Here is a 141,615-nt window from a genome sequence, read left to right as displayed (position 1 = left end):
TGGAAACTTAAAGTGTTCAACCAATCACAGACCTGTCAACGGCAAAAAATGAAATCTGCTGCTTACACGACTGGACTTTCTCATCCAGTTGTTCTAGAACAAGTTTCTACTGGAAGAAGTTTCTACAAGAACAAGTTTCTACTAGAACACGTTTCTACTAGAACATGTTTCTACTCGAACATGTTTCTACTAGAACATGTTTCCACTAGAACAAGTTTCTACTAGAACATGTTTCCAAGAGAACAAGTTTCTCCTAGAACAAATTTCTACGAGAACACATTTCTACTAGAACAAATTCCTACGAGAACAAGTTTCTACTAGAACATGTTTCGACAAGAACATGTTTCTACTAGACCAAGTTTCTACTAGAACAGGTTTCTACGTGAACATGTTTCTACTAGAACAAGTTTCTACGAGAACATGTTTCTACTAGAACATGTTTTGACAAGAACATGTTTTGACAAGAACATGTTTCTACTAGAACATGTTTCGACAAGAACATGTTTCTACTAGAACATGTTTCTACAAGAACATGTTTCTACTAGAACATGTTTCTACAAGAACATGTTTATACTAGAACATGTTTCAACAAGAACACGTTTCGACAAGAACATGTTTTGACAAGAACATGTTTCTACTAGACAAGAACATGTTTGTTCTAGACAAGAACATGTTCAGTTCAGTTCAGTTTGATTTGTTGAAGCCTTGTTCCTTCCCTTTATTCCTGCAGATGGGCGACCGGGGACTGGGAGGACTGCAGCGCCTCTTGTGGTCAAACTGGGTGGCAGCGTCGTTGGGTGAGCTGCCAGCACGAGGCCAGCAGGGGTCAGCAACAGCAGCGCTCGGTGCACAGCAAACTCTGTGGAGACTCTCGGCCTGAAGCCAAGCGTACCTGCAACCGCTTACCGTGCCCCGCCTCGTGGCGAGCCGGGCTGTGGACGCCGGTACGAAAACGTCACTTTATAAACGTGGTTTATATTTGTCGATCGACCACAGATCAGTTAAATCTGAAGGTCTGATCGGGCTCTTTGTGTTGCCAGTGTTCCGTGTCATGTGGAAACGGAACTCAGGAGCGTCAGGTTGCGTGTTCAAGTCCCGGGGATTCAGCTGGAAACTGCAGTGAACCTCGACCAATCACAGCCCGCGGCTGCCAGGCCACGCCCTGCAACGGTAGGCACTGACCAATCGGCGTGGTTTTCTAGTTTAAAGGTGGACAAGCTGCTCTGCTGTAGGGGATTCTGTTTTCAATTCTGATTGCTGTGCGTTTGTTTGTCTGCCCCCTGCAGGCGACCAGAAAAACGCCATCATCCAGTGGTTGTCCAGGTCCAACCCAGAGTTCCCTGTGCAGAACATCTCCTCCAGTAAAACGCCGTCAGTCACGTGACTCCACACTTTTTCCCCTTTAACCTCCGACTAACCGACTCTTCCTGCTCTCCAGAGTATCGTTGCCGCGGTGACCGCTCAGTGTTCTGTCACATGGAAGTGTTGAATCGGTACTGCTCCAACGCCAGATACCGACTGATGTGCTGTAAATCCTGCAGCAAGGGAAACGTGAGCAGCACGAGTTCGCCCACCACCGACAGCAGGTCAGTGACGGCGTCAGTGATGGCGTCTGTCGGTAAACACCGGTGCTTCCTACACTAGCGCTTACTTGTGCGAGTGTCGCAGGTATTTGGGTCAAGTCCATTATATAAAAAAAACATAATTTAATCATTTCATGTTTTTTTCCCTAATATCAATAGTTTTAAAGCTGCTAAAATAACTGCAAAACTTTTGTCCAGCAATTTACATTTCCTAAATATCAGGGTGGTGCAACCATAAACATTCGACTTTATTTTGAAGTCAAGAGACAATAGCTGTAAACTAAATGTTGCATCAGCCAGAGGAACCCCAGAGAACCTTGGGACTAAGCTAAAAGGTTTGTAGATCTCTGTCAAATACTGATAAAAATAACTACTTTCAACTATATGTAGGTTGGTACATTTTCCATGTCAGTGTGGTCCAACTATTGTAAAACTAGAAAAAAATTATTTTAACATAAAACTCTTTGTTTGTTAAAAAAGTGTTCTGTGTGAACTTCATGACAAGGATAGAAAATAATGCTTGCATCCAAACAGAAGCTGTTTAATTTGAGTTTAGTTGCAATCGTCAGGCGGCACAACTGTTAATCAGGTGGCACAACTGCAAGGAATGTCACTATATAATGCTATTCAAAGCTCTAAGGTTATCCATGACACTTCTAGAATGTTTATTAGTTTTGAATGGAAAGATATTACACACTTTAAATCATTTTGCTGATAATTTGTACATTTTAGATGCCAATATCACTATCAAAATTAGGATGATACAGGGCAAGTATTAACAATGATCCAGCTGACAACTCTGCTTTGATTACGAACTACACATGCTCCAATGTTGTGAATTTAAAAATACTGCTAAAAAATTAGTTAAAACAGTTAGAATAGTTATTCAATATATGAGACATGTTCAAACACTATTTCTGGACTCAAAAATATGCATTACATCTATTTTGAAAATACTTTTTAAAAATACCTTTTTAGAAGCTTTATTTGTCATTGACCCATATGCGTTCAGGTGGGAACACAAAATAAAGACTGCTGTCGTAATTATATGTTTTTTTTCAGCTCCTGGAGTTCGGCGACGGAGACCGCCCCCTCAGTAACCACGCCCACCTGGTCGGACAGCAGCCGCATCTTCAGTGACATCATCAGCCCCACCTCCATCTTCACCGTCACTCCTTCCCCCACCAGCAGGAGCAGCACCGACTTCATCTACGTTGAGTACGATGACTACGATGAGTATTCGTCTTATGAGGATCCTCTGGATATAGCTGCTCCTCCCGCCTCCACCGCGGCTCCTCCCACCTCCACCATGGCTCCTCCCACCACCACCACGCGGCGCACACGCAAAACTGCTCCACCACATTTATTCAGGAGGACCACGTCCACGGCGCCCCCTGCAGTTCCCATGGTAACCAGCGATGATACGACTCAGTCGCCGGTTCGAACGTCTGCCGTCCCAGATTTTCCCACCTCAACATCGCCTGACCCCGATGACATCATCACCACCACATCATCAGGTGGGCGGAGCCTGCAAACTAAAGTCAACGCGACAGAAACTGAACCGACAACGATGTCCTCTTTCGTCCCGCTAACCAAGAAAGAGAACAACTCGGTGGACGAGGTCCCGTACCGGATCGTGGGATTAGACAGGGACGGCGCCAGCGGACAGCAGAACTACTTTGTCCCCCGGATGCCGACGATCCGCGAGCGAACGCAAAACAAGCGCATCCAGCAGCTTCTGAACGAGAAACGGAGACAGAACCTTGTGAGGAGAACCAACAGGAACCGAGCATAAAGACAAACCGCCACGCTAACACACCTCCTTCATATGTTAACTCGCTTTCTGCTAATGCTAACAAAGACTTGATGATGAACTGAAGCAGCATCAACGAAGGAAGAAGGTTCTAGAAGAAGGTTCTAGAAGAAGGTTCTGTCAACGTTTCAGACCAGAACCTTTTTTTTCCGTTTTTTCTCTCTCTGTAACAAATAATAACAATGTTTATAAATAAAGTGTCATCTGGTGTCAGACCTCACCTCCTCTCACTCCTTCACCTCCTCTCACTCCTTCACCTACTCTCACTCCTTCACCTCCTCTCACTCCTCTCACTCCTTCACCTCCTCTCACTCCTTCACCTCCTCTCCCTCCTCTCACTTCTTCACCTCCTCTCACCGCTTCACCTCCTCTCACTCCTTCACCTCCTCTCACTCCTTCACCTACTCTCACTCCTCTCACCGCTTCACCTTCTCTCACTCCTTCACCTCCTCTCACCGATTCACCTCCTCTCACTTTTTCACCTCCTCTCACTCCTTCACCTCCTCTCACTCCTTCACCTGCTCTCACCGCTTCACCTCCTCTCACTCCTTCACCTCCACTCACCACTTCACCTACGCTCACTCCTTCACCTCCTGTCACTCCTCTCACTGCTTCACCTCCTCTCACCGCTTCACCTCCTCTCACTCCTTGACCTCCTCTCACTGCTTCACCTCCTTTCACTCCTTCACCTCCTCTCACTCCTTCACCTCCACTCACCACTTCACCTACTCTCACTCCTCCACCTCCTGTCACTCCTCTCACCGCTTCACCTCCTCTCACTGCTTTACCTCCTCTCACTCCTTCACCTACTCACTCCTCTCACCGCTTCACCTCCTCTCACTCCTTCACCTCCTCTCACTCCTTCACCTACTCACTCCTTCACCTCCTCTCATGTTTCACCTCCTCTCACTCCTTCACCTACTCTCACTCCTTCACCTCCTCTCATCGCTTCACCTCCTCTCACTCCTTCACCTACTCTCACTCCTTCACCTCCTCTCATCGCTTCACCTCCTCTCACTCCTCAGCATCAACGAAGGAAGAAGGTTCTAGAAGAAGGTTCTAGAAGAAGGTTCTGTCAACGTTTCAGACCAGAACCTTTTTTTTCCGTTTTTTCTCTCTCTGTAACAAATAATAACAATGTTTATAAATAAAGTGTCATCTGGTGTCAGACCTCACCTCCTCTCACTCCTTCACCTCCTCTCACTCCTTCACCTCCTCTCACTCCTTCACCTCCTCTCACTCCTTCACCTCCTCTCACTCCTTCACCTCCTCTCCCTCCTCTCACTTCTTCACCTCCTCTCACCGCTTCACCTCCTCTCACTCCTTCACCTCCTCTCACTCCTTCACCTACTCTCACTCCTCTCACCGCTTCACCTTCTCTCACTCCTTCACCTCCTCTCACCGATTCACCTCCTCTCACTTTTTCACCTCCTCTCACTCCTTCACCTCCTCTCACTCCTTCACCTGCTCTCACCGCTTCACCTCCTCTCACTCCTTCACCTCCACTCACCACTTCACCTACGCTCACTCCTTCACCTCCTGTCACTCCTCTCACTGCTTCACCTCCTCTCACCGCTTCACCTCCTCTCACTCCTTGACCTCCTCTCACTGCTTCACCTCCTTTCACTCCTTCACCTCCTCTCACTCCTTCACCTCCACTCACCACTTCACCTACTCTCACTCCTCCACCTCCTGTCACTCCTCTCACCGCTTCACCTCCTCTCACTGCTTTACCTCCTCTCACTCCTTCACCTACTCACTCCTCTCACCGCTTCACCTCCTCTCACTCCTTCACCTACTCACTCCTTCACCTCCTCTCATCGCTTCACCTCCTCTCACTCCTTCACCTACTCTCACTCCTTCACCTCCTCTCATCGCTTCACCTCCTCTCACTCCTTCACCTACTCTCACTCCTTCACCTCCTCTCATCGCTTCACCTCCTCTCACTCCTTCACCTCCTCTCACGCTGATAGGTTAAACTTGTGCCTGTCAGGTTAAACTCAGGGCTGTCTGGTTAAATTTATGCCTGTCAGGTTAAACTGAGGGCTGGAAAATCCCTCTCCCCGTCTCGTCCTTGACAGGCAGCAGGAAACTAAGATGGCGGCCGCCGTGGTTCGCAGTCTGGGCTCCAGTCTCGGAAAAAACCTCCGTGAGATCCGCGTCCACCTCTGCCAGACGTCCGCAGCTAGCGTAGGCGTGAGGTGAGCACGGAGCCAGGCTCCAGAGGCCAACAGAGCCGCTGGAAAAGAAAGAAACACCGGTGATAAACGAGTGATAATAGAGAGCGAGCCGAGCTAACTATGCTAACTGCTAACCGCTCAGGGACAAAAGTCAGCTGTTTATTGATCAATAACTGAAATAGTTGTGATCAGTAATAACTTAAATGTTGTTGTTGTTCCGTCAATGTGATCGATCACATTTAACTGATTTAGTCTGAAATCTGTTCATTATGTACTACATTAATCCTTTATTTGTTTGGTTCCTTAAGTATTGATTAGTGTTTATCAAACTGGAAATGATGATGTTCTCAAATGTGTCAAAATGATTCAGTTTGAATCAGTTCTTTGTTTTAAGAAGCTGAAAAATGAAGAAACGTGAAAATATTAACATTTAAGAAGCTGAAAAATGACAGAAACATGAAAATATTCACATTTAAGAAGCTGAAAAATGACAGAAACGTGAAAAATATTCACATTTAAGAAGCTGAAAAATGACAGAAACTGGTTTTAATTCTGAAACAAGCAAAGTAAAATTGATGATCTTATCAATATAGTTGATGTTTGAATAGTTTCAGGCCTAATTTGAATGTCTTACTGTTTTTAATAACATATTACTGTGGTGTTATTGGGCTGCTGTGTTAACAGAGACTTTGTGGAGCAGCACTACGTCTCTCTGAAACAGTCTAACCCAGACTTTCCCATCCTGATCCGAGAATGTTCTGGAGTCCAGGCTCGACTCTGGGCCAGACACGGTGAGTCCAAACCGCACGGCATCATGGGACACGGGCACAGGTGGACTGTCCTGACCTCCTGTCGCTCCTCGTGGATAGATGATGATGATGATGATGATAATAACTGCTGTCTGTGTTGTGTCTGCAGAGTTTGGGAAAGAAAGCAGTGTCTCCCTGGACAACATGTCAGCTGATCAGGTGGCTAACACTCTGCACACGCTGGTTCAGTCCAAACCTTAACACCCCTACCCCCCTGCTTGAAGTGGTTTGGTCCAGACAAGCTCCTCTGTTCAGTGTTTTTGTGTAAATGTGAATAAATATGAATATTGTAAACATGACACAATTTCACTGTGTGTGTGTGTGTGAGAAAGAGAGTTGTTACTGCTGCTGCTGATGATGATGATGATGAAGATCTATTCACCAGGTCTTTGCAAAACAGATCTTTTGGTCTCAGTGGGGCTAACCTGGTTAAATAAAGGTTAAATAAATTAAAACTTCCTTTGCTGCTCCCCCTGCTGGTCATCAGCGGTATGTGTGTGTGTGTATAACGCTTTAGATAAACATGGAGTCTGACTGAAATTAAAAAAAAAAAGATCATTTATTTATTGTATAAGAATTTAATACAAGTAAATACAATATTTAAAATCTGTGAAAATTTCCACATAATCTTAATAATGATCATTTTTATTTAAATTCTTCTGGTTATTTTTCCTGTCTTTGATCTGCCAATTCAAACACAAACAAACAAACAACAATAACAATGATGATGATGAAGATGATAAAGATGAAACCACCAGCTGGTCCCGGGGCTCCTGCAGTGAACTGCAGTGACTGTGTTGAGCCGCACGTAGCGCTGTTGTGTGTTTCTGACTGAAGCGGAAGTGACGCAGACAGCGCCGCTGTTAGCTGAAGCTAGCTGACCATCTACGTTGTGTCCACGAAACGGACGCGTTTTCCCGGGTGAAGCAGAGACACGCCGCGCCGCCGTGATGCCTGAGAGTAAGACCAAGCGCGGCGTTCATTCACCGGACACTTTTATCTCTGCGGCACGTTGAAAAAAACAACAACTCTTTACCGACGTTGGGGCTTAGCAGAAAAGGCTAGTTGTTAGCTGTTAGCTGAAGACTTCAGCGGCACACATTCTTTGAATTGTTAAACCATTAAAATCCGGATTAAATTGAAATAGTTTGTTCGCAGACGTAAAAACAAACCGGGGCAGAGTTTGTTGAGTAAATATGAAAATATTCAGCTTCACAGCAGCGACACCACTCACTGTTAGCTTGGTTAGCTTAGTTAGCTTAGCTCCGGGAGTTTTTAAAATGTCGCGGTCTTAGTTTAAAAATACGAATGAAGGGACTGTGGTGAACAGAGTGTTGAGTCAACACACGACTCTTTCTATCGGCTTATCGTTTACGACTGAGGGCAGCTGTGCGTGATATTTAAAGTGTATTCACCCTGACTGTTGTTGTGTGACGCCCCCTGCTGTTGGTCTGCTCACGTTACTTCTCTTTCAGCTGATGTTTACTCGAACCCTCTGGCCCCGGATGGACACGAGGTGGACGACCACCGAGCTGCCGCTCAGTGAGTGTGTGTGTGTGTATGAGAGTGTGTGTGTTATTACTGTACGTGTGTGTATGAGAGTGTGTGTGTTATTACTGTGTGTGTGTGTGTGTGTGTGTGTGTGAGAGAGTATGTGTTATTACTGTGCGTGTAGTGTGTGTGTTATTACTCTCTGTTATTACTGTGTGTGTGAGAGAGTATGTGTTATTACTGTGCGTGTACGTGTGTTAATACTCTCTGTGTGTGAGAGTGTGTTTTATTACTGTGTGTGTTATTACTCTGTGTGTGAGAGTGTGTGTTATTACTGTACGTTTGTGTGTTATTACTCTGTATGTGAGAGTGTATGTTATTACTGTGCGTGTACATGTGTGTGTTATTACTGTGTGTGAGAGTGTGTTATCACTGTACATTTGTGTTATTACTCTGTATGTGAGAGTGTATGTTATTACTGTGCGTGTACGTGTGTTAATACTCTCTGTGTGTGAGAGTGTGTTTTATTACTGTGTGTATGTATGTGTTACTACTGTGTTATTACTCTGTGTGTGTGAGAGTGTGTGTTATTACTGTACGTTTGTGTGTTATTACTCTGTATGTGAGAGTGAATGTTATTACTGTGCGTGTACGTGTGTGTTATTACTCTGTGTGTGTGAAAGTGTGTGTTATTACTGTGCATGTATGTGTGTGTTATTACTCTGTGTGTGAGAGTGTGTTTTATTACTGTGCGTGTATGTGAGAGTGTGTGTGTGTTATTACTTTGTGTGTTAACCGTGTTTGTGTTATTAATGTGTGTGTGTGTGTTATTACTGTGTGTGTGTGCTATTACTCTGTGTGTGTGTGTGCTATTGCTCTCTGTGTGTGTGTGTGTGTGTGCTATTACTGTGTGTGTGTGCTATTCCTTTGTGTGTGTGTGTGTGTGTTATCCCTCTGTGTGATTGCGTGTTTACCGTGTTTGTGTTAACCGCATGCGTGTGTGTTAACCGCGCGTGCATGGGTGTTAACTGCGTGTGCGTTAACCGTGTGCGTGTGTGTCTCCTCAGGTCCAAACTGACCAACGATGACTTCAGGAAGTTGCTGATGACACCAAGGGCGGCGCCCTCCTCGGCCCCGCCCTCCAAGTCCAGACACCATGAGTGAGTAACAAAGGCGGGGAAACGCCCTCACCTTCACTTATAGAACTGGACGTCAGCCCTGCCAATGACAGCCAATGCTAGCTGGCATTGGCTGTCATTGGCTGTGCATCCATGTGTTTTTTTGGTCACTTCTTAACTTGGAGGTGATGTAACTCACAGTTCAGACTTCCGATGTAAATGGAATGTATGGTGGTGAATTTTATTTTGTTTTTCCCAGAATGCCGAGGGACTATAACGAGGATGAGGATCCTGCTGCACGGAGGAGGAAGAAGAAGAGGTAAACGTGTCTTCTCATAGGCCAAACTGCTCCTCCCCCTTCTGCATACATGGGGCGCAGTCATAAAAATTTGAACAGAACAGGGCCACGGCACCCACTTGTGTCAGAGTGTGCAAAAACGTTGTGATGTTCCATTTGATCTCACTGATACAAACAAGGACAGTGTCATTGAGTTAGCATTGTTTGTTAGCACCTGTCCTGCTGAGCACTGCTCAGGCATCAACAGTGCCACCTGCACGCCACCAGAAATAATGATTATCTGCTCGATCTTCATCTTCACATCATCGGTCACTTCTTGTCTTTGTTACAGCTACTATGCTAAGCTACGTCAGCAGGAGATGGAGCGAGAGAGAGAGCTGGCGGAAAAGTACAGGGACCGAGCGAGAGAACGAAGAGACGGCGTCAACAAGGACTACGCCGAGACGGAGCTGATTAGCACCACGGCTAACTACAGGGCTGTAGGACCCACTGCTGAGGCGTGAGTAATGTTAACAGTGCTAACGTTACGGCTAACTGCAGAGCTATAGGACCCACTGCTGAGGCGTGCGTAGTGCTAACGTTACGGCTAACTACAGTGCTGTAGAACCCAATGCAACATTGTTCACCATTTATTTGTTGGTTATTGGTTGTTGTTTATTGTTTGTAATGTTTGTAGTTGTTTATTGTTTGTTTGTGGTTTTTGTTTGTTGTTCTGTTTGTTTTTATTTTGTTGTTTGTTTATTGTTTTTGTTTGTTGTTTATTGTTCAATTGTTGTTATTTCGTTTCTTGTTTGTTCATATTTGTTGTTTATTGTTGATTGTTTGTTTATTTTTGTTTGTTTGTTGGCAGAGATAAGTCTGCGGCAGAGAAACGTCGTCAGCTGATCCAGGAGTCAAAGTTCTTGGGTGGTGACATGGAGCACACTCACTTGGTGAAAGGTCTGGACTTCGCTCTGCTGCAGAAGGTTGGAAACAGGAAGTCTCTGACTGATGATGATGATGATGTTGGTGATGTCACTGGTGAGCTTACCTTCGTCTGTGTTACAGGTGAGAGCGGAGATCACCAGTAAGGAGAAGGAAGAGGAGGACATGATGGAGAAAGTCCAGAAAGAAGCAAAGTAAGACACGTGGACATCAACACAGGTGACTCTGCACCGTCCCACACCTTTGACCTTTGTGTCCGTTTGACAGGAAAGAGGTGGAGCCCGAGGAGAAGATGGAGTTCAAGACTCGTATGGGTGAGTCGATGAGCCATTGGCGATCTGATGGTCACATGATGGTGATGATGGTCACATGATGATGATGTGTGTGTGTGTGACCAGGCAGGAACATCTACCGTGTGGTGTTCAGGTCCGGTGTGATCGAGAGGAACGAGCTCTTCCTGCCTGGCAGGATGGCGTACGTGGTCGATCTGGACGATGAGTTCACTGACACCGACATCCCAACCACTCTGATCCGCAGCAAAGCTGACTGTCCCAGCATGGAGGTACTGACCAGTGCTGACCACTACTGACCAGTGCTGACCACTACTAACCAGTGTTGACCACTGCTGACCACTTCTGACCAGTGCTGACCACTGCTGCACTCACTGATGATGCATTCACTGACCGTGCCGATGATGCGTTCACTGACTTTTTTCACTGGCTACAGTTGCTGCTAAGACTCTTTATTGTTTACACTTATGTGTGTGTGTGTATGTGTGTGTGTGTGTCAGGCTCAGACCACTCTGACCACCAACGACATCGTCATCTCCAAACTGACTCAGATCCTGTCTTACCTCAGACAAGGAACACGACACAAGAAGATGAAGAAGAAGGACAAAGGTCAGTGAGGACAGTGTGTGTGTCTGTCCAAAATACACACACACACACACACACACAAACTAATGTGTGTGGGGGTTTTTTTTCAGGAAAACTGGATGATAAACGAGCTCCTGAGGCTGATCTGAGGTCGGTACACAAACACACACACACACCTTAACCTTCACCACTATTCGAGTCTTAGTCCTAAGTCCTTTGTCTCGTGTCTCAGCATCTTCGAAGACATCGGCGACTACGCCCCATCGACCGTGGCCCCATCCAAGCCTGTCAAAGACAAAGAGAGACACCGGGAGAGGGAGAGGGAGAGGGACAGAGAGAGGGACAGAGAGAGAGAGAGGGAGAGGGACAGGGACAGAGAGGACGACGCCAAGAGCAGGAGACACAGCTACTTTGAGAAACCACAGGGAGACGAACACCAGGTGAGACACCACATGCATGTCTTCAGTGAGACACATAAATGTCTTCAGTAAGATGCATTAATGTCTTCAGTGAGACGCATAAATGTCCTCATTGAGACACATTAATGTCTTAAGTGAGACGCATAAATGTCTTCAGTGAGACACATTAATGTCCTCATTGAGACGCATTGTCTTCATTGAGACACATTGATGTCCTCATTGAGACACATTGATGTCCTCATTGAGACACATTGATGTCTTCAGTGACAGAGCATTGTCTTCATTGAGAAACAAATGTCTTCATTGAGACACATTAATGTCTTCAGTGAGACACATTAATGTATTCAGTGAGACACATTAATGTATTCAGTGAGACACAATGTCTTCATTGAGACACATTAATGTCTTCAGTGAGACACATAAATGTCTTCAGTGAGACACATGTAAGACAGATGTGTTCCTGTGTCACTGATTGTGTGTCTCTGTGTGTCCTCAGGTGTTGGAGGTGGACACAGGTAAGTGGCACAGTCCTCGGCAGTCGTGACATCACAATGTCTGATTGATTGATTGATTGATTGATTGATTGATTGATTGATGATCAGGTCCAGGATCAGTCAGAGACCAGATCAAGATGATCAACGAGAAGTTTGCAGGAGCAGCAGGAAGTCAGTGGAGCAACCAGGAACCATATCCTGTTTACTGAGGGGGCGGGCCTGTGAGGGGGGCGGGGTCACTGTGTGTGATGATGATGTGTTGTTTCTTTAACTGGTCCTCACTGGCTCTCAGAGGAGAGACGGAAAAGAACAGCTCGGTGATTTCTTTGGAGGATCAAACTCATACGCTGAGTGTTACCCTGCTACGTAAGACACACACACTGACAGACAGACACACACATACACAGAAACACACCATGTATAAGTCATTAAAGTCTCTGTCTTTGTCTCCAGGATGGACGACCTGGCTGTGGACAGTGATGAGGAAGTGGACTACAGTAAGATGGACCAGGTAATTACAGCTCCCAGCATGCATCACTGCTGTGTGTGCACATTCCAGTGGCGCTGTAAGACAGGAAGTTGTTGCACTGCGGACAGGAAGAGTCTTTAGCTGCAGACAGGAAGTGATGTCGCTGTGCGTTTCAGGCCAAGAAGAGTCTTTACCTTCGGACAGGAAGTGAGAGACTTTACCTGCAGACAGGAAGTGATGTCACTGTGTGTTTCAGGGTAATAAGAGTATTTACCTGCAGCAGGAAGTGATGTAGCTGTGCGTTTAAGGCTAATAGGAGTCGTAACCTGCGGACAGGAAGTGATGTCGCTGTGCGTTTCAGGGCAATAAGAGTCTTAACCTGCGGACAGGAAATGATGTCGCTGTGTGTTTCAGAACAATAAGAGTCTTTACCTGCGGACAGGAAGTGATGTCGCTGTGCATTTCAGGGCAATAAGAGTCTTTACCTGCGGACAGGAAGTGAGAGTCTTTACCTGCAGACAGGAAGTGAGAAAGTGAGTCTTTACCTGCGGACAGGAAGTGATGTCACTGTGATTCAGGGCAATAAGAGTATTTACCTGCAGACAGGAAGTGATGTCTCTGTGCGTTTCACAGCAATAAGAGTCTTTACCTGCGGACAGGAAGTGATGTCGATGTGCGTTTCAGGACAATAAGAGTCTTTACCTGCGGACAGGAAGTGATGTCACTGTGTGTTTCACTCACAGGGCAATAAGAAGGGTCCTCTTGGTCGCTGGGACTTCGACACTCAGGAGGAATATTCAGATTACATGAACAACAAGGAGGCGCTGCCAAAGTAAGACTAATCCTGAGTCTGATCCTAAACCTGATCCTGAAACTAACCCTGTAACTGACCCCTGACCTTTGACCCTGCAGGGCAGCATTCCAGTACGGCATCAAGATGTCTGAGGGACGAAAAACCCGCCGCTTCAAAGAGACCAATGAGAAGGCAGAACTAGACCGACAGTGGAAGAAGATCAGCGCGGTGAGAAAACCACTCCACATGATTAAACCTGGTTTCATTTAACCTGGTTTAATGAGACACTGCATTGATCATAACATAGTTCTGGAGTTCACTGTGCGTGTGTGTGTGTGTGTGTCTGTCAGATCATAGAGAAGAGGAAGAAGATGGAGGCCGATGGGTAAGTGCTTCAACAACATCAACATCATCATCATCATCCGTTGAGTGAGTTTTTGTGTAAATTGTGTTGTTGTTGTTTTTCAGGGTGGACGTGAAGAGGCCCAAATACTAGTCTTCTCCTTGTTTCCTTCCTGGCCTCCTTTCCTCATCTCCTTATTGATGGGTGATCTTGTCCTGGTCCAGTTTGGTGTCGAGGTCAAAAGTCACCAACATTTTTTTTTATTTTTTATTTTTTTTTAAGTTAATTTATGTAATACCCGTGGTTGAAACGTGACTCGTCAATAAAATAAAAACATGACTCACCGATAAACGACAAGCTCAGTTTCTCAATTTTATTCGGACGTCAGTGACGTCATCAGTGACTGCCCCCGACCATGAAGGAGGACCAATGGTAGGTGTGTGTATGTTATTCTTACAGTTTATATTACCCTTAAAATACTAACCAACCAGTTAACAACACAGTTAGCATCGTCGTTCCAATAAATTTAGTGTTAAGTGTAAAATGTTTTTACTCCGCTCCTCAAACACACAGGTCAAAGCTATAATTAGCATGCTTAATTAGCAGATATCAAAATGACAGACAAATTGGTTCGTTTACATGTGACATCATACGAGGTTCAGACTAATGTAATTTAGCTGATTGGGGAGAGGGGGATCACATATATAGACCGTGACCTTTGACCCGGCTGTCATCTGATGAAGGTCGAGACACTTCAGTGGTTGCCGTGAGGGGGGCGGAGCTTCACCTCTGTCTCCTGACACACACACATATTATTGTTAAAAACACTCAGACTGTCACATGTGTTGACCGAGGTCAGCGAACATATGAATAATCTTGGGTCTTTGATCTCAGAGCGTCACAGTGAAACAACCCTGAACTATCCGGAGAGCCTGTCGTAGAGCCTCTGCGTCGTCTCCGACTGCAGAAAATATTTTTTTTTGTCTGCACTCCGTCAAGGGACAACGGAGACGGCAAGAGCTGCGATTGGTCCTCAGGACAGGCCGAGCAAAGCTGCTCTGTGCCGGCTCACAGTGAGCACCAAGCGTCCACAGAGGTGTAGCTGTTCACCGCCGACAACATCGCTGCCAAACTATTAATACGTCATATCTTAACACACACAGCACATGTTTAGACTCTAAATGTCCAATTTCTTGCCTCAAATTATCTTAAAACTGCGTTCCGTGACACAGAAAAGAAGAGAAACGGCCACTGTTTCAACAACAACAGTCTTTCTCTCTCGGACGCCATTGCTCACTATAGTCAGAAGCACAACAACCTTGCGTCCCTACTGATCGGGCGGGAAATTGCAGTGCGTATCTGTCACCACGACGCAGAAGTATGAACGCTCGAGGCGTCTCTGTGGTGACGCAGTCGGATAACGCATTACGCAGTCGGAGAAGTATAATGTGGCCTTTAGTTGTTGTATATCTAGACTGGAATGTGCTGATATGTGGTGGAGGAAGTACTGAATCTCAGTACTTAAAGGGGAAGTAAGTAGTTTATAGTGACATCTAGAGGAGAGGCTGAAATTTACAACAAAGACCTGCTGCTCTGCTCACCCCCTCCCTTCCCTGAGCGCTACGGTATCCGCAAATGTCGTCCTCGTTGTCTTTCTCCGTGTCAGCAGATGAGGTTCGTGAGGTGAGGGAGAGGGCGAGCTACCGCGGCCGTAGCAGACGAAGCGGAGAGAGTGGAGGCGGGACTTCCGCTACAAGTAAAGAGACGCTTGATTTGTTCTCTCGCGTTTGTCCTTACAGGCTCCGGTAGAAACATGGCGTCTTGCTGCTAACAGTGGCTATGCAACCGCGGCCCGCGACCATGTTATTTTACATGACTTTTTGAAACACTACGAAAATGAAACAAAGAATATTATACAGCGACTAGACAATGCAGGAGCACATAATATGTATAAAAAAGTGGATTTTGGGTAATATAAACCCATAAATGCTACACATTGTCCCTTTAAGCAAAAGTACAAATAACTAGAGAAATATTTACTTTAGTAAAAGTAGAAGTACCAAAAAGACAACCCTAAAAAGTAGCTGATTTTAAATGTACTTTAAAGGTGCATTATGTAATAAATCTAAATCCTCCTATGTCACAGAGACTCAGGAATAAACTTCATATAACAACTCACAAACAACAACCGTACAGACAAAATATTTGCATTAAAAAAATATTTTGCAGACTGCAAATCATGTTTATGTTTTGAAATCATGTTTTTGCGTCATGTGGCGCCACCTACCGCCGTCTACCAATCATTGCAGTCAGTAGAGTCTCAGCTGCGGAGCAACCAAGGGTTGCCAGTTACATCAGAAAATGAAACCTAAAAGACCTCGGTATTTTAAATTTGAATGTAGTAACCGTTTTTGGCCACATTCTTACATATGGCACCTTTAAGTTCTAAAAGTAAAAGTACTTGCATAATGATTAATTCTCTTAATGTCTATATTCTAAACAAAAAAAGTTTTAGGTCAATGTGCTAACCATCTATGGACCAATTTTCATTCTGGTCATCTGTCGGGCTAATCTTCACATGCTCTGCCTGGCCAATAATCAGTCACACAGTTGTCTTTTGTAGAGTTTGACCAATATGACTTAGTTTATTATTTCTTTTTCCTCTATGACCAATGATGATATTATAGAAGTTTGTGTTTGTTTTATTTCTCTCTTTTTGGGGGAACAAAAACAACATTTTCAGATGATTTTCTTCATTTCTTTTTTCTTTTGTGAAAAACACGTTTGTGTATTTTATTGTGTTAAATAAGTCAAATGTAATGTAGTGAGTGATGTAACTCCTTGTTGTGACTGCCGGGCAGTGAGCTCTTTTTCTTTCTTTCTTTGTTAAATGTCGTGTGATGAATAAAGATTTCAGAACATGGAGCAGCTTTTGCAGTATTGTGTTCAAAGAGAACAAACCAGGGAGCACGTTGATTCATTTATGGATCTATTGACATCATTATTACCCAAATATGAGTGTTCATTCTCTTCATTTTAAGTTTATAAACAGTGAGACCTCTTCATTTTAACTTCATAAACAGAAACAGAGGGAGACCTCTTCATTTTAACTTCATAAACAGAAACAGAGTGAGACCTCTTCATTTTAACTCTATAAACAAAGACAGAGTGAGACCTCTTCATTTTAACTCTATAAACAAAGACAGAGTGAGACCTCTTCATTTTAACTCTATAAACAAAGACAGAGTGAGACCTCTTCATTTTAACTCTATAAACACAGACAGAGTGAGACCTCTTCATTTTAACTCTTTAAACACAGACAGAGTGAGAACTCTTCATTTTAACTCTTTAAACACAGACAGAGTGAGACCTCTTAATTTTACCTTTATAAACACAGACAGAGTGAGACCTCTTCATTTTACCTTTATAAACACAGACAGAGTGAGACCTCTTCATTTTACCTTTATAAACACAGACAGAGTGAGACCTCTTAATTTTAACTTCATAAACACAGACAGAGTGAGACCTCTTCATTTTAACTTTATAAACACAGACAGAGTGAGACCTCCTTTGAACTGAAAACGCTTTGCTCTGGTTTAGCCCCTCCCCTGGAAACGGAAGTCTGTCTGCGCGCGGAATTTAATTGCAGACGCAGTTTGCGCGCGCTCAGTCGTTTTCCCTCGTCGACCTCGCAGAGAACAGTCACACACATCGATTACAGTCGTCACGGATCGATAATCGTCACCGGAAACAGAAAAAACATGGCGACACCACCGAAGAAGCAGTGCCGCGTTCCCGCTTCTTCATCCCGCAGAGAGAGGAAGATTTCCATCGAGGGAAACATCGGTGAGTTCAGCGATGATTTTAAACCGAGCCGCTGTGTGTCCGTGAACACACATACAGACAGACAGACAGACAGACAGACAGACAGACACACACACACACACACACACACACACACACACACACACACACACACACACACACACACACACACACACACACACACACACACACACACACACACACACACACACACACACAACTGATTCATGTTCGTGACAACGGGATTATTTAAGCCTTTAAGAAACACTTTAATCCCAGATTAAAGCGGGATTATTACAACAGTGACGGAACTGAAATGTGAATTTAAACCTGAGTCTTTGTGTCTGTGTGTGTGTGTGTGTGTGTATATGTCTGTCTGTATGTCTGTGTCTGTCTATCTGTCTGTCTGTGTGTCTGTCTGTCTGTGTGTGTGTGTGTCTGTCTGTGTGTGTGTGTGTGTGTGTGTGTCTCAGCTGCAGGAAAGTCCACTTTCGTAAGTGTCCTCCAGGGGGCGCTAGAGGACTGGGAGGTGATCCCTGAGCCGATTGGAAAATGGTGCAACGTCCAGAACGACAACGACGACATTTATCAGGTGAGTGAGTGAATGTGAGTGAATGTGATTGAATGAGTTGCAGTGTAACACAAGTTGACGTGTTGTGTGTGTGTGTGTGTGTGTAGGAGTTGAGCTCCTCTCAGAAAAGTGGAGGGAACCTTCTTCAGATGTTGTACGACAAACCGAGCCGCTGGTCCTACACCTTCCAGGTAACAGCACCTGACTCTGCCCACCTGCCTCAGTGACAACAACAGGGGTTGCTGTTGTGTGTTGACCTGTGTTGTGTTGAGTGTTGACCTGTGTGGTGCTGTTGTGTGTTGACCTGTGTGCTGTTGTGTGTTGACCTGTGTTGTGTTGAGTGTTGACCTGTGTGGTGCTGTTGTGTGTTGACCTGTGTGCTGTTGTGTGTTGATCCGTGTGCTGTTGTGTGTTGACCCGTGTGCTGTTGTGTGTTGACCCATGTGCTGTTGTGTGTTGACATGTGTGCTGTTGTGTGTTGACCTGTGTGCTGCTGTGTGTTGACCTGTGTTGTGTTGTGTGTTTACCTGTATGCTGTTGTGTGTTGACCTGTGTTGTGTGTTGACTTGTGTGGTGGTGCTGCTGTGTGTTGACCTGTGTGGTGCTGTTGTGTGTTGTTGTGTGTTGACCCGTGTTGTTGTTGTGTTGACCTGTGTTGTGTTGTGTGTTGACCTGTGTGCTGTTGTGTGTTGACCTGTGTTGTGTTGACCTGTGTGTTGTTGTGTGTTGACCCGTGTTGCTGTTGTGTGTTGACCTGTGTGGTGCTGTTGTGTGTTTACCTGTGTGCTGTTGTGTGTTGACCTGTATGTTGTGTTGACCTGTGTTGTTGTGTGATGACCCGTGTGTTGTTGTGTGATGACCCGTGTGTTGTTGTGTGTTGACCTGTGTGTTGTTGTGTGTTGACCCGTGTGCTGTTGTGTGTTGACCCGTGTGCTGTTGTGTTTACCCGTGTGCTGTTGTGTGTTTACCTGTGTGCTGTTGTGTGTTTTCCTGTGTGCTGTTGTGTGTTGACCTGTGTGCTGTTGTGTGTTGACCTGTGTTGTGTAGTGTGTTGACCCGTGTGCTGTTGTGTGTTGACCCCTGTGCTGTTGTGTGTTGACATGTGTGTTGTTGTGTGTTGTGTCTCCTCAGAGTTACGCGTGTCTCAGCAGAGTTCGCTCTCAGCTTCAGCCTCCGTCTTTGAAACTGCAGCAGGCTGACAAACCTGTGCAGTTCTATGAGCGCTCAGTGTACTCTGACAGGTGAGACACACACACACACACACACACACATACACACACACACACACACACACACACACACACACACCTGAGGTCAGCTGACTCATCAGTGTGATGTCATCACAGGTACGTGTTTGCGTCAAACTTGTACGAGAGTGGGAATCTGTCGGACACGGAGTGGAGTGTGTATCAGGACTGGCACACGTGGTTACTGAACCAGTTTGAACCAAAAATCGCCCTGGACGCCATCATCTACCTGAGAGCAGAGCCACAGGTGAGCATGCTAATGCTAACACCACACACACACACACATACTATCATCTACCTGAGAGCAGAGCCATAGGTGAGCATGCTAATTCTAACAACACACACATATACGATCATCTACCTAAGAGCAGAGCCACAGGTGAGCATCTTAATGCTAACAACACACACACAATCATGTACCTGAGAGAAGAGCCACAGGTGAGCATGCTAATGCTGCTAATGCTAACACCATACACACAATCATCTCCCTGAGAGCAGAGCCACAGGTGAGCATGCTAATGCTAACACCACACAATCATCTGCCTGAGAGCAGAGCCATGGGTGCGCATGCTAACACCACACACACACACACACACACACACACACACAATCATCTACCTGAGAGCAGAGCCATAGGTGAGCATGCTAATGCTGCCAATTCTAACAACACACACGCAATCATCTACCTGAGAGCAGAGCCACAGGTGAACATGCTAATGTTGCTAATGCTAACACAATCCTCTCCCTGTGTGTGTGTGTTTCAGCGCTGTATGCAGCGTCTGCTTCATCGTGGTCGTGAGGAGGAGCAGGGAGTTCCTCTGGAATATCTGGAACAGCTTCACTTCAAACACGAGGCCTGGCTTCACCACAGGAACCTCAGGTGACCACATGAGTCTGAGAATGGGACTGAGTCTGGGTCTGAGACTGAGTCTGGGTCTGGGTCTGGGTCTGAGACTGAGTCTGGGTCTGAGACCGAGTCTGGGTCTGAGACTGAGTCTGGGTCTGAGACTGAGTCTGGGTCTGGGTCTGGGTCTGAGACTGAGACTGAGTCTGGGTCTGGGTCTGAGACTGGGACTGAGACTGAGTCTGGGTCTGAGACTGAGTCTGGGTCTGAGACTGAGTCTGGGTCTGAGACTGAGTCTGGGTCTGGGTCTGGGTCTGAGTCTGAGACTGAGACTGAGACTGGGACTGAGTCTGAGTCTGGGTCTGGGTCTGGGACTGAGTCTGGGACTGAGACCCGGGTCTGGGACTGAGACTGAGTCTGGGACTGAGACCTGGGCCCGTATTTATCAAGCATCTAGAGTGCCATTTTACACTTAAGTCCTGAGAATTTGTGAAATTTAGTCCTACTCTCAAACTTAAGAATAAGAGCTATTTATCAACTGTCTTAAGTCTAAGAATCACTCCTACTCTGCCAGATATTTAAGAGACCTCCAGAGGTGTCTTAAGTAGTTAGGAGTTGCCAGTAGGGGGTGGCACTGAGGTGAGAAGGATGTCCAAAACCCAATATTAATGATACTGTCAGTGATCACAACTGGCTTTAATGACACAAATGTAGGTTAAAAGTTAAAAGTAACTCAAATAAAAGCAAATCATGGACCAAATCCACAATTCAAAACAATTCCGACAAAATCCTTTAATAATAGCAATAGTAGTGCCACAGTAGGCTATAACAATTGTGTTTCCTCTGGTAGTGGTGCGTCTTATAAACTGGTCTGCGATTATTTCCAGGTTATTATTCCTTGACAATGTCTTGTGACAGTTCAGTATCAGCCTTGGACCGCAGATAGGTTTTCTGACATCACAATGCAACCCGTTGATAGGTAGTGGTCATTAACATATCAATGACAAGAGTAGGCTGGCACATGTGAGTGCTTGGTAATCTCCAGGAGCACCCACAGAATCGGCGCCTATGCTCCCATTGTCCATTTCAGTATTTCTAAGATTTTTCTTTATTCTTAGATTAGAGATTCCCTTCCCTGATTGGTCATTTCTATGGACACGGAAGTGACGTCACCTAAAATTCAGTTTACGGCACATAGTACTGTCGTAATTCAGCTCTGAAAGTGACACTTCAGATTCAGTCCTACACTTCGCTGAAAGTGTGAGTAAGACGCTTGATAACTAACTTTTAAGTGCAACTTTCAGCTAAGAATTTTTTTACTCATAAGTCTACTCTTAGCAGGGTTCTTAGGAGTAATTCTAAGACGCTTGATAAATACGGCCCCTGGTCTGGGTCTGAGACTGATCCATGAATCAAATGTCCTTGTGTCCAGGTTGGACTTTGAGTATCTAAATGAACTTCCTGTCCTGATTCTGGACGTGAACGACGACTTCAAGAAAGATCGCATCAAACAGGAAGTCATCGTTGACAAGGTTTGTGTGTGTCTGTCTGTATGTGTGTGTGTCTGTCTGTTTGTGTGTGTCCCAGTCTGTGTGTGTGTGTCTGTCTGCTTGTGTGTGTGTCCGTCTGTCTGTCTGTTTGTGTGTGTGTGTGTCTGTTTGTGTGTGTGTGTGTGTCTGTCTGTCTGTCTGTCTGTGTGTGTGTGTGTGTGTGTGTCTGTCTGTTTGTGTGTCTGTCTGTCTGTCTATGTGCCTGTGTGTGTCTGTGGGTGTTTGTTTTTTGAGTTTGTTTGTGTTTCCTCCTGCAGGTCAGAGACTTCCTGTCCACTCTGTAGATCCACCAATCACAGCTCAGCGTTCGGCCGTGGCTGTGTCTCATTGGACGACGTGTTTTTAATTTTAAATTTTTTAAATTTTAATGTACAGTTGTATTTTGTATATTTTATACAGTGCGTGTGTGTTTGTTCTCAGCTTCAGTCTGGAACCTTCTGTCAGTGAATGCACCGTGATGCCTTCAGGGACCGACAGATATGATGATTTTCACTGTCGTTCTCTGGATCAATAAATGACATCAGACCGATCGGTTTGTTATTGTGGTGATCATTTTAACACACACACACACACACAGGTGCCATGCTAACAGACGCTGACAATGATTGTCGTGTTTAACTTTGTCGTAAATCTTCAACGAGTGAACGCAGAGTCACTGTGAGGAGACACTCTTTACGCGTGTGTGTGTGTGTAACTGTTTGATCATTTACATGTGTTGTCTTGTCAAAGACGCCGCCGTGGTGCGTTCAAGGACCTTTGGAAAATGTACTCAGGGCTGAAAACTAATGATTAGTGATCAGTGTTTTTGGAGCAAAGAAACCAGAAACTAGTTTGAGTTATTAAAAATATTAATATTATTATTACTATTACAACAGAGAAAATGTAAATATCATTTAAATATTTTTGAATCTTAAAAAAAATAAAAATCTGTGGCTTTAAATACGCTGTAAACTTGTGTGTGTGTGTGCTCTTGTCTTTCTATGCTTGTGTGGACCACCCCCTGACAAAAAACCTTTTTTGTGGGGACATTATGCCCGGTCCCAAACGTGGTCCCCACAGTGTGGTAAAGACGCGTGTGTGTGTGTCCTCCGTCGCCATGGCGTCCAGATTTAATCCCACTGAGACGTTTGTTGACTCGAACTCAGTCGGACAAAATTCCAGGAGACGAAAAACTGAGTGAAAAGAAAAGAGACGCAAACGTTTCCACTGATCAAACACATTGATTATGGTGTCACTGTCTTTCATTCATTCATTCATTCATTCATTCATTCATTCATTCATTCATTCATGTCTTTAACATGTGACTGGAGAGAGAGGGCGAGAGCGAGGTTAAGTTAAAGCATTAACTGAACAACAAATGTTTAGAGCCAAGAAAAACAGAGAGAGAGAGAGAGAGAGTGTCTCACCCACCTCACTCTGAAGTCACTCATTCATGTTCAGTCGGCGTTCATCTGTTCATCAGTTCATCGTCTGACTGTGAGTACTGTGACACTTTTTTCTCTTTTCATTAGGAAACAAATAATCCTTTAAGAAGATCAAAGACTTTAGAAAAGAAACAATGTTCACACTTTGTTCACTCATTCACACTCTGTAGAACACTTTGTTCACTCATTCACACTCTTTAGAACACACTGTTCACTCATTCACACTGTAGAACACAGTTCACTCATTCACACCATAGAACACTTTGTTCACTCATTCACACTCTTTAGAACACAGTTCACTCATTCACACTCTGTAGAACACTTTGTTCACACATTCACACTCTGTAGAACTCACAGTTCACTCATTCACACTCTGTAGAACACACTGGCCGTTTCAGCACAGAGCAGCGTTACCTCAGCCTGTCCTGATGAAATGATCCACTGGCTCAGACGGCTCCATCATTACATACTTGGTGTGATCCATAGATTTGTTGTTGACCTGTTGTTTAGTTTTTAATGCAAACGTTTTGAACTGACAGTGTGAACTTTTGAATAATATTAATGTTTAATTTATTGTAACTTTGAATTTTAGATTTATATTAAAGTCGCACTGTCATTGTATATGTATTTACATGTAATGGACACTATTTTATGGTGTATAAAATATTTAAAATATGAAAATAACAATATATGTATTTATTAAAAGTATTTTATATGTTCATTCATCAACACTGTAGGTGGCGGTAATGAGGCTTAAGTGCTTTGCGCCACCCGCCATTCAAACAGTAGAACAAGGAAGTACGCCGCTGTTCCAATTGAAGAATCGTGCTTGTGTACTCCCGTACTTGGCAAGTATGTACTTCAGTCGTACTAAGTATGTACTTCCCAAGTAAGCAAGTACATACTGGAATACTTGTGTATTGAGAAACGGCCTCTGTTCACTCATTCACACTCTGTAGAACACTTTGTTCACTCATTCACAGGCTGACTGACTCTATGAATCAGTGAATCGGGCCTGAGACGTTGAACTTGTTACATTTACTGATTTTCAAATGTGAATTACTGTGTGTGTAGCATCAGATGCTAATGTTGCTAAGAGATACTCGCATGTTTTTGTTTTTTTCGGTAAAAAGATCGTAATGGGCTTCACTGACCTGTTGGACCAGGTGAGCTCACCATAATGAAATAATATGATAATCTGACTTTGTAACACTGAACTTTACTGTGCTGTGTAGTCTGATTCCTAAACTCTGTAATCTATTGATGTGTAGGGTAATCCGATTACTGTGATGTCTAATCTAATGTAATCTGATTACAGTGCTGTCTAATCTAATGTAATTTGATTACAGTACTGTGTAATCTAATGTAATCCGATTACTGTGCTGTGTAATCTAATGATGTGAAGCGTAATCTGATTACAGTACTGTGTAATCTAATGTATTCTGATTACTGTGCTGTGTAATCTAATGTAATCTGATTACTGTGCTGTTTAAGCAAATGTAATCTGATTACTGTGCTGTGTAATCTAATGATCTGAAGGGTAATCTGATTACTGTGCTGTGTAATCTAATGTAATCTGATTACTGTGCTGTTTAAGCAAATGTAATCTGATTACTGTGCTGTGTAATCTAATGATCTGAAGGGTAATCTGATTACTGTGCTGTGTAATCTAATGATCTGAAGGGTAATCTGATTACTGTGCTGTGTAATCTAATGTAATCTGATTACTGTGCTGTGTAATCTAATGATCTGAAGGGTAATCTGAATACTGTGCTGTGTAATCTAATGATCTGAAGGGTAATCTGATTACTGTGCTGTGTAATCTAATGATCTGAAGGGTAATCTGATTACTGTGCTGTGTAATCTAATGTAATCTGATTACTGTGCTGTGTATTCTAATGTAATCTGATTACTCTGCTGTGTAATCTAATGTAATCTGATTACTGTGCTATGTAATGTAATCTGATTACTCTACTGTGTAATCTAATGTAATCTGATTACTATGCTGTGTAATCTAAGGTAATCTGATTACTCTGCTGTGTAATCTAATGTACTATGATTACTCTGCTGTGTAATCTACTGATGTGAAGGGTAATCCGATTACTATGCTGTCTAATCTAATGTAATCTGATTACAGTGCTGTCTAATCTAATATAATCTGATTACTCTGCTGTGTAATCTAATGTAATCTGGTTAATCTGCTGTGTAATCTAATGTAATCTGATAACTCTGCTGTGTAATCTAATGATGTGAAGGGTAATCCGAGCACTGCCCCCATCAGGTCATTTTTGATAACTTTACATAAACAGGTGAGCGTAACGGTGATGCAACCTGTCTCTAACCCCGCCCCCCTCTCTGTTGCCATGGTAAGGTGGGAGGGTTTGGTAGGTACCAATGGCTCCATGTGACCCTGATCAGTTTACCTGGTTTGTTGATGGCGAGTCAGAACCTGCTCAACAACTTTGTCTCGGGAATCCCCGCCCACCACTGCAGCCTGCCGGCCAATTACAGCCTCCGTAACCTGTCGCACCAGGTGACTAATCAGTGTGCTGCGACGTGATTGGTCAGTGGTATTAATCGGTGTGATTGACGGATGTGATCGGTCGTTTCAGGTCGACCATCAGCAGCTGCTCAAAGTTTTCATCCCATTTGACGCTTCAGCAAATCGCCTCCACCGCTGCAGGAGGTAACGCGTCCTTCTTCCTCTTGTCTTTGTGTCAAGTGAATGAATCAACTTCTTGTGACATCACTTCCTGTCCCAGGTTCGTGGAGCCTCAATGGCAGCTGCTGGCTGCTAACAGCTCGGCAAACATCAGCGAGCTGCAGACTGAGGAGTGTGTGGACGGGTGGACGTTTGACGGCGCCGAGTTCTCCGCCACCACCGTCTCCGAGGTAACTGGAGACCACGAAGTGGGCGTGGTTATGATTCAAACGCCCTGTCTCTCTGAAACCCATCTGTCTCTCTGTCTTCCAGTGGGGCCTTGTCTGCTCGCTGCGTCCTCTCAAACAGATGATTCAGACCATCTACATGGGCGGAGTTCTGGCGGGCGCGATCATCTACGGCAGCCTGTCGGACAGGTGACGCTCACCTGTTCATTGGTAGAAACAGAGCTAAGGCCCAGGTATACTCCCGCGAACGTGCACCGTGCCCAGATTTTGGAACCGCAACGCAAACTAAATTTCCGTCCCGCCAGTACAGGGAGTATAAGCCACGCCCAATGGGCAGAAAAAACTTTTCAACGACAGAAGAAGTAGTTGGTAAGGATCGTCATCCGAGCCTCGAACCGGCCGACACCCCGACTCCCGACAGACATTTCAACTGTGAGCCGCTCGAACCAGACATGTCCGAAAGACCTGTAGCATCGCTCTCTTCTGCGTTGGTAGGAATGCGTCCTATTCCCTGTGTCTAGACTTGTACGGCCACCCGAGGGTGAAGTGGGATACCACATGACCCTGACGCGGGAGCATACCAGGGTCTGCACGCGCGGTATGTATAGCACGGTCTTTAGCCGTTAGCTAAATACGTCTTTCTGTGTGTCCCAGGTTTGGCCGACGCTCTGTTCTTATTTGGTCGTACCTTCAGCTGGCCGTGTTAGGCAGTAGCTCCGCCCTCTCTCCTTCATACACCGCCTACTGCATCTTCAGGTTCCTGACTGGAATGGCGGTGTCTGGAATCATCCTCAATGCAGTCTCGCTGAGTAGCTGTCTCTCCCTGTCTTTACCCGTCTGTCTCTCACTGAGTTCCTTCCTTTCCCCTTACCTGTCTGTCTCTCTACCTGTCTGTCCTCAGAGGTGGAGTGGATCCCGACCAAAGTTCGGACATTAGTGGGCACACTCACTTCCTTTTTCTTCACCTTTGGTCAGCTGGTCCTGGCGGGTCTTGCCTATTGGCTGAGAGACTGGAGGAAGCTGCAGTTGGTTGTCTGCGTACCTCACTTCCTGTTTTTCGCCTACAGCTGGTCAGTGTCAGCTCTGTAATTGGTCCGAGGGTCTGGTGTACCTGCTCTCTGATTGGACAGATGGTCTGATGTCGCTGCTCTCTGATTGGTCAGGTGGTACTCGGAGTCTGCTCGGTGGCTGGTGCTGAACCGTCAATCTGAGGAGGCGTTGAAAAGTCTTCACCGAGTCGCTCGGATTAACGGGAAACCGGAGATGGTCGAAAAGATAACGCTGGAGGTAACATACCTGTCCGTCACGAAGCAGACAATGTTTCCCACTAAATGGGCTGCTGAGGTGTGTACCATGTGACCTGCAGGTGTTGCACTCAAACATGAAGAAGGAAATTCAGTCAAGTCAATCGAGGTTCACAGCGTACGACCTTCTGAAGACGAGAGGCATGAGGCGCATCTCCATCTGTCTGGTCGCCGTGTGGTGAGAGGACACACCTACAACACCTGAGTCACTTTTACCTACAACAGCTGAGTCACTTTTACCTAAAACAGCTGAGTCACTTTTACCTACAACAGCTGAGTCACTTTTAACTAAAACAGCTGAGTCACTTTTACCTACAATAGCTGAGTCACTTTTACCTAAAACACCTGAGTCACTTTTACCTAAAACAGCTGAAACACCTGAGTCACTTTTACCTGAAACAGCTGAGTCACTTTTACCTGAAACACATTAAACACCAAGTGTCTGAACAGGTTCGCCACCAGTTTTGCATACTACGGTTTGGCGATGGACCTGCAGAAGTTTGGGGTGAGTTGCTTCACCCACCTGAAGGGGGGTGGGTTACCACAGTTACCATGTTTACCGCCCATTCTGTATGAACTCTTCTTCTATTGGCTGGTCACCCTGAGCCTCCTCCTCATTGGTCGTTTCAGGTGAGCATCTACCTGATCCAGATCATCTTCGCAGCAGTGGATTTTCCCGCCAAGCTGCTTGCACTGGGCATGCTCAGTTACCTGGGGAGGCGTGTCACTCAGGCCATGTGTCTCTTCCTGTCGGCTGCCATTATCTTTGCAAACATCTTCGTCCCCACAGGTACACAGAGACACACACACACACACACACACACACACACAGACTTGTTTGTGTGTTTGTGAGGACCGTGACCGTAAACATTGACCTCCTCAGAGCTGCAGACCGTCAGGACGGCGATGGCGTGTCTTGGTAAAGGTTTCACCTCAGCGTCTTTTACCACCGTCTACCTGTTCACCGGCGAGCTCTACCCCACTGTCATCAGGTGAGCCGCACCTTCTGCTGCATTCCATTAACATCGGAGGTCGGAACTTGGAGTAACTAAAACTCTGGAATGTTGCGTTGGGGTTTGTGAGGTTGCCCCGGAAATTCCTACAACTGGAATGTAACATAACACATACCATAACACCGTAACACTGCACACACAGGTAATGATGCTAACCCTGCTAATAAAGCTAACACAGCTAACGATGCTAACCCTGTATACAAATGTGTGTGTGTGTTCAGGCAGACAGGAATGGGCTTCGTCTCCACGATGGCGAGGATCGGCAGCATGGCGGCGCCTGCTGTCCTCATCCTGGACGAGGTGACGTCACTGACTCCATCTTTTCTTTTTCACGTGTTTGAACGTCACTGTGACTAACGGGACTACATTTCCCAGGTACTCCCTGCTCTGCCCAGCCTGGTGTATGGCGGCGCAGCAGTGATCGCCGGATGCTTCGCGTGTTTCCTGCCGGAGACTCTGAACGTCCCACTGCCAGACACGATCGAGGACGTGGAGGAGAAATGGTAACAGTTAGCTTCATTAGCAGTGTTAGCTATATTAGCAGGGTTAGCTTCATAAGCCATGTTCGCTTTATGAGCAGTGTTAGCTTCATTAGCAGTGGTAGCGTCATAAGCAGTTCATTAGCAGAGCTACCATAGTTAACTAACTTTATGAGCACTGACACTAATTACATTTAAAGGTGCATTATGTAATAAATCATAAAATCCTCCTAATATGTCACAGAGACTCAGGAATAATGTTCATATAACAAACTGAACTCACCAACAACAACAGTACAGACAAAATATTTGCATTAAAAAAAATATTTTGCAGACTGCAAATCATGTTTTGGCATGTGGCGCCACCTACCGCCGTTTACCAGTCATTGCAGTCAGTAGAGTCTCAGCTGCCGAGCAAACACGGGTTGCCAGTTACATCAGAAAACGAAACCTAAAAGATCGGTATTTTGAATTTGAATGTAGTAACCGTTTTTGGCCACATTCTTACATATGGCACCTTTAACTCGATTGATGCTAACGCTAACACATTGCTATGCTTGTTTGATGCCTTTTTAAAGGTCCGGACAACCTCACAGGCAACAGGAGGGCGTGTCTTTAAAAGAGGGCATGACCTCCAAGGATGACATCATAGATAGCGGGGGTGTGGTCTCAAAGGAGGGCGTGACCTTAAAAGAGCTGACGGAAACTGAAGGGATCGGCCTGAACGCCCTCTGACCAATTTTTATTTTTTTCCTCCTCCATTTCCCATGAGCCTCAGCTACTGTGACCCTGGAGAGGGGCGTGACTTCATCAGCGTCACCATGGTGACTGAATTTCATGTGTCGGTGCAGGACTTGTTGATCTTTGTTGTTACATAAACAACCGCAGCCCTCGTCCAATCAGACCCGAGGACCGAGGCTTGACCAATCACACGGCAGATCGGCGCCGTTTCCGCGGCCATTAATGATGGATCGATAATCAATGATGGACTGTAACAATAATAAATGATTATTAATATGAATGTTGTTGTTTGAATGTTCAAAGGTCAGAGGTCAAATGACGCACACACACACACACACACACACACACACACACACACACACACACACACACACACACACACACACACACACACACACACACACACACACTAGATTGAGATGGAGTGAGGATAAGGTGACTTCACTTATTATTATTTATTTAGAATTTGTTTCATTTTCTACACGCTCTCGGATCCAGTGCCACCAGAGGGCGCTCGTACCTCTACTGCAACACGTACCACAGTTTGAGAGGCTTCACATGCTGCAATATAAATGAATTGATTTTCCCATAAATATACATATATTTATATGTACATGTATACGTATATCTCACTCACATTTAAATCCAGTTTCGACAAAAACAAAACAAATGCAACATTTTTGAGAATCGGTTTATTGTGAATGTTTTGTTTTATTTGTGTGATTTTTCAGCTTCTTAAATGTGAATATTTTGAGTTTGTGGACAAAAACAAAGACGTCATTATTTCCAGGTTTGACAAACAATATTTTTCAACTCAATGATTAATGGAGAAAATTATAAAATAATCGTGAGTTTGTTAAATGTATATGAAAACAAAAAAAATTGTTGTTTTATTCATAGGTTATTCTTTTGTGTGATCGGCTGATCGAATCATCTGTGTATCGATCATATTCACATCATTGATCTTCGTTATTCAGTTGTTTTTGTTTCTCAGATGTAAACGCCCCCTGGTGGCGGCTCGACGCCTCGCAAAGTCGGAGTCAGCCAATCAGAGAGGACGCTCTGCCGCATGTCCTTTAACTGACGGGAACTTCAGCCAATGGCAGTGCGCCTGCGCAGCTGGCAGCGCTCTGAGAGGGCGGGGCTACGGTCCGCTCGGCAGCACAGCGGAAGAAAATGGCGGCCGTGGCTGCAGAGCCAGGAGCTGCGGCGGTTCTAATCACACCGACGTCGGCGACAGTCGACGAGGACCCGCCAGAAACGGACCCGGGACTCCCGGGAGCAGCGCAGGAGTGTGACGGGCCGCGGGAGTCCGGTCCGGCCGCAGAGTTGGTCGTCACGCAGGTGGAGGATGGTGGGGACGGGGAGGAGCGCCGCCATGTCGGGCCGGAGCTTGAGCCCGCGGCGGGAAAAGCTCTCTGTGAAAACGTCCTTACGGACGAAAAGATCGACATCTTCCTCGCGGACCGGATCAGCGTGGACCGGTTCTCTCCCGGACTCCCGGCGGATTTAGAGGGCGGCGGAAATGTGTCGGTTCAGGCGGCGTACCGCAGCATCCTCTCAGATCCGCAGCCCTCCGCCGTCTTTCTTCACTCCTTCCCGGCTCCGCCGCCCGTCACTGAGGCCGGTCTCTCTCTGGCCGAACCGGCGGTACCGACCACTAATGTGACGACAGATCGAGCCGAGACCGCGGGCCCAGACCGGGGATACACGGTCCTGCAGCACTCTGAGCAGAGGCCCGGGCCCGCGGAGGACGCCATGTTGGACGTTTCATTCCCGGTGAAGCTGGACCCGCAGCCCGGGTGTGTTAAAAATTCTGCGGGGAACGAGGAACCGGCGGACCGCGGCCTCAGGGGCGAGTACCCGCTGAGACGCCTGGCTCCGGACACCGTGAAACAGGAGGAGTCCTCGCGACTCGAGCCAGCGCCAGAACCCGGGGTCGGTGCTCCATCACTCGCATCCGTTCAGGATCTGAGTCCCGGGTCCGAGGTCCGGGTCTGTCTGGATCACGTCATCGATGACGCGTTGGTGGTGTCCTTCCGCCTGGGGGAGAAGATTTTCTCCGGGGTTCTGATGGACATTTCCCGAAGGTGAGTGGTGTTGATCAATAACCGTGACGTCACGACTGACAAATCAACAAACTTAGTTACTAATAATTAGCATTGTAATCAATAGTGAAAGTGATTAGCTGTTTTTATTGATCTTTAAAGGATTGATTATTGTTATTGACTATCGTGTTATCGACTATTGACTATTGTGTTATCGACTATCGTATTATTGTGTTATTGACTATTGTGTTAACAATAACACAATAGTTGTTATCAACTATTCTATTGTTGACTATTGTGTTATCGACTATTGTCACAATAGTCGATAACACAATAATTAACACAATTTGTTATCGACTATTGTGTTATTTACATTGTGTTATTGACTATTGTGACAATGGTCAATTACACAATAGTCGATAACACAATAAACACAGTTTGTGTTAATCACTATTGTGTTATCGGTTATCGACTTTTGTGTTATCGACTTTTGTGTTATCGAGGTGATTTATGCTAATTATTGATATATTAGTATTAACTAGTATTTGTTGTGTAAGAAATAATCACATACACACACATCTGTTCACACATGTCTGAGTCTCTAAGGTTCTCATTGTGTGTCTCAGGTTTGGACCGTATGGAATCCCCATCTCCGCGTTTCCTCGCCGCGACGATCGCAGTCGACCTCAGATGACCCCTCAGGCACCGGCCGTCGCCATCGACGACACGTCCACCGAACAGGATATGACCCCTCCCCCCTCCCACCCGTGGTCCTCCAAACCGCCGCCATTGTTCCAGGAGGGGGCGCCGTACCCTCCCCCTCTGTTCATCAGGGACACGTACAACCAGGCGTTACCTCAGCCGCTGCCGCGCAAGATCAAACGACCCAAGCGTCGTTATCGCTGTGAGGAGCCCACCTCCATCATGAACGCCATCAAGCTCCGCCCCCGGCAAGTGCTCTGTGACAAGTGCAAAGGCGTGGTGGTGTCCGGCGGCCACAGGGAGGCGCGGCGGGGGCCGGTGGATCTGAGGGGCGAGGAGGCGTCGCGGCGGCGGAAAGCAGCCGAAGCGCCGATGTCTGCTGAAGTGAAGAGGCTGAGGGGCGACGACAGAGGAGGACGTGGAGCCACCGCCGCCGGCGCTGACAGACGGGCGCCATCAGGGATCTGCATGTCATCTTCATCGTCGTCTTCCTCACGTCGCGTGCTGAGGGGCATGGCTTCGCCTTCGTCGTCCTCATCCAGCCACATGCGTCTGAAACTGAACACTAAGAAACCGCTCGCCAAAGGTTCTGTCGGCGAGCGTTCCAAAGGACCGCCGGTTCTCAAGCTGGCGAGGAGTCGGCCCAAAGACCAGAATCAGACACAGACACAGAACCAGGACCAGGACCCGGACCAGGACCAGGACCAGGACCGCACCAGGGCGGTTACAAGAGCTGCCGCTCTGCAGAACCACAACCAGAGGGTCCACTTCACGCGCCGCCTGCAGCACCTCAGCGGCGCTGCAGGCGGCGCCACCTCCCAAGCAGCGCTGCCGCCCAGAATGCGCCTCAAACCGCAAAGGTATCGTACTGATGACAGCCAGGCCCCGCCCTCCCCCCCCCCTCCCAAACACAGCGCTCGCATGTCACCTCCTAAATCTACTCCAAGCCCCACCCCCACTGTAGATCTGGCCCCGCCCACTGAGCCGCCGTTAGCCTCCGCCTGTGCAGTTAGCGTTGCTGAGGAATCGCAAGAGGAGGAGGGACCAGATCAGGGAGAGGGAGGAGCTGAGGGGCCGCCCCCCTCCTCCTCCTCCTCCTCCTCCCACTCAGAGTGCAGCTCAACAGAGACGTTTGAAGCCCCACCCTCTAGAGACTTTCCCTCCTCCCTCCCTCCCGCTCCCTCCTCCTCCTCCTTGTTAGAACCTCAGTGCCACACCTCCTCCTCCTCCTCCTCGCCGCCGCCCCCTCCGCCCAGGTCTGATGGCGAGGAGCCGCAGGTCGGTGTGGAAGAGGACGAGGACGAGGGAGGCGAACTCAAGCGGCGCCGTAAGTCTTCCACGTCCTCGTCCTCGTCCACGTCCTCGTCCTCGTCCTCCGTCTTCTCCAAGGCCGTGTCCAAGTGCTCGCTGCCCGACGGTCGGACTGTGTGCGTGGGCGACATCGTCTGGGCAAAGATCTACGGTTTCCCGTGGTGGCCGGCGCGCGTGCTCGGCATCACGGTGGCTCGGCGCGGCGACACGGGGCTGTCAGTGCGACAGGAAGCACGGGTGTCGTGGTTCGGCTCGCCCACCACCTCCTTCCTGCCGCTGGTGCAGCTGTCGCCCTTCCTGGAGACGTTCCAGTCTCGCTTTGACAGGAAGCGGAAGGGACCGTATCGCCGCGCCATCGCCGAGGCCGCCAGCGCCGCCAAGCAGCTGACGCCGGAAGTGAGAGCGCTGCTCACGCAGTTTGAGACGTAGCATACGATAATGAGGTGGCGGCGAGGCAGATCGTCGAAGTTTTCTGAGAGGAGGCGTGGCTCACTGTTTTGGGCGTGGCTTATCTACTGCCGTCTCCGCCCCGCGCGTCAGGTTTCGTTAGCGGCAGCATTTTTTTCTCCCAATCCAGGCTTCCGATTGGTTCAGACCACGCTCATTTGCATAATTAGTCACGGAGATAATTTTTTTTGTCGATCGGGTGACTGCGAGGAACGCTGATGTCACTTCCTGTTTCCTGTTGGATCTGCTGAAAAAAAGAAAAGAGGAAAAAAAAATATGGTGTTCAAACTGAGGCCCGAGGTCCAGAACACGGTCCAGGTGAAACCATCATCTGATCAATGCTGTGATCCTGGATCAGACCCGGGTCTTCGTAGTCCTGGATCAGACCAGGTCCCATGATGCAACAAAAACCCCAACTCTCACACAATCTTTTTTTTTTTTTTAAATGATTTTCACTAAAGCAGGAGACGATGTGAAGGATCAGCTGTTTATTCACCACAGTCATCTCTGTGTGTGTGTGTGTGTGTGTGTGTCCAATCATCACGTTCTCTTGATTAAAGATATTTGTGCTGCTGAGGATCAGTGTTAGGACAGGCTGAGGGTCATGTGACCTGATGGTGATGATGATGAAGGTGACTCCTCCCCCTCTGCTGTCGGACTCTTTTACCGTCTGTTTGCAGATCAGAGAGTCCACGTCTGTACGTGTTTGTTTCTTTTTTTTCTTCTCATGTTTTAAAATCTGTGAATAAACTTTCAAACTTCTCTCTGATTGGTTGTCGTCATTTAGACTTTTTTTTTTCTTCTGCTTCTTCTTCTTCTGTGGTGCTTTGACTGCAGCGGTGTAGGCGGAGCCTTTCTCACCTGCAAACAGATGTTTGGTAAACGGGTTCAACACCGCAGACGTGTCATCTGAGACTTTTATTTTGAAACGACTTCCTGTTTGGCTAATGGCTGATCCCAGCTGTCAATCACACTGGTGTCACTGGAACTCTCGCCCCCTGGTGGACAACTGCTGTTAAGGTCCTTCTGTCCAGTCTGCTATCGCCACCCTTTAGTTAACCACTAGTGTAGTTAACTAATGACCCAAAGCTCATCACTAGTTAATTTTAACTAATCAAGCAGTAAGAATACTGCTCAAGTTGACTAATTAGTTAATCATTGGTTACGTTAATTAACTAATTTGTTAATAGTCACACATCAGGAAATAGTTATTTAACTAATTAGTTTCTATTAAATCATGAGTGAAGTTAATTAACCAACTACTCAATCATTAGACCAGTAGTTAACAAAGTTAATTAGTTAAAGTTATTTAACTAATTAGTTAATACTAGATCATGAGTTAAGTTAATTAACCAACCACTTAATCATTAGACCAGTAGTTAACAAAGTTAATTAGTTGGTCATTAGTTAAAGTTGTTTAACTAACTAGTTAATCATTAGACCATTATTTAACAAAGTTAATTAGTTAATATTAGATCATTAGTTAAGTTAACTAACTAGTTAAGTTAGTTGTTAACAAAGATTAGATAATTTAAGTTAAATAACTAGTTAGTTAATCATTAGTTTGTTCTTCAACAAATAGTTAACCATCATTGTAACGCTGACTAATGACCAGTTAATGTTAACGAATTGTCAATCGTTGTAGTTTCATTAGTCATTAGCTCATTGGTTAACTAATTAGTTAACTGTTAACTTTAGTTAACTTAATGTAAGCTAATGACCCAGTGATTGACCTGATTTTATTAACTAACCACTAGCTTGTGGTCAGTTAAGTTTACTTGACATTGACTATTGGTTAGAATATTGACTAACTTAGTCATGTGATCCACCTGCTGATGACATAATCACTGACACCCGTCTCTCTCTCTCTCTCTCTGCAGGACCACGCTGAAGAGCTGCTGACAATCTTGTGCTCTGATTGGCTGTGAGGCTGTGTGGGCGGAGTCCTGATGACAGATAATCAATGAGCGTTTCCATGGATACGCCACACGTCCTTCAATCAGATGATTACCCGATGATCCGTGGTCAATGAGGGCACAGGTGACCCGCTGAGGCTCCACCCCCTCTCAGGCTCCACCCTCAAGGCAGAGTGAGTGACTGAACTGTATTTCAGGCGTTGTGATGAGACAATCTGATTGGTGGAGCGTTGTTAGGGGCGGAGTCTCGGATGATTTGAATGTTTTCAGACAAAGTTTAAATTTCCTTTGATGTTTGAAATAAAATATTTATTTTTCTTTCTCTCTGGAAATAATTAAAACATTTAAGAATAAATTATAATTATCATTATTATTATTGTTATTAAAATGTGTACAAACAGAGGATTAATGCGATTAAAGCTGCACGTGTGACACACTTTGTCCTTTGTCTTGTTTTATTGGATCGTTAGTTGACTATTTGTAAATAGTTGAGTAATTTTAACTCATTTAATTTAAACCATATATTAATCAATGTTAACTCATGCTTGTGCTTTTATTTTGAAACAAAAACAGGAAGTGTTGGGCTTGCGGCGCGTGTGGCAGACGTTCAACTTGACAAAAGCAACAACCAAACGTGTGGGTTATTGAATGACTTGTGGAAGTAGGTCAGGGTCTGGACGGCGTTTTAGTCCAGATCCTTATCGCTAGAATTTAGCTCACTAAAGTTTCACGATATATCGGAGCGCCAAGGTTTTCACGTGAACTCTGACACGTCACGTGACGTCCTGAGTTCTAAGACCATCAACGCCTTGGGGAAACGTTTATACTTAGACTGGGTTTAAACTGGAGTTAGACCGGGTTTTTGACTGGGTTCACATTGGAGTTAGACTGGGTTTAAACTTGAGTTGGACTGGGTTTAAACTGGATTTAGACTCAGTTTACACTGGAATTACACTCAGTTTACACTAGAATTAGACTGGGTTTAAACTGGATTTAGACTGTGTTTAAACTGGAATTAGACCGGGTTTATACTGGGTTTACATTGGAATTAGACTGGGTTTAAACTGGATTTAGACTCAGTTTACACTGGGTTTACACTGGAATTAGACTGGGTTTAAACTGGAATTAGACTGGGTTGACTTGATTTAAACTGGATTTAGACTCAGTTTACACTGGAATTAGACAGGGATTATACTGGGTTTAAACTGGAGTTAGACTGGGTTTATACTGGGTTTAAACTGTGTTTGAACTGGAATTAGATCGGGTTTACATTGGAATTAGACTGGGTTTAAACTGGAGTTGCACTGGATTTAGACTCAGCTTACACTGGGTTTAAACTGGAGTTGTACTGGGTTTAAACTGGATTTAGACTCAGTTTACACTGGAATTAGACTCGGTTTAAACTGGAGTTGGACTGGGTTTAAACTGGATTTAGACTCAGTTTAAACTGGAATTAGACTGGGCTTATACTCGGTTTAAACTGGAGTTAGACTGGGCTGATACTCGGTTTAAACTGGAGTTAGACTGGGCTTATACTGGGTTTAAACTGGAGTTAGACTGGGCTTTTACTCGGTTTAAACTGGAGTTTAACACAGAGGCGCTGTAAACTTAATCTGGATTAAATTTCAGGTCAGTTTGACAAGACATGGATAATCAGCTGCGGAGGAACGGTAAGCTCCGCCCACTTCACACACACACACACACACACACACACACACACACACACACACACACACACACACACACACACACACACACACACACACACACACACACACACACACCCACCAAGCCTCACTAATAATCAATAATCAATCAGCGGTTCAATAAATAACATGTCAATGACACACTTTCCATGTGTGTGATGGTTAATCTCTGGACTTTCACCTCTCTCTCGCTCTCTCTCTCTCTCCCTCTCGCTCTCTCTCTCTCTCTCTCTCTCTCTCTCTCTCTCTCTCTCTCTCTCTCTCTCTCTCTCTCTCTCTCTCTCTCTCTCTCTCTCTCTCTCCCTCTCTCTCTCTCTCTCCCTCGCCCTCGCCCTCTCTCTCCCTCTCTCTCTCCCTCGCTCTCTCTCTCTCTTAAGGTTTTGGAGCTCGCTCGTCCAGGAGTCACAGGTGAAATGGACGACCAACAGAAGGTAAACTGATTATTGATTAAATATAATCTGGATTAGTCCAGTTCAATCTGTTTGTCACGTTTAGCCAGGTTTAGTTTAGTTTAGTATGATAATGTCTGATGTGGGTTGGTTTAGTCTGTTTTAGTCAGGTTTAAACTTGTTTTAATAGTCAGGTTTAATATGGTTGACGTGTTCTGTTAAATTCAGGTGTTATCAGGGTTTGTAGTTAATCTGGTTTAGTTCACCTACTCGGGTTACTCAAGTGAGGTTATGTCTGATGTTTGCTTTAACCTGATTTAGTCAGGAGTAGGTTTAGTCTGGTTTAGTTTGGGTTAGTCTGGTATATTTTGGTATAACCCAATTTAGTCAGGAGTAGGTTGAGTCTGGTTTTGCCTGGTTTAGTCAGTAGTAGGTTTAGTCTGGTTTAGTTTGGTTTAGTCTGGAGTAGGTTTAGCCTGGTTTAGTCTGGAGTCGGTTTAGTTTGGTTTTGTCTGGAGTAGGTTTAGTTTGGTTTAGTCTGGAGTAGGTTTAGTCTGGTCTGGTTTAGTCAGGAGTAGGGTTAAAGGTTTACTTTGGTTTAGTTTTGTTTAACCTGATTTAGTCAGGAGTAGGTTTAGTCTGGTTTAGTTTGGTTTAGCCTAGTTTAGTCAGGAGTAGGTTTAGTTTAGCCTGGTTTAGTCAGGAGTAGGTTTAGTCTGGTTTAGTTTGGTTAAGTCTGGAGTAGGTTTAGCCTGGTTTAGTCTGGAGTAGGGTTAGTTTGGTTTAGCCTGGTTTAGTCAGGAGTAGGTTTAGTCTGGTTTAGCCTGATTTAGTTTGGTTTAGCCTGGCTTAGTCTGGAGTAGGTTTAGTCTGGTTTAGTTTGGTTTAGCCTGGTTTAGTCAGGAGTAGGTTTGGTCTGGTTTAGTTTGGTTTATCCTGGTTTAATTAGGAGTAGGTTTAGTCTGATTTAGCCTGGTTTAGTCAGTAGTAGGTTTAGTCTGGTTTAGTCAGGAGTATGTTTAGTTTGGTTTAGTCAGGAGTAAGGTTAGTTTGGTTTAGCCTGGTTTAGTTTGGAGTAGGTTTTGTCTGGTTTAGTTTGGTTTAGTCTGGAGTAGGTTTAGTCTGGTTTAGCCTGGTTTAGTTTGGTTTATCTTGGTTTAGTCAGGAGTAGGTTTAGTCTGATTTAGCCTGGTTTAGTCAGTAGTAGGTTTAATCTGGTTTAGTTTTAGTCAGGAGTAGATTTAGTTTGGTTAAGTCTGAAGTAGGCTTAGCCTGGTTTAGTCTGGAGTAGGTTTAGTTTGGTTTAGTCAGGAGTAGGTTTAAAGGTTTAGTTTGGTTTAGTCAGGAGTAGGTTTAGCCTGATTTAGTCAGGAGTAGGTTTAGTCTGGTTTAGCCTGATTTAGTTTGGTTTAGCCTAGTTTAGTCTGGAGTAGGTTTAGTTTGGTTTAGTCAGGAGTAGGTTTAGTCTGGTTTAGTCTGGAGTAGGTTTAGTTTGGTTTAGTCTGGAGTAGGTTTAGTTTGGTTTAGTCTGGAGTAGGTTTAGCCTGGTTTAGTGTGGAGTAGGTTTAGTTTGGTTTAGCCTGGTTTAGTCAGGAGTAGGTTTAAAGGTTTAGTTTGGTTTAGTCAGGAGTAGGTTTAGCCTGATTTAGTTTGGTTTTTCCTGGAGTAGGTTTAGTCTGGTTTAGTTTGGTTTAGCCTGGTTTAGTCAGGAGTAGGTTTAGTCTGGTTTAGCCTGATTTAGTTTGGTTTAGACTGGTCGACGTGTCTCACCTGTCCTGTTTAACCTGTGATGTATCTATGTTTCGACCTGTCCAATAAAAATCAGGATTACCTTGGAGAGGGACGGAGTCCTGGCACAGACATGATTGACCTGCCAATGGAAGAAGACAGAAAAACTAAACGGCCAATAGAAGCGAAGAGGGCGGAGTCAGACATGCTTTATACCATCGAGGATGTTCCACCGTGGTACCTGTGCATTTTACTGGGACTGCAGGTAAGACTGGGTTTAGATTTAAACCGGGATAAGACTGGGTTCAAACTGAGTGTAAACTGATGTCAGACTGAGAATACTGAGTTTAGACTAGACTTAAACTGGGCTTGTTCTGGGTTTAAACTGGAATTAGACTGGACTTATACTGGGTTCAAACTGGAATTAGACTGGACTTATACTGGGTTTAAACTGGAGTTAGACTGGTCTTAAACTGGGTTTATCCTGGGTTTGAACTGGTCTTATACTGGGTTTAAACTGTAATTAGTCTGGGCTTAAACTGGGTTTAAACCTGAATTAGACTGGGATTAAACTGGGTTTATCCTGGGTTTAAACTGGAGTTAGACTGGTCTTAAACTGGGTTTAAACTGGTCTTTTACTGGGTTTAAACTGGAATTAGACTGGGCTTAAATTGGGTTTATCCTGGGTTTGAACTGGAATTAGACTGGGCTTAAACTGGGTTTATCTTGGGTTTGAACTGGAATTAGACTGGGCTTAAACTGGGTTCATCCTGGGTTTAAACTGGAGTTAGACTGGTCTTAAACTGGATTTAAACTGGAGTTAGACTGGTCTTATACTGGGTTTAAACTGGAATTAGACTGGACTTAAACTGGAATTAGGCTGTTCTTGAACTGGGTTTGTCTTTGGTTTAAACTGGTCTTATACTGGGTTTAAACTGGAAATAGACTGGGATTAAACTGGGTTTAAACTGGAATTAGACTGGGCTTGAACTGGGTTTATCCTGGGATTAAACTGGAGTTAGACTGGTCTTATACTGGGTTTAAACTGGAATTAGACTGGTCTTATACTGGGTTTAAACTGGAATTAGACTGGACATACTGGGTTTAAACTGGAATTAGACTGGACTTAAACTGGATTTAAACTGGGTTTATCCTGGGTTTAAACTGGAATTAGACTGGTCTTAAACTGGGTTTAAACTGGAGTTAGATTTGGCTTCAACTGGGTTTATCCAGGGTTTAAACTGGAATTAGACTGGTCTTAAACTGGGTTTATCCTGGGTTTAAACTGGAGTTAGACTGGTCTTAAACTGGGTTTAAACTGGAGTTAGATTGGTCTTAAACTGGGTTTATCCTGGGTTTAAACTGGAGTTAGACTGGTGTTAAACTGGGTTTATTCTGGGTTTAAACTGGAGTTAGACTGGTGTTAAACTGGGTTTATCCTGGGTTTAAACTGAAGTTAGACTGGTGTTAAACTCTGCAGCATTACCTGACGTGCTTCAGTGGGACGGTGGCGGTTCCGTTCCTTCTGGCCGAGGCCATGTGCGTGGGTCGAGACCAGAACGCCATCAGTCAGCTGATCGGAACCATCTTCACCACGGTGGGAATCACAACCCTGATCCAGACCACAGTGGGAGTCAGGTGAGTCAGGGGGAGGAGCCTGAGGGCGACAGTCAGGTGAGTCAGGGGGAGGAGCCTGAGGGCGACAGACAGGTGGGCGTGTGCTCTCCCTCTGACATGTGTGTGTGTGTGTGTGTGTGTAGACTCCCTCTCTTTCAGGCTAGCGCGTTAGCGTTCCTGGTTCCTGCTCAGGCCATTCTTAATCTGGATCGTTGGAAGTGTCCCAGTGAGGGTGAGAAACAAATAACCATAAAATAAACATAAATTAACCCTGGGCCACCAGATATTTCACATCATCAACCTTTTAAAAGAGTTCTTACTTCATCCTAACCCAGATTAGGAGGTCGCCAAGGTCTAATCCAAATGTGGAGTTTCCTGTTTGTGTTTGTGTTGTTTTTCCAGAGGAGATTTACGGGAACTGGACTCTTCCATTGGACACGTCGCACATATGGCAGCCACGGATTAGAGAGGTGCCGCTATTTGCTCCAGATTAAATTACCTTTGGTCCAGATTAAGTGACTGCTCGATTCAGATTAAACAGCAGTTTGATGCAGATTAAACTATTGTTTGAATTAGATTGGAAGGATTGTTTAATCCAGATTAAGTGACTACTTTGGTTTAAGCGACTGCTTGATTCAGATTAAACAATCATTTAATCTGAATTAAACTATTGTTGAATCCAGATTAAGTGACTTTTTGATTGAGTTTAAAAGATGGTTTGATTCAGGTTAAATTCATGTTTAATCCAGATTAAACTATTGTTTGAATTAGATTAAAGGATTGTCTAATCCAGATTAAGTCACTACTTTTGTTTAAACGACTGCTTGATTCAGATTAAAGGATTGCTGGATCCAGATTAAGTGAATTTTTGGTTTAGTTAAAAAGACTGTTTGATTCAGATTAAATGAATGTTTGATTCGGATTAAATGAATCTTTAATCCAGATTAAATCAATGATTAATCCAGATTAAACAACAGTTCGATGTAGGCAAAATTATATATAATAAATTATAATGATTCAGACTAAAGGATTGTTTAATCCAGATTAAGTGTCTACTTTAGTTTAAACAACTGCTTGATTCAGATTACATTATTGTTTGAATTAGATTAAAGGATTGTTTAATCCAGATTAAGTGACTACTTTAGTTTAAACAACTGCTTGATTCAGATTAAAGGATTGTTTAATCCAGATTAAGTGACTACTTTAGTTTAAACGACTGCTTGATTCAGATTAAAGGATTGTTTAATCCAGATTAAGGGACTACTTTAGTTTAAATGACTGCTTGATTCAGATTACATTATTGTTTGAATTAGATTAAATGATTGTTTAATCCAGGTTCCAGGTTTCAGGTTGGGCTTGGGGACAGTAGATCCTGGACCAGGTTCTGCAGAGTCCACATGTTGACAGATCCTCTCTGTGTCTCAGATCCAGGGCGCCATCATCGTGTCCAGCGCGGTGGAGCTCTTGGTGGGACTGTGCGGGTTGCCAGGTTTGCTGCTGGAGTTCATCGGCCCGCTCACCATCACGCCCACGGTGTCTCTGATCGGCCTGTCTGTCTTCACCACGGCCGGAGACAGAGCCGGGTCTCACTGGGGACTCTCAGCACTGTGAGACACCTCTGTCTGTCTGTCTGTCTGTCTGTCTGTCTGTCTGTCCACTTCTGTCTCACACGTCTGTCCCTCTGTCCCAGGTGTATTCTGCTCATCCTGCTGTTTGCTCAGTACCTGAGGTCCACATCACTTCCGGTCCCTTTTTACAGTCGCACCAAAGGACTGACGTCCACCAGAGTCCAGATCTTCAAAATGTTTCCTGTAAATAACTTTCATCTCCAGAGTTAGCCTCAACTTATCCTGATAACCAAAGTTAACCTGAACTTATCCTGAAAACCACAGTTAACCTGAAGTTATCCAGATAGCCAGGGTTAACATGAAGTTATCCACATAACCAGACTTAACCTGAAGTTATCCACATAACCAGAGTTAACATGAAGTTATCCAGATAACCAAAGTTAACCTGAAGTTATACACATAACCAGACTTAACCTGAAGTTATCCTGATAACAAGAGTTAACCTAAAGTTATCCAGGTAACCAGAGTTAACCTAAAGTTATCCTGAAGTTATCCAAATAACCAGAGTTGACATGAATTTATCCAGATAACCAAAGTTAACCTAAAGTTATTCAGATAACCAGCGTTAACCTGAAGTTATTCAGATAACCAGAGTTAACCTGAAGTTATCCAGATAACCAAAGTTAACCCTGACTTTAGCCAGATAACCAGAGTTAAACGTGAAGCTAACTGGCTAACTGTGAGTTAAAACAAAGGTCACGTGACTTTTCTCAGATCATCCTCGCCATCATGTTGGTTTGGCTCGTTTGTTACATCCTCACTCTGACCAACCTGTTGCCTAGCGACCCCGATCACTATGGACACAAAGCTCGGACGGACGCCCGAGGAGACATCATGTCCTCTGCACCCTGGTTCAGGGTTCCATACCCATGTGAGTCAGCCAATCACAGGCATCGGTCTCTCAGAGGTCGTAGGTCATCTTTGACTTCCTGTCTCTGATAGGTCAGTGGGGGTTGCCCGTGGTTACCGTTGCTGGGGTGTTGGGCATGTTCAGCGCAACTCTGGCAGGAATCGTGGAGTCGATTGGCGATTATTACGCCTGTGCTCGACTCTCTGGAGCCACGCCCCCTCCAGTCCACGCCATCAACAGGTGAGTCAGGAAGTAAACAGGAAGTGGTGGCTGTGGCGGCAGGTGGTCAGTGTGTGTGTGTGTGTGTATGTGTGTGTGTGTGTGTGTGTGTTTCAGGGGGATCTTCATAGAGGGCATGTGTTGCATTATCGCCGGTCTCCTAGGAACAGGAAATGGCTCCACCTCCTCCAGTCCAAATATAGGCGTTCTGGGTATCACCAAGGTAACGAGCGGGGGCATGTCCACATGACAGTTGTGTTTGATTGCTGTACCGAGCTCCCTGAATCTGTGGGATTGACGGACCTGGATCTGGACTCAAAGCTGCAGTCCTGAACCAGCGAGTGGATGTTTGATTTGTTGACGGTGTGTGCAGGTGGGCAGCAGGCGGGTGGTGCAGTACGGAGCGGGAATCATGCTCCTGTTGGGAACCATCGGGAAGTTCACAGCTCTGTTTGCGTCACTGCCTGATCCCATCCTCGGGGGAATGTTCTGCACACTGTTTGGTGAGTCACCGGGTTAGTCCCGGTCTGATGATGTCACCGAGTTAGTCCAGGTCTGATGATGTCACCGGGTTAGTCCAGGTCTGATGATGTCACCGGGTTAGTCCAGGTCTGATGATGTCACCGGGATAGTCCAGGTCAGATGATGTCATAATAATCCAGGTGTGTCTCGCAGGGATGATCACAGCCGTCGGTCTGTCCAACCTTCAGCTGGTGGACTTGAATTCTTCCAGAAACCTCTTTGTCCTTGGATTCTCCATGTTCTTCGGTTTGACGTTACCTGAGTACCTGGACTCTCACCCCAACTCCATCCAGACAGGTGAGACTCGGGACCTGCGACCTGTTCCCCATGTAGACCTTAGACCTGATCTCTGTGTAGACCTCAGACCTCTAGACCGAGATACACAAAACCTGGAGTAGACCCGACACTTGAGATAAGGTGTCTATGTAGACTTCAGACCTGAGACCAGATGTGGACAGAGATTGGGTCTGTGAAGGTCTTGCATACCAAGATCTTCGAGATACTGATCAGGGCTTTGTCTTAATCCTACAGGAGATGCAGATCCTGTAGACGCAGATCAGGTCTTGTAAACTTAGCTCAGGTCTTGTAGATGTAGATCGGGTCTTGCAGATTTAGATCAGGTCTTGTAGACGTAGAACAGGTCTTGTAGAGGTAGATCAGGTCTTGTAGATGTATACGTAGATCAGGTGTCTGTGTAGGTCTTGTAGATGTAGATCAGGTCTTGTGGACGTAGATCAGGTCTCTGTGTTGGTCTTGTAGATGTAGATCAGGTCTTGTAGACGTAGATCAAGTCTCTGTGTTGGTCTTGTATACGTAGATCAGGTCTTGTGGACGTAGATCTGGTCTAGATTTGGATGTCACAGGTCACTTGTGTCCTCAGGAGTGCTGGAGCTGGATCAGATCCTCACGGTTCTCCTCTCCACTGAGATGTTCGTGGGAGGTTTCGTGGCCTTCTGTCTGGACAACACCATCCCAGGTAACACACAAACATCGACAGCGGGGGGCGCTCACGCACACAGGAGCAGAATCATTTCCTTCTTCTGGTGATTTCAGGATCCAGAGAGGAGCGAGGTCTGGTCCAGTGGACCTCCTCCTCCTCTTGCTCCGCCTCCTCCTCCTCCTTCTCCTCCTATAACCTCCCTGTGGGGATGGCCTTCATCAGACGTACGCGGTGGCTGCGGCGGTTTCCCATCAGCCCCTCCTTCACAGGCTTCCGGGCGTCCTCTGAGGTCAAGGAGGAGGAGGAGCCGGGAAGAGAGGCGGAGGAAGCTTTGGACCCGCCCACCACCACCAGGGTGTGATGTGTCAATAAACCAATCAGACAGCTGTTTATTATTATTGTTTATTATTATTATTATTTCACATGTTTACAAACCTGATAAAGTAAATAAAACTGTAGAAATCAGTGGAAAACAAACAAACAGACACATGTTTACAACAACAACAATAAATAAATATGTTTTATATGGAAATCACTCATTAAATACTGAATTAAATCAAAAACGTGAATAAAAAAATATTTATTGATATTTAATATTGATCGATGATGTCATTATATTTAAACAAATATCCTCAGTGTTTATGTTTTTTCTTTGATTTACAAAAAAAGATACATTTTTAATGATAATAAGAGCTGAATTAAAGTTATTTCGTTAAAAGTGTCGAAATTTTCTGTTTTATTAACATTTCAATCAAAAAATCAACAACAACACATTTAACTACATATAGTTATATATATATTTTCCTCACACGGCGAGTGACTGTCATGACCCTCATTGCGCGGCGAGTGACCGTTATCGTGTGGCGACCGTGACGTCATTGTGGTGAAGCGAGTGTGAAGTTGGTTGCTGGTGTGAACATGGTGAATGGCAGGCAGGGGGCGCCGTACAGGGAGGACGCCATCGGCTGAAAGTGCATGACTGACAGAACGGTCGGGTTAGCGCTGGCCGTTTGTAGCATTGTTGGGGCGGGGTTGATGACAGTGGGGGCGGGGTTAACACAACACATTGGGAAGAAGTGAGCGCTGGGGGCGGGGCTAGCCGTGGGGAGGAGCACCTGGAAGAACTGACCGGTTTCTGGATCCAGCAGCATCTTTCGCTGAGGCTGTGGGGGCGTGTCTACGTAATAACACCGCCCACTTTGAGGTTCTAACATCACGTGGCAGGGGGCGGGGCCACTGAGGAAGGCTCCAGGTTGTACAGCAGCACCTGCGACCAGGAAGTCCCCGCCCACTTGAACAGGTAAGACACCCTGAAGTCTGTATGGAGGATTCTGTGTGGGTGGAGTCACTGTGATGTCACTTCCTTCCTGGTCTCTTGTCGTCCTGACTGGCTGAGGGGGGCGGGGCTTCCTGCTGCGGTCCGGCTGCTCTGAGGTGCTGTCCTCGCTCCTCTCCAGCAGGTGGAGCGAGGGAGCTGACGGGGCCTGGACAGAGGTCAGGGGGCGGGGCTTGTAGTTGACCCTCACGTGGGGGTGCAGCGTGGAGGGCGTGAAGACACAGCTGTGAGAGGAGCCAGAGTGACAGGAAACACTCCCTGTGTGGGAGGAGGAAGGGGGCGGAGCTCCAACTCTTACACTTTTGGCCCATTCTGATTGGCTGACAGTTGCAGCGATGGATGGGGGCGTGTCTTCCGATGCGACAGGCCAGACGACATCATTGACCCTCCCTCCCCTCGCGGCTGGCTCTCGCGTGATTGGACGAGTCGACGTGTCGCTCTGTCGTCTGGGCTGTGATTGGCTGAAAGAGGCCGCGACCTTTGCCACGTGTCCCCTGGACGATTCAAATCTCTGATGACCTTTGACCTCCACAGCCTGCTGGTATGTGGGCGGGGGACTGTCCTGGCCAATCAGCTTGAAGCTTGTTGGTTTGTCGTCAGGCGTGGTCGCCGAGGCGAACGACAGGTTGTACGTGTTTTTCACTAAACTCTTAACGTCTCGGACCTTCCACGCGGCTGCAGCCCCGCTCTCCCTCACCGGCGAAGCCCCGCCCTCTTTCCCCGTCTGCCGCTCCACAGGTGGGCGGGCGGCGGCGGCGGCGGTCGTGGGACGAGTCGTCCTCGTGTTAATCTGCTCCACCTGCATCTTCTTAGACAGGACGCTCTTGATGATGCCGGACGCCATCTTTGTCTTCGTCTCGTCCAGAGAGAGAGACTTCTGAAGACGCCGCGGCGAGTCTCCGCCCACCTGGAGCCCTGAAACCAGAAACACCACATGGGGATCAGAACCGCAGACCTGCTCGGCTCACGTGACTAAAAAAAACGGTCCAGGTGCTTTGTTACCTCGAGGAGCCCCGAGGCCCCGGTAAACCCTGTAGCCGTCCACGTCGCCGCTGAAGGAGGCGGGGACACTGTGTTGCCGTAGCAACGCGTTGGGACGGATACGGTCAGTCGGACATAGTTGACTGACCGATCCGACACCGTTGAACTTGTTGTTGTTGTTGTTGTTGACGACCTTTTCCGTTTTCTTCTTCTTCTTCAGCTCAATCTGTCGCTTTGGGACCGTCTTTAGCCCCGCCCCCTCCTGACCCGTCACCTGCACATGTGAAAGTGAAGTTAGCTTGGAGCCTGGAGACTCATGGAGTCCGAGGTCTGCCGCAGTTTTGAATCAAAAATATTTCTCTATTTTTTTTTTTTTTTTCTAAATAAAACAGGAAGTAGATTTTTTTTTTGTCAAACTACAGAATAAAAGCAGGAAACTTTTGGATTTTAACTAAGAAAAAGAGCAGTATTTGCGACTCAATAAGTCACAGCAAATCAATATTGAGTCAAATGTCCAAATAATTTTGATTTTATTTCCATTCATAACATTAATCTGATTTTACCTGTGTTTCCACGGTAACGGCGACACACCTGAAGCCGCTCTCTGGATCGGACGCATCGTCCTCCGATTGGAGGATGACAGAGGGAGAGAAATGGAGGGAGAGATCTTCCTCTGACCAGTCACTCTCACTTCCATCCTCCTCCTCCTCCTCTTCCTCCTCGTCCTCAGAGTGACAGACGCTCAGATAATCCACCTGTGCGTCGTCACCTGCACACCTGACCTGCCGAGGAGGCGGCAGGTCGACCTCGGGGCAGCGGTGAGCGCTGAGGAAGACCTCGCCGCCTCCTCTTCCTCCGTCCACTGTCCTGCTGCTCATCCCGTCTGATCCAGGAAAGCTGAAGGATTAAAGCACAAGCATACAGATTATTTGACAGATTATCAGACGTGACAAACAAATCTGACTTTAAGTAAAAAAAAGTGAATCCACCACCAATGACCAACTTCCTGTCTGCTGCTGTTTTTCATCACTGTGAAAAACTGAAAAATCTGTCTTTTTGTCAAAATAAGTCACAATAAACAAACTTTAAGACGCTGAAATATGTGCCACCAGAACTGAATTTGAATCGTTTATATTTGAATTTGAATCACTAAACTTGAATAATTGCATTAACCTCTTCTTCCCTGACCCTCTTTTTGGAGTCCCTGCTCTAAAATGACATGCCCAAACTAAATAGAGTAAACCTCTGCAGTTACAAGCTCTATGTGGATTATCTTGGTATCAGAATGAAGATAACACTTGTGAGATTCCACCAGAGGTGTAACTTTCACTGTAGATGCCACTGTGTCAGAGTAAATGTACATGGAACACAGCATAATGGAAGGATTTTTTTTTCTCGCCTAAAAAAATATTGCATTTTAAAGCAAATATCACCTTTAATTAATGCAGTAGGACATGTGGACATGTGGACATGAGCTGTGCAAAGTCTGATGCTGCTGAAATGAAGCAGAGTGAAATTACAGAGGTTTTAGTAAAGAGATGTCTGGGCGTTCTCACTTTTGGCACAGTTTGGCACCATCTATGCCATTTGAGATTTGTAGGTACCAAATTATTAAAAAACTATTTAATTTTATTTGTATGTCACTACAGATCTAAAAAGAACTTGTTTTGAAAAAAAAAAAACTATGATAACTGTCTGTAAATGGATGCTCCCTGTGCAGTGCGTAATAACAACTCTGTGACTCTGCAGCGTCTTCAGTTACGCAGCGCCATAGCTCTGGCTTACCTTGGTCAATTAGGGTGATTGACAGCTCGTTTTAAACCTCTAAACCGGTAGAATCAGACCCCGGTCTCCAAATGCGTGTCAATCACTTCATTAGTGAGTCAAAAGGACATAAATGCATATAACGCATTTGTGCTGACATGCGCCCTTCTCTAATCAGAACGATCTAATGTCGCTCTGTAATGATCAATCAGACCGGGATTTGTTCACAAAGCATGCTGGCATTTTTTTAGTGATGCAAGTGAAGCATCTTTTTAGTAATGCTAGTGAAGCATCTTTTTAGTAATGCTAGTGAAGCATCTTTTTAGTAATGCTAGTGAAGCATTTTTTTAGTAATGCTAGTGAAGCATTTTTTTAGTGATGAAAGTGAAGCGTTTTTTTTAGTAATGCTAGTGAAGCATTTTTTTAGTGATGAAAGTGAAGCGTTTTTTTTAGTAATGCTAGTGAAGCATCTTTTCAGTAATGCTAGTGAAGCATCTTTTCAGTAATGCTAGTGAAGCATCTTTTTAGTAATGCTAGTGAAGCGTTTTTTTTCTTCAATATTTTTGAAAATGATTGACTTATTTTTTAACAGTTTTGAATAAACTCAGGATTCTTTTTGAATGCTGAGTTGTTTTTTGTTGTCGTTTCACGATGAAAAAGAATCAGAAAATCAACCAACCCTCAAATTCAGAACGTTTTTGTTCCAAACTCACCGACGATCAACTCTTGCAGACTCGGGTTCTAGTTCCTGGTTCAGTGTTTGAGGGCAGAGTCCAGGTCCAGGTCCAGGTCCAGGTCCAGGACCAGGTCTTTGGATGGCTCAGTATTGGAAAAGGGTTTTCTTTCAGGACTTCTTCAGGGTTTCTGGTTGACCAAATCAGACCCAGGTTCTGGTTCCAGAGACGTCTGAGTCCATGTTTCAGTCTCAGCTGAACGAGAGAAAGAGAGGTTCAGATAAACAGAGAAGAGAGAGAGGTGTTGCTGATAGACTGCAGGTCCACTGAGAGAGAGAGAGAGAGATACTTTTCTATTTTAGGAAGTGATTGACAGACGAGGCTGCAGCTGCACGGAAACCCCCCCCCCCACCCATGAGACTTGGTTTGACCCGGTTGAGCAGAACTGAGCGCTGACACACAAGTGGAACCATCTGTGACCACGAAAAAGTAAAGCTCACGTATGTAAAGCGCGCACAACAGCGCCCTCTAGTGTCCTCCCGTCACGTGTGTTTGTTTCTGTCCGAGAACTGTGACACAAATGTGAGATGATTATTTCCCACCATGAACAGCAGGGGGCAGCAACATTTTTACATTTGAAAGACTACGAGTTAGCGCGCTGACAGGGTAGCATGTAGTGACGCAGTACAGTGACGACAAATGTGTCATAATTCCACGATAAGTCAATTTTTTATTTTATTTTCCTTTTGAAAGCGTTTTTTTCGTAATGCTCGTAAAGCATTTTTCGTAATGCCAGTGAAGCGTTTTTCGTAATCCTAGTAAAGCGTTTTTTCTAGGGCTGTCAAAATTAACGCGTTAACGCAGGATGATTAATTTGTGGAATTAATCAACGCGTTATTTATTTTTAAACGCATTAACCCACTTTCTCACTTTCATCACGCTACGAGTAGACGTGCAGTTTATGAACAGGCAAGACAGGCAACTGCTTGGGGCCCCGAGTCGATAGGGGGGACCCGACAATTGGACCTTAATGCATCAGTGACCAGCTGCATCCCCGTACCCCTTAAACAACAATGGTTGATTTGCAATGACATCTCGGTCGGAAACCCCCCTAAAGGGGCCCCACGTCACCACACGTTAACCTGTTTGAAGTTATCGTTCTGCAAGTTGTAAATGAAGCTGAAGGAAAATGAAGAGGAGTTATCAGTCAGGAAGTTAAAAGAACAAGAAAAAAAGAGGATGAAGACAAAAGAAAGAAAGACACACAGTTGTAAGTGGCGCTGCTGGTGCAGATAATGATATAATCATAACATTAACAGTCACTGTCTAACTAACGGGGACACAGACAGCAGCTAACATTAGCGTCAGAATGCTTTTATCGTAATGCTAGTGAAGTGTTTTTTTTTGTAATGCTAGTGAAGTGTTTTTTCGTAATCCTAGTAAAGCGTTTTTTTGTAATGCTAGTGAAGCGTTTTTTTTGTAAAGCTCGTGAAGTGTTTTTTCCCCAATGCTAGCGAAGCATTTCTTGTAATCCTAGTGAAGTCTGTAAATACCTTTTTTATTTTTTTAAAGTGATTGAAGTTGAAGCCAAATTATTTAGACTTTGACCATGACTGTGTAATTATATTTCATTATTATTATTTGTCAACAGGCATCATCAGTTTCCGTAGTGTAGTGGTTATCACGTTCGCCTCACACGCGAAAGGTCCCCGGTTCGAAACCGGGCGGAAACACTGTTTACTCTTCTTCTCGAGTTCGGAATCAGATACGTGTCAAAATGATCGAACAGCACTTTTTAAGAAGCAAAGTAAAAAAAAACATTAAAAATTACATTTCTTTTTCTTTTCATTATTTTTCTATCATAAAGATGTAATATGAGTTCTCACGTTACACAGTAACACCATCAGTTTCCGTAGTGTAGTGGTTATCACGTTCGCCTAACACGCGAAAGGTCCCCGGTTCGAGACCGGGCGGAAACAGCACTTTTCTTAAAAACTGAGCCAAACACGTGAGCTGCAGAACGCTAACACAGTCACAATTCTGCTTTTGTTTTGAGGGCAGAGCAATGGCGCCACGTAATTACTCCGACCAATTATGGTAATCCTAGTGAATAATCGTTTAATAAGCGTTTTTACGTTATACTCGTGAAGCGTTTTTTTTCTTAATGTTAGTGAAGCGTTTTTTCGTAATGCTAGTGAAGCGTTTTATTTTAATGCTAGTGAAGCGTTTTTTTGTAATTCTAGTGAAGCAGTGTCGTTGTTATCACTTTGTCTAACACGCGAAAAGTCCCCAGTTTGAGGCCGGGTGGAAACTTTTCTTCTCAATATCATCACGTGAGTCAAACACGGGAACTAAAGTGCGAAATTACAAACACACAATTCCTCAACCGATGAATTGTGACCCTGTTGGCGTTCCGTAGCTGTATGTGCGTTTCCTCTAGGTACCACCAGGCGGCGCTTACGTGCCACAGTTTGAGCAGCCGTCCTCACTTTGATCCACGCGGGGAAACAGCGCCTCCAAAATCTCGCCAGTGGCCAAACATGTATTACACCCACAGAGAAGGAACGCACGTGTTGTCAATAAACAGCTCGCGCGAGCCGTCTCGTGTCCGTGTTTGGAGCTTGTTGCTGCGGGACTGAGTTCCGGTCAGTTCCGGTGGTCCCCGGTTATTGTCACTCTCGCGCACTGGTGTCACATCAGCCTGTTGTTCAGTGCTAAGCTAATGAACACGCGAGCGTGTCTCTGAGCAGGTGACGTCATGGCCTCGAGCTTGTTGCTGCGGGACTGAGTTCCGGTCACTAACCCCCGGTTCCTCGGTCTCGTGGACCTCCGGTGAGTCTTTTTTTTTTACCACTCTTGCGCACTGGTGTTACGTCAATTGTTCTAAGCTAATACGCTAGCGTGTGTATATTCGTTCCCTTTATTTTATTTTATTTATTGATTTATTTATTTATTGATTTCTTTGAATGTTTGAAATGCTTTTCACTTCTGACTCAGCTGCACTTCTTAATGACAGACTGGTGCCACTAGGTGGCAGCAGAGTTCTGTTCAGCGATTTAAAACCAAGCACATGGATTTAAAAAAAAAAAAGTCCAAGAAAATAAAAGTCAAACAAAATTCTGTCGTTTGCAAAATCATAATTTTTTTGTTAATCTTTTTGCTTCAAAATCTTAACTTTTGTTTCAATAAGTTTGTAAACCACTCAACTCCCACACCAAAGTCACTCACTCTCCCACACCAAAGCCCATAGGAAAAAACAGTGATTTTACTATCACAGCACACAGGAGTTCACAGGAGTTGTTGATCCACTGCTGCCTCCATCACTAACTTACAATGACTGATTTTAGTGAATTCAGATTTTAAAATATTTCATTTCGTAATGCTAATAAAGCTTTTTTTTCGTAATGCTAGTAAAGCGTTTTTTCGTAATGCTAGTAAAGCGTTTTTTCGGTATGCTTGTGAAGCATTTTTTCGGTATGCTTGTGAAGCATTTTTTCGTAATGCTAGTAAAGCGTTTTTTCGGTATGCTTGTGAAGCATTTTTTCGTAATGCTAGTAAAGCGTTTTTTCGTAATGCTAGTAAAGCGTTTTTTTCGTAATGCTTGTGAAGCGTTTTTTTGCAACGCTAGTGAAGCGTTTTTTTGTAATGCTAGTAAAGTGTTATTTTCGTAATGCTAGTAAAGCTTTTTTTTCGTAATGCTTGTGAAGCATTTTTTTTTACGTTAATATTTAATGTTTGTCAATATTTAAAGAGATACTTTATAATTTACACACACACACACATTTTTTCTTTGTCCTTTGACGTAAAAAGGTTGAAACCCAAACAAACGAGAGATTTCACATTTGTGTGATGACCTTAACTGCCTCATGGTGTCACTAGAGAGTAAAGGTTTGTGTGTGTGTCTGTGTGCGTGCTGTCAAAGCAAAGTTTAAAGTAGGACAGAGAACAAAGCCTGCTGAGAGTCCGCGTACTGTCCCTTTAAAAATACATGAGGTTCCACACACACACGCACACGCACACGCACACACACACACACAGAACTGACAGTTTTCACCGTCTATTCCTGGTGGAGAAACGTTGAATTGCTCGTTTTTTAAATGGAGTCTGGTGATTTGGGAAATAAAATCCAGACGACAATTTTCACGAAAAAAAAACAAACAACATAAAAAAGAGTTAAAATGATAAAATACAAGTAAAAAAACAGAAAAAAAAAATTGTGTGTTTTCGCGGTCTTGGCAGTGTTCGTGACACGTTTCTGTAACGTTAGCGTGGCTTTCTAGAAAGTTCGTAAAGTTTTTCTATCGGCACTTACATGTTTACGTTGGTTATGTGTGTGTTATCTTCTGCAATGCTCGTCACAAGTTCTTCATAATGCTTGTCATTTTAAATGTAAAAAAATTAGGGCTGTCAAAATTCAATAAGGTAGTTAGAAGAGGAAGAAAAAAAGAGGATGAAGAAAAAAGAAAGAAAGACACACAGTTGTAAGTGGCGCTGCTGGTGCAGATAATGATATAATCATAACATTAACAGTCACTGTCTAACTAACGGGGACACAGACAGCAGCTAACATTAGCGTCAGAATGCTAGCTGATGCTGACGCTAACTAGTAGAAGCAGTGCTTTAAAGGTGCTGATGAGGAATTTCCTGCTGTGGGTTTAGTAAGAAAACTATTTAAAGGGACAATGTGTAGTATTTATGGGTTTAAATCCACTTTTGTATACATATTATGTGCTCCTGCATTGTCTAGTCGCTGTATAATATTCTTTGTTTCATTTTCGTAGTGTTTCAAAAAGTCATGTAAAATAACATGGTCGCGGGCCGCGGTTGCATAGCCACTGTTAGCAGCGAGACGCCATGTTTCTGCCGGAGCCTGTAAGGACAAACGCGAGAGAACAAATCAAGCGTCTCTTTACTTGTAGCAGAAGTCCCGCCTCCTCTCTCTCCGCTTCGTCTGCTACGGCCGCGGTAGCTCGCCCTCTCCCTCACCTCACGAACCTCATCTGCTGACACGGAGAAAGACGACGAGGACGACATTTGACCAGCTGTGGATAACGTAGCTCAGGGAAGGGAGGGGGTGAGCAGAGGAGCAGTTCTTTGTTGTAAATTTCAGCCTCTCCTCTAGATGTCACTATAAACTACTTACTTCCCCTTTAACTTCTATACTTTATATTTTGTTTATAATGTGAGTTATTTACAGTGCAATGTATAGTTTTAAAAAAAAGTTATTTACATCATTTAATTTTTTCTATTTATTTCTATTGTCTTATAATGTGGGTTTTTTTTACAATGTAATGTTTATTTTTTACTAAGTTTGTATAGGTTTATAGGAAAGAAAACTCGACAGTCCAGGTTTTACTGTCACACACACACACACACACACACACACGCGCGTACACACACGTCTTCCTGATGTAATTACTGGTGAGTGTGGAGTCGATTTTTTTGCTGCTGTTTGGCAGCTGATGGGAACATTTGGACACCTCGTTACACACACACACACACACACACACACACACACACACACACACACACACTTTTCTTTAGATTTTTAATTGGTTTGTTTCGACGTTTATGTGTTGAATTAATGAAGAATTCACATACCTGTGTTAGTGTGTGTGTGTGTACGTATGTGTTGACCTCAGATTCAGGTTGTGACAGATTTTGTTTGACGTTGTCGTGAACTCACTGCAGTTTAACTGTGTGTGTGTGTGTGTGTGTGTGCATGCAAGAACACTCATTGTCATCTCTGATGCTTGTTGCCATGGTTACTGCTCTGGCTGGTTTCAAGAAATCCAAATGTTTTCCTCTTAGCTCAACTCAGTGTGTGTGTGTGCTAAAATCACTGGTTTTCTCTATGGGCTTTGGTGTGGGAGAGTGAGTGGTTGTGTGTGTTGTTGTGATCAGTTTATCAGATATTTTGTCAGAGTGTTGAACAAAGCTCATGTTCCCACGGTGCTGCAGGGACATTATGGGATGGCGCCTGTGGTCCCTGAACAGTTTAGTGTGAACGTGGAGAGTGTGTGTGTGGTGTCACGATGATGAAGCAGCTCAGCTAACATCACTGCGCTAACCTGTTTATGACACTGCATTGTGTTTGAGACTTATGAGAAAAATACATGAGAATATGAGCGTTATATCCGTCACACCAGGAAGACATTTGTCTCAGTGACACAGGAAGTGAATCTGTGAGAAATAAATCAGGAAAACAAAGTCTCTTCTGACTCTGGGTACAAAGTTTCTGTGAGACTGAAAATCTGAGCAACGTGAAAATATTCACATTTAAGAAGCTGAAAAATGACAGAAACGCGAAAATATTCACATTTAAGAAGCACTTTGGTGTGGGAGAATGAGTGACTTTGGTGTGGGAGAGTGAGTGACTTTAGTGTGGGAGAGTGAGTGACTGGTGTGAGAGAGTGAGTGACTTTGGTGTGGGAGAGTGAGTGACTTTGGTGTGGGAGAGTGAGTGGACTTTGGTGTGGGAGAGTGAGTGACTTTGGTGTGGGAGAGGAAACAGTTTATAGTTTTACCATTTTTTTTGCCTAAAATAGTACTTATCTAATTAAGTCTATGTTCAAGTTCAAGTCTATAATGTCTACGTCACATGTTCATGTTTTTATCTTCACTGTGAGACAGTTTTATAAACCACTCACTCTCCCACACCAAAGCCCATAGAGTAAACCAGTGATTTTAACATCACAGCACACAGGAGTTCACAGGAGTTGTTGATCCACTGCTGCCTCCATCACTAACTTACAATGACTGATTTGAGTGAATTCGGCTTTTAAAATATTTAATTTAGACTTAACTCAGGGACACAAAGTGACCACACGAGGCAGCAGAGGACCAGCAGCTCCTGTGTCCCTGTGAGCTAAAATCACTGGTTTTCTCTATGAGGTTTGGTGTGGCAGAGTGAGTGGTTTACAAACTTCACTTTCCCGTTGAAAGGGTTTAAATAATCCGTCTTCTCTGTCAGTAATCTGCAGTTTTTTTCTTTTTTTCTTTTCAGCCCTGTAATCTGAACGTGAAAGCCCTGCTGGTGTAATCTGCTCCTCGTCGTCACAGCTGCAGAGTAATCAGATTATCAGAGTGCACCTTTGTCAGGAGACGTGAGGATGTTTCTGCTGCTGCCACTTCCTCCCTGAACCAGTTAATTCCGTCAATCCTCACTGAACGTAGGTTAACGGTGAGTGGGTTTCAACATTTTCTGTTTCTGGGTGGGTGGAGCCTAAAGCAAAAACTGTAACATGTATAGTATGAATTGAAATGACTCCGGCCGCCTCTGCTCTGCTGCTGTATTCCCACACAAGCGCTCCCTCAGTATCGTCTCAGGTGAAGCAGAATATTAAGAGCAGAAGTGACTCACTGCACCTTTAACTGTATTGATCGTTACATGTATGAACAGTATGTATGAACAGAGTATTATGGTCTGATGGTTTCTGCTGAGAGGAGAGAGCAGAAGTGCCCTCCATCTGTGAGAGCCTGAGGACACACACACACACACACACACACACACACACACACACACACACACACACACACACACACACACACACACACACACGCTCGTCTGTGTCTGTGATGTCACCTCAAGTGTGAAAGTGGAAACATTTGTACAGCGGTGACGACTAGGCGACCTCAGACCCCTCGTCAACAGCTGCTGCTCAAACCTCGTGTTTACATTTATTGCTAACTGCTACCGCTACCGCTACCATGGAAGCCTTCCTATGGTTATTTTGACTCTGCCCACATGTCAGTCACCGGTGACACCTTGTCCATATTGTTACAGACGTGCTAATGCTCACATGCTAACACCAGCATTGGCTAATGCTCGCATGCTAACACCAGCATTGGCTTATGCTGACATGCTAACATCAGCATTAGCTGATGCTAACATGTTAACACCAGCATTAGCTGATGCTAATATGTTAACACCAGCATTAGCTGATGCTAACATGTTAACACCAGCATTAGCTGATGTGTAAATGCTACTCAGTTAAATGGTAATGCTAACACCAGCATTAGCTGATGCTAACATGTTAACACCAGCATTAGCTGATGCTAACGCCTGAATTAGCTGATGCTAACATGTTAACGCTAGCATTAGCTGATGCGTGAATGCTACTCAGTTAGGTGGTAATGCTAACACCATCATTAGCTGATGTTAACAACAACATTAGGTGATGCGTGAATGCTACTCAGTTAGATGGTAATGCTAACACCATCTTTAGCTGATGCATGAATGCTACCCATTTCGATGCTAATGCTCGTTCTGTTCGTCTTCTCTGTGTATGATCAGGATTAATATTATTATTATTGAGCTGCAGGCGAAAAGGAATAAAGAAATGAATAAATGAGTAAATGAATCCTCCCAGAGAGACTTCATTAAAAATGTACACAGTAAAACAGTGGAAACTTTCCAGATACAATACTTCATCACCTTTATCTGACATCACTCATCATATTTAGGATAACCACTGTGAGGAGGCGGGGCCAGAGGTTAGCGCTCCATTTAAAGTTTTAGGAAGTTGTTAAGTGTTTGAAAAGCCAGCGGACAACAACGCAAAACTACACTATGATGTCATAGCTCCACCCCTTTCTTACGCTGACAGTCACGCATGTGTTTACGTTGTTATGTTGAAAGTCTGATTTTAGTCATACTAAGATCCAACTCGTCTTAGTCCGACTAACATGCCTGGATCATGTGTCATTAGCTGATGTTAACACCAGCATTAGCTGATGCGTGAATTGGTCCACGATGAAAAAATAAATAAATTCAAAAACAAACAACATGACTCAGCAGTTTGTCTCGTTCGCTGTCAGCGCTTTGTTCTAAAACCAGGTTCATTAAAGAGGATAATACACCTTTCAAGTGTGTGTGTGTGTGTGTGAGAATCAGAGCAGATGGGGAGTTCGTCCATCAGCTGTTTATTCTGCTGAGCCCTCAGTTTTCATAATGACTGGACCTGAGGCACACACACACACACACACACACACACACACACACACACACACACACACACACACACACACACACACACACACACACACACACACACACACACACACACTCTTGATGAACGTGCGTTTCCCTTCATGTTTTTATTCTCTATTTTCTTCCGCCTCCCAAAATAAAAACGTCTGGATCTATTTTCGTCGACGCACGGCGCTTTGATCGGACGCTGAAGGGTCATGTGACGATCAGAGTTTAATGATGGTTCTACATCGAGACGACACTTTTCTAAAACAAAGAAAAACAAACCGTTTCCTTTTCAGACGACGAAAACTAAAATGTTATCCGTTTATTTAAATGAACTATAGCTAAGCCCCACCCCTTTGCTCTCCCACAGCTCGTCTGAAGGATCCACAAAGCTCATAGCCACTCCCCCCTGGCTCTGAAGCTCAGGTTTATTTGTGCAGCTACTTTGCCTGAAGCTAATGCTAAAGCTAACGTGATTGTTGATGTTTCGCAGAGACAACATTAGAATAAAAACATGTCATGTGACCACCGCGGACGCTGAACTCCCTTTAGCTTTAGCTCTTCTGAAGCACTTCTCCCAGCATGCTTTGGGCCACTGTTGTTACCTCTTTGAACTCAATGAACTCGACTCTTAAACTGTGTGTGTGTGTTTTTTGCCTCATGAAATAAAGATGTGTAAAGTTGAGGTCAGTGCAGAGGGGAGGGGTTTATTGTAAACCAAAGGTGTCAAACTCTTAGTCTTTGGACTCAAGCCGAAGTCTTGCACTTCTGGTCTATGGCCCGAAGTCTTGGGCTCTCTGGGCTCTCTCCCTAATTCCTGGGGTCTTAGGACTCTCGCCCTAAGTTGTGGACTACCAAGACTCTGGTTCTTAGTTTGGGGGACCATGGGCTCTGGCCTTCATTCCTGTGGTCTCTTTATACTCTAGCCCTAAGTCTTGGCCCCAAGGCTCTGTCCCTAAGTGTGAGAGAGCAGAACTCTAGGCCGTAATTCTCCTTGGGTCTTGGTCCTGTATCTCAGACTTCTTGGGTCTTGGACTCCTTGGGTCTTGGACTCCTTGGGTCTTGGACTCTTTGGGTTTTGGTCCTGTATCTTGGACTCCTTGGGTCTTGGACTCTTTGGGTTTTGGTCCTGTATCTTGGACTCCTTGGATCTTGGACTCTTTGGGTTTTGGTCCTGTAACTTGCACTCCTTGGGTTTTGGTCGTCTATCTTGGACTCCGTGGGTCTTGGACTCTTTGGGTTTTGGTCCTGTATCTTGGACTCCTTGGGTCTTGGACTCTTTGGGTTTTGGTCCTGTAACTTGCACTCCTTGGGTTTTGGTCGTCTATCTTGGACTCCTTGGGTCCTGTATCTGGGACTCCTTGGGTCCAGTATCTTGGACCTCTTGGGCTTTGGTCCTGTATCTTGGACTCCTTGGGTCTTGGACTCCTTGGGTCTTGGACTCCTTGGGTTTCGCATGTTGGACTCCTTGGGTTTCGGTCCTGTATCTGGGACTCCTTAGGTCTTGGACTCCTTGGGTCCAGTATGTTGGACTCCTTGGGCTTTGGTCCTGTATCTTGGACTCCTTGGGTCTTGGACTCTTTGTATCTGGGACTCCTTGGGTCCTGTATCTTGGATTCCTTGGGTCCAGTATCTTGGACTCCTTGGGTCTTGGACTCTTTGTATCTGGGACTCTTTGGGTCCTGTATCTTGGACTCCTTGGGTCCAGTATCTTGGACTCCTTGGGTTTTGGTCATGTATCTTGGACTCCTTGGTTCTTGAACTCCTTGGCTCCTGTATCTTGTACTCCTTGAGCTTTGGTACTGTATCTTGGACTCCTTGGGTTTTGGTCCTGGGTCTTGGACTCCTCGGGGCTTGGACTTCTTGGGTTTTGGTCCTGGGTCTTGGACTCCATGGGGCTTGGACTCCTCGTGGCTTGGACTCCTTTGGGCTTGGACTCCTTGGGTCTTGGAGTCCTTGGGTCTTGGACTCCTTGGATCTTGGACTCCTTGGGTCCAGTATCTTGGACTCATGCTCAGGCTCAGGTTGTGAGCAGTAAATCACAGACCCTCACTGTGGCGCCGCCTCCCTCTGACCTGGAAAATGTGCCCGCTGTTCTTGGTTGATCCTCAGGGGACACGGTGAATCACGGTGCAGAAATCTCCCGGTGACGTTTGGACGAGCGTTCGTGAGCTAGAGCGTGAATCGACGCACGGCTGATTAAGCTTCTGCGAGCGCGCGGCGCTGCACTCTGCGCACGGCGTCCATTAAACCTCTGACGAGTTAAATCAGGCATGAGACTCTCGCTGCTCTGCTAACGTCGCAAACATCAGTGGACACCAACGGACGTCATGAATATGCAGAGGCTGTGTGTGTGTGTGTGTGTGTGTTCAGGACACAACGTTCACGCCACGTCTCACTTTGCTGTTTCCTGGTGATTTGGTGCCAAATCACCTAAACTCTGTCTCACTGTTAGACAGAAGTTGTAAACCACTCACTCTCCCACACCAAAGTTACTCACTCTCCCACACTAAAGTCACTCACTCTCCCACACCAAAGTCACTCACTCTCCCACACCAAAGTCACTCACTCTCCCACACCAAAGTCACTCACTCTCCCACACTAAAGTCACTCACTCTCCCACACCAAAGTCCATAGAGGAAACCAGTGATTTTAACATCACAGCACACAGGAGTTCACAGGAGTTGTTGATCCACTGCTGCCTCCATCACTAACTTACAATGACTGATTTTAGTGAATTCAGCTTTTAAAATATTTATTTCAAATTTACCTGAGCAGAGAACCTGGGAACCCTGCTCTGTGGTCTGAAGTCTTGGGCTCTCTGGGCTCTCTCCCTAATTCCTGGGATATTCGGACTCTCGCCCTAAGTTGTGGACTACCAAGATTCTGGTTCTAAGTTTGGGGGACCATGGGCTCTGGCCTTCAGTCCTGTGGTCTCTTTATACTCTAGCCCTAAGTCTTGGACTTCCAAGACTGTCCCTAAGTGTGAGAGAGTGTGGACTCTAGGCCCTAATTCTCATTGGGTCTTGGTCCTGTATCTCAGACTCCTTGGGCCTTGGAGTCCTTGGGATTTGGTCCTGGGTCTTGGACTCTTTGGGTTTTGGTCCTGTATCTTGGACACCTTGGGTTTTGGTCCTGTATCTTGGACTCCTTGGGTTTTGGTCCTGTATCTTGAACTCCTTGGGTCCATTATGTTGGACTCCTTTGGTCTTGGACTCCTTGGTCTTGGTCCTGTATCTCTGACTCTTTGGGTTTGGTCCTGTATCTTGGACTCCTTTGGTCTTTGACTCCTTGGGTATCAGCTCATTTCCAGGTGCTGCCACGCCGTGACGGAGTATCTCGCCGTAAGTCACGCGGTTTTACAAGTGAAGCTCACCAGGAAGAACAAACACTGTTGTGTTTCCATGACGAGCAGAACCAGAATACCTCATGGTACGATGGTACGGTCCAATCAGGGGGAAAGAATGTCTGATCATAAACCTCATTCTGAGCCTAAAACCAGGTCTTAAACCATTTTAATGTCACAGGACGTGAGAATCGAATAAATGTCCTCACTTCCTGTGGGTGTTGAGTTTTCTTTGGTCCTCTCAAAGATGCATGAACAGGTACACACACACACTTGGACGGGGGAGGTGTGTGTGTGTGTGTGTGCGCGTGTGTGTGCGCTGACAGTGAGTTTATGTCAGTGCAGGTTATTCCTGAGATCTCTGATGAGGAACACACACACACACACACACACCTCAGTGACTGAATTTAATCTGACTTGTGTGTTGAACTCAAACCAATGTTTTTAATCTCGTTACTTTAATGACTGTAATCTAAGATTAAAATCAAATGGAATATCTGAAGACGAAATTAAAAACCTGCTAGACTATTTTTCAAGAACAATTTCTCAGATTTCCCTCTCATGACTTTTCTTTAGTTAGTCTGGATTGACCATGTGCTCGGTCACTTCCTGGTTTTCAAATAATCCAGGCAGATTATTATTCTTAGGTGTCAGATAAAGATTCTGTGGAAGAGTATTAGTGCCACATAATCTTCGAATTCAGACTTTTTCCCCCTCAGAATTATGATTTTCTCAATTTAATCTCATAATTCTGACTTTTTCTCAGAATTCAGACTTTTTTAATTTGATCTAAGAATTCAGACTTTTTTAATTTAATCTCAGAATTCAGGCTTTCTGAACTAGTCTCAGAATTCCGACTTTCTGACTTTAATCTCAGAATTCAGACTTTTTCTCAGAATTCTAACTTTCTGAATTTAATCTCAGAATTCATGCCGTTGTATTTATTTATACCATTTATTTTAACACTAATGCTCTTCTGTCGGCTACACAGTATTTAGTGTCAAGTCTGGACCAGGACCAGAACCAGGATTTGTCATCACTGACACGTGGTTAAAAACATGGTTTAGTTTTTCAGTAGGGAGAAAATAAATGAATGAAGGAACAGTTTAGTGATTTCATGTTGATGTAAATCTGTGCAGATTACACTGATCTGTGTTTTTCTCTCTTCATGTTTCCTTCAGATTAAATCCGGGCTGCAGCCTTCATCACTCCCTCCTCATCACTTCCTCCTGATGTTTGGAGGTGAGTTCACTCGCCTCAGCCTCACAGATGCACTTTTTATTTCCCGTCGCTAAGCAGATCTTCTGCAGCGCTGAGGAAAAAAACCTGAGCTTTGCTTTTTAGCTCACTTTAGTTTCCATGAGGGAGTCGGAGTCTGTGGGAGGAACACAAGCATCAGGAAAACAACAACAACAACACAAACACACAACACACGTACAGTGGTTTACACTCAGTTTATTCTGTATATTTTACAGTAAATAAATGAGTTTAAAACTGTTTTAAAGTCACTGTGACAATATAAACATTTTATATCAAAGTATCATTTTGAATATAATGTATAATACTTGGAAAACTCATCTTCAACCAGACGGGAAGATGCAGCTGCAGCTCCCCCTGCTGCTGCAGCAGGGGGTAGTGGCACTTCAAAATAAAACACTCCAGTCAACAATCACGAACTGCAGTAGCTACGACTAACTGTTACTACGGCTCACACCAATGCTACTACTGTTACTACGGCTAACTGTCACTACAGCTAACAGCAATGCTACTACTGTTACTACTGCTAACTGTCACTACAGCTAACAGCAATGCTACTACTGTCACTACAGCTAACAGCAATGCTACTACTGTCACTATGGCTAACACCAATGCTACTACCGTTACTATGGCTAACTGTTACTAAGGCAAACACCAATGCTTCTACTGTTGCTACGGCTAACACCAATGCTACTACTATTACTACAGCTAACACCAATGCTACTGCTGTCACTACAGCTAACAACAATGCTACTACTGTCACTACGGCTAACACCAATGCTGCTACTGTTACTACAGCTAACTGTCACTACAGCTAACAGCAATGCTACTACTGTCACTACGGCTAACACCAATGCTGCTACTGTTACTACAGCTAACTGTCACTACAGCTAACAGCAATGCTACTACTGTCACTACGGCTAACACCAATGCTACTACTGTTACTATGGCTTACTGTTACTATGGCTAACACCAATGCTGCTACTGTTACTACATCAAACACCAATGCTACTACTTTTACTATGGCTAACACCAATGCTACTACTGTTACTACAGCTAAAACCAATGCTACTACTATTACTACGGCTAACACCAATGCTACTACTGTTACTACAGCTAACTGTCTCTACAGCTAACGGCAATGCTACTACTGTCACTACGGCTAACACACATGCTACTAATGTTACTATGGCTTACTGTTACTATGGCTAACACCAATGCTACTACTGTTACCATGGCTAACACCAATGCTACTACTGTTACTAGAGCTAACACCAATGCTACTACTGTTACTACGGCTAACTGTTACGACAGCTAACGCCAAAGCTACTGCTGTTACTACCGCTAACTGTTATGACAGCTAACACCAATGCTACTACTGTTACTACGTCTAACACTAAAGCTACGACTGTTACTTCGGCTAAAACTACTACTGTTACTACGGCTAACTGTCACTACGGCCAACACCAATGCTACTACTGTCTCTCCTGTGATACCTGTGTATGTGTGAACATACTGTAGCTTTAATCGCGCTACTAGAACGCAGTCAGGTGAGCTGCTGATTTCAGACTGATTTCACAGGAAGTGTGGTGTGTGTGTGTGTGTGTGTGTGTGTGTGTGTGTGTGTGTGTGTGTGTGTGTGTGTGTGTGTGTGTGTGTGTGTGTGTGTGTGTGTGTGTGTGTGTGTGTGTGTGTGTGTGTGTGTGTGTGTGTGTGTGTGTGTGTGTGTGTCACATCGGCTGAACGGACACAGTGAGAGGTGGGGGAGGGGGGAGCAGAACAATAGAGCAGCAGCAGCAGAAACAGAAGTGTACACACACACTTACCCTCCACATCTATGATTTACACACATACACACACAGACACACTGCTGTGTGGGCACAATGCCATCATCATTTATTCATCGTCCCGTCATCCTCCCTGGAATTAAAAACATGTGTGGATTAAAAACATGACTCTTTCACGAGCAAACTCTCAGCTGCTTACGTTAATGTTTACTCTGAAATGGCAGCGGCGGGCCTTTCACGTTCATGTCCGACAAATTGCAACAGAAGGAACATGAAAGTTTGATTTGAACACAGATTATAACGAGCGAGAACATGTGAAGAGTTTGGTTAACGGATCACGTGACCACGTGCAGAACGCCTGCTCATTCATAAACCAACATGTGAAAGAGAAATCCTACTTTTAATTTAAGTTAAAGCTACGTGCTATTCAAGGTTGTACTTTAATTTGAAAATGACTGCTGGTAACAAAACAAAAACAAAACTGCTAACACCACTATTTTACTGCTAACATAACTAAAACTACTGCTAACGCCACTGTAAACACTGCCAACACAACTATTTTACAAAACCAAAACTACCTCTAATGCCACTATTTTACTGCTAACATAACTGCTAACACCACTGTAAACACTGCCAACACAACTATTTTACAAAACTAAAACTGCTGTTAACACCACTATATTACTGCTAACATAGGTGCCAACAACACTGTAAACACTGACCACTGCTAACGCCACTATTGTACTGCTAACTTAACTAAAACTGCTGTTAACACCACTATATTACTGCTAACATAGCTGTTGACACCACTGTAAACACTGACCACTACTAACGCCACTATTGTACTGCTAACATAACTAAAACTACCTCTAATGCCACTATTTTACTGCTAACACCACTGTAAACACTGACCACTGCTAACGCCACTACTGTACTGCTAACTTAACTAAAACTACCTCTAATGTCACTATTTTACTGCTAACACACTGTAAACACTGACCACTGCTAACGCCACTATTGTACTGCTAGCATAACTGCTAAAACCACTGTAAACACTGACCACTGCTAACGGCACTATTGTACTGCTAACACCACTGTAAACACTGACCACTGCTGATGGCACTATTGTACTGCTAACATAGCTGCTGACACCACTGTAAACGCTGACCACTGCTAACATCACTATTGTACTGCTAACGTAAGTAATTCTACTGCTAACACCACTATATTACTGCTAACATAGCTGCTAACACCACTGTAAACACTGACCACTGCTAACGCCACTTTTGTACTGCTAACGTAAATAAATCTACTGCTAACAGCACTGTTACTATTGCTAACATAATTAAAACTGCTGCTAAGTCGCTGGTAAAATGGAAAACAAACTTTTCTTAGACGACATAAATTAAAGTTATTATTGTGAAATGAAGCTTTTTCACTTGTTCATGTCGACTCCCAGGTAAACTGCATGTGTTCACATTAAAACAGCAGTTTTAATGCATGTTTAAATGACTACAATTAGCTTTGTCTCCCTGCTGCTTCTGAAGCGTGTGGTGTTTACATAACAAATAAGGCGAAAGGCTTGTGTTAAAAGCACACTCTGTAAACTGTGTTGATTTGTCTTATTTCAGCGTGTCCACCTACACCGTGCTGAGCCTGTTTATGGAGAGCAGATAGATTAAAGAGGGAAGGATGACGATGAAAGAAGGGGATGCTTTTGTTTTGTCTCAGTTAATTGGCTGAGTGTAAGTGAATAGATGGGGATTAGCGGCTTCACCATCATTCACTGTGTGGGCAAACTGTGTAGGAGGGCGGACATGTTGTGATTAGAAGCTCCGCGAAGCCATGGGTTTTAAATCGGGCCTTTTTCCTCCAGATCTGTGGAAGAAACTGGTGAAAAATGACCGTTATTCCCAAATAAACTCTTAAATATTCACAGATTTAATGTGGACAGTCACGTTAGCGACAGGGCTTGTCCGCCAGACTGGTCCATTGTTGTCATATAAAACCTACTACTGCTAACACCGCTAACAACACTGTTACTACTGCTTATATCACAGTTTTTATTTCTAACATCACTGTTACTGATGTTTTTACTGCAAACACCACTTTTTTACTGGTAACACCACTGTTACTACTGCTATCATGACTGTTATTACTGCTAACACCACTGTTGCTACTTTTACTACTGCTAACACCACTGCTAACATCACTGTTACTACTGCTAACATGACTGTTTCTTCTGCTAACACCACTGTTACTACTGCTAACACCACTGTTATTACTGTTACAACTGCTATCACCACTGTCACTACTGCTATCACCACTGTTACTACTGCTAACTTCATTGTTACTGCTGTTAATGTCACAGTTTTTACTTCTAACATCACTGTTTTTACTGTTACTACTGCTAACATGACTGTTACTACTGCTAACATTACTGTTTGTACTGCTAACACCACTGTTACTACTGCTCACACCACTTTTTATTGCTAGCAGGACTGGTACTTCCGCTAACACCACTGTAACTACTGCTAACATTACTGTTTTTACTGCTAACACCACTGTTACCACTGTTACTACTGCTAACATCACTGTTACTGCTGCTAATGTCACAGTTTTTTACTTCTAACACCACTGTTTTTACTGCTAACATCACTGTTACTACTGCTAACATTACTGTTTTTACCGCTAACACCACTGTTACTACTGCTCACACCACTTTTTTACTGCTAGCAGAACTGTTACTACTGCTAACACCACTGTTACTACTGCTAACATTACTGTTTTTACTGCTAACACCACTGTTACTACTGCTAACACGACTGCTACTACTGCTAAGATGACATGTAAGTGGTGAAACAAGACAATTATTGACAAATAATCTATTAAACGTTCACAGATAAATGTTTGTAGTCATGTTAGCGACAGGGCTAGTCCACCACGCTTGTCCATAGTTAAACATCTCAAAAATGATTGGATGAATTCACGGCACTAAAGACAATGATGAATCTTTTACTGATAGTGATCTGGTTATGGTTGACGGCAATGCTAACTAGCTAACAAGGTAGCAAAGGCATTTAGCTTCATGACTTGGACAGTCGCCTGTCTTCAGTCCTTTAAGTGGAGATTATGTCCCCCTAGGTCAGTGGTCACTAACAGGCGGACCGAAGTCCGAGTCCGGACCCAGACGCCGTCCTGTACGGACCTGGACCTACAGTGAATAAATTATTTAAGCATTTTAAATGTTGACGAGGTGCTTCTATTTTGACCGGCGCAGCTTCTCTTGACTTTACGGTACTGGTCGAGCGAATCCGGAAATCCACTGACCAATTGTATTCGACTTAAGCCATCCCACGTGACGCCACTAAAAGCCAATCATATCTGTGCATCCCTCTAAATAGCGAGTGACAGACAGGGAGACGAGTGAGCGATACAGTGAGAGAAGATGGAGAGAGAAAAGTGCGTTTACAGCGTGAGAAAACAGAGACGAGTGAGCGAGACAGGTAGAGAAGAGTGTGCCAGAGAAAAATAATTTACATGGCGCAGATTATCGGCGCCGTGAACGCCTGATAATTACACGAACGTCCATGATTCTCTGCAGTTATCAGCCGTTCATTGTGCAGTTCAGCAAACCCTTCACTCATTGGTCACCTTTGGAACACATGGCCATTTGACCCTCTCATTTTTAATAATGATTATAATAACACAAATATTAATAATAACATTATTATTAATGATACTACTACTAATTATCCTTATTGCTATTATTATTTAGTGAAAACTCCATGTCACAATAGAGAATAAGAGACATATGAAAGTACATACAGAAAGTGAAGCTTTATTTACAAAAGAAACCACAAATAAATAGGCTTTATGAAAAACCTCTCTTGGCTGCTTCAGGGTCATAGGTTGGAGCAGGTCTCGCGTTACATCTATATAATTGTATAAAAGTTTTTGTATAAAATGTTTTTGAATTGTTCTTTCTGTATTTGATCTGACAGTCAGTTGTTGATTACATGCAGACTACTAGGCTACTTCAGTATATATCTCACTACTAAATAAAAACGCTTAAGTTAGACATTATGATGTTCCGGACCTTTGCTTGAGGAAATTTTCTCAAAGTGGACCTATTAGAATTTTAGTTGATTATCCCTGCCCTAAGTACTTTAGCTGCTTCCAGTAAATAAAACTATTGGATTATAATCTACTTTATATTCCCGGGAAATGTCACCATAATCTGTGTTTAAGCTGTTGAGTTGTGTTCAATCGTCGATGTTTCAGCTGAAATAATCAAAGTGAAGCGGTTCAGACTCTGGTTTGTTCCATCATCAGCTTCAGGGTCAGGCTCCTCTGAAGGTCAGCAGGTCAACCACGAGGTCACAAGGTCATTATTGAGAGGGAAAAATAAATTGTTCTGTCACTCAAACGTCTTTTCTTTGAACCTGGATTATTCTTGTGACGTAAAAGACAACGTGAGGCGTTCAGACGAGCTGATATGATATTTACCATCAGTATCGTTCCGATACTGGTCATAGTTAATGATCGTAAAAATTGGTATCGGTCTGATACTGGTTCTAATTACTGTAACTCAGACGAGGTATCGGTGCAATGCTAATTTTATCTCAGAAAATGTATTGACACTAGTCAAAATCACTGATACTCAGACTCAGTATCGGTCTAATACTAGTCAAAATCACTGATACTCAGAATCAATATTGGTCTGATATTAGTTAAAATTACTGAAACTCAGAAAAGGTATCGTCTGATACTAGTCAAAATCACTGATACTCAGAATAGGTATCGGTGCAATGCTTGTTTTATCCCAGAAAATGTATTGATTCGATACTAGTCAAAATCACTGATACTCAGAATCAGTATCGGTCTGATGCTAGTCAAAATCACTGATATTCAGAATCAGTATCGGTCTCATACTGGTTAACATAATTGATGCTCAGAATCAATATTGGTCTGATGCTAGTCAAAATCACTGATACTCAGAATAGGTATCGGTGCAATACTAGTCAAAATCACTGATACTCAGAATCAGTATTGGTCCAATACTAGTCGAAATTACTGATACTCAGAATAGGTATTGGTGCAATGCTAGTTTTATCTCAGAAAATGTATTGATTCGATACTAGTCAAAATCACTGATATTCAGAATCAGTATTGGTCCAATACTCGTCAAAATCACTGATATTTAGAATCAGTATCGGTCTGATGCTAGTCAAAATTACTGATATTCAGAATCAGCATCGTCCAATACTATTCAAAATCACTGATACTCAGAATCAATATTGGTCTGATACTAGTCAAAATTACTGATACTCAGAATAGGTATCGTTCTGATACTAGTCAAAATTACTGACACTTGGAATCGGTATTGGTCTGATACTGGTTAACGTAATTGATAAATAGAATTAGTATCGGTCTAATATTAGTCAAAATTACTGATACTCTGAATCAGTATCGGTCTGATTCTAGTCAAAATTACTGATACTCGGAATCAGTATCGGTCTGATATCGGTCAAAATCACAGAATCAGATGAAGAGTTGTTTCTTGTCATTGTAGTAACATTTTATCTTTAAAACGGTGATAAAAATCTGTATCAGACCGATATGAGCTTTGATATTGAAGGTTATGAGGAAGTGGAGCCACAAATATCAGTGTTTTAATCTGCTGTCAATCATCTTGAATGATCTTCTTACATGGGTTTTTATGTGAAGATTGATAACAAACTGTTTACTGTAAAGACTTCATCGTACGAGGAGGTGAACCTGAAGGAGGGAGAGAGAGAGAGAGAGAGAGAGAGAGAGAGAGAGAGAGAGAGAGAGAGAGAGAGAGAGAGAGAGAGAGAGAGAGAGAGAGAGAGAGAGAGAGAGAGAGAGAGAGAGAGAGAGAGAGAGAGAGAGAGAGAGAGAGAGAGAGAGAGAGAGAGAGAGAGAGAGAGAGAGAGAGAGAGAGAGAGAGAGAGAGGTCTCTCAGTGTCTCTGCAGCAGCTCAGCTCTTCACATGGAGGTTTGACTCAGATTAGACGACGTGGACCTGATCAGGGAATGGGATTAAACCGACACTCACACACTGACACACACACACACACACACACACTGACACACACACACACTCACTCACTGGCACACACACACACTCACTGACACACACACAGTTACTGCTGCTGTTGGTAGACGAGGACGATTAAAGATGCTGCTGCTTCCTTCTGTTTTCCTGCTGCTTCTCCTCGAGCTCTGCAGCTGCTCAAGTTTCCCAAGTAACATCAACATCGGTGAGTGAACGAGTGAGTGAACGAGCGAGTGAGTGAAAGAGTGAGTGTATGTTTTTTTTAAATGAAATATTCACATTAATCAGTCTTTGCATTTTCAAAACTGATTTTTCTGAAGCCACGACTGTTTCCTGTATCAATACTGATATAATCTATTTATATTTGTTCATGTTTACTTATATTTTGTCCATATATTTACTTACATTATGTTCATATATATACTTATATTTGTTCATATATTCACTTTTATTTCGTCCATATATTAACTTATATTTTGTTCATATATTTACTTATATTTGCCCGTATATTTACTTATATTTTGTCCATATATTCATTCATATTTTTACTTATTTGTTCATATTTTTTCTCATATTTGTCCATATATTTACATATATTTACTTATTTTGTCCATATATTTACTTGTATTTGTCCATATATTTACTCATATTTGCCTATATATTTACTTATATTTTGTTCATATATTTACTTTTATTTGTCCATGTATTTCCTTATATTTGTCCATATATTTCCTTATATTTTACCTATATTATGTTCATAAATGTACTTATTTTTCTTCATATATTTACTTATATTTGTCTGTATGTTTACTAACATTATGTTCATATATTTACTTATATTTTGTTTATATATTTATTTATATTTCGTCCATATATTTACTTATATTTCATTATATATTCACTTAGATTTGTTCATATATTTACTTATATTTTGTCCATATATTTACTCATATTTTTTCATATATTTACTTATTTTTAGTTTTATATTTTTGTGTGTTGTCTGTCATAAACACCTCATGGAGACCAAAACCTGGTCCTAATGAGGCAGAACCTAATTTCTGAGGAACTGTGTGTGTGTGTGTGTGTGTGTGTGTGTGTGTAATGAGAACAGAAACATTGTTCAACGTCTTTGTTTGAAGCATTGACTGAAACCATCGATCACTTTATTGTTTTCCATTGATCGACGCTCTGATTGATTGATCACCTTGACGTTTAAACTCTGACCCTCAGTTTTATTTTGACATCAAACAGGAAGTGACGAGTGAAGACGCAGATGACTTTTTTTTTGCCATATTCAGCATATTGAAAAACATAACATGCTTTTTCCACTAGATGGCACTGTCAGCACTTTTACAGACGGTAAGTTACTCCAACTGTGTGTCTGTGTTTAACCACCAGGGGGCCTTTTCCCCTCCGGCTCCCACGAGTACGAGGTTTTCCGCTTTGCGCTGGCGCAGCATCAGGATGTCCCGAAGCTGGTGCCGCAGGTGGACGTGGTGGACACGGGGAGCAGCTTCGCCATGACGTACGCCTGTGAGTTCACACACTTTTGTTTTTAACATAAACTCTGTTTCTGCACGACATTGTAGCATCGTCGCAGAGTTGATTTTGTATGTTTATTTTGAACAGATTCCACCGTTACAACACAAGTGCTGAAGAGCTAACAGCTAAGTGCTGAATCATGCTAACAGCTGACAGTTAAGTGCTAAAAGGCAACCGTTAAATGTTAAAAAAGTGCTAACAGCTGACAGTTAAGTGCTAAAAGGCAACCGTTAAATGCTAAAAAGTGCTAACAGCTGACAGTTAAGTGCTAAACCGTGCTAACAGCTAAGTGCTTAAAGGCAACCGTTAAATGCTAAAAAGTGCTAACAGCTGACAGTTAAGTGCTAAAACGTGCTAACAGCTGACAGTTAAGTGCTAAAAGGCAACCGTTAAATGCTAAAAAGTGCTAACAGCTGACAGTTAAGTGCTAAAAAGTGCTAACAGCTGACAGTTAAGTGCTAAAAAGTGCTCACAGCTGATAGTTAAGTGCTAAAAGGCAACCGTTAAATGCTAAAAAGTGCTAACAGCTGACAGTTAAGTGCTAAAACGTGCTAACAGCTGACAGTTTAGTGCTAAAAAGTGCTCACAGCTGATAGTTAAGTGTTAAAAGGCAACCTTTAAATGCTTAAAGAGCTAACGGCTGGCAGTTACTGCAAAAAGTGCTTACAGTTAAGTGGTAAAACGTTCCAATAGAAAACTGTTAAATGCTAAAAAGTGCTAATAGCTGACAGTTAAGTGCTAAAACATGCTAATGGCTGACAGTTAAGTGCTATAATGTGCAAACAGCTGACAGTTAAGTGCTAGAAAGTGCTCACAGCTGATAGTTAAGTGCTAAAAGGCTACCTTTAAATGCTAAAAGAGCTAACAGCTGACAGTAACTGCTAAAAAGTGCTGACAGTTAAATGCTAAAAAGTGCTAACAGCTGACAGTTAAGTGCTAAAACATGCTAACAGCTGACAGTTAAGTGCTAAAAAGTGCTCACAGCTGATAGTTAAGTGCTAAAAGGTAACCTTTAAATGCTAAAGGAGCTAACAGCTGACAGTAAATGCTAAAAAGTGCTGACAGTTAAGTGCTAAAAGCCAACCGTTGAATGCTAAAAAGTGCTAACAGCTGACAGCTGAGTGCTAAAAAGTGATGATAGCTGACAGTTAAGTGCTAATACTTGCTAACAGCTGACAGTTAAGTGCTAAATGTGCTAATGGCTGACAGTTAAGTGCTAAAAAGTGCTCACAGCTGACAGTTAAGTGCTAAAACATGCTAACAGCTGACAGTTTAGTGCTAAAAAGTGCTCACAGCTGATGGTTAAGTGCTAAAAGGCAACCTTTAAATGCTTAAAGAGCTGGCAGTTACTGCAAAAAGTTCTTACAGTTAAGTGGTAAAACGTTCCAATAGAAAACCGTTAAATGCTAAAAAGTGCTAATAGCTGACAGTTAAGTGCTAAAACATGCTAACAGCTGACAGTTAATGGATAAAAAGTGCCTACAGCTGACGGTTAAGTGCTATAATGTGCTAACAGCTGACAGTTAAGTGCTAAAAAGTGCTCACAGCTGATAGTTACGTGCTAAAAGGTAACCTTTAAATGCTAAAGGAGCTAACAGCTGACAGTAAATGCTAAAAAGTGCTGATAGTTAAGTGCTAAAACGTGCTGACAGCTGACAGTTAAGTGCTAAAAGCCAACGGTTGAATGCTAAAAAGTGCTAACAGCTGACAGTTGAGAGCTAAAAAGTGATGATATCTGACAGTTAAGTGCTAAACGTGCTAACGGCTGACAGTTAAGTGCTAAAACGTGCTAACGACTGATAGTAACTGCTAAAAAGTGCTTACAGTTAAGACGTGAACGTGTCCCGGTGTCGAGCTAAAGTGGCAGAAAAGCGTCTCCGTATCAGATTAATCTCCGTAATATAATCCTAAATCCTGGACACTTTAGCGTTTGGCTGACCTCGTCTCGACCTCAGAGATCTCGCTCCTCTCCACCTGAGGCCTTCACACTGAGCTTTATTTAAACACAGGCCAGAGACGACGACGACAGACGCCTCGGGCTCCACAGCTGAGGCCGTCCGTCTGTCCTGTGTTTGTGAAGAGACAGGAAGGAGAGTGTCAGGTGGTCAGGCCTTAATTAACGTGTTATAGATTAACACACACACAGACTGAGCATGGATTTTACAGTAGAAGAAGAAAAAGAAAATACGCTTTTTTCTTTTAATCTCACTGTTACACAGAGTTTGCAAAACACTCACTCTCCCACACCAAACCTCATAGAGAAAACCAGTGATTTTAGCTCACAGGGACACAGGAGCTGCTGGTCCTCTGCTGCCTCGTGTGGTCACTTTGTGTCACTGAGGTCAATCTGAATGAAATATTTTAAAAGCCGAATTCACTAAAATCAGTCATTGTAACTTAGTGATGGAGGCAGCAGTGGATCAACAACTCTGTTTGTGCTGTGATGTTAAAATCACTGGTTTTCTCTATGGACTTTGGTGTGGGAGAGTGAGTGACTTTGGTGTGGGAGAGTGAGTGTCCCTGTGTCGAATCTGAAATATCCCTTTTAGCATTTGTATTAATTGGTAAGTCATTGAAAGATAAATGTGTTTAAAGTATCTATAAATGAATGTTTGAAATCACTCTTTGTTCATGTTAATCCTGTTTTGTCTTTTTTCATTTATTCACTTAAAAAACACAATATAGTGACCACAGGTAAAACTCAATGGCACACGTGCACTGTGTGTGTGTGTGCGTGTGTGTGTGTGTGTGTGTTGCTGTTCCACATCCCTGTAGCTAATGCTAACACGCTAACAATAGACGTTGGTCCTCAGGGAGACACCGCCGTCATGCTAACGAGGCGTCTGTCTCTTGGCATTAGCGCCACTGTCCCAGCGGCACACACACACACACACACACACGCCGCGAGCCACAAGTCTTTGTCGTTCTTTGTGTGTCGAGGAAACAATTTTGCTCGTTTCTTCTGCTGCTGCAGTGACGTCACAGGAAACCGACGTTTGTAAACCACTCACTCTCCCACACCAAAGTCACTCACTCTCCCACACCAAAGTCCATAGAGAAAACCAGTGATTTTAGCTTCACAGCACACAGGAGTTGTTGATCCGCTGTAACTTAGTGATGGAGGCAATGTCTGATTTTAGTGAATTCAGCTTTTAAAACATTTCGTTTAGACTTAACTCAGTGACACAAAGTGACCACACGAGGCAGCCGAGGACCAGCAGCTCCTGTGTCCCTGTGACCTAAAATCACTGATTTTCTCTGTGGACTTTGGTGTGATCACTTTTTATTTTGGAGTTTTCCTCAGCGTTGTTGTTTTATTTTGAAGTTTTCCTCGGCGTTGTTGTCTTTTATTTTGACGTTTTCATCAGAGTTGTTTTGTTTTATTTTGAAGTTTTCCTCAGTTATTTTATTTTATTTTGAAGTTTTCCTCAGCATTGTTGTGTTTTATTTTGAAGTTTTCCTCGGCATTGTTCTTTTATTCTGAAATTTTCTTTGGCATTGTTGTGTTTTATTTTGAAGTTTTCCTCGTAGTTGTGTTTTATTTTGAAGTTTTCCTCGGAGTTGTGTTTTATTTTGAAGTTTTCCACGTAGTTGTGTTTTATTTTGAAGTTTTCCTCGTAGTTGTGTTTTATTTTACGTTTTCCTCAGTGATTTTATTTTATTTTGAAGTTTTCCTCTGCATTGTTGTGTTTTATTTTGAAGTTTTCCTCTGCATTGTTGTGTTTTATTTTGAAGTTTTCGTCGGCATTGTTGTGTTTTATTTTAAATGTTTTCCCTCTGTGTTGTTATTTTGAAATGTTGACGTTATCCTCTGCGTTGTTTTTATTTTTACATTTTCTTCGGCATTGTTTTATTTTGATGTTATCCTCTGCGTTATGTTTAATTTTGACATTTTCCTCTGCGTTGTTGTGTTTTATTTTGACGTTTTTCCTCCGCGTTATGTTTTATTTTGACGTTATCCTCAGACTGATTGTCTTTTATTTTGACATTTTCTCGGCATTGTTTTATTTTGACGTTATCCTCAGACAGGTTGTCTTTTATTTTGAAGTGCTCCTGATGTCACGTCCTGTTGTCAGTCTGCTCACAGTTCTCTAAAGGCGTGTACGCCATCATGGGCGTGTACGACCGGCGTACGGTCAACATGATGATGTCATTCTGCGGCTCGCTGCACGTCTGCTTCGTCACGCCGTCGTTTCCTGTTCACACCAACAACCAGTTTGTGCTGCAGCTGCGGCCTGAACTGCAGGGGGCGCTCATGTCTCTGCTGGAACACTTCTGCTGGACCAGGTTCATCTACATGTACAGCGCTGACTCAGGTGAGGACGCAGGCCACGCCCCCTTCTCTCTGTCACATGACCACTCTGACGACCTCAGGCCAACATTTCCTCTCTCCTTGTTTCCTCTCCTCCTCGTGTTTCCTCCCTCCTTGTTTTTTCCACTCCTCATTTCCTCTCTCCTTGTTTCCTCTCCTCCTCATTTTTCCTCTCCTCTCCTTGTTTCCTCTCTCCTTGTTTCCTCTCTCCTTGTTTCCTCTCCTCCCCTTGTTTACTCTCCTCTACTTGTTTCCTCTCTCCGTGTTTCCTCTCCTCCTCATGCTCCCGCTCTCCTTGTTTCCTCTCCTCGTGTTTCCTCTCTCCTTGTTTCTTCTCCTCCCCTTTTTTCCTCTCCTTTTTTCCTCTCCTCTACCGGTTTCCTCTCCTCCTCGTGTTTCCTCTCTCCGTGTTTCCTCTCTCCGTGTTTCCTCTCTCCTTGTTTCCTCTCCTCCTCGTGTTTCCTCTCTCCTTGTTTCCTCTCCTCCTCGTGTTTCCTCTCTCCTTGTTTCCTCTCCTCCCCTTTCCTCTACCCTTTCCTCTCCTTTTTTCCTCTCCTCTACTTGTTTCCCCTCTCCTTGTTTCCTCTCCTCCTCATTTCCTTTCCTTGTTTCCTCTCCTCATGTTTTCTTCTCCTCTTGTTTACACACACACACACACACACACACACACACACACACACACACACACAGACACACACACACACACACACACACACACACACACACACACACACACACACACACACACACACACACACACACACACACACACACACACACAGACCCCTGACTCATCCCATAATGATCTCTCTCTGTCTGGTTACCATGGATACAGCCTCCTCAGTGAGAGTGAGAGTGAAGGGTTTTAACTTCAGGAGAGGAGGAGGCGAGGGGAGGGGAGGAGGAGAGGAGAGGAAGAGGAGAGGAGGACAAGAGGAGAGGAAGAGGAGAGGAGGACAAGAGGAGAGGAGGACAAGAGGAGAGGAAGAGGAGAGGAGAGGAGGACAAGAGGAGGGAAGGAGGAGAGGAGGAGGAGGAGAGGAGAGGAGAGGAGGAGTACAAGAGGAGAGGAGGAGAAGAGGAGATAAGGAGAGGAGAGGAGGACAAGAGGAGAGGAGGAGAAGAAGAGGGGAGGGAGAGGAGGAGCAGCTGCTCAGAAAATGAAGCAGGAAACTTCAGCTCGCATGAACACAGTGTGTCTGTGTGTGTGTGTGTGTGTGTCTGTCTGTGTGTGTCTGTGTGTGTAATTGAACAAACTGAGTTATTGTGGGTCACTGCTGCTGATGCTGCGTCGCTATGCTAATGTCTCTCTCACACACACACACACACAGAAGAAGAAGCCCATGGTTTTGACGTCTTTTACGACTTTAACAGTCGTTAAATCAGCGTCTGTGAAGTGGAGAGGAAGTGAGGGAGCAGACCAGAGCAATCAAACGCTGTGTGTTTGGCTCAGTGGGGACGCTAAGCTAATTAGCTCATGGAAACACACTGGACAGAAAAACCACAGCCCAGACTGAAAATAGACAGAGATGAAACTTAACTCAGAGTTCATCATCAGGTTACCATGGAAACTATGACCTAAATCAGTCCAGAGTTAGACCTAATCCAGAGTTAGACCTAAACCAGTCCAGAGTTAGACCTAAACCAGTCCAGAGTTAGACCTAATCCAGAGTTAGACCTAATCCAGAGTTAGACCTAAACCAGTCCAGAGTTAGACCTAAACCAGTCCAGAGTTAGACCTAATCCAGAGTTGGACCTAAATCAATCCAGAGTTAGACCTAAAGCAGTCCAGAGTTAGACCTAATCCAGAGTTGGACCTAAATCAGTCCAGCGTTGATCTTAAGTCCCCCATATTGTGGCCGGTGTTGTGGTGGACGCAGTGATGTCTTGTGGGTAACGGCGTGCGTCCTCAGGTCTGTGGTGGACGCAGTGATGTCTTGTGGGTAACGGCGTGCGTCCTCAGGTCTGTCGGTGCTGCAGAAGATCTTGGACACGGCGGCGGAGCTAACGTGGCAGGTGACGACCGTCAACCTGGACGTCCTGACGGAGGCGGCGTTCGTCAAACTGCTCAACGACCTCGACTTCAAGAGGGAGTTTCAGGTGATCATCGACTGTGAACTGGAGAGACTCAACTCCATCCTCAACCTGGTAAACACACACACACACACACACACACACACACACACACACACACACACACACACACACACACACACACACTCACTCACTCACTCACTCACTCACTCACTCACTCACTCACTCACTCACTCACTCACTCACTCACTCACTCACTCACTCACTCACTCACTCACTCACTCACTCACTCACACACACACACAGACACACACAACATAACTCACACATGGTCTGTTGTGTGTTCTTTCAGATCTCTGCTCAGAAGAGGAACCTGAAGAACTACCATTACATCCTGGTCAGCCTGGTGAGTCCCACACTGTGTGTCTGTGTGTGTGGAGGAGGTGGTCTGTCAGTCATACTGTGTGTGTGTGTGTGTGTGTGTGTGTGTGTGTCAGGGCTTCTCGGACCTGAACATCACCGAGTTCCAGAAGCTCGGTCCTAACGTGACAGGGTTCCAGCTGGTGGACTGGTCTGATCCTGGAGTGGAGAAGATCAACCAGGACTGGCTGGACTTTGACAGTAAAGATCTGCGATTGCCCCGCAGGAGCCTGAGGGTACTACACACACACACACACACACACACATACTCAGCTCCCCACCCACTTCATGGCATTTTCCAAAATCGAGCAGTGGGCGGAGTTAGCTGCAGGCCTGTAGCTTTTTAACTTGGATTTGATTCGTCAAGAATCATTAGATGGCAGTAAATCAGGTTTAGCGTTTTCATCTACTGCCACCAACAGGTCAAAGTGTGTACTACACCGTACCTGAGGACGTAGTTTCTAATGGTGGGTTCCATTTTTAAGTTAGACCTAAATCAGTCCAGAGATAGAACCTAAATCAATCCAGAGTTAGACCTAAATCAATCCAGGGTTAGACCTAAATCAGTCAAAAGTTAGACCTAAATCAGTCAAGAGTTAGAACCTAAATCAGTCCAGAGTTAGACCTAAATCAGTCCAGAGTTAGACCTAAATCAGTCAAGAGTTAGACCTAAATCAGTCCAGAGTTAGACCTATATCAGTCCAGAGTTAGGTCAAAGTGTGTACTACCACCTACCATTTGTAAGCGCAACTCGGAATTTCCGAGGTCGGGGAACTCGGAAACAAGATGGCCGCCATCGTACAACCACTGCTACTTTTACCGCTGATTTCACATCTGTCGCGTTTGTTTGTGGTAAATTTGTTGTCCCTCGCACACACTGTGGCACTTGTTCTCTTCTCTGATTGGTCAGTACACTGGAGCCCTGACCTACGACGGCGTCGTTGCCATGGCGACGGCCTTCCACAACCTGCGACGCCAGAGGATCGACATCTCTCGCCGCGGCAACGCGGGAGAATGTTTGGCCAACCCCCCTGCACCGTGGGGTCAAGGTATCGACATCCAGAGAGCACTGCAACAGGTACACACCTGCTACACAACTGCTACACAACAACTACACAACTGCTACACAACAGCTGCTACACAACAGCTACAGAACAGCTACACAACAACTACACAACAGCTACACGACAACTACACAACTACTACACAACAGCTACTCAACAAATATACAACAGCCACACAATCGCTACACAACAGCTACTACACAATAACTACACAACAGGTACGCAGCAACTACACAACAGATGCACAACAACTACATAACTGCTACACAACAGCTACAGAACAGCTACACAACAAATATACAACAGCTACACAACAACTACACAACAGCTTCTCAACAAATATACAACAGCCACACAATCGCTACACAACAGCTACTACACAATAACTACACAACAGGTACGCAGCAACTACACAACAGATGCACAACAACTACACAACATCTACACAACAGCTACACAACAGCTGCTACACAACAGTTACACAACAGCTACACAACTACTATACAACAACTACACAGGAGGTGCACAACTAATACACAGCAACTACACAACAACTACAAAACAAGGGAGGGGGAGTGATTTACAAACTCCAGTTTCCTGTTGGAAAATTTTGATAAAACTACAAAATAAAGTGTAACGTAAACAAAGAGTAAACAAAAGTAAACATAAAATCGGATGTTTTTAAGAATAAAAGAGGAAGAGAAAAGAAAACAAATCCATGAATGTTTGTGTGTCTTCAGGTTCGTCTCCAGGGATTAACGGGACAGGTTCAGTTTGACGAGCGAGGACATCGAACCAACTTCACTCTGACTGTGATGGAACTGAGGCACACTGGAGTCAGGAAGGTGAGACTGGGATTAAAGATGGGGATTAAACTGGGATTAAAACTGGGATTAAAGTTGTGATTAAAGATGGGAATTAAAACTGGGATTAAAGATGGGATTAAACATGGGATTAAAGCTGGGATAAAAGTTGTGATTAAAATTGTGATTATAGATGAGATTAAAACTGGGATTAAAGTTGTGATTAAAGATGGGAATTAAACTGGGATTAAAACTGGGATTAAAGATGGCATTAAATTTGATATTAAACTGGGATTAAAGATGGGATTAAAATTGGTATTAAAACTGGGATTAAAATGAGTTTAAAATCTGCACAAGTCAAAGAACAAATCACATATTTTCAAACGGAAACAGAATCACAGTCACCGAAATTCATTTTTACCACATTGTTTTTCGGGATCTGTTTTTTTTCTGTGTTTTACGAGAGAGAGAAAAAAAAATTGCAGAGCCTTTTTAAAATTATTTTCGGTGAATGCGATGCGCTTCCGTAGAAATGTACGAGTTGTGCAGAATGATGGGGGCGGGGAGGTGACGTGCTGCTCTGTGCTCAGATTGGACACTGGAACGAGAGGCGGGGCTATGTGAACACAGCCGTCTACAAGCCGCAGGTGGAAGAATATTTTCACGGTTTACAGAATAGAACGTACGTCGTTACCACGATACTGGTAAGAAGTTTACGAGTGTTTTTTTAATCTATTTTCTAACAGTTTAAAATGTAACAGCTTTAACTGTTGTTGTGTTTTTAATCCACACACACACACACACACACACACACACACACACACACACACACACACACACACACACACACACACACACACACACACACACACACACACACACACACACACACACACACACACACACACAGGAGGCTCCGTACATGATGCTGAAGAAGAACCACGAACAGTTTGTGGGGAACGACAGATTCGAGGGTTACTGCGCTGAACTGGCCTCAGAAATCGCCAAACACGTGGGCTTCTCCTATCGCCTGGAGCTGGTCAACGATGGCAAGTACGGCTCCAGAGACGCCCAGACCAAGACCTGGAACGGCATGGTGGGGGAGCTGGTGTACGGGGTGAGCGGGTCCAGCACTGACACACAACTACACAACAACAACTACACAACTACACAACAACGACACAACTACACAACAACTACACAACTACACAACAACTACCCAACAACTACACAACAACTACACAACTACTACACAACTACTACACAACAACTACACACAACTACATACAACTACACAACTACTACACACAACTACACAACAACTACACAACAACTACACAACTACACACAACTACATACAACTACACAACAACTGCACACAACTACATACAACTACACAACAACTACACACAACTACACACAACTACACAACAACTACACAACACAACTACACAACACAACTACACAACTACACACAAGTACACTTGTACAACAGTGTACACAACTACACAACAACACACAACCACACAACTACACACAATTACACAACTACGCACAACTACACACAAGTACACAACAGGTACACACAACTACATAACTACACACGATTACACAACAGGTGCATACAACTACACAACTACACACAACAACACAACTACAACTGCAGACAATTACACAAAAACAACATAACCACTACACAACTACACACAACATGTACACACAAGTACACAACATGTACACACACTGACAAACCAACACAGAATCCTGTGAATCCTGTTGACCTTCCTCTTCCTCTGTGACAGACCGCTGACGTGGCGGTGGCGCCGCTCACCATCACCCTGGTGCGAGAGAAGGTGATCGACTTCACCAAACCCTTCATGTCTCTGGGGATTTCCATCATGATCAAAAAACCCACCAAGTCCAAACCGGGCGTTTTCTCCTTCCTGGATCCTCTGGCCTACGAGATCTGGATGTGCATCGTTTTCGCCTACATCGGCGTCAGCGTGGTGCTCTTCCTGGTGAGGGAGGGGAGGGGGTGGGGCTTGTGTGGTCAACACAACAACTAGACAATAATTATACACAACAAGGACACAACTACACAGTAACTACACACAACACAACAAATACACAACAACTAGACACAACAACGACACAACTATGCAACAATGACACAACTACACAACAATGACACAACTACACACAATTACACAACGACACAACGATGACACAACAACTACACAACAATGACACAACAAGTACACAACAACACACAACTACACAGCAACACAACAACTACACACAAGTACACAACAATGACACAACGACACGACACAACAACTACACAACAATGACACAACTACACAACAACTACACACAACAATGACACAGCACTTACACAACTACACACAATTACACACAGCTACACAACTACACCAACTACAGAACAACTACACACAACTGCACACAATTACACAACTACACAACAGGTGCACGCAACTACACAACAATTACACAAAACACAACTACACACAAATACACAACAGGTACACACTACTACACAACAATTACACACAACAACACACAAATACACAACAGGTACACACAATTACACAACAATTACACACATACGCAACAGGTACACACAACTACATCTCTCTGTTTCTCAGGTCAGTCGATTCAGTCCGTACGAGTGGGAGGGGGAGGAGTCTGAGGACGAAGAGGAAACTCTGCCCTCCTCTGCCTCTCGCCGGGCTCCGCCCACCTCATCATCGGAGCTCACTCACTCACCAGGTATTTCTTCTTCTTTTTCATCATCATCATCATCATCATCGTCATCATCAGGTTCACATCGTCTTTGTGGCTCAGATTGTAACAGTTCATGTGTTTTTGTCAGTGTTCTCTCAGATCCAGGACCAGGACCAGAACCAGCAGAAAGAGAAGGAGGCTCCAGAACACACCAACGACTTTGGGATCTTCAACTCTCTGTGGTTTTCACTTGGTGCCTTCATGCAGCAGGGCTGTGACATCTCACCACGGTGGGTCACATGACTGTGGAGACACAAGTTTATCACACACACACACACACACACACACACACACACACACACACACACACACACACACACACACACACACACACACACACACACACACACACACGCACGCACAGACAGACACACACAAACACAGACACACACACACACACAGACACAGACGCATAGACACACACACGCACAGACACACACAGACACACACACAAACACACATACACACACACAAACAGACGCATAGACGCACAGACACACACAAACACAGACGCATAGACACTCACACAGACACACACACACAGACATACACACACACACATAGACACAGACACACACATAGAGACACACACTGACACAGACACACACAGACACATAGACAGACACACACAGACACACACACAGACACATACAGGCACATAGACAGACAGACACACACACAGGCAGACCCACACACACACAGACACACACTCACACAGACACACACACAGGCAGACACACAGACAGACAGACACGCACACACACAAACAGACACACACACACACACAGACACACACACACACACACACACACACACACACACACACACACACACACACACACACACACACGTACACACACGCTGTGTGTGTGTGTGTACAGCCGACCCCGTTGTGTCACCTCCTGCAGGTCATGACATATGCCATGACAATAACACACATGTAAACGTACACGAGCCTCATCATTAATCAGAGTAACACTGTGGTTAATTTCCACGTCAGTGACACAAAGTGACCACACGAGGCAGTGGTTTATGTCGAGCTTCCATGAACAGCGTTGAGTCGTCTGCATACAGATCGATAATTAGAAACATTGGAAAAATAAAAGCAGAATCAGCTTTTTCAACGTAAACACTGACTCCGCCTCCTCACCCTCAGGTCGCTCTCTGGTCGAATTGTGGGAGGAGTTTGGTGGTTTTTCACCCTCATCATCATCTCGTCCTACACAGCCAACCTGGCAGCCTTCCTCACGGTGGAGAGGATGGTTTCCCCCATAGAGGGCGCCGAGGACCTGGCCAAGCAGTCGGAGATCTCCTATGGAACTCTGGAAGGAGGTTCCACCAAAGAGTTCTTCAGTGTGAGGACAACGTTGTTCTTTTAACACAATTTGACTTTAGTTTGTCACCGTAATACACAACACTCAAAGTCTGACTTTATTCTCTACAAAGTCCGAGTTTCTTCTCTACACTCTTAGAAATAAGGGTTCCAGAAGTGTTCTTCTACAAGGGCTGAGGTTCTACCTGGAACCATTTGTTTTTCAAGGGTTCTTGGTAACACTAAGGGTTCTCCTATGAGGACTAGCTGAAGAACCTTATGGTTCTACTTAGCACTTTTACTTCTAAAAGTGCACAAAGTCCTAGTTTTGTGGTTTTGATGCGAGTCTGAGGTGTTTTTGTTTGTGTTGCACCACAATCAAAACCATCCGTGTTTCTTTGTCGTCGAACATTAGAGGTCAAAGATCGCCGTCTTTGAGAAGATGTGGTCGTACATGCGGAGCGCCGAGCCCTCGGTGTTCATCAGGAACACGGACGAAGGCGTGCTGCGCGTCAGGAAGTCGAAGGGGAAGTACGCGTACCTGCTGGAGTCGGCCATGAATGAGTACATCGAGCAGAGGAAGCCCTGCGACACCATGAAAGTGGGAGGCAACCTGGACTCCAAGGGCTACGGCGTGGCCACGCCCAAAGGCTCGCCGCTCAGGTAAACTCTGAATGTCCACACAGGAAGTTGTTTGGCGTCTGTGTTTCGTTCTGTCTCTTTCTGTGTTATTGTCACGTTGCTTTAGAGTTTAGTTTCGAGAACTTCAGACTTTTCAAATTACGTTTGAATAAATGTTGGACTTTTGGCTGTCTCTCTGTCTGTCCCTCTGTGTCCAACTGTCTTAATCTGTCTCACGTGTGTCTCTCTCTCTTGTTTGTCTCTGTCAGTATGTGTGTGTGTGTGTGTGTGTGTGTCTGCCTGTTTCCCGCCCTGTCGGCCTGTCTACCTGTCTGTCGGCCTGTCTACCTGTCTGTTGCCGTGGTTACCTGTCTGTCACTGCCTATGTTGACTGCACACCTGCCTGACATCGCCGTCTGTCCTCATTCACACACCTGCTGCTGCTGCTGTCAGGTAAAAGCTGCCGTCGCTGAAATCCTGCACTTAAATCCGGCCTAAACTTTATCCTCCAATCAGGAGCCAGGACTCCACAAAGGGGCGGTTCCCTTTCTGCTCATGCTAACTGTCACAATTTTTGTGGAGCGAGTGAAGGGATAGACTTGATGGTTACTGTGACCACACCCCTTTTCATATTTTCTCGAGTCGCAAGTCGCTGGACAACACAATTCAACATGGCCCAACTTCCTGTTTGGTGAAAAACTTGGGGAGTGACCCTCAGAGGAACTATCAGATGGACCTTCAGAGGAACCTTCAGATGGACCTTAAGATGGACCTTCAGAGGAACCTTCAGATGGAAATTCAGAGGAACCTTCAGAGGGACCTTAAGATGGACCTTCAGAGGGACCTTAAGATGGACCTTCAGAGGAACCTTCAGATGGACCTTCAGAGGCACCTTCAGAGGAACCTTCAGAGGAACCTTAAGATGGACCTTCAGAGGAACCTTCAGATGGACCTTCATAGGAAGCTTGAGATGGACCTTCAGAGGAACCTTCAGATGGACCTTCAGAGAAACCTTCAGAGCGACCTTAAGATGGACCTTCATAGGAACCTTCAGAGAAACCGTCAGATGGACCTTCAGAGGAACCTTCAGAGGAACCTTCAGAGGGACCTTCAGATGGACCTTCAGAGGAACCTTCAGATGAACCTTCAGAGGAAGGGCAACAAATTATGGAAATTTCGTCAAAATTGAAGCAACTTAGAAAAATTACCACTTTCAAACTGGGGGGCGCTATTGAGCCATTTGATATTTGACGATGATGATGATATAATTAAAGTTGGGTTTCAAAACAAGAAGAGAGAATATGATTGTTTTGATTGTTTATTAACGGATGAATTGACAAATAATTGTTGAGCTAAATATTTACCTGACAGCAGCAAAGATGAACATATATTTATTTATCTTTGTTTTATTTTATCAGATGTGCCGTGAAGGCAGAACTCACAGACAGATTACCACAATTATCCCAGAAAATGAGATTAGAATAAACTGATCGTACGTGAATTCATTCATCGCCGTTTGAACGTAACAAAAGCAACGAGACGGAAAATCTTCACATGTCTTTTCAAAAGAGAAGCATGTGACAGATGTTCTCATCCCTTGTTTTGGAACATAATGAGGAACTGGGTTTTATGTGCATGTGTGTGTGTGTGTGTGTGTGCTGTCTCTGGGTTGAGCGCTAACGGCTAACACACTGAGCCACAGCTCATTAATAGCATCTGATTTCCTCTCATGTTGTTGTTGTTGTTGTTGTTAGCACATCAGGAGCAGAGTGTTGTTCCAAAACTGCATTATGACATCATCTTTGCAAAGTCATGCTTTTAATTTTTTGTTTTTGTTTTTGCTCTTTTCCGTTTGCCTTAGACATCAGACCCAATCAATGTGAGCGTTAGCAAGTTTAGCACAGTAGCTAGGTCTGATAGACATACATTATGTTGTCGTTCGGACAAAATAGGTTAACAAGCTAATCTTAGCCATTTGATTATCACATTATGTGACAAAGCTATTGTATGTATCATAAAAAAAATAGCTAGGTTTGCTAACTAGCCAGCTAATCTTGTCCAGTTGATAATCTCATCATGTGACCAGGGCTTTATGGATGTTGTAATCCATACGTTAAAATGCTACGGCAACGTGTGATTAATGTTAGTATTGTAGCTCAGGTTTGTTAACTAGCGAGCTAATTTTGTTTATTTAAGAATGACATCATTTGGCCAGGCTATTGTATACATATACATGTGTGTGTGTGTGTGTGTGTGTGTGTGTGTGTGTGTGTGTGTGTGTGCGTGTGTGTGTGTATAATGCACTTTAGGACAAAACCTCTTGTTGCTGATGCTGCTGTCATGATATTAGCGAGCGCTAGCGAAGCAGCACCGTCATCATCGCTGCTATGTAAAGGAGAACATTTGTTTTTTCTTCAAAGAACGCAAACGAAGCAACGGCAAAATGTCTGAATCAACAGTCACAAACATGGACATGTCAACGATGTCGTTTCTCCTTTATTTATCAGCAAAGGAATGGAAATGAATGCGAGTCCAAGTGTGGCGCAGAAGGACCAGGTCACGGATTTTCAATCCAGACCATAATAAGATATGATAAAGCCTGGATGTCTGCTCGAGCTGTTCACTGGGCTCCCAAATCCAAACCGAGTCTGACCTCGTGGTTCTAGACCAGGCATCTCCAACGTCGTGGATAATCCTCAAATTGGTAGTCCTAGACCGAGGTCGTCATCTACGGGTCAGAGACCAGGGCTTAGAATTCATCTTGGATTCATCCTGGTTGAAGGATTTCTTGGCCCACAGATCTGGCAGAGTTACGTAGACATTTTTATGTTCAGACGTTGGTGAATCCTGGCGAACGTCGACAGCAGAACCCTTAGAACAAGGTCTGGGTTGAAGAACCGCGAGGGTTTTTTATTTGATGGCACCAACCCACGTCACCATGTTTCTGCTTCCTGCTCATTAACACGTCATTTCCTCCCACTTTTTATCCTCGCTGTCGCTGCCGTCGTCTCCGTAGAAACGCTGTGAACTTGGCCGTGTTGAAACTGAACGAGCAGGGCCTGTTGGACAGATTGAAAAACAGATGGTGGTACGACAAGGGCGAGTGCGGCGTCGGGCGAGGGGACTCCAAGGTCAGATCACCGTGACCCCCCCAACGGGTAACAACGGGCAGTAGCACAACCGGGTGGGGGTTGGGTTGGGGGGGGATTTGGTAACCGGCAACCACCGGAAACCACTGGAAACTCTACCGCTGAGGCTCCACAGGAGTTGAACATAATCCAGACCTTGGATGGCATCGGGTTAGGATTTAGACCAACACCAGAGACAAATGGTGAATTCCAATTCCTATCTTAATCCTCAATCTTAACCCTCAATCTCAAAAATGCTCTCCCTCTAGTCCATGGGTGTCAAACTCTGGCCCGCGGGCCAAATTTGGCCCGCCGTGTAATTTCATTTGGCCCTTGAGGCAATATCAAATTAACATTAGAGCTGGCCCGCCGGTATTATACAGCGGCAATCGCGCTGAGTTTAGCCGGCGATTTGGCGACTTTGATGGTCAGTATAGCGGATTTAGCGGAAGTTTTCGAATTTATTAGCTTGTGGAAAAAGTTAATGTTGATATTTACCTCAGAAGGCTGCAAATAGAAAAGAGGCATTCAATTTTTTATTTAAATTTTATTTGATATGCCATTGATATTTTTTTTAATTATTATTATTATTATTTGAAACTCGATTTTGCATGTCACTATAACGTTATATAAGCCTTGCTTTTTCAATATTCAATGCAAAACTTGTTTGGGTCCCTATTAAAAGGTTTTTTTTTTCAACCTTGGCCCGCGGCTTTGTTCAGTTTTAAATTTTGGCCCACTCTGTATTTGAGTTTGACACCCCTGCTCTAGTCCAAGTGCTGTCCTGATTCTCAGAAAAATTAAATTGAGGCCAAGTTTAAGGGCTGTATCGCCCTCAATATTGAGATTCTCCGAGACCACCCTTGGGAGCAAGGGCTACCCAGAATGCATTGCATGTTTTGACAGAACAAAGATGGTGCTGAAAGCAGCGAAACGAGTACGCTACAAATTAAGTATTTTCTTTCGCGTTATTCTGCCCCCTACAGTCTGAAGACGTATCTGCATTTAAGGGGTGTCCCACTTCTAAGTGACAAAATAACCCTCAACACTTGGTTTTGAGGCCAGTTAAGATTGAGGGTTAAGATAAAGGGTTGAGATTGAGGGTTAAGATAGAGGGTTGAGATTGAGGGTTGAGATTGAGGGTTAAGATTGAGGGTTGGGATAGAGGGTTGAGATTGAGGGTTAAGATTGAGGGTTGAGATAGAGTTGAGATTGAGGGTTAAGATTGAGGGTTAAGATTGAGGGTTGAGATTGAGGGTTAAGATTGAGGGTTGAGATAGAGTTGAGATTGAGGGTTAAGATTGAGGGTTAAGATGGAGGGTTGAGATAGAGTTGAGATTGAGGGTTAAGATTGAGGGTTAAGATTGAGGGTTAAGATGGAGGGTTGAGATAGAGTTGAGATTGAGGGTTAAGATTGAGGGTTAAGATTGAGGGTTGAGATTGAGGGTTAAGATTGAGGGTTGAGATAGAGTTGAGATTGAGGGTTAAGATTGAGGGTTAAGATGGAGGGTTGAGATAGAGTTGAGATTGAGGGTTGAGATGGAGGGTTGAGATGGAGGGTTGAGATTGAGGGTTAAGATTGAGGGTTGAGATTGAGGGTTAAGATTGAGGGTTGAGATAGAGTTGAGATTGAGGGTTAAGATTGAGGGTTGAGATTGAGGGTTAAGATTGAGGGTTGAGATTGAGGGTTGAGATTGAGGGTTGAGATTGAGGGTTAAGATTGAGGGTTAAGATTGAGGGTTGAGATTGAGGGTTAAGATTGAGGGTTGAGATAGAGTTGAGATTGAGGGTTGAGATTGAGGGTTGAGATAGAGGGTTAAAGCGGAACTCGACCGGCTGTTTTTTTGGTGTGTATCGGCGTCATTACCTTGTTTATGAAGCCCTGAAGGTTCGAAACAAACAGTTCAGCCACTGCTGAGAACGATGTGTTAATTGTAATCTCGTGGCTCAACGAGATCTCTGAAAATCCCGTAATAGTTACTAGTCCGGGCACATCCAGTTTCGTACATTGAACCGCAGAAGAAGAATAACGTCCGTTGTGGAGGTGTTTCACGAGCGACAGTGTCTTCTGACTCTGAGTCTGACTCCGGGTCAAAGTCATAAAGGGACTGCGGCGGGGAGTCATGAAGAAGCTATTTTTAAACACTGTTAAAACAATGTTTTGATAATGAGGAGCAGTGCATCCACCGTTCCAGAAGGGAGCTGTGCTTCTGAGAGCAGATGTGCTGAATAGTACTGGCCAATCACAAGACTCTGTCTTCTGGGGGTGAAAGTTCACTCTGAAATATTGCGGCTGAAAAGTCAGAAAAGAGGATTTCAATCGGCTCCTTTACAGCAACTAGGAGGTTTTTGACCATAAAAACAAGTTAATATATGTAAGTAGACCTCCATAACTAACATTTATGTGCAACAGGACCACCCCCCGCGTACATTGTGAATTTGGTGAACCAAAAGACCCCGAAGTGTTTCCAGCTCTTGCCGGTTACCCAAAGTGATATCGTAATACACATCTCGCACACAGGGAGTCAGGCTAAACCGCGCTGGATGGAGTATTAACACATATCACTTTGATGCTAACGTTGTTTTTATGTGTGTGTGTGTGTGTGTGTGTGTGTGTGTGTGTGTGTGTGTCATTGTGCCTGTTTTTATTTGATGTTTTTGTTTGTTTTTGTCGTATTCCCGCGTCTTCTCTAGCGTGCCACCTGTACAGCTAATACTACTGTTGCTAAAAGTCGCCGCTGTGGTTAGCGCAGCCTGAACAATAACATAAGATAACATGGAGGTGCATAATGTTATTTATGTTATTTCCACCCCCTCCCCACCCCCCACCCCCCCTCCCCATCCCCTGGTTCTTTGAAGAATCCCGGTAAACCTAGCCGTACTGAAGCTCAATGAACAAGCCGTCTTAGACAAGTTGAAAAACAAGTGGTGGTATGACAAGGGGGAGTGTGGACACAAGGACTCCGGCAGAAAGGTCAGTTCTTGAGGTCACTCCGGCCTGGACCAAAGGTCATGTGTTTGTGTGACCTCTAACCCTCAATCCTTTATTTCCTTTAGCTCCTCCCAGAACTCTGAGCCCGTTCACTCTGAAAAGAAAAAAACGTTATTCGTCCGACAAAATGTACGACCGTGAAGTCTTTACGACGGAAATTAGAATTGGGCTCAAACGCAACACAGATCGACCTTTTAAATTTTTGTTTTTGTTTTCAGAGTGTAACGCTGCCGCCCTGCTGGTCATTCTTAAGAACTGCGGGTTAAAAACTCAGGTTTTCAGGTTGCCCCCTCCCCCCATTAACAAATCAATTTCAATATTAGTTAGACAGACGTTTGTAGAAGTTTGTAAACCACTCACTCTCCCACACCAAAGCCCATAGAGAAAACCAGTGATTTTAGCTCACAGGGACACAGGAGCTGCTGGTCCTCTGCTGCCTCGTGTGGTCACTTTGTTTCACTGAGTTAAGTCTCAAGTAAATATTTTAAAGTCTGAATTCACTAAAATCAGTCATTTTAAGTTAGTGATGGAGGCAGCAGTGGATCAACAACTCCTGTGAACTCCTGTGTGCTGTGATGTTAAAATCACTGGTTTTCTCTATGAGGTTTGGTGTGGGAGAGTGAGTTTCTTTGGTGTGAGAGAGTGAGTGACTTTGGTGTGAGAGAGTGAGTTTCTTTGGTGTGAGAGAGTGAGTGACTTTGGTGTGGGAGAGTGAGTTTCTTTGGTGTGAGAGAGTGAGTGACTTTGGTGTGGGAGAGTGAGTGCTTTACAAACTTCATATCCTTTAGGTTCACATGTGTGTTTTTGAGGCCGTTACTGAACATTTGTATTATTACTTTTTTTAAATTTGTGAAGAAGGAAAGATGATGTTATTTTTAGTGAATAATCAAGTAAAGATTGCGTTGCATGTGACGGACAAATAAAGACGGACTGTCAAACGCTGTGATTTATGATATTTTTTATCGTCAGCGTCTCTGTTCTGATTAAACAAAGTCGTCTGTGTCACAGCCTTCGACAACTGTCACACCAGGCGTTTTAAGTTTATTTTCAATACGACCACTGATGTCACGACCGTCTGCGACGCGATTGGCTGTCCCTGACTCCGCCTCCCCGTGCTGACAGGACAAGACGAGCGCGCTCAGTCTGAGCAACGTGGCCGGAGTGTTTTACATCCTGATTGGTGGACTGGGTCTGGCCATGCTGGTGGCTCTGGTCGAGTTCTGCTACAAGTCCCGCCTCGAGTCCAGGAGGATGAAGGTGAGTCCTTCACTTCCTGCTCCCTGATGATGATGTCACCACGCGTATATGTATGTATATATCTATATGTATGTATGTATATGTATGTATGTATGTATGTATGTATGTATGTATATGTTTATATATATGTATATATGTATACATATGTGTGTATAAATATATATATATATGTTTGTGTATGTATACATATATATATATATACACACACACACATATGTATATATGTACACATATGTATACATATATATATATTAGATTGTTATATAAGAATTAAGAGCAGCGTACCTGTGCCTCCGTTTTTTGAAGTTTAGCGCTACTTTAGAGACTTTCTTTTCACGTAAACATGACGTCACGTGCGTCTTTTTCCGGTCAGTCGTCATGGAAACGCGCATTAACGTTGATGTGGTTAAACGTTTGACAGCACTAATATGTATGTGTATATATATGTATATATGATATACATATACACATATATATGTATGTTACTACATTTAAGAAAGGTGTATTTATATTGTGGTGCATGTATAAAGATGTAAACAGTCTTGATGTGTGCCATCAGTTTCCGTAGTGTAGTGGTTATCACGTTCGCCTAACACGCGAAAGGTCCCCGGTTCGAGACCGGGCGGAAACACGTGATATTTTTTCACGTTATATATGAACGTTATGTCATAAACATGAGACAAGGTCAGGTCTTAGCAGCCGCTAAGTTCTCTCCCACTCTCCCACTCTCCAACACCAAAGTCACTCACTCTCCTTCACCAAAGTCCATAGAGAAAACCAGTGATTTTAACATCACAGCACACAGGAGTTCACAGGAGTTGTTGATCCACTGCTGCCTCCATCACTAACTTACAATGACTGATTTTAGTGAATTCAGCTTTTGAAATATTTAATTTAGACTTAACTCAGTGACACAAAGGGACCACACGAGGCAGCAGAGGACCAGCAGCTCCTGTGTCCCTGTGAGCTAAAATCACTGCTATGGGCTTTGGTGTGGGAGAGCGAGTGCTTTACAAACTTCTGTTTCCTGTTGTTAAAGTTTGTCTTACAGTGAAATAAAAACGCGAACACTCTGTTTCCTACAGGAGCTCATCGATGCTGCCATGATGAGCACCAGTCTCAGCGGGATGATGACAGGAGGAGGAGGAGGAGGAGCTAGTGGGATGGCGGCGGCCATGGGTGGGTCAGTGGGAGGAGGAGGAGGCGGAGCGTCGGGATTCGGCGGCGAGAGCGGTCGCGTGATGGCGCAAGACTTCCCAAAATCTGGAGCTCAGGGTTTACCGTGCATGAGCAAGGCAGGTGGACTGGGACTGTCCTCCACCAGCATGTGATGTGTGTGTGACGAAAAACTGGGATTTAAAAAAAACAAACAAAAAAACCCCACAACTCTACTTTTCTCTGCAATCACTGAAACGTCTCAGTGGCTCCTCCCCTTTTTCATTTTTCGTCACATTTGCGTTTAACGTCCGACCCCGACGCTAACTCTGAGAGCGTTGCAGAAACGCACAGACGAAGGCGTGTCCCTGAACGCACCACAGAAGAATCCTTTCAACTCCGTTTGTTTGTTTGTTTTCTCTCGTACGCTGATGTCAAGTTTCCTGTTTATATAGTGGGTGGGGCAGAGGAAGGGGGCGGGGCAGGGGGAGGGGCCTGGAGGACGACTCGCATGTTTTTCTGGACTGAGACGATGTGAAGACGCAGAACTGTGTTTCGTACAAATATCAGGAATTCAAAATGTGATGAAGTGAATTCACGCTTTGGTCAGTGAGTGGATTTAATAAAGACTTTGACTCCTCCTCCTCTTCCTCCTCCTCTCCTTTCTTTCTCTCCTAACTCCCTCGTCCTCGTCCACCTTTTCTTCACGTTCTATTTCTGCTTCTTTATCGATTCGTCCCTCAGTGGACGCTCTTCATTTCCTGTCTCTGCCACTTTACTTCCTCACACACACGCACGCACGCGCGCACACACTCACACACACACACACACACACACACACACACACACACACACACACACACACACACACACACACACACACACACACACTCTGAGGACCTTTCTGTCTTTGTTGTCCTGAGGGGGGGACACAATAAGACGTAACACCTCATTAGTCCCTGAGCTGTGAGGGAGGACGGAGACAATTAGCCCCGACCTGTTTACAGAGGAGGAGGAGGAGGAAGAGGAGGGGGAGAAAAGGAGGAGAAGGAAGAAGAGGGAGAGGTGAAGGAAGAGGAGGAAATAGAGGGGGAGGAAGAGGAGGAGAGGGAAGAATAGGAGGGGGAGGAGGAGGAGAAGGAGGAGGAAGAAGGAGGAGGAAGAAGAGGGGCAGGAAGAAGAGGGAGAGGAGGAAATAGAGGGGGAGGAAGAGGAGGAGAGGGAAGAATAGGAGGGAGAGGAGGAGGAGAAGGAGGAGGAAGAAGAGGGGGAGGAGGAAGAAGAGGAGGAGGAAGAAGAGGGGGAGGAAGAAGAGGGAGAGGAGAAGGAAGAGGAGGAAATAGAGGGGGAGGAAGAGGAGGAGAGGGAAGAATAGGAGGGGGAGGAAGAGGAGGAGAGGGAAGAATAGGAGGGGGAGGAAGAGGAGGAGGAGAAGGAGGAGGAAGAAGAGGGGGAGGAGGAGAAGGAGGAGGAAGAAGAGGGGGAGGAGGGGGAGGAAGAAGACGGGGAGGAAGAATAGGAGGAGGAGGGGGAGAAAGAGGAGGAGAGGGAAGAATAGGAGGAGGAGCAGGAGGAGGAAGAAGAGGGGGAGGAGGAGGAAGAAGAAGAGGAAGAATTGGAGGAGGAGGAGGAGGAGGGAGAAGAGGAGGAGGAGGGAGAAGAGGAAGAGTCACTGAGCCTCATCACTCAGTTCAGCCTCATTAGGACCAGGTTTTGGTCTCATGAGGACGACTGATCCTGATACACACACACACACAGTGATGTCACACTGCCACCCAGTGGACAAGTGCAGATCGTAAATATATGAATATAAAGATGATAAAGAATCCACAGCTGATTGTTTTTAATAAAGTTTAATAAAGTGATTAAATTATGATTTAAAAAAACAGTTTAAAACAAAATAAATAGAGTTTGTAACTTTTCTCCTTTTTTTTCTTTAAAAACTCAATTTGATCAAATTTCAGTGAAAATTTCACCTAAAGTTCGTCCTCGTGTCTCTGATCAGACGTGTGGATTATCATCTGTCTCTCAGGAGATAATCCACGTATTTGACACAGGAGGACACAGTGTCTCAGTGAGGACTCAGTGTGTGGACACAGTGTCTCAGTGAGGACACAGTGTCTCAGTGAGGACACATCAGATTTTCAGGCTAAATTTGAAATGTAGTTGACCTACGAGGGGGCAGAGCTTTAAAGAACCTCTGTCCTCAGTCCTCTGTCCTCAGTCCTCTGTCCTCCCTCCTCCCTCCTCTGTCCTCAGTCCTCAGTCCTCAGTCCTCAGTCCTCTGTCCTCCCTCCTCCCTCCTCTGTCCTCAGTCCTCTGTCCTCCCTCCTCCCTCCTCTGTCCTCAGTCCTCTGTCCTCAGTCTTCCCTCCTCAGTCCTCTGTTCTCAGTTCTCTGTCCTCCCTCCTCTGTCCTCAGCTGATGATGAAGACCCTCGGTCCGTCCTCTCTCATAGGGGGAAGACTCTCGATGACCATGTTGTCCATCAGTCCGTATTTGTCCTCTTTTTTGCTCCTCCCTCTGTCTCTTCTCCCTCCCCCTTCCTCCTCATTGGGCGACGCCCCCTCCCCAAGCTCCTCCCTCTCCACTGGCTGAGACAGCTGATTGGTCAGCTGCTTCATCGTCATCTGTCCAAAGAGACGTCAAAGACTATTTCACATCATGTACATTTCACATTTTTACCACAAAATAGACAATTTTACGTCCGAGACTGAGCTCCATTTACAAATCGGAACTGTGTCGGAAAAGTCGCAACCGCATCTCGGGCTAGTTAGTGTTCGCAACGAGGTCGTAATCTGACTCCAGTCTGACTAACGTGTTCACATGATCCCGGTACGTTAGTCTGACTAAGGTTAGCTTGATTTTAACCGGACTAACATTAAATCATCTTAGTCTGACTAAGGCTAGCTCGATGTTAATCGGACTAACATTAAATCATCTTAGTCTGACTAAGGATAGCTCGATGTTAATCGGACTAACATTAAATCATCTTAGTCTGACTGAGGCTAGCTCGATCTTAATCGGACTAACATTAAATCATCTCAGTCTGACTAAGGCTAGCTCGATGTTAATCGGACTAACATTAAATCATCTTAGTCTGACTAAGGCTAGCTTGATGTTAATCGGACTAACATTAAATCATCTTAGTCTGACTAAGGCTAGCTCTATGTTAATCGGACTTAGATTAAATCATCTTAGTCTGACTAAGGCTAGCTCGATGTTAGTCGGACTAACATTAAATCATCTAAGTCTGACTAAGGCTAGCTCGATGTTAATCGGACTTAGATTAAATCATCTTAGTCTGACTAAGGCCAGCTCGATGTTAATCGGACTAACATTAAATCATCTTAGTCTAAGGCTAGCTCGATGTTAATCGGACTAACATTAAATAATCTTAGTCTGACTAAGGCTAGCTCGATGTTAATCTGACTAACATTAAATCATCTTAGTCTGACTAAGGCTAGCTCTATGTTAATCGGACTTTGATTAAATCATCTAAGTCTGAATAAGGCTAGCTCGATCTTAATCGGACTAACATTAAATCATCTAAGTCTGACTAAGGCTAGCTCGATGTTAATCGGACTTAGATTAAATCATCTTAGTCTGACCAAGGCTAGCTCGATGTTAATCGGACTTAGATTAAATCATCTAAGTCTGACTAAGGCTAGCTCGATCTTAATCGGACTGACAATAAATCATCTAAGTCTGACTAAGGCTAGCTCGATGTTAATCGGACTAACATTAAATCATCTTAGTCTGACTAAAATCGGACTTTTAACACAGATAGAGGGGGAGGGACCAACCAACCTGTAGCTCCTTGAAGAGGTGGAGCATGGCCACGCCCACCACGATGACCACGAAGGCTCCGAGCGTGGTGACCACGTCCACGGCCGACATGCTCCTCCACTCCTGGAAGAGGACGATGGAGGTGGAGAGGACTACGGAGGTGAAGAGGACGTAGTAGACGGGGTAAACCAGCAGAGTGTTGAAGGAGTCCAGAGACTTGTTCAGGTAGTTCACCTGCACACACACACACACACACACACACACACACACACACACACACACACACACACACACACACACACACAGTCACATGACCACCATCACCCCAATAAACACACACACACACACACACACACGTATGACATCACTGTTTACCTGCGTTACCATGGAGACGACCAGACTCACGAGGAGGATCCACGGGAGAGGGCGAGCGAGCACGGAAGTGTCATAAACCACTGAGAGAGAGAGAGAGAAAACACAAGTGGGTCAGGACTCACTCTGCCACACCAAAGTCCATGGAGAAAACCACTGAACTGTGTGTCTGTGGGCGTGTCCGTCTCACCCGTGTTGATGACGATGGCGAGCCCTTTGACCGAGGAGACGGTGAAGGCGCCGAGCAGCGAGCAAACGCCGATGTAGACCAGGATGTTAGAGCGACCGAAGCGAGGAGAGAAATACAAGACGAGCACGAGGCAGAGCAACAAGACTGTGGAGACATACACCAGGAAACCTGACATGGACACACACATGGACACATGGACATGGACACACACACACACACACACACACATGGACACAAACACACGGACACACACACATGACAGACATACACATTAAATATTACAAATATAATTTGTAGAAAAAATCATAGATTTGAGAAAAAAAAAAAAAAAATTTTGAGGGAAAAAATTAATAATTTGTAGAAAAAATTAATAATTTGTAGAAAAAATTAATAATTTGTAGAAAAAATTAATAATTTGTAGAAAATAAATTTTGATTTGAGAAAAAAAAGATAATTTTGAGGAAAAAATAATCATTTGTAGAAAATAAATTATAATTTGTAGAAAAAAATCATAGATTTGAGAAAAAATAATCACAATTTTGGGCAAAAAATCATAATTTTGAGAAAGAAAAAGAAAAATGTTGAGGAAAAATTATAATTGGTAGAAAAAATTATAATTTTGACCCCGCCCCCCTATGTTGACCCCGCCCCTCACCAGGCTCCAGCAGCTTGCCGGTCATGTCCTGCAGCGATGTCACCTCCTGTTCCTCGGGAGCGTGAAGGACCAGCAGAACGCTGCCCAGCAGGCACAGCAGACAGCCCAGCTTCCCCACCACGTTCAACACCTCCCCCAACAGGTAGGAGGAGAGAACTGCACTGCAGACACACACACACACACACACACACACACACACACACACACACACACACACACACACACAGAGACGTGTCACATGACTGTGGCGGTAAGCGTGTAAAGGTGTCACATGTGCAGTTAGTCACCTGATCAGAACGCTCAGAGCTCCCAGAGGAGTGACCAACGTCGCAGGAGCAAACATGTACGCAACAAAGTTACACACTTCACCTGCTCCCACTGCACGCACACACACACACACACACACACATACACACAGAGAAAACATCAGTGATCATCATCATCATCATCATTTTACTTTAGTTTTATATATAAAAAAAACAGATAGATTCTTACTGGTTAACAGGCCGCCCCACCACAACCAGTCCTTCAGGTAACCATGACCTCCATGACCTACACACACACACACACACACACACACAATAAGTTTCCAACAGTAAACTGACACACCAAAGTCACTCACTCTCCCACACCAAAGCCCATAGAGTAAACCAGTGATTTTAACATCACAGCACACAGGAGTTCACAGGAGTTGTTGATCCACTGCTGCCTCCATCACTAACTGACAATGACTGAATTTGTAAAATTTGGCTTTTAAAATATTTAATTTAGACTTAACTCAGTGACACAAAGTGACCACACGAGGCAGCAGAGGACCAGCAGCTCCTGTGTCCCTGTGAGCTAAAATCACTGGTTTTCTCTGTGGACTTTGGTGTGGGAGAGTGAGTGGTTTACAGACGTCTGTCTCACAGTGAGGATAAAGACGTGATCATGTGACGCAGACGTGGCACGCACTCGCCTGCTCTGGTGTGACCGGCGTCGGCCAATCGGAGCAGAGCTTTCTTCTTCAGAATGACGCTGGAGCCAATGAGGAAGGCCGAGAGCAGAGCCAGGGTCAGACCCAGCCAGTGGTTATAGGACGAGCCTGGAGACACACACACTGACACACACACACACACGTTAAATGTCATTTATTCACATTTATTTACTTTATTTTTTTTTTTTACCAAAGTTTTTATTTCTCTGACATGTTTTACGACGTTAACATTTACTTTATTACTGTTACTACAGCCACTATTGAGTTTATTTTTATTGAAAATCTGTAAGGGGAAGATTCAAAATACACATTTTTATATCTGTTTTCATTCATATACATATATATATGTATTTATAAAATGTGTGTGTGTGTGTGCACGTACCTGTTGAGTTGCTGCTGTCGTTCAGGTGTGTGTTGTCTGCAGTGATCACACACACAGCAGAGCGAGAGCCACACCACACGGTCAACAGTGAACCTGCAGAGAAACAACACACACACATGGACACACACACAGAAACACACTTTTTCTGTAAGAAACAGTCATAAAAAGTTTGAGAAAAAAATACAATTTTGAGGAAAAAAAATATTTTGAGGGCAATAAATCAAAAATTTTAAGAAAAAAATCATAATTTTGAGTGAAAAAAACTATTTTGAGAAAAAAAATCATAATTTAAAGGAAAAAAATCATAATTTTAAGGGAAAAAATGTATTTGGAGGAAAAAAAATCACACACACATAATATATATATATATACATACACAAACATATATATACACACGTGTATATATTCACACACACACACACACATATATATACATATATAGACGTTTCTTGAGAGTAGAAACATGAGCCGAGTGTTAGATTTAGTGGAGTTTCTGGTTCGACCACTCTTTGTTTACACTGTCAACACACACACACACACGCTCTGGCGCACGCACGCACACACACACACACACACACACACACACACACACACACACACACACACACACACACACACACACACACACACACGTAAAGGCCAGAGGTCAAACGGCGCCTCTCATGTTTGATTCACGTTTTATTCTGAACTGTGTGTGTGTGTGTGTGTGTGTGTGTGTGTGTGTGTGTGTGTGTGTGTGTGTGTGTTTCTCACCTGCGCCGCACAGCGTCTCGTTGTCCACGTGAACATCTCTCATCGTGTCGCGCCGACGACAACACACGAAGACAGACGAAGAAACACGAAGAAATTCTTGGTTTTTCACATCGAAACGGAGGATAAACCGCTGTGTGTGTGTGTGTGTGTTGTCAGCAGCAGCAGAGAAACAGGACGTGACTCCTCCTCCTCAGACTGAGCGTCACCTGTGCCTGACCACGCCCACTCCACTCCGTCACGGCAGGTGAGTGAGTGAGCCACGCCCACCTGCACCAACTCAACACACAAGACACTGAAAAAAACCTAAAAATATTAACAGATTAATATATATTTACATATTTTAATTAAAATTAATTAATACAATTTAAATTTAATAAAATTTAAATTTAATTAAAATAAAATTATTATATATACATATATTAAAATAAAAACAAAACTAAAAAGGGTAAAAACAAACAAAACAAACAAACAACAACAAAAAAAAACTTGTTGTTGATGTTTTTTCCTCATCTTCGTAGTTATTCCAACAAAATAAAATTAAAAATGTTGTTATATTCCATTTTTAGTATTATTCCTACAAAATAAAACGGACATTAAAGCGCACACTAAAACTCTGCGTTCGTCAGTCGGTTGCGTTTGAGTCATTTCACTTCAACTTCAACGAGGATTTCAGCTTCATCATCATCATCATCTGCAACAACTGTGAAAGTTAGCTATCTTTGAAAAAGGCTAGTTAGCAACATTTTTGCGGACTAATGTCATCATATTAGCAGTGAACGTTGAAGTTAAAGTTCGGAATAGTTTTGTTTTTTTGACACAAACTCGTTACAGACTGTTGTTTTAATTAAAGTAGTTTGATTTTAAACTTATAACCGCGGTGTTTACGTTTAAATGCTAAATAAGAACAAAGTCAAGTCACGCAAATGTTTTTTTTTTCCCATAATTCACAAAACTTTATTTTCTAGGAAAAAATAAATTGGTCCATTTCTCAGCATCGGGGTTGTTTTTGACGTTTCTTCAGGGGGCGGGGTCGGGGTCAGGGGGCGGGGTCAGGTGACGCCACCGGGCCTCAGTTGCAGTAATTCTGGAGGTCAAAGATGTTGCAGGGTTTGTGGCAGCACTGCTCCACGATGCCGCGTTTCACCATCATCTCCATCTGATCTTTGAACGCATACTCCGCCGCCTCGTTAGCGCCGCCCGCCGCCGCCACGGCTCCGCCCACCTTTGAGGGAAGGAAACCTGACGAGACGGAGTAGACGTGGTTAGTCAACGTTAACTACGCCAACGTTTTAATTGTATTTTTAAGCTTTTTATTTTATTTTTTAAATGAAGTTTTTTTAACGCGCAGTTGCAGCACTCACCCAGCAGGGGGTCCACAACGTCTCTCTTGGGATTGTAGAAGAAGCCACGGTCGCCGCAGACCAGGTAGAGGGCGTCGACCAGGTGAGAGCCGCACAGGTGCTGAGGGGCGGAGACTGCCTGAGCGCCCGCAGGCCACGACGCCATCAGCAAGACGAGCAGAGAGACAGACTGGAGCCACAGCGCCGCCATGGTGGAGGAGAGCTGCAATTACACCAAAAAACACCACACAGAAAAGACGATGTTTTCCTTTAAAAGTGATTTGAAATTTGAATCAAAGAAGAGAGATAGGGGGAGGAGGAAGAGGAGGAGGAGCAGGAGCAGGAGAACGTAGAAGAGGTAAAGGGGAGGAAGAGGAGGAGATCAGAAAAGAGCAGTTGGACGAGGACAAGGAGGAGAAGTGGATAAAAAGGAGGTGGTGAAGGAGGAGACAGGACAGGAAAGGATGGAGGAGAAGGAGGAGGATGAGGAGGAGTGTGCTACCTGTCGAGCTGGAGGAGGTGAAGTCTGTGATGAAGAGGAGGAGGAGGAGCTGAGAGCAGGGGAGTGTGAGGAGGAGCAGAAGTTTGTCCTCCTCATTTATACTCATCACCTCCACCTGGACACGCCCACTGTGTGTGTGTGTGTGTGTGTGTGTGTGTGTGTGTGTGTGTGACTGAACGACGACAATCACTTAGTAAAACAAACAGAGTTAATGACGCGTCATCATCTGATCACTGACAGACACTGATCATCATCATCATCATCATCGTCATCATCAATCATCGGCTTCTGCTGACCTCAGCGTGTGCACACACACACACACACACTAATAATATATAATTTAATATATATAACTGAATTACTTGGGACATTTATTGTTGAAAAACAAGGAATATTTTCTATAAATTAAAAAACAAATTAATATCATATGATTAAAAAAAAATATCAACACAAAAACTAAAAACTTTTGTTATCTTTTAATTTTAGTAGTTATTCCTACAAAACAAAATACACTTTTAATGTTTTTTCATTTTCATAGTTATTCCTACAAAATAACATTCTAATTTTTGTGTTATATTCCATTTTCAGTATTATTCCTACAAAATAAAATGCACATTTGATGGTGGTTTTTTTTATTTTATTTTAGTAGTTATTCCTACATAATAATAAACATTTGATGTTTTTTTTTCCTCATTCGCGTAGTTATTCCAACAAAATTAAATTAAAAATGTTGTTATATTCCATTATTAGTATTATTCCTACAAAATAAAACGCACATTAAAACGCACTCAAACTCTGTATTAATTAATAACAAAAATGATATGTGTTAAAAACATGTTGGTTCGTTCGTTCTGTTTGATCATTTAAAGGGTTCAAGTGTCAGCTGTTGCCCCCCTGCTGGCCAAAACATGTAACTGCAACCTTTTACCACAGGTTTTTTTTTTTCCTTTCTTTTTCTTTTATTTAAAAAATTCCTTTGAAACAAACATCAGACATGAAAGAACTTTCCCACTTGACGTTGTTTTGTTTTTATTCTGCATATTTGTCTTCACGCAGAACAACAAACAAACTCATTTTAGCTGGGCCATAAAATCAACGTCAGATTAAGTCTACGATCTCTACGTCACATGTTCACGTCTTTATCTCACTGTTAGACAGACGTCTGTAAACCACTCACTCTCCCACACCAAAGCCCATAGAGAAAACCAATGATTTTAACATCACAGCACACAGGAGTTCACAGGAGTTGTTGATCCACTGCTGCCTCCATCACTAACTTACAATGACTGATTTGAATAAATTCGGCTTTTAAAATAATTACTTTAGACTTAACTCAGTGACACAAAGTGACCACACGAGGCAGCAGAGGACCAGCAGCTCCTGTGTCCCTGTGAGCAAAAATCACTGGTTTTCTCTATGGACTTTGGTGTGGCAGAGTGAGTGGTTTACATCACATTACTAATTCAACAATTCATGTATTACTTTGTTTGATTTTTACTTGTTATTAAAACTACGGCTCCAACGAATGAAAATATTCTGAACACACACACACACACACACACACACACACACACACACAGAGTTTTGCTGACTCTTGTTGTCGCCTGTTTGTCACTAACTGAGCGGAAAGTCGACTGAGCGTGACGTGAACAGTGTTACTGTGACGACGAAGTGTTTTTCTGAGAACGTCTTCTTTTTCTGATGACAAGCAGCTTTTCTGGTTTTTCCCCTTCAATGAATGAATGAACTTGGTCAGAAACGCATTAGTGTTTTTTTTTTTTACTATTCCCAAAAATCTTGTGTAAATTTTCAGTAAAAAACTAAACAAACCAAAAACCAAACTAATGTTCATAAAATCAAAACCCACGTTTGAATCAACCTAGTAATCAATTGAGTAATTATTAACTCATCAAAAATTATATATATATATATATATGAATACTTTTAATGAAAGAAAATCTTACCTGGAATTTATTTTTAAGATTAAATATGCAGAATTAAATATTAAAAGAACTACAAAATAATTAATTTGACTTCTTTGTTTCAGGATGAATAACTTTGTCATTCAACACAATTATACACAGTATTTTTAAAACATGTTTAAATGTCTTTTACGTTCTGTTTGATCAAATGTAAAAAAAAATCCACATTTAACGTTTTTCTTTTCCTCTGCTTTGCTAAACTGTCAATGAGAAAAGCCTTAAACTTTGTTCTGATAAATGTTGACTTTATAAACATTTTGCCTAATGTAAGTACAACTTTGCATTTTGAATGTTACATACTATATCTTTATATTAAATATTTAAGTTTCATTTTAGGTTTAACTTGTAGTTTTCAAACACAATAGTTTTGTTGCACACAGTGTTGAGAATGTGAATCATTTTACAGTTTTTAGGGGACAAAATATTGTAGTTTTGATGTTTGTGTCCAAATCCAACTGTAAAGCTCCTTAAAACAACCAAAATAATGATAATAAGAATTAAAAAACTCATACAAAGTGATGGAATACACATTTAAATATAGTAAAACGACATTTTGTGGTGTTTGTGTGGTTTTAAGAGATAAATGTTGAGTACGTTTGATTACAGTTTTTTCTGATTGCTTAAACGCTTTTTTTGTAACTCTTGGCTATTTTTGCAAAACTCTTCACACAGATAATGCAAAAGCGAACACAGCTAGATTAACTCTTCACACCTTCGTAAAAATGGTGTTTTCGTATCAAACAGTAAACACAAGCCATCATCTACTAAGCACACAATGTGCCAACTACACACTGATGGTATGAATTCAAAACACATCTGGCTTTTGCTTTCTCTGTGCACAGATGTCAATTTGAGGTCATACTTTTGTCATAGTTCTGTTAATGTACAAGGATCCAAACTTCAAGTATTGGTGTTTATTCACACTCATCAAAACCAAGAAAAAGTCAGAACACAAAATAGTAATTTCACAAAAAAAAAGACAATCAGCCTACATCAAGTCGTCTCTCTGGGTTCGGCCACAAACTTTCGTCCACATATCCTCCAGTCCAAGGCACCGGGGAAAATATCTCCTTGAATGCCGTATCCAGGCCTGACCTGAGAGCTTTTGAAAATGTTTAAAAACAAACATTTATCAGAGAGTATCAGAGACCAGAGATGGCTTCTGTCTCTGAACAGACTTCCTGTCAGAGCTGTTGTGTCTTGGAGCTGCTTTGTTAAAAAAAAAACAATGTCCCATGTTTAACTGCAGCGATGATGAGACACAACAGCACCTTTTAATAGACTGTCACCGAGCACAGGAAGTCTGGGGAAAACTGAAAAGCAATGGTTTTAACATAGACATCAACTACAAAACAACCATCTATTCACTTATCGATAACAAAATAAACCAGAAAGATAAAGAGCTAATGCAGTTAGTCATCTGCATCGTAGGCTCAAAGTTATGGAAAACAAGATGTGCAATGGTCATTAAACAAACGATTATAGACAGTAACACAGTATATGAACAGGTTTTAACAGAACTCAGGAGGAGAAAATCTCTTGATAGAGATCAGCTGCTCCCATGGGAAAATTTAAATCTTTAAAATGTGGACCGTTATATGTATTTAGCACCGTTTTGCACTTTTTTTTATATTGTTGATGCACCTTATACACTGTCTTGTCTTTTACTGTTTATGTATGTTTTGTTTTTTTTGCATCTCCGGTTACTTAGGTGACGTAGAGATGTAATGTGTCATGTGTTTTATTGTGTGAAATTCAATAAAAGTCTCTAAAAAACAATGAACAGTGAGCATGTCATGTAAGGTGTCCAGGAATGCAATAATGTGTGCAGTGTTATATGGGCCTATGGTTGCATGATGGTGAACAACACCATTTTGGCTTATAGCTGCACACATGGTTATGTTACCACCACGTTGTCCTGGGACATTGATGATGGCGAGGTGTCCAATAATGTTCCTGCCACGTCTCCTTGTTTTACAGCTCATGTCCCATGGCGTCTGCTTCTAGTTCCATCACTCTCTGGACAAGACAAAACAAATGCAACACATCAGGCCCATGCACAGCACTACAGTATGCACTTCCAAATCCAGAACCAATGACACTTTAGCTTACCTGCACATAGTCATATCGCAGTTGCTTTACACGTTCAGTGTTTCTCTCGAAAGGAACTCTGTAAATTTGCTTCATTCTTATTCTGTGACGCGCAAGTACATGACTTAGTGCAGAAAGGCTCACACTGTGTATATTTTGGAAGATGTTATCAGATATTCTATTTCTTACTCTTCTTACCCTTCCTCTTTCCCCTCCTCGTCCTCTTCTTGCTCCTCCTTGTCCTCTTCCTCTAACTTCCTCTAACCCTCTCGCTTCTTCACCTCCACGTCCTCTCCCTCGTCCTCCTCTGACTCTCACTCTTCTCACTCTTACTGCTCCTTCCATTGTACTCCACACAGACAGCTTACCTGTGGCTTATTTATAGGGCTATTGCAAAGTGAACTGATTATCTAAAACAGTTTTCACATGTGAAAGTGAGCCAGACAGTTGGCAAAATAGTGTTAATGATAGTGATACATGTGTATAATTTTGCTAGGAGTGTGTTGGAAATTTGGTAATTGCGTGTAAGCAGTGAGTTGTGTTTAAAGTTCCGCAAAAAGGGTGTTGTGCAGTGAATTGTGCCTACAGTTTTGCAAAGTGTGTGTTACAAAATTGCAAACTGAGTTCAAAGCAGTGTTTGTGCTTTTAGTTTTGCAAACTCAGTGAGTGGTTTTGCTATACGTATTAATATTTTCACATTTTACATTCAGAAAAACTGTAATAAGACGATATGAAGGGCGTTTTTAAACGTACATGTCTCCAGTCACGTCCGATCTTTTCCCCCGCCACTTTCCTTTCGAATTTGTCCGTTCTCTTCTCTGATTGGACGATGACACTTACGCTCAGTGTGACCAATGAGGGAGCAGCTGGGTGAAGATATAAACACGGCGATCTTCCTTCAGCTACATCAGACTCACGCAGTTGTATATCGTCTTTCATCCAACGATTTTCATCTAAACAGCGAAAATGTCCGGAAGAGGAAAGGCCGGTAAAGTCAGAGCTAAAGCCAAGTCTCGCTCCTCTCGTGCCGGGCTCCAGTTCCCGGTGGGTCGTGTGCACAGGCTTCTAAGGAAGGGTAACTATGCTAAGCGTGTCGGCGCCGGCGGTCCGGTGTATCTGGCCGCAGTGCTCGAGTACCTGACCGCTGAGATCCTGGAGCTCGCCGGAAACGCCGCCCGCGACAACAAGAAGAGCCGCATCATCCCGCGTCACCTGCAACTGGCTGTCCGCAACGACGAGGAGCTCAACAAGCTGCTCGGCGGCGTCACCATCGCCCAGGGCGGGGTCCTGCCCAACATCCAGGCCGTTCTTCTGCCCAAGAAGAGCGAGAAGGCCGCCAAGAAGTGAGGCGACGATACGAGACAAGAACCACTGCAACAACAACAACAACGGCTCTTTTAAGAGCCACACACTCGCTTCACTTAAAGACGTAGAATAATCCTCGTGTATTAACATTGTTATTAGTGATTGTTATAAATATAAACCGTATGTATGGGCTTGATAGTTAGCGTAAAGCGGTCGTTTCTCAGTAGTTTGATGTGTGCCTTTTAGGAGAGCCGTTGGGTTCAGAGTTGTGTTGCGTTCAGGTTCCAGGTGGTTAACCGCCAAAGCCGGATTGAGTTCGACCCTGTCTCCTCAGGGCGTACACAACGTCCATGGCGGTGACTGTCTTTCTCTTGACGAGCTCGGTGTCGTTGACGGCATCCCGGATAACGTTCTCCAGGAACACTTTTATTGAAGTTCATACAATAAGAACCACATGACACATTACATCTCTACGCCACGCAAATACAAAACAGTGCAAAATACATACAAAAGGTTCACATTTTTAAAGAATACATGTTTTCCCCCTTTTCCCAAGGGAGAAGTTCTGATAAAACGTGTTCATATACTGTATTATTGTTTTATGACCATTGCACACAGTTTTCCATGATTTTGACCCTACAGTGCAGATGACCAACTGCATGAGGTCCTCTTTTTGGTTTATTTTTCTATTATTATTTTCTACTATTATTTATCTATAAGTGAGTAATTATTGTTTTATAGTTGATGTCTATGTTAAGACCATTGTTTTTAATTTTTTCTCAGACTTCCTGTGCTTGATAAGTCTATTAAAAGGTGCTGTTGTCTCATCTTTGCTGTAGTTCATCATAGGACATTGTTTTGTGCCCATCTCCACAGCTCCTAAACCTCTGTACTCTTTACTTTTTAAAATATTTTAGTGCATTCTCTAGTTGTTCCCCAAAATTAAATTTACACACTGTTTATTTAATTGTATTATCATTTTGTGAGATGGAGGAAATATGTTGGCCGGAAAAAGGAGTTTGGAAAGGATGACTGTTTTGATTATGTTAATTCTTGATTTATAATTAGTATTTTTATTTTCCCATTTCTTTACTTCTTCTTTAATTTCACCCAATTTGTTCCACTGCGGTCTTTGTTGTAGATGGTCAAGCCTAGAATTTGATGTTAAAGGTGCATTATGTAATAAATCTAAAGCTGGCTCCTGACATGTCACAGGGGACCAGGAATATTTACCTTATTATTGTATAAAGCATTAATAAGCTTGCGATGCATAAAACATTACCATAAATAAATATATAGGGTGTGTGGTGGTAATTTGCCACGATGTCTCACTCTAAGGTTTTGTCAGAAGTTGGCAGCCCTGCTATATAACATTGTAAAAGGGGAGGCAAAAATGAAGGACAGTTCTCACGACAACTGCGAAGTGGTCACCCCGACAACTCAGCGGGAGTCCCCGACAACTTCAAAGTGCGTATAAAGAAAATGCGTCGGCCATAGGCGATTAGCATATATCGCACGCTAATTAGCATATACCACGGTACAGTCGAGCAAGTAAAGAGGAAAGTTGTAAGTGCCGCGGGTGACCTGCCAGATTTCCCAGGTGTGTCTAAAGACTTCGCAACATAAAAGCGTGATGTTTAGTGTTGCCACTCATTTGCGATAAAGCGCTGACGGAGTTACATGTCAACCGCTCTGGCAACCTCGACTCTGGAAGGGAGGGGTGGAGTTGGAGGCGGATACTACTGGCCGTATTGTTTTGATTTTGAGTGCAGTAACCGTTTTTGGCTACATTGTTACAGGTGGCGCCTTTAATATGAGTCTGTCTCTGCTCTTCACTGATCCAAACTCCCTCTGTTTTATTATGATTTAATTTGGCTCCAGATGCGAGTTCGTTAAGACTTAAAATGTTAGATAAAACAACATCATTTAATAGGTAGACTGATATGTATTACAGATATCTGTAATTCCATTCTTCCTGTCCACAATGTCATTCTTCCGAGGACAAATGACATCACTTCAGTGCAGTTTCATTACAATTACAGTAAATGTTATTATGACTAGTAACAATTGGATTGAAGATATCTGAAATAGGAGTTTCTCCTAGTAAGAATTCTATTGCAGAATGACGTTGTGAATATCTGAAATGTTCTTTCATTGAATTACAGATATCTGTAATACATATCCAATCTATCGATTAAATATTAAAACGACCACTTATACTTTTTAAGGATTTTTAAATATCTTAAATGTAGTTTTGACTAGAACAATCCAAGTTGTAGATATCTTGAAATAACATTTCCACTAGTAAGAATGTTATTGGGGATATCTTTAATTACCATTCTTACTATGAGAATAACATTTTGAAATGTAATTACAGATAGGAGTGTGCTTCGGTTAAATGTTAAAACGGCTTGCCATAGGCTGCGGCACTGATGACGTCAGCAGTGACCGCGTGCACCATCTGCACAACCATTGGATAAATCGAGTCACAGTGGACCAATCAGGTACAGAGGCGGGAATATTTAAAAGCAAAGCCGGGAATCTCAGTCATCCAAGCTGTTTTTCATGTTCCCACTCATTTCAGTCATTATGGTGATAAACAAGACGACACACCAGATTATTTTATTAAAATAATTATTATGACATTAATTATTATCTAGACTGTTAACACACATTAAACATTGGGTAACATTGGGAAACGTTTTTTGATAATATTATAGTATTATACTATCGATTATTTTATAGAATTACCTCTAATTGCCAAATATTTTGATAATCAGTTTGATGATTTTTCAGCCTCTTAATTGTGAATATTTTATGGCGTCTTTAAAACTGAATCGTTTATAGGCGAGACATTTAAGAACAAAATGGACAGATTTAGTAATTTTAAAGTAATGTTTCTGTTTCTCATAAATCTGTGACACAACACCTGTTTACACTGAAAAGGAGTTCGTGTATTTATGTTCTATTTCTATATAAATAGATGGGAGTAGATTTAAATGTAGTATTGATGTTATATAAATATAATTTATAAATTATATAAATAATCTTGTCAACATTATAGGATTATGTGCCATGATTTACATTCAGAATAACATTGATTCAATATATAAAGATGCAGAGGACAGAGCTCGTCAGGAACTTGTGGTGGCTCTTAAAAGAGCCTTTTGTTTGGACTGAGGTCAGGAATCGAACCTCTTTACTTCTTACTCTTCTTCGCTGCCGCCTTCTTCGCAGGTTTCTTTGCGGGAGACTTCTTGGCGACCTTTGCGCTCTTTTTGGCAGCGGACTTCTTCGGACTCTTCTTTGCCGCCGCCGCCGCTTTCTTTGCGGCCGGTTTCTTGGCGGCGGGTTTTTTAGCGGGTGCTTTCTTGGCGGCCGGTTTCTTGGCGGCGGGTTTCTTCGCCGCCTTCTTCGGCGTCACAGCCTTCTTCACGGCAACTTTCTTGGCAGGAGCCGCTTTCTTGGCGACGGGTTTCTTTGCTTTGGCGGCGGCGGGTGTCTTCTTCACGGACTTGGATTCCTTCTTGGCGATTTTGTAGGAGCCAGAAGCGCCGGAGCCCTTGGACTGGGTCAGTTCTCCAGATTCCACCGCTTTGACGATGGTCTTGTTGATGCGGGTGTTCTGCTTGGTCGTGTCGATGTTTTTAGTGGCCAAATATTTCTTGATGGCAGTCGTGGACGCCCCTTTACGGTCCATGCCGTCTGCAACTGCGTCGAGGATCAGCTGCTTCATGCTGGGTCCGTCTTTCTTGACGCGTTTCGCGGCCTTTTTCTTCGGGGACTTCGCCGGAGCTTTGGCCGGCGCCGCCGCCGCCGCTGCAGTAACTTCTTCCGCCATGTTCGGTCGAGGTTGAGTATCAGAGAGAGAGAGAATGAGCTCTGTTGATGTGTGTGTGTCTTAATGTGGAGCAGGAGGCGGGACTTATAGAGCGCATGAGAACCGTAAAGAGTGAACGACGCAGGGCACCTGGTTTCAAACATGGCGACATGTTTGTGCTTTTTCCTCCTCGGTTTGTCCTTAAAATCCTCCGGAGACAAACGCGTGTTCACGCCAGTGTCGTGACCACAGTGCGGGGACACTGTCCTCCACACGCCGAGCTCGTGTCCGCTCACCGGGACGCTCGCGTTTCACTGCGGGACGCTTCAACCCGCTGTGTCGCGCCGCCGCTGCGGACACGTCCTCGACACATTTCTGTACATTTCGCCTCGTAAAGCGCATAAAAGCTGCCCGTGTCGAACGTGACTGCGGCCCCACGGTGAGCAGAGACTCGCGGGGATGGAGTCACGGTGAAATGCCCCCAGCTGAGTGTCGCTTTTAGCCGAAAATAGACACTTTTAGTGCGGATGTAAACACACACACACCTGGCGACTCCCTGCTTCCGGTTTTCCATCATTAAATCACAGTTTTCCACAAATGTCATTTCACATATCCACTTCTTTTATGTTGTCTCCTTATCAGTAATTCCAGTTTTATATATCTTCAATTCCTATATCTGTGCTGTCCTTTCTAGTTATTTAATGTACTTCACATACAGATACATTTACTACGAGCAAACGCGACCACTGAGTGTCTAGTTTGGTCAGAAAAGGGGCCACTGAGTGTAAAAAAAGGCTAACTTTTTGAGAAATAGACATGGAAATAATAACAAGTATGATATTTCACATTAAAAGTGATTATATTAATATACACAATATAATAAAGTTGACAATATAAACGTACTTATGACATAGTAAACATAGTAACATAACATACAGAAATAACTCATTTAGAGAGACAACTACTGATTATTTTCGTAACCGATTAATCTGTCGATTATTTTCTCGATTCATCGCTTCATCGTTTGATCCATTTAATGTCAGAAAATGTAAAAAAAAAAAAACATTGATCAGTGTTTGTCGAACCTGGAAATGACGATGTTCTCAAATGTCTTTGTTTTGTCCGCAAACCAAAATGATTCAGTTTTAATGATTTGTGTGTTATGGAGCAAAGAAACAAAGAAAAAATAATCACAGTTAAGAAGCTAAAACAATCAGAAATCTTGTTTTAATCATGAAAAAAAGCTTCAAACCGTAGTAATAATCAATTAATCGATTAATCATTTCAGCTCTAAACTCATTATAAGTTGGTACTAATTGTTGATTGTCCAACAGTTTGAGACCCTGATCCAAAGTCTTTTCATTAACTTAAACATTTTAAAATAACCTTTTACTTTTTCTGTTTATGGATATGAATTATAGTTAAAAACAACTATGAAGGCCGTCACAGTACTGTTTTCAGCTGTTTTTTGTAAACACACAATCATCACTGTATATACTGTAAAACCGTAAAACTCAACTGAAATATAAAGGAAAACAAATTAAATTCAGAAACGTATAAGAGAAATATAAAACTAAAAATCAGTATTGATCAAATGTCATTTCTTGTCATGATCCTATACCACATCTGTTGGAAACCACACATTAAATACGTTCAATCAGAAAGCACTTTATACATTATATTGTTAATTACTTTCACCATAATTGAGTTACTGTGAGGAGGTGTGGGGATACACTTAAAAAAAGAAATATTCAACCAAAATATATAAAATACAGAAAAGGAAAATTGTTCTTAAATGTTTTATACAAAGCACTTTGAAAGACCTTGTTGTTGAAATGTGCTTTACAAATAAACTTGCCTTAAAAATACAAGCTCTAATGTTTCCAGATCTGATTCAGTTTAAAAACAGTGCAAATAATATTAAAATATCCAAGATATAATATACATCCAAATAAAATAAAGACATTGTTTTCAGACAGACAGGAAGAAAGATATCATTTCAATAAAAAAAACAACTAACATATGAATTAAAGCAGAGTGAAAACATGAATCAGTTAAAAGATGATTCAAAATCTATTTTAGTTTAAATAAGACAAGTTCTTGCATTGTTTTGAGAACATTAGGAGCTTTGTATAAGATACTGTAAATATGTGCATATTTGGTGATGAGCTAAAGTAAAGTCTTGTACTCATAGTTGAGTTTAAGAACAACTACTGTTGGTTACCGTGTCAGTTGTTTGGTTGGTAAAATACAAGAAAAAAGATTCTCAAGAGAAAATTTATGTTTGTGTATTTGTATATATTTGTATGTATGTACATGTGTCTTGTAGATATCTGTGTGTGTATATGAATATATCCGAGTATATGTGTTATATATATATATATATATATATATATATAATGACAATGGTAATGGTGGTAATTATAGTGATGGTAATAATAATAATTAATAATGGTTGATATTCTGTCTTTTTTCTGTTTGGAATTGTAACTGCATTTTGTCTGAAATAAATATAAACATAAACAAATATGACCGTCATCAAGTAAAAACAACAAAAACAAACCGTCCTCTTTTATTGTTTGTTTTGTGTTTTTTTACTTGTAGTTTTTACTCCACTGCATTTCCTCTAACTATCTTTGTCACTGGTTACTACCAAATACAATCAGAAGAGGAGTTGGTATTATGGTCTGTATTTATATAGAGGTTTTCCAGTCTTGATGAGCTTCTTTACACTACAGTTTTCACCCATTCACACATCTTTCACACGCTGCAACATGGGCTTAAAGGGATAGTTTGGATTTTTGAACCTTAAATTGTATGATATCACTTTTGATACTTAGAGTAAACGGGGAGCGTGCCTATGTTCCCACATTTCTACCACTTGCTCTTGTTTCATGTCGGTGGAAAGTTCTAAACAACTAACATTGTTCCTCCACGGTTTCGCTTTTATTGAATTTCACACAACAATAAACACATGACACATTACATCTCTACGTCACTCGAGTAACTGGAGATGAAAAAAAACCATACAAAACAGTGTATAAGGTGCAAACAACAATATAAAAAAGTGCAAAATACATATAAAGGGTCCACATTTTAAAGACTTAAATTCTCCCATAGGAGGAGCTGATCTCTATCAAGATTTGTTCTCCTCCTGAGTTCTGTTAAAACCTGTTCATATACTGTGTTACTGTCTATAATAGTTTGTTTTATGACCATTGCACATCAGGTTTTCCATAATTTGGAGCCTACAATGCAGACGACCAACTGCACGAGGTCTTTATCTTTCTGGTTTATTTTACTGTTCAGAGAGAGAAGCCATCTCTGATCTTTGATATTCTCAGATAAGTGTTTATTTTTAAAGATTTTTAAAAGCTCTGGTGTTTCATCACTTTTTAAATGCTTGTAGTTGATAAAACCTCCATATGTGGAGTCGTTAATTTTCTTAAAAATAGTTTTAGCCAGAAGGCCGCTCCAGTCTATGTTGAGATGTTTATATTTATCAATAAAGTCACTATATATGAGTCTGTGTTCAGGACCATTTCTGGCTCTTCCTCTCTTCTTCCTCCAGTGAGGGAGTTCACACTAACCCACAGAGCATTTCTGCTGATGGAGACGGACACATTTTTAACATAAGCTACACAAAGCCTTGTGTCCATCTCCACAGCTCCTAAACCTCCGTACTCTTTACTTTTAAAAAGGAATTCTCTTTTCGTGCATTCTCTAGTTGTTCCCCAAACTAAATTTACACACTGTTTATTTAATTGTATTATCATTTTATGAGATGGAGGAAATATGTTGGCCAGAAAAAGGAGTTTGGAAAGGATGAAGGTTTTGATTATATTAACTCTTGATTTGAAATTAGTATTTTTGTTTTCCCATTTCTTTACTTCTTTAATTTCACCCAGTTTTTTCTCCCAGTTTCTTCCACTGCAGTCGTTATTGCAGATGGTCAGGCCTAAAATTTTGATTTAATCTTTTACTTTGATGTTAATATCAATCTTTTTATCCTCTTCCCCGATCCAAACTCCCTCTGTTTTATTATGGTCTAGTTTGGCTCCAGATGCGAGTTCGTAAAGACTTAAAATATTTGTTAAAACATCCATCTCCAGCAACAACAGTGACGTCATCAGCATATGCCATGGCTGTGACTTTAGGGGAACGACCAACCAAACCTCCACGGTTTCCAGGGATCAAGCTACCATGAAAAACAGCCATTCTTGCAAACACTGTGGACAAGGGGGTCGGTCCTGTCTGAGTTTAAGGGTGAATTCCAATTCCTATCTTAACCCTCAATCTTTACCCTTAATCTCAAAAATGCTCTCCCTCTAGTGCAAGTGCTGTCCCGATTCTCAGAAAAATTAAGTTGAGGCCAAGTTTAAGGGCTGTATCGCCCTCAATATGGAGATTTTCCGAGACCACCCTTGGGAGCAAGGGCTACCCAGAATGCATTGCGTGTTTTGACAGAACAAAGATGACGTCGAAAGCAGCGAAACGAGTACGCTACAAATGAAGTATTTTCTTTGTTAATAGAGATATAAAAATGATGAAAACCATTGTATTATCTTCATTTAGGCCCATATTATGGATTACTGATGTCATTGTTGCATAACATTTATTTTTATTTTAAGATCTTTTATCAACAGTCGGCCGGTGTGGTTTACTTTTCAATAAGCCGTGGTGTGTGGTAACTGTCAGCTGAATATGTCCGTGGTTGTGGTATTTGTATGAGTATCATCTTATAACTAACTGAAAACCTAATAACTTGACTGACAAATGGATCGTAATAAATAATCCTGACAAATGTGTTCTTCTTCTTTGGAGTTGACAGACTGGTCGCAGCTTTGGCGTTATTCTGCCCCCTACAGTCTGAAGACGTATCTGCATTTAAGGGGTGTCCCATTTCTAAGTGACAAAATAACCCTCAACACTTGAGGGTTAAGATTGAGGGTTAAGATAGGAATTGGCCCGAAGTTTAAGTTTATTTATTTGACAGGGACAAAGCTCATTAATCAACAGACAAACTACTTGCTGTAAACAAGCCAGAGTTAGCTACAAGTGCTAGTTTCCATCTGTTGTCCCTAGCCAGATCTCAAAAGGCACCCTAAAATGCAAAAGTTGATTAAAAAAAAAAAAAAAATACACTACCAATTAAAAAAATACAGCAGCAATTTTTAAAGACATGACCCTCAAACAGACACAGATATTGCTCACCTCATCTAACCCACTTCATTACAGTACAACGTAGGAGTACAGTATAAATACAGAAAGAAAGGAAAACAGACAAAGTAATAATATGCTTTTCACCGAATATTGTGGGGAAAAAAGTACTCATTATTTTAATATTTAAAGTGCTTCCAAAATAGTGTGTGGTATAGGATATGGCATAAATTGAAAGTAAATATAAGGACCTTATTTTGAAAATATCTTAGATTAAATTCAAGATTCTTTATTTGTCACCCCGAGTAGATGTTATACTGTGAGATTTTTACTGAAGTAACAATATAAAAAGTGACTTCATCTTCTACCAAAGTTATTTTCTGGTCACATACTTGTACTTTCACTCAAGTTTCGCTGAAAGGTACTTTTGTGTTATTTTAGAGGGCGTTTTTCACTTCTGGTTTTGTCCCGCCACTTCAATTTCGAATTTGTCCGTTCTCTTCTCTGATTGGACGATGACACTAACGTTCAGTGTGACCAATGAGGGAGTAGCTGGGTGAACATATAAACACGGTCGCTCTGCCCATAGTTACATCAGACTGACTCAGTTGTATTTCGTCTTTTAGTCACCGATTTTTATCTAAACAGTGAAAATGTCCGGAAGAGGAAAGGCCGGTAAAGTCAGAGCTAAAGCCAAGACTCGCTCCTCTCGTGCCGGGCTCCAGTTCCCGGTGGGTCGTGTGCACAGGCTCCTAAGGAAGGGTAACTATGCTAAGCGTGTCGGCGCCGGCGGTCCGGTGTATCTGGCCGCCGTGCTCGAGTATCTGACCGCTGAGATCCTGGAGCTCGCCGGAAACGCCGCCCGCGACAACAAGAAGAGCCGCATCATCCCGCGTCACCTGCAACTGGCTGTCCGCAACGACGAGGAGCTCAACAAACTGCTCGGCGGCGTCACCATCGCCCAGGGCGGGGTCCTGCCCAACATCCAGGCCGTTCTCCTGCCCAAAAAGAGCGAGAAGGCCGCCAAGAAGTGAGGCGACGATACGAGACGATACGAGACAAGAACCACAACAACAACAACGGCTCTTTTAAGAGCCACACACGCGCTTCACTTGAAGACGCAGAATAATCCTGGTGTATTAACGTACTGTGCAGTGACCGTAAACCAACAGGTTATCCCTAAAAAAGTCTTCAATCCAGTAATTTTTTTTTTAAGGCCTTAAAATGTCTTAAATATCATGAAAGGTCTTTAATACAATTATGAAGGGTATTTTATTAACATGACTTTTATTTTAAACATGCATAAACTTCAGTCTCTTATGAAATTTTTGCGGATGTGCTAACAGAACTACAACATGGAACTAAAATAGTCCACCTGTACTGCCCGGGGAGAATTTATCGAGCACCGCTAGCTAGTGTGCTGGGCGCGCACCACGGTGTGTTACAGCTTAGCATAGCAGCGGAGAAAACTTAACGCCCACAGCTAAGCCGAATGATTTGTGGCTCCAATTTTCCTTCATGTCTTCATGTGTTTTTCTGCCAGTATGGCTTCGAAATGGGTCTTAAATCGTGTTCATTATGGTCTCAAAAAAAGTCTTAAATTTGATTTGTGGAAACCTGCAGAGACCCTGAACCAAGACTATTCAACTTAAGGACGGGGGTCCAGATCCGGACCCTCATGTAATGTGGACCGGCCCGTGGCCCGTTAACCCATAAATGAATGTATTATTAAAAGGCCAATAAAACCGTAGCTTCGCCTATTTCTGGCACTTTGTGTCCCTTTTTTGGCAAATACTAGTACAGCTGTAATTGTACCCAGCCTATGTATGTACCAGAATATATATTTTTCCACTACGAGCCAACTGTAGCAGTTGTACCTGAATATTATTGGTACTGTTACTTATATTTCTGCAAAAATAGCCTCTTGTGGCCACATCTAAATGTTGTTTATATTGTTACCTCTAATTTTCTAAGAGCCAATTGTGACTGTTCTACCTGAATGTTGGTGCTACTGTAACTCTGACCTTTTTGCACTATACGCAAATTGTATTGTACCTGGATGTTGGTGGTTTTTGTTACCTTTTTAGCACAAAACTAGCAGCCATTAAAATAAATGAGTGCTAAATATTATGTAACATTTTCTATCTATTTGTATCTGTTTGCTGTACATCCAACACAAAATAGTAGCATAGGTGTTGACCGGCCCACTGGCTGGACAGCCTATTGAAAAGCTGGCCCTCTGGAGATTTTATTTGAATAGTCCTGGTTTAAACTGATATTGTTACAAATGATAACCGTCACAGTGGGGACTCAAACTATGGGCTTTATTTACAGTATAAACAGGATTAACCTTACTTCTTACTTGATAGAATTAAGTTAATTAATTACTTGATTTATTTCAGATATGACGTACCTGCCATAACTGGTGAAGGTGCAGTCAGGTGCTGATGCAACAGTCGGTTTAAAACTTTAATGGAAGCAGAATGTTTTGATTATCGGCCACAAATGAGACGACCATATGGAAACAAACGCTGTACGAACATTTTTCCTCATTTGTGTGTCTACGCTATAAAACAATAGCTGATTGCGATGGAGGGTTTTTGGCGAGTTGGTGTCACAAGTTGTTATCGCTTTGTGTAATCTAGTTATTAAAGTAATATGCGTTATATGAGGTCACTGAGTTGACATTTACATTTGTTATTAAGAGTGACCAGTGTTTCCACGACACGGTGAAGAAAACGGACTTCCTTCACAGATCCATGAAGGACACAAAAACAGGAAGTGCCGCACATAAACAGGAAGTCAGACCCCAGGTTAATTAGTGTTCAAAATTGAGGTCAATTGTCATCCATTCTCTCTTTCTTATACACAAACACACAACACACACAAATATATATATATATATTTTTTTTGTATACATACATATACACATACATAAACATACATATACATACATATACATATACACACATACATACATACATGTCAGACAGTGTTTGTGTCTTTTTATGTAATGTATGTAAACTTCTGGTTTCAACTGTATATAAAATCCTGTTTCTACTGTATACTTGTTAATTAAGTATTAATCAATAAAGACTGTTTTGTTCTATTCAAGGAAACAACGCAATTTAAACACATTTTTTGTAAATGAAAAATAAATATCATTGGAATCTGGGCCTTTATTTATTTTTTATTTCCGTTGATTTCGTTAAAAAATAAAATGTATTATACAAAATGAATGGTGGTTGATGGGACGGTTCCTGCCTGACCAATCAGGGAAGAGGCTCCGCCCTGGACTTTTTGGCGGGCGGTTTTAAATAAATGTCCAATAAGCAGTGGAGCTTAGCACGAGGGGGCGGTGCTGACGACACTGTGACCAATCAGGACTCGGTCACAGGGTTTATAAGCAGCGAGACGTGGGCTTTTGGGACAAGTATTTCTTTGCGCTCAAAGAAAAACACACCATGGCCAGAACGAAGCAGACTGCCCGTAAATCCACCGGCGGTAAAGCTCCCAGGAAGCAGCTCGCCACCAAGGCTGCCCGTAAGAGCGCACCGGCTACCGGCGGCGTGAAGAAGCCTCACCGTTACAGGCCCGGAACCGTGGCACTGAGGGAGATCCGCCGCTACCAGAAGTCCACGGAGCTGCTGATCCGCAAGCTGCCCTTCCAGCGCCTGGTGAGGGAGATTGCGCAGGACTTCAAGACCGATCTGCGCTTCCAGAGCTCCGCTGTCATGGCTCTGCAGGAGTCGAGCGAGGCTTACCTGGTCGGCCTGTTCGAGGACACCAATCTGTGCGCCATCCACGCAAAGAGGGTCACCATCATGCCCAAGGACATCCAGCTGGCCCGCCGCATCCGTGGCGAGAGGGCTTAGACTGAGAACACACACACTAACACAACGGCTCTTTTAAGAGCCACGTCCTTTCTCTAAAGCAGAGCTGCATGATCTCTAACCATTGTTTTGTTACGGGCTTATTATAGAGACCATAATATGAAATTAGCGATACTTTAGCCCTGTCACAGTTCCGTCAATTCGTGTCAGGTCTACTCCAAAGCACCGATCAGCGGCAATGGAAGAAAAATGCACATATGTAGACACAATATAAATCTATACATGTCATCCTCGCATATCGACGCAGAACTTCAGCGTGTGTACATGCTTTATTTAGCCAGGAAAGTTGGCATCTTTACATCTGCTATTGACTAAAATAAGTGCACATAGCTTGTTTACTGTCTACTCCATGCTTTTACCACGTATTTTTTAGTGCGAAGTGCATTAGTTTGAATTCTTTATTATTATTACTATTATCATTATTAATAATAATATGTCATTCATTTTATTTACACATAAACCAGTGACTGAAATGAAATGCTATATTCCCTTTGAGGTATGTTGTATATGTGTACTGGAAAAGTTTTGGCCTAACACTGCGATAGTACCCAGCTGCAGCCACGGACACCAACACCCTGGTTTGACAGATTTTGTTTAGTTAGTTTTACACACAAACTTACAATAATCACCGTTCAAACAATAAAAAAAAAAAAATAGAAACCTTTATTGCAAAACACAAATGCAAATCACAAAACAACACACATCAAAAACACAAACGCAAATCAAAAAACACAAACGCAAATCAAAAAACACAAAAACGGAAACACAAATCACACAACACAAACACAAAAGCAGAAAACACGAAAACATTAAATATCCATGTTTGTTATGTTTTAATCCATCAGTAAATGCTTCTAGTTTAAAAAGAGATTAACAAAACAACATGGAATTATATAATTACATTATCATCTCTCGCTATATATACATATAATATAATATTATATATAATATGTACATATATAATTATAATGCACTGACGTTTGAGTATGTGCTACCTGATCTCCGCCACCAGATGTCACTCGCGCTGAATCAAACGTTTAGCTCCACCCACGTTGAGCCACTCCCCGATCTGCGTACTGCAGTCAGGTGCACTTGTAGTGGTTTGCAGTGCATTTGCCCCTGTCGGCCACCGTATTCTCGCTGCTGCAGCCGCATATCCAGCATTTATTGGTGGAGCACTGCTTCACCTGATGGTTGAGGGAACCACAGATGAAGAGGTTGTCTGTCCCGGGTAAATTATACGTCCATTGTATGGACCGAGTCAGATAGAGTTCGGAATCTGGTGTAGGTTGCCGCCTGCGTCTCTCTTCAACCGAACTTCCGCACACCATACCAGATCCCAAACTTATCCGTTGGCTTATATATCGGGGCAATTATATCCCCATATCCGCGGATATATAACTCAATGTCCTGGTCAGGGATTCTGCCCGTCTAGAATTTCACCACCACATTTATTAAATCAGTTTGAATGGACGATTCCACCGTCCGTCCACTCCATTTTGGGTCCGAGGAATCTCTTGCCTGTACTTCTATGAACCTCCGGAGAGAAGCTTCGTTGTAGAAGCATAATTCAAAGTCCTTCTTGTTCAGAAGGGCTATGAAAGAGTTTATATCAACCGGGCTGATCCATGATGAGTCGAAAAGGAGAACCTCACCAAAATGGTCTCGATCGGGAGGTTCGCCTTCTCCCGTGTATTTCAGCCGTACCCAGAATTGTCCAAACTTTGTTGAGTAACTTAGGGGAGCCATGGTGGCTGCTGCTGCTGCCCAGCCGGGCGCAACGTGGTCGGAAGACTCCGACGGAGTGAAGCGTATCTCCGGCCTGATCTACGAGGAGACCCGCGGCGTGCTGAAGGTGTTCCTGGAGAACGTTATCCGCGACACCGTCACCTACATTGAGCTCGTCAAGAGAAATACCGTCACCGCCATGGATGTGGTGTTCGCCGTGAAGAGGCAGGGTCGCACTCTGTACGGCTTTGGCGGTCAAACTTCCTGGAACCTGAACGCAACACGACTCTGAACCCAACGGCTCTTTTAAGAGCCACACACTTGACGACACTGAGAAACGATCTCTTTATATTATATATGTAATATATATAAGATATATATCTTGTTGTGTTTAATAGTGTGGTTTTAAAAACACCTTATATGTAACGGAAGTTTCCCTCAAATAATAATCGAATATTGATATATTTAACAAATCTAACAAAGAACGCAACCATTAACTTTTGTGTTTATCTGTGAAGCTTTGAGCCTTTATTTTGTTAAATAGAGTTTTGTTCCAGGAAGTAGGTGGGGCTCAGCAAAAAAAAAAATATATATATATATATATATATATATATATATATAATTAACACTGTTCAGATATCTGAATGTATCTGTGATGATACAAAGACAAGGAGAGTATGTGTGTGTGTGTGTGATGAAGATAATGAAGGACAGTCTCAGTGTGTTTTCAACTGTGGACCGTTCACTTCCTGTTTCTGCTGGACAGACTGTCAACAAACAAACAATTTTATTGAATGAGCTAAATTCACTGGTTTTCTCTACGGACTTTGGTGTGGGAGAGTGAGTGCTTTACAAACGTCAGTTTCCTGTTGGAACTCTGATTCTGATTGTGTGTCTCTTGTCTACGGAAGGGGCAGCAGAACGACCTTCATGATGAACACTGATCAACTATGACCACACATGGACACACATTTATATATGAGTGTGGTTCACTGAGTCACACGCCCCCAAATGTGAACATTAGTTGGTTTAGTCCTGGTTTAGTCCTATATTCGACAGTGGTTTAGTCCTGGTTTAGTCCTATATTCTACAGTGTTTTAGTCCTGGTTTAGTCCTATATTCGACAGTGTTTAGTCCTGGTTTAGTCCTATATTCTAGTGTTTTACTCCTGGTTTAGTCCTATATTCTACAGTGTTTAACTCCTGGTTTAGTCCTATATTCTACAGCGTTTTCGGGTATAACTGCGAATAATTTCCACATACACATGAATGGAAAAATGATCAGAACCCCGCCAACTTTGGAGCGTCACAGTGTCGTCAAACTTTAATGTAGAGACGTGGTTGAAACTTCAAACTGGTCACAAGACTTTGGACTTTTATCACAGACGTCGACGTTTTGATACATGTTACGGTTTTTAAACAATCGCTGTTGAAGTGTTGTACTTTTTTGTTGGACGTTTTCAGATTTTATCATGAGTGTGTATTGCGCCGTTAGCGTGGCACGAGAAAAATGATCAAAAAACCTCTAAACAAACTCTTCTCCCGCCAACAGTTTCCAACCTACACTGATCATTTTGACATTAAAACGTTGCTATGGTCGTTGTCTTACGCTGTGTGTTGTTTTCATTTTCATATGACTTGCACTTTTTCTTAAAATCACCTAAAAGTGCAGAGAATTCTGCTCAAAGCTCCAATCGACTCCCATGTTAAAACTCTTAAAAAATGAAGACGAGGGCGATTTTAAACGTCCACCATGGTGTTAGCTTCACAGCCTGTTCCTCATTACTGTGTGTGTGTGTGTGTGTGTGTGTGTGTGTGTGTGTGTGTGTGTGTGAGAGAGGTGTGACTCAGTGAACCGCACTCATATATAAATGTGTGTGTGTCCATGTGTGGTGACAGTTGATCAGTGTTCATCATGAAGGTCGCTCTGCTGCTCGCTCTGCTAACAGGTATGTGTGTGTGTGTGTGTGTGTGTTCTTGTACTTGCGGCATACTGAGGACCAGTGAGGGTTTTTAACCAACAAAGTGAGGTCATTTTTACAAAGTGGGGACATTTTTGGCCGGTCCTCACTTTCTCGTCATTTAAATCACTTCCAGAGGTTGTAAACATGCTATACTGTTTTTAACTGAGGTCCTCAATTTGGTACAAAAACATGTTTTCCAGCCCTGGTGTTTAACACACTTTTTGCTCTGGGGCTCCACCTCCAGACATTTTATGGTATGGTGTTTTAGTCCTGGTTTAGTCCTATGTTCTCCAGTGTTTTAGTCCTGGTTTAGTCCTATGTTCTCCAGTGTTTTAGTCCTGGTTTAGTCCTATGTTCTCCAGTGTTTTAGTCCTGGTTTAGTCCTATATTCTACAGTGTTTTAGTCCTGGTTTTAGTCCTTAAATTGTCCATATTTAAATGACATATATGATCAAATGTGTTGCATCAAATGATTTGCTCAAGCATTTATGTTTTATTTGGTTTTTGTCATTAGTTCATGGTGAAATTGGACATTGAACACTAACCCTGTGTCCACAGTGGGTGAAGGAGACGGCAGCATGAAGGTCAAAGGTCACACAGGTGATGACGTCACGCTGCCGTGTCGTTATAAAGTGAACACTCACGGTCTTCTGTACGTCTGCTGGAGCAGAGGACAGATTCCATCCAGAGGCTGTAAGCCCTTGATTGTTGAGACGCAACAAGCGAAGGTGAAAGAAGGCACCAGAATGTCCAACAGGTACCAGCTGCTGGGACAACTGGACACAGGAGACGTGTCTCTGACCATACTGAACGTCACAGAGACAGACAGTGGACTCTACGGCTGCAGAGTGGACATTTATGGCTGGTTCAATGATGACAAACACCACTTTGATTTGACCGTGGACGCAGGTGAGACATGTGTTTACGTCTTTATATCACTGTGAGACGGACTTAAACAACAGGAAAGTGACGTTTGTAAACCACTCACTCTCCCACACCAAACCTCATAGAGAAAACCAGTGATTTTAGCTCACAGGGACACAGGAGCTGCTGGTCCTCTGCTGCCTCGTGAGGTCACTTTGTGTCACTGAGTTAAGTCTAAAGTAAATAATTTAAAGATTTCACTAAAATCAGTCATTATAACTTAGTGATGGAGGCAGCAGTGGATCAACAACTCCTGTGAACTCCTGTGTCTCTGTGATGTTAAAATCATTGGTTTACTCTATGGACTTTGGTGTGGGAGAGTGAGTGACTTTGGTGTGGGAGAGTGAGTGGTTTACAAACGTCAGTCTCCTTATCTATTTTTCATAAACACTCAGGTTTCTGATTGTTTCCCTCTTGTTTTATGACGGGGGCGTCCAGCGTCGACCACTTCAACACCAGTGTACACGGAGACGTTCCCGGGGACGCCGCCGCCGGACGCTCTCACCCCAGGTAGGCGAGCCGAACCGGCGCCGCCCTGATGTCATCGCTGCTGACGCGGCCGCTCTGAAAATAGTCGCTTTCACTTCCTCGTTCCCGCAGGTCAGATGACCTCTGTGGCCAGCAGCGGCGTCCTCACTTCCTCCTCCTATGCCAGCAGCAACGTGACCGGCGACGACACTGCGGTGAGACGCAAGAGATTCACAGGACACCGTAGCCGGGCTACGTGGCTAACAAAATGCTAATGAAATAAAAAGCAGTAGGCTAGTCCTTGGTTTCAGCGTTTGTCGGCACCATTTGTTTGTTTTGACGTTTAAGGTCAATTTTTTGCGTCCTCGCGTTCTTTAGCGTCTGTTTGCTAAGCGTGAGTGTTTGTGTTTCTGCGTCACAGGAAGTCAACACCGTGACCACGGCTCTGCTCTGCGTTTTCTTCGGGTTCGTCATTCTGATCGCAGTGGGCGGAGTCATCATTGCCATCAGTAAGTTAGGATAGTTTTGTTATCTTTTTTTTTATATATATATTTCAGATTCAGTGCTGATTTTAAATAATGCTTAATCATTTCCGATGTTTTTGTTTGTGCAGCAAGAAAATGGAGGCAACTCAAAGTGTAAGTTCTCTGCAGTGACTCACACAGACACTTGCTTTAGCTGCTGAGGAATTACAAGTCAGCAGTTACTCGTCAGGGTCTCAGCATCATCATCATCATCCTGCTCTCACAGTGAAACCTCAAAAACCTCACGTTTCACAAGAAGTGACATTTAGAGACACGCCAGCGAGCGATGCCTCGGATGTTAGCTTCACACAGTCATGTCGTCAGAACCCCGAGTTAACCCCTCAAGTGTGAAACACTGAAACACAAACGTGAAGGGAGACGTTTTTCAACCTTAAACCAAGACTGGGGGTTAGCTTAGCTTAGCATCATTGACTGTTAGCTCAGGTTTAAACCCAAGTTTAACTCTTGCTTGCCTTGCTGTGTTGTTGTTTTTAGCACAGAGCAAAAACAAGCTAGCTAGCTGGCTAAGTATTTGCAGATAATCGTTCAGCTTGATGGAAAGAAGAAAGATAGCATAGCATGGCATAACAGGCATAACACTGTTAGCTCACTGTGACACCATGTTATAGCATCACTGACTGTTAGCTCAAGTTCAGCTGTTCCTGGCTATCATTTTGTTAGCAGCGAGCATCACGGGAAAAGTGGATGTTAACTACAATGTCTTAGCCCAGCTTAGCACCAAGATAGTAAGTTAGCATAGCTGTCTTGTACCTTGGTAACGGTTCCCAGGATGAGGAAAGGAGAGATAGCATTACAGTTAGCGTACTGCGGCATAGTATTACAGGTAGCTGATTTAGCATCAGTTAACATTAACACTGTTAGCTCACTGTGACACCATGTTATAGCATCACTGACTGTTAGCTCAAGTTTAGCTGTTCATGGCTATCATTTTGTTTACAGCAAGCATCACGGGAAAAGTGGATGTCAACCGCAATGTTTTAGCCTAGCTGAGCACCAAGACCGCAAGTTAGCATAGCTGTCTTGTACCTCTGTAACAGTTCCCAGGATGAGGAAAGGAGAGATAGCACGCCAGTTAGCGTACTGTGGCACAGTATTACAGGTCGCTGATGTAGCATCAGTTAACATTAGCCTCAAGTTTCAACCACTCAAGTTTAATTCTTGCCAACTGTTCAGCGGCTAACTGTTTTTTAAAGTTGTTTTTAGCTCCTAGAAAAAAGAAGCTAGCGTTAGCTAGGTGTCACTAAACATGTTGGTGTTAGCAGCAGTTTGCAGTTTGACCTTTGACCCCTGTTGACTGACACATGGAGTGTTTTCATATTTTTATTTTGTCAGCACTTTCATTTGTAGAGTTTCATTTACTCTTCTGTCTGTCCCTCAGTCCTCTTTGACTCTTCTGTCCTCTGTCTGTCCCTCAGTCCTCGTCCTCTGGTCCACACGTCTTTGTCCACGCTGCAGCTCCAGAGTCGCGGTGCAGACCAGAACATTTACCAGATGGAAGAAGACGTCTACGACACCTGTCCCTGACCACTGTGAAGCTCCGCCCACCTAACCCTGACCCACGAGGCGGGGACACGATAAGCTCTGGACACAGTGTGTGTGTGTGTGTGTGTGTGTGTGTGTGTGTGTGTGTGTGTGTGTGTGTGTGTGTGTGTAAGACAAACGTGGACATGAAGACACTTCAGTCTGTCCCTCACCCTGGAATATGACAGTCCTGACAAAGGTCAAAGGTCAAAGCTTCTCCTCTTTAACCAGTAGTTAATAAAATGAAATAAAACAATAACTATTCAATCATATGAAATGACTTTGACTCAGTTAGTTAATTCAGTTAGTGTTTTAGTTTAGTTTGTTAATTTAGTTTGTGTTTTAGTTCAGTTTGTTAATTTAGTTAGTATTTTTGATTCAGTTCGTTAGTGAGTTAGCGTTTAAATTCAGTTAACTATTTTGGGCCAATTAGTTAGTAAACTATTTTGAGTTAGTCAGTTATTAACTTAGGGCCCTATAATTTCCGTGTTAACGGAACGCGGACGGAATCGCGGAATTGGCCAATAAAAACGGAATCTAATGTTAAACGCGGAATATCGCGGAAATTGACATAATGTGACTGAAATGCTGTCATCGTGAGGAGAAGGAACGTTTGTCTGGAGAAATGTTCCGGGGAACGCTCATTCGTGGCACCACCCGTGCATCTCCCCACAAACACTCACCCGGCCAGGGTCTCCCCCAGTGCGTGTTGCTTGTTTATTTACTTTATATACACTTATATTTATACAAGTGCGCTGCGCCCGCATGTAACCGGCGAGCGTCCCCTTGTCCATGTGCCGATTGAAACTCAAGTCACACCATCAAATACGCCATTATTACGGTTATATTGTTATTGTCAATAAAGATGTTATATTTAGGAATGCACCGATAATTCGGCGGCCGAAACACGGCGAGTAGACTGTGGAACATCGCCTGTTAAATGCTGGAAAGTCTCTGCGCAAAAGTGAAACCTATGAACTCCCCGCGACTTTCACTTCACACCAGAGAACATTCTCTCTCTTTGAACAGTTAACTAAAGACATCGGCTCATCTGATGCATCTTTTATCCCCTTAATTGCAGAGTTGTAGGGGTAATATTGCGTGTAGAGAAACGATCCAGTCGGATACGGAGAAGCGCACGGAGCAGGAGAGGGAGAACAGTTACAGCGCAGGGGCGGTGCGCAGAAATCCGTCTGCACCAGATGAGGGGACACTACCACTTTTTTATTTATGTTAATTATTTTACTTTTAAATGTGACCAGCATTGCATGGCTTGTTTTAAGATTCACTGGCATTTACTTAATTAGAATTTAACTTAAAGGTACAATATGTAGTATTTATGGGTTTATATAACCCAAAATCCACTTTTTTATACATATTATGTGCTCCTGCATTGTCTAGTCGCTGTATAATAGTTTTTGTTTCATTTTCGTAGTGTTTCAAAAGTCATGTAAAATAACATGACCGCGGACCGCGGTTGCATAGCCACTGTTAGCAGCGAGACGCCATGTTTCTACCGGAGCCTGTAAGGACAAACGCGAGAGAACAAATCAAGTGTCTCTTTACTTGTAGCAGAAGTCCCGCCTCCTCTCTCTCCGCTTCGTCTGCTACGGCCGTGGTAGCTCGCCCTCTCCCTCGCCTCACGAACCTCATCTGCTGACACGGAGAAAGACGACGAGGACGACATTTGACCAGCTGAGGATACCGTAGCGCTCAGGGAAGGGAGGGGGTGAGCAGAGGAGCAGGTCTTTGTTGTAAATTTCAGCCTCTCCTCTAGATGGCACTATAAACTACTTATTTCCCCTTTAAGTCAAAACAAGTGAACAATTGAGAAGTTAGTGGATTCAAGAAGAAAGTTGCATTTCAGTGGACATTTTATCCACTGACACAAAAAGCACACATTCTATGGTGGTAAAGTAAGTATAAAAGGTAAAAAAAAAACTGAATAAAAAATAAATAAATCGGAAAAAACGGAATTCTAAAAAATTAAAACGGAAAAAACGGAAAATTTGGAAAAAAATAAAACGGATTTCATAGGGCCCTATTAACTATGTTAGTTAATTATTTTAGATCAGTTAGTTAACTATGTTGAGGCAGTTAACTAATTTGAGCCAGTTCGAATCGTTCATTAGTTAACTATTTTGAATTAGTCAGTTAGTTAACTATTAACTATTAGTCAGTTAACAACAGGAAACTTAAGTCACTCTCCCACACCAAAGTCACTCACTCTCCCACACCAAAGCCCATAGAGTAAACCAGTGATTTTAACATCACAGAGACACAGGAGTTCACAGGAGTTGTTGATCCACTGTTGCCTCCATCACTAACTTACATTGTCTGATTTTGTTTAATTCGGCTTTTAAAATATTTACTTTAGACTTAACTCAGTGACACAAAGTGACCACACGAGGCAGCAGAGGACCAGCAGCTCCTGTGTCCCTGTGAGCTAAAATCACTGGTTTTCTCTGTGGACTTTGGTGTGGGAGAGTGAGTGGTTTACAAACGTCAGTTTAATAGTGAGATAAAGACGTGATCATGTTCTGAAGTGTTTTGTTTGGTGGCTAAAGTCTTTCTAAAGTCTTTCTAAAGTCTTTCTCTCTAATAAAACTCTGGTCCACACAAGGGAGAAGAAGACGTCCTCAAAAGGACAAACAGTGACATCTCCACTGTATCTGTTTGTCTCTCATGATAAACTGCTCTGCAGGGAAGACGCTGAAGTGGAATTCCAGAGAAGCAAAACCAAAAGAAGATTTTCCCAGAAGAGACGTCCTCCGTCCACCTCCTTAGAGACAGAGACGTCCCCAGTCACACAGGCTGCATCAGAAGCTGTGAGGCACTTGCAGGTTTGGTCGTCTTTGTTTTCTGCGTGTGTGTGGGGGGGGGTGTGTGTGTGTGTGTGTGTGTGTGTGTGTGTGTGTGTGTGTGTGTGTGTTTAGACTTTAGTTATTGTTAACATGGTGATTTTGTGATATAGATATCAAACTTTTCTTCTTTTCTTCCGTGTTTCACTCAGTGTGTGTGTGTATGTGTGTGTGTGTGTGTGTGTGTGTGTGTGTGTGTGTGTGTGTGTGTGTGTGTGTGTGTGTGTGTGTGTGTGTGTGTGGTGCGTGCGGGTGGCTCAGATTACCTTCTGTGTTTCCGTGATTACATAATCAACACTGTGTGAATGTGTGTGTCTTAGTCGTTTGGTTAGTCGTATTGATTCAGTTAGTTTGTTAGCCAGTTAGTTAGTAGTTTTAATTCAGTTAGTTAATTGGTTGGTTAGTAGTTTTGATTCAGTTATTTAGTTTGTTAGTCAGTGAGTTAGTAGTTTTAATCCAGTTAGTTAGTTGGTTAGTTAGTTTTAATTCGGTTAGTTAGTAGTTTTGATTCAGTTAGTTGGATAGTCAGTTAGTAGTTTTGATTTAGTCAGTAGTTATTTATTTAGCTAGTCAGTTAGTTAGTAGTTTCGATTCAGTTATTTAGTTACTCAGTTAGTTAGTTGGTTAGTAGTTTTGATTCAGTTAGTTTGTCTGTTAGTTAGTTAGTAGTTTCGATTCAGTTATTTAGTTACTCAGTTAGTTAGTAGTTTTGATTCAGTTATTTGGTTAGTCAGTTAGTCAGTAGTTTTGATTTAGTTATATAGTCAGTTAGTTAGCCACACATCTTACCTGTTAACTGCAGCTTCCTTTTCCTGTTTCAGGTTCTTTGATCCGAGTGTTCATCAGTCACGTGACTCTGTCAACAACAACAACAACAACAACAGGTCAGAGGTCGTGTCCATGTCACAGTGATCAAAGTGTTGTTCTCTTTTTTCATCTCTTCTTCTTCTTCTTCTTCACAGCGATGACTCTGGTACAGTACTCAGCAGAGGGCGTCCCACTGAAGGACCAGAAGTACAGTCAGATCCAGGAGCTCCAGCCTGGATCTCCTGGAGTCCTGGAGTCCACCACGGTGAACATCTCCCCGGAGCCTCAAGACCACGTCGTCTGGTCCCTCGCCAATTTTTTCTACGCAAACTTCTGTTGTCTGGGACTGGCAGCTTTAATTTGCTCCATCAAGGTGAGGCCGAGCTTTTCAGAATAAAAGTCTCCGTTTTTGTTCATCCACACTAACACACAACCATAAGGTTTTCTTTTTGTCCATTCTAAAAGGAAACCACCCAGTTTTCAAAATAAAAGTCTTAAGTTTCTTTTTGTCCATTCTAAAAAAAAAATAGTTTTTAGTTTTCTGTTTATCCATCCTAAAAAAATCCAGTTTTCAAAATAAAAGTCTTAGTTTCTGTTTATCCATCCTAAAAAAAATCCAGTTTTCAAAATAAAAGTCTTACGTTTCTTTTTGTCCATTCCAAAAAACACCCAGTTTTCAAAATAAAAGTCTCAGTTTCTGTTGTCCATTCTAAAAAATATCCAGTTTACAAAATAAAAGTCTTAGTTTCTGTTCATCCACACTAAAAGACAACCATGCATTTTTCCAAATCAAAGTCCCACTTCCTTCCAAACACCAAACGATGACCATGAATCCTTCCTTCCAGGCCCGAGACAAGAAGAGACGTGGAGACTTGGCTGCTGCTCGACAACACGGCTCCAAAGCCTTCATCATCAACACCGTGATCGCAGTCCTCATCTGTGTCTTCATCATCACATCCATTGTCGTCTACTTCTATAATCCAATGTATTCTTATGCTGTTGCTGGATACCTGGTACGCAAACTGTAAAGCAGTGGCGTTGGTTCCCGCAGTGGCGTCTTTTCTCTGCTGACTCTCTGTGTTGACGTGTCAATAAAAGCCTCTTTTTCACAAACTGTCAGCGATTGAGTTTCCTGGTTCCATCGCCGCACACACTCCACTTTATTTTAACCACTTTTCTGAGCAAGGTCACAAAGGTCAACAGAGGCCAAATGAGGGCAAAGATATCGATATGTTCACGTCTTTATCTTCACTGTTAGACAGACTTCTGTAAACCACTCACTCTCCTTCACCAAAGCCCGTAGAGAAAACCAGTGATTTTAACATCACAGCACACAGGAGTTCACAGGAGTTATTGATCCACTGCTGCCTCCATCACTAACTTACAATGACTGATTTTAGTGAATTTGGCTTTTAAAATAATTACTTTAGACTTAACTCAGTGACACAAAGTGACCACACGAGGCAGCAGAGGACCAGCAGCTCCTGTGTCCCTGTGAGCAAAAATCACTGGTTTTCTCTATGGGCTTTGGTGTGGGAGAGTGAGTCCATTGTTCATTCTAAAAAACACCCAGTTTTCAAAATAAAAGTCTTTGTTTCTGTTTGTCCATTCTATTAAAAAAACACCCAGTTTTCAAAATTAAAGTCTTGGTTTCTCTTCATCCACACGAAAGGAAACCACCCAGTTTTCAGAATAAATGTCTACAGTTTCTTTTTGTCCACTCTATAAAAAACATCCAGTTTTCAAAATAATTGTATTAGTTTCTGTTGTCCATTGTAAAAAAAAAAAACACCCAGTTCTCAAAATAAAAGTCTTAAGTTTATTTTTGTCCATTCTAAAAATAACCATCCAGTTTTCAAAATAAAAGTCTCAGTTTCTGTTGTCCATTCTAAAAAAAAAGCATCCAATTTTCAAAATAAAAGTCTTAAGTTTCTTTTAGTCCACTCTAAGAAAAAACACCAGGTTTCCAAAATAATAGTATAAGTTTCTGTTTCTCCATTCTAAAAAAAAACATCCAGTTTTCAAAGTAAGTCATGAGTTTTAATGAAACTCTCCCACACCAAAGTCTATAGAGTAAACCAGTGATTTTAACATCACAGAGACACAGGAGTTCACAGGAGTTGATCCACTTCTGCCTCCATCACTAACTTACAATGACTGATTTTAGTGAATTCGGCTTTTAAAATATTTAATTTAGACTTAACTCAGTGACACAAAGTGACCACACGAGGCAGCAGAGGACCAGCAGCTCCTGTGTCCCTGTGAGCTAAAATCACTGGTTTTATCTGTGGACTTTGTTGTGGGAGAGTGAGTGGTTTATAAACCTCAGTTCATGATATATATGTGTGTGTGTCTGTGTCATGTTCTGTGTGTATTTCTATCATAAACAACTCTCTTTTTTTTCTTTATTTTCATGTTATTTGTCATTATTGGGAAAAACACGTGTTTTGTCTTTGGCATGGGATTTTATTTTGAAAGGGGGGGCCCGGATGCTCTCACCCTCTCGGGCCGCTGGGGGGCGCTGGCTGTCGTGTTTCAAACGTGACGGAAATCGAAGAAGAAGAAGAATCTGCCTGCAGTCAGGTGCACTTGTAGTGGTTTGCAGTGCATTTGCCCCTGTCGGCCACCGTATTCTCGCTGCTGCAGCCGCATATCCAGCATTTATTGGTGGAGCACTGCTTCACCTGATGGTTGAGGGAACCACAGATGAAGAGGTTGTCTGTCCCGGGTAAATTATACGTCCATTGTATGGACCGAGTCAGATAGAGTTCGGAATCTGGTGTAGGTTGCCGCCTGCGTCTCTCTTCAACCGAACTTCCGCACACCATACCAGATCCCAAACTTATCCGTTGGCGTATATATCGGGGCAATTATATCCCCATATCCGCGGATATATAACTCAATGTCCTGGTCAGGGATTCTGCCCGTCTAGAATTTCACCACCACATTTATTAAATCAGTTTGAATGGACGATTCCACCGTCCGTCCACTCCATTTTGGGTCCGAGGAATCTCTTGCCTGTACTTCTATGAACCTCCGGAGAGAAGCTTCGTTGTAGAAGCATAATTCAAAGTCCTTCTTGTTCAGAAGGGCTATGAAAGAGTTTATATCAACCGGGCTGATCCATGATGAGTCGAAAAGGAGAACCTCACCAAAAAGGTCTCGATCGGGAGGTTCGCCTTCTCCCGTGTATTTCAGCCGTACCCAGAATTGTCCAAACTTTGTTGAGTAACTTAGGGGAGCCATGGTGGCTGCTGCTGCTGCCCAGCCGGGCGCAACGTGGTCGGAAGACTCCGACGGAGTGAAGCGTATCTCCGGCCTGATCTACGAGGAGACCCGCGGCGTGCTGAAGGTGTTCCTGGAGAACGTTATCCGCGACACCGTCACCTACATTGAGCTCGTCAAGAGAAATACCGTCACCGCCATGGATGTGGTGTTCGCCGTGAAGAGGCAGGGTCGCACTCTGTACGGCTTTGGCGGTTAAACTTCCTGGAACCTGAACGCAACACGACTCTGAACCCAACGGCTCTTTTAAGAGCCACACACTTGACACTACTGAGAAACGACCTCTTTATATTATATATGTAATATATATATAAGATATATATCTTGTTGTGTTTAATAGTGTGGTTTTAAAAACACCTTATATGTAACGGAAGTTCCCCTCAAATAATAATCGAATATTGATATATTTAACAAATCTAACAAAGAACGCAACCATTAATTTTTGTGTTTATCTGTGAAGCTTTGAGCCTTTATTTTGTTAATTTGTTCATTGAAGGAAATGAGGCAGAGCGAGTGTTGTTCCAGGAAGTAGGTGGGCTCAGCAAAAAAATAAATACATATATATATGATTAACACTGTTCAGATATCTGAATGTATCTGTGATGATACAAAGACAAGGAGAGTGTGTGTGTGTGTGTGTGTGTGTGTGTGTGTGTGTGTGTGTGTGTGTGTGTGTGTGTGTGTGTGTGTGTGTGTGTGTGTGTGTGTGTGTGTGTGTGTGTGTGTGTGTGTGTGTGTGTGTGTGTGATGAAGATAATGAAGGACAGTCTCAGTGTGTTTTCAACTGTGGACCGTTCACTTCCTGTTTCTGCTGGACAGACTGTCAACAAACAAACAATTTTATTGAATGAGCTAAATTCACTGGTTTTCTCTACGGACTTTGGTGTGGGAGAGTGAGTGCTTTACAAACGTCAGTTTCCTGTTGGAACTCTGATTCTGATTGTGTGTCTCTTGTCTACGGAAGGGGCAGCAGAACGACCTTCATGATGAACACTGATCAACTATGACCACACATGGACACACACATTTATATATGAGTGTGGTTCACTGAGTCACACGCCCCCAAATGTGAACATTAATTGGTTTAGTCCTGGTTTAGTCCTATATTCGACAGTGGTTTAGTCCTGGTTTAGTCCTATATTCGACAGTGTTTAGTCCTGGTTTAGTCCTATATTCTAGTGTTTTACTCCTGGTTTAGTCCTATATTCTACAGTGTTTAACTCCTGGTTTAGTCCTATATTCTACAGCGTTTTCGGGTATAACTGCGAATAATTTCCACATACACATGAATGGAAAAATGATCAGAACCCCGCCAACTTTGGAGCGTCACAGTGTCGTCAAACTTTAATGTAGAGACGTGGTTGAAACTTCAAACTGGTCACAAGACTTTAGACTTTTATCACAGACGTCGACGTTTTGATACATGTTACGGTTTTTAAACAATCGCTGTTGAAGTGTTGTACTTTTTTGTTGGACGTTTTCAGATTTTATCATGAGTGTGTATTGCGCCGTTAGCGTGGCACGAGAAAAATGATCAAAAAACCTCTAAACAAACTCTTCTCCCGCCAACAGTTTCCAACCTACACTGATCATTTTGACATTAAAACGTTGCTATGGTCGTTGTCTTACGCTGTGTGTTGTTTTCATTTTCATATGACTTGCACTTTTTCTTAAAATCACCTAAAAGTGCAGAGAATTCTGCTCAAAGCTCCAATCGACTCCCATGTTAAAACTCTTAAAAAATGAAGACGAGGGCGATTTTAAACGTCCACCATGGTGTTAGCTTCACAGCCTGTTCCTCATTACTGTGTGTGTGTGTGTGTGTGTGTGTGTGTGTGTGTGTGTGTGTGTGTGTGTGTGTGTGTGTGTGTGTGTGTGTGTGTGTGTGTGTGTGTGTGTGTGTGTGTGTGTGTGTGTGTGTGTGTGTGTGTGTGTGTGTGTGAGGTGTGACTCAGTGAACCGCACTCGTATATAAATGTGTGTGTGTCCATGTGTGGTGACAGTTGATCAGTGTTCATCATGAAGGTCGCTCTGCTGCTCGCTCTGCTAACAGGTATGTGTGTGTGTGTGTGTGTGTGTGTGTGTTCTTGTACTTGTGGCATACTGAGGACCAGTGAGGGTTTTTAACCAACAAAGTGAGGTCATTTTTACAAAGTGGGGACATTTTTGGCCGGTCCTCACTTTCTCGTCATTTAAATCACTTCCAGAGGTTGTAGACATGCTATACTGTTTTTAACTGAGGTCCTCAATTTGGTACAAAAACATGTTTTCCAGCCCTGGTGTTTAACACACTTTTTGCTCTGGGGCTCCACCTCCAGACATTTTATGGTATGGTGTTTTAGTCCTGGTTTAGTCCTATGTTCTCCAGTGTTTTAGTCCTGGTTTAGTCCTATGTTCTCCAGTGTTTTAGTCCTGGTTTAGTCCTATGTTCTCCAGTGTTTTAGTCCTGGTTTAGTCCTATATTCTACAGTGTTTTAGTCCTGGTTTTAGTCCTTAAATTGTCCATATTTAAATGACATATATGATCAAATGTGTTGCATCAAATGATTTGCTCAAGCATTTATGTTTTATTTGGTTTTTGTCATTAGTTCATGGTGAAATTGGACATTGAACACTAACCCTGTGTCCACAGTGGGTGAAGGAGACGGCAGCATGAAGGTCAAAGGTCACACAGGTGATGACGTCACGCTGCCGTGTCGTTATAAAGTGAACACTCACGGTCTTCTGTACGTCTGCTGGAGCAGAGGACAGATTCCATCCAGAGGCTGTAAGCCCTTGATTGTTGAGACGCAACAAGCGAAGGTGAAAGAAGGCACCAGAATGTCCAACAGGTACCAGCTGCTGGGACAACTGGACACAGGAGACGTGTCTCTGACCATACTGAACGTCACAGAGACAGACAGTGGACTCTACGGCTGCAGAGTGGACATTTATGGCTGGTTCAATGATGACAAACACCACTTTGATTTGACCGTGGACGCAGGTGAGACATGTGTTTACGTCTTTATATCACTGTGAGACGGACTTAAACAACAGGAAAGTGACGTTTGTAAACCACTCACTCTCCCACACCAAACCTCATAGAGAAAACCAGTGATTTTAGCTCACAGGGACACAGGAGCTGCTGGTCCTCTGCTGCCTCGTGAGGTCACTTTGTGTCACTGAGTTAAGTCTAAAGTAAATAATTTAAAGATTTCACTAAAATCAGTCATTATAACTTAGTGATGGAGGCAGCAGTGGATCAACAACTCCTGTGAACTCCTGTGTCTCTGTGATGTTAAAATCATTGGTTTACTCTATGGACTTTGGTGTGGGAGAGTGAGTGACTTTGGTGTGGGAGAGTGAGTGGTTTACAAACGTCAGTCTCCTTATCTATTTTTCATAAACACTCAGGTTTCTGATTGTTTCCCTCTTGTTTTATGACGGGGGCGTCCAGCGTCGACCACTTCAACACCAGTGTACACGGAGACGTTCCCGGGGACGCCGCCGCCGGACGCTCTCACCCCAGGTAGGCGAGCCGAACCGGCGCCGCCCTGATGTCATCGCTGCTGACGCGGCCGCTCTGAAAATAGTCGCTTTCACTTCCTCGTTCCCGCAGGTCAGATGACCTCTGTGGCCAGCAGCGGCGTCCTCACTTCCTCCTCCTACGCCAGCAGCAACGTGACCGGCGAAGACACTGCGGTGAGACGCAAGAGATTCACAGGACACCGTAGCCGGGCTACGTGGCTAACAAAATGCTAATGAAATAAAAAGCAGTAGGCTAGTCCTTGGTTTCAGCGTTTGTCGGCACCATTTGTTTGTTTTGACGTTTAAGGTCAATTTTTTGCGTCCTCGCGATCTTTAGCGTCTGTTTGCTAAGCTTGAGTGTTTGTGTTTCTGCGTCACAGGAAGTCAACACCGTGACCACAGCTCTGCTCTGCGATTTCTTCGGGTTCGTCGTTCTGATCACAGTGGGCGGAGTCATCATTGCCATCAGTAAGTTAGGATAGTTTTGTTATCTTTTTTTTAATATATATATTTCAGATTCAGTGCTGATTTTAAATAAAGCTTAATCATTTCCGATGTTTTTGTTTGTGCAGAAAGAAAATGGAGGCAACTCAAAGTGTAAGTTCTCGTCAGGGTCTCAGCATCATCATCATCATCCTGCTCTCACAGTGAAACCTCAAAAACCTCACGTTTCACAAGATGTGACATTTAGAGACACGCCAGCGAGCGATGCCTCGGATGTTAGCTTCACACAGTCATGTCGTCAGAACCCCGAGTTAACCCCTCAAGTGTGAAACACTGAAACACAAACGTGAAGGGAGACGTTTTTCAACCTTAAACCAAGACTGGGGGTTAGCTTAGCTTAGCATCATTGACTGTTAGCTCAGGTTTAAACCCAAGTTTAACTCTTGCTTGCCTTGCTGTGTTGTTGTTTTTAGCACAGAGCAAAAACAAGCTAGCTAGCTGGCTAAGTATTTGCAGATAATCGTTCAGCTTGATGGAAAGAAGAAAGATAGCATAGCATGGCATAACAGGCATAACACTGTTAGCTCACTGTGACCATGTTATAGCATCACTGACTGTTAGCTCAAGTTCAGCTGTTCCTGGCTATCATTTTGTTAGCAGCGAGCATCACGGGAAAAGTGGATGTTAACTACAATGTCTTAGCCCAGCTTAGCACCAAGATAGTAAGTTAGCATAGCTGTCTTGTACCTTGGTAACGGTTCCCAGGATGAGGAAAGGAGAGATAGCATTACAGTTAGCGTACTGCGGCATAGTATTACAGGTAGCTGATTTAGCATCAGTAAACATTAACACTGTTAGCTCACTGTGACACCATGTTATAGCATCACTGACTGTTAGCTCAAGTTTAGCTGTTCATGGCTATCATTTTGTTAACAGCGAGCATCACGGGAAAAGTGGATGTCAACCGCAATGTTTTAGCCTAGCTGAGCACCAAGACCGCAAGTTAGCATAGCTGTCTTGTACCTCTGTAACAGTTCCCAGGATGAGGAAAGGAGAGATAGCATTACAGTTAGTGTACTGCGGCATAGTATTACAGGTAGCTGATTTAGCATCAGTTAAAATTAACACTGTTAGCTCACTGTGACACCATGTTATTGCATCACTGACTGTTAGCTCAAGTTTAGC

The 141,615-nt window shown here is 43.3% G+C and overlaps 16 protein-coding genes across 16 annotated transcripts in view; 12 read left to right on the top strand and 4 right to left on the bottom strand.

Annotated features, from left to right (window-relative positions):
• Window positions 1-3,631, top strand: part of LOC310927785 (A disintegrin and metalloproteinase with thrombospondin motifs 2-like) — a 15,770-nt gene extending 12,139 nt beyond the window's left edge. Inside the window, exons 21-25 of the mRNA XM_083890177.1 lie at window positions 731-944; window positions 1,041-1,170; window positions 1,287-1,361; window positions 1,439-1,586; window positions 2,646-3,631. Coding sequence (XP_083746303.1) covers window positions 731-944; window positions 1,041-1,170; window positions 1,287-1,361; window positions 1,439-1,586; window positions 2,646-3,378 — 1,300 coding nt within the window. The 3' untranslated portion in view covers window positions 3,379-3,631. The remainder of the gene's footprint in view (window positions 1-730; window positions 945-1,040; window positions 1,171-1,286; window positions 1,362-1,438; window positions 1,587-2,645) is intronic.
• Window positions 3,632-5,465: 1,834 nt separating this feature from the next.
• On the top strand, window positions 5,466-6,672 carry ndufa2 (NADH:ubiquinone oxidoreductase subunit A2). Its single transcript, XM_083889897.1, has 3 exons — window positions 5,466-5,597; window positions 6,261-6,367; window positions 6,495-6,672. The coding sequence occupies exons 1-3, from the start codon at window positions 5,494-5,496 to the stop codon at window positions 6,584-6,586; spliced, it is 303 nt and encodes a 100-aa protein (XP_083746023.1). The 5' UTR covers window positions 5,466-5,493; the 3' UTR covers window positions 6,587-6,672.
• A 538-nt stretch (window positions 6,673-7,210) lies between these two features.
• Window positions 7,211-13,946, top strand: ik (IK cytokine). Its single transcript, XM_083889235.1, has 20 exons — window positions 7,211-7,345; window positions 7,861-7,927; window positions 8,944-9,036; window positions 9,254-9,313; window positions 9,624-9,791; window positions 10,143-10,257; window positions 10,340-10,410; window positions 10,484-10,530; window positions 10,615-10,778; window positions 11,007-11,115; window positions 11,202-11,241; window positions 11,324-11,531; window positions 12,007-12,025; window positions 12,113-12,197; window positions 12,287-12,370; window positions 12,458-12,515; window positions 13,217-13,305; window positions 13,386-13,494; window positions 13,617-13,651; window positions 13,735-13,946. Exons 1-20 carry the CDS (start codon window positions 7,336-7,338, stop codon window positions 13,760-13,762), a joined length of 1,659 nt encoding a protein of 552 aa, XP_083745361.1. The 5' UTR covers window positions 7,211-7,335; the 3' UTR covers window positions 13,763-13,946.
• A 3,374-nt stretch (window positions 13,947-17,320) lies between these two features.
• LOC310927421 (deoxycytidine kinase 2) lies at window positions 17,321-21,930 on the top strand (the record flags this gene model as incomplete). The annotated part of the gene is made up of 8 exons (XM_083889717.1): window positions 17,321-17,455; window positions 17,908-18,026; window positions 18,113-18,196; window positions 19,137-19,246; window positions 19,352-19,499; window positions 20,017-20,132; window positions 21,529-21,628; window positions 21,904-21,930. The coding sequence occupies exons 1-8, from the start codon at window positions 17,371-17,373 to the stop codon at window positions 21,928-21,930; spliced, it is 789 nt and encodes a 262-aa protein (XP_083745843.1). The 5' UTR covers window positions 17,321-17,370.
• A 2,279-nt stretch (window positions 21,931-24,209) lies between these two features.
• oatx (organic anion transporter X) lies at window positions 24,210-29,490 on the top strand (the record flags this gene model as incomplete). The annotated part of the gene is made up of 15 exons (XM_083890040.1): window positions 24,210-24,236; window positions 25,442-25,603; window positions 25,683-25,756; window positions 25,833-25,962; window positions 26,045-26,148; window positions 26,614-26,768; window positions 26,861-27,029; window positions 27,123-27,246; window positions 27,326-27,441; window positions 27,714-27,768; window positions 27,894-28,053; window positions 28,147-28,255; window positions 28,498-28,576; window positions 28,652-28,779; window positions 29,334-29,490. The coding sequence occupies 15 exons, from the start codon at window positions 24,210-24,212 to the stop codon at window positions 29,488-29,490; spliced, it is 1,749 nt and encodes a 582-aa protein (XP_083746166.1).
• A 781-nt stretch (window positions 29,491-30,271) lies between these two features.
• Window positions 30,272-34,633, top strand: pwwp2a (PWWP domain containing 2A). The gene is made up of 2 exons (XM_083889083.1): window positions 30,272-31,586; window positions 32,171-34,633. Exons 1-2 carry the CDS (start codon window positions 30,673-30,675, stop codon window positions 33,984-33,986), a joined length of 2,730 nt encoding a protein of 909 aa, XP_083745209.1. The 5' UTR covers window positions 30,272-30,672; the 3' UTR covers window positions 33,987-34,633.
• A 5,243-nt stretch (window positions 34,634-39,876) lies between these two features.
• slc23a1 (solute carrier family 23 member 1) lies at window positions 39,877-45,880 on the top strand (the record flags this gene model as incomplete). The annotated part of the gene is made up of 13 exons (XM_083889716.1): window positions 39,877-40,008; window positions 41,224-41,381; window positions 41,504-41,592; window positions 41,763-41,830; window positions 42,786-42,967; window positions 43,051-43,171; window positions 43,703-43,859; window positions 43,931-44,078; window positions 44,175-44,280; window positions 44,431-44,560; window positions 44,733-44,876; window positions 45,460-45,555; window positions 45,633-45,880. The coding sequence occupies 13 exons, from the start codon at window positions 39,877-39,879 to the stop codon at window positions 45,878-45,880; spliced, it is 1,779 nt and encodes a 592-aa protein (XP_083745842.1).
• Window positions 45,881-45,994: 114 nt separating this feature from the next.
• On the bottom strand, window positions 45,995-50,559 carry LOC310927837 (uncharacterized protein). The gene is made up of 4 exons (XM_083890241.1): window positions 50,314-50,559; window positions 48,400-48,733; window positions 47,858-48,110; window positions 45,995-47,770 (listed from the first exon to the last, which is right to left on the bottom strand). The coding sequence occupies exons 2-4, from the start codon at window positions 48,712-48,714 to the stop codon at window positions 46,395-46,397; spliced, it is 1,944 nt and encodes a 647-aa protein (XP_083746367.1). The 5' UTR covers window positions 48,715-48,733; window positions 50,314-50,559; the 3' UTR covers window positions 45,995-46,394.
• A 21,287-nt stretch (window positions 50,560-71,846) lies between these two features.
• On the top strand, window positions 71,847-95,606 carry LOC310927418 (glutamate receptor 1-like; the record flags this gene model as incomplete). The annotated part of the gene is made up of 18 exons (XM_083889712.1): window positions 71,847-71,928; window positions 73,122-73,256; window positions 77,342-77,581; window positions 79,541-79,725; window positions 79,964-80,017; window positions 80,109-80,267; window positions 80,942-81,109; window positions 81,836-81,940; window positions 82,489-82,602; window positions 82,809-83,015; window positions 83,701-83,916; window positions 84,565-84,688; window positions 84,792-84,933; window positions 85,860-86,058; window positions 86,431-86,678; window positions 89,653-89,767; window positions 93,879-94,013; window positions 95,099-95,606. 18 exons carry the CDS (start codon window positions 71,847-71,849, stop codon window positions 95,342-95,344), a joined length of 2,874 nt encoding a protein of 957 aa, XP_083745838.1. The 3' UTR covers window positions 95,345-95,606.
• Window positions 95,607-97,584: 1,978 nt separating this feature from the next.
• On the bottom strand, window positions 97,585-102,327 carry nipal4 (NIPA like domain containing 4; the record flags this gene model as incomplete). Its single annotated transcript, XM_083889711.1, has 10 exons — window positions 97,585-97,797; window positions 98,978-99,190; window positions 99,332-99,411; window positions 99,519-99,686; window positions 100,174-100,334; window positions 100,461-100,551; window positions 100,669-100,725; window positions 101,132-101,257; window positions 101,532-101,624; window positions 102,285-102,327. The coding sequence occupies 10 exons, from the start codon at window positions 102,325-102,327 to the stop codon at window positions 97,585-97,587; spliced, it is 1,245 nt and encodes a 414-aa protein (XP_083745837.1).
• A 1,026-nt stretch (window positions 102,328-103,353) lies between these two features.
• ins (preproinsulin) lies at window positions 103,354-103,847 on the bottom strand (the record flags this gene model as incomplete). The annotated part of the gene is made up of 2 exons (XM_083889045.1): window positions 103,646-103,847; window positions 103,354-103,523 (listed from the first exon to the last, which is right to left on the bottom strand). Exons 1-2 carry the CDS (start codon window positions 103,833-103,835, stop codon window positions 103,354-103,356), a joined length of 360 nt encoding a protein of 119 aa, XP_083745171.1. The 5' UTR covers window positions 103,836-103,847.
• Window positions 103,848-109,123: 5,276 nt separating this feature from the next.
• Window positions 109,124-110,526, top strand: LOC310927130 (histone H2A-like). Its single transcript, XM_083889397.1, has one exon. It carries the CDS (start codon window positions 109,166-109,168, stop codon window positions 109,544-109,546), a length of 381 nt encoding a protein of 126 aa, XP_083745523.1. The 5' UTR covers window positions 109,124-109,165; the 3' UTR covers window positions 109,547-110,526.
• A 1,612-nt stretch (window positions 110,527-112,138) lies between these two features.
• On the bottom strand, window positions 112,139-113,345 carry LOC310926636 (uncharacterized protein; the record flags this gene model as incomplete). The annotated part of the gene is made up of 1 exon (XM_083888812.1): window positions 112,139-113,345. The coding sequence occupies one exon, from the start codon at window positions 113,343-113,345 to the stop codon at window positions 112,704-112,706; it is 642 nt and encodes a 213-aa protein (XP_083744938.1). The 3' UTR covers window positions 112,139-112,703.
• Window positions 113,346-119,104: 5,759 nt separating this feature from the next.
• Window positions 119,105-120,599, top strand: LOC310927194 (histone H2A-like). Its single transcript, XM_083889484.1, has one exon. The coding sequence runs from the start codon at window positions 119,138-119,140 to the stop codon at window positions 119,516-119,518; it is 381 nt and encodes a 126-aa protein (XP_083745610.1). The 5' UTR covers window positions 119,105-119,137; the 3' UTR covers window positions 119,519-120,599.
• A 1,349-nt stretch (window positions 120,600-121,948) lies between these two features.
• On the top strand, window positions 121,949-122,359 carry LOC310927491 (histone H3.2; the record flags this gene model as incomplete). The annotated part of the gene is made up of 1 exon (XM_083889793.1): window positions 121,949-122,359. One exon carries the CDS (start codon window positions 121,949-121,951, stop codon window positions 122,357-122,359), a length of 411 nt encoding a protein of 136 aa, XP_083745919.1.
• Window positions 122,360-132,354: 9,995 nt separating this feature from the next.
• LOC310926923 (dispanin subfamily A member 2b-like) lies at window positions 132,355-134,232 on the top strand. The gene is made up of 4 exons (XM_083889136.1): window positions 132,355-132,369; window positions 133,209-133,271; window positions 133,350-133,567; window positions 134,040-134,232. The coding sequence occupies exons 3-4, from the start codon at window positions 133,352-133,354 to the stop codon at window positions 134,220-134,222; spliced, it is 399 nt and encodes a 132-aa protein (XP_083745262.1). The 5' UTR covers window positions 132,355-132,369; window positions 133,209-133,271; window positions 133,350-133,351; the 3' UTR covers window positions 134,223-134,232.
• Window positions 134,233-141,615: the final 7,383 nt, after the last annotated feature.

The sequence above is a fragment of the Microchirus variegatus genome, assembly GCF_963457635.1.
Source record: "Microchirus variegatus genome assembly, chromosome: 5".
Lineage (NCBI taxonomy): Eukaryota > Metazoa > Chordata > Actinopteri > Pleuronectiformes > Soleidae > Microchirus > Microchirus variegatus.
The sequence above is the reverse complement of the archived record's forward strand: the minus strand, read 5'-3'. Positions and strand labels throughout refer to the sequence as shown.

Coding starts and splice junctions, on each gene's coding strand:
- LOC310927194 (XM_083889484.1), top strand. CDS start 119,138: ATGTCCGGAAGAGGAAAGGCCGGTAAAGTCAGAGCTAAAGCCAAGACT.
- pwwp2a (XM_083889083.1), top strand. CDS start 30,673: ATGGCGGCCGTGGCTGCAGAGCCAGGAGCTGCGGCGGTTCTAATCACA. Junction 31,587..32,170: donor CTGATGGACATTTCCCGAAG/GTGAGTGGTGTT, acceptor TGTGTGTCTCAG/GTTTGGACCGTATGGAATCC.
- LOC310926923 (XM_083889136.1), top strand. CDS start 133,352: ATGACTCTGGTACAGTACTCAGCAGAGGGCGTCCCACTGAAGGACCAG. Junction 133,568..134,039: donor CTTTAATTTGCTCCATCAAG/GTGAGGCCGAGC, acceptor CCTTCCTTCCAG/GCCCGAGACAAGAAGAGACG.
- LOC310927130 (XM_083889397.1), top strand. CDS start 109,166: ATGTCCGGAAGAGGAAAGGCCGGTAAAGTCAGAGCTAAAGCCAAGTCT.
- LOC310927837 (XM_083890241.1), bottom strand. CDS start 48,714: ATGAGCAGCAGGACAGTGGACGGAGGAAGAGGAGGCGGCGAGGTCTTC. Junction 48,111..48,399: donor CCGTTACCGTGGAAACACAG/GTAAAATCAGAT, acceptor TCACATGTGCAG/GTGACGGGTCAGGAGGGGGC. Junction 47,771..47,857: donor GGGCCTCGGGGCTCCTCGAG/GTAACAAAGCAC, acceptor TTCTGGTTTCAG/GGCTCCAGGTGGGCGGAGAC.
- ndufa2 (XM_083889897.1), top strand. CDS start 5,494: ATGGCGGCCGCCGTGGTTCGCAGTCTGGGCTCCAGTCTCGGAAAAAAC. Junction 5,598..6,260: donor GCAGCTAGCGTAGGCGTGAG/GTGAGCACGGAG, acceptor CTGTGTTAACAG/AGACTTTGTGGAGCAGCACT. Junction 6,368..6,494: donor TCGACTCTGGGCCAGACACG/GTGAGTCCAAAC, acceptor TTGTGTCTGCAG/AGTTTGGGAAAGAAAGCAGT.
- ik (XM_083889235.1), top strand. Junction 13,306..13,385: donor AACAAGGAGGCGCTGCCAAA/GTAAGACTAATC, acceptor TTGACCCTGCAG/GGCAGCATTCCAGTACGGCA. Junction 13,495..13,616: donor AGTGGAAGAAGATCAGCGCG/GTGAGAAAACCA, acceptor TGTGTCTGTCAG/ATCATAGAGAAGAGGAAGAA.